Below are 144,179 nucleotides of genomic sequence, written 5' to 3'. Positions count from 1 at the left end.
AAGAAAAAACTTTAGAATTTAAACAAGCAAATCATTATGCAGATGAAAAATGATTGCTTTTATTCTTGTTTTTAGGGTTTTTTGTGATCACTTGATTTCATGCAAAAGCAAAAAGTGAAAACAAATGGAAAAACAAATGTTTAACAATGCATTAATTGAATGAAATATCATTGTATAAATGCTGCCAACAATGTCATCACTTCTCCTTTTGGCATGGGAGAAGGGTTTTGCACAAAGTGAACCATTACTCTGATCTATGAATGACTGTAGGAACATCTACAGCGACCCAATTATGGCAGACACCGCCAGGTATGATGAAGTTGCTCAAGTCCTCTGCATCCTCTTCCAAGATTGCAGCAGCTTCCTCAGTCTGATCAGCATGGATGAAACCTCCACTCTTGAACAAACCTTGCTCATTGAGTGCCCCAGAAGAATAGCCAATGCCAGCCCGATACTTATTGTCTTCAAGCTCAATCATCTTCCCTAAACCAGCAACTGCACCACATTCAATGGCCAGTTTCGCATCTCGATAGGAAGAAAATGAAGGAGACTTCCTCTCAATTGGCACAACAATAGATAAAGCTTGGAAAGGCGTTCCAACTTCATCCTCAGCATCAATATATGAGAAAGAAGACAAGTGGCTAACCAGGAGTAAATCCATCAAAAGCACTTAGTCTGGCAAATTCCGCTTCGAGTTCACAGTTTTCTTGCTCAACATGATCCATCAATCTTGCAGAGATAACCCAGTGTAGTACCGGCGAACCAGTGCATCTTCAAAATAAATGAAGAGCAGCAGGGATCAGACCACAGGACCAAAGGCTGAGAACAATGCCCGCTCATGCAAATGATGCATGTAATGCTTGTGCATATGCTTTGTTTTTATCTCAAAGGAACTCGAGGGTTTTGTTTGCAAACTTTGAAATATTAAGCATTTTATCGCATATGGAAATTATTTCATTGAATAATTCTTTGTCTTTCCATATCTGAAATTTTTTTTGCAAAGAAACCCCTTAAGTTCTTTGAATTTTTTTTCCCCATTTTTTGATGATATGGATGCGGATGAATGCATGAATGCATGAATGCAACAATCACACTCAAGGATCAAGCAAAACACACCAGACAAAGGTCATGGGAAAGCTCATAGCATCCTTAATATCAATCATCCATTTTGGTGGATTATGGTTTTCACCTTATCAACACCCAAGTTCCATTGATATTAACGATACATGAACCGGTTCAATCATCCTTAATATCAATCATCCATTTTGGTGGATTATGGTTTACACCTTATCGACACCCAAGTTCCATTGATATTAAGGATGTCTGAACGACTCAACCATGAATCACGGGTTTGCTGAGAGTCACGAGCATGGAGTCTCGGTTAAGAACCGCCCAAAGGGAGTGTACTATGGTTTATACCTGCCGAACATGTTCTACCAGAGGTTCCCATAGTCATCATCCCATTATTCGAATATTATCGGAGGAACGAATACTCGTATTCCAACAATATTCTCAAGAGAGACTCTTATGAGTGTAGTATCGCGTAACAATCGCATCAGATCTTACATCTGAACGACCTCCACACTACATCCTAAAAACAGGCCAAGATGGGCTTGGTAAACTAAGGTCCTTGGCTTCGACGGCACATGATTGAAAGAATAATGCCTAACCACAAATGACTTGTGTGACATTATTAATCCAACATGACCTCCACCAAGTGAATGGACTCGCAAGTCAACTGGCTAAGGAATACTCCACACCAGTCAACAAGACTATGCCATTCTCCTATCCTAAGGTGCACTCGAGTTCGGGTATAGAACTCATCTCACAGAGATCACCAAAGCAAACAGCAATTGTATATCAAGCAATTCAAACGTTACAATCAATACAGTCATCCCAAATTGTACAAAAATATGTCATATAACAAATAAACAATATCACACAACAAGGGTGAAAAGTAGGCAATACCACTGAGGACCTCCCTATCCCCAGCAGAGTCGCCACTTTTCTGTAGCGGTGTATTCGTCACTTTATGATTTATTGATTAAACCAAAAGCAAAGCATACAATGAATCGAGTCGCCACCGCACTTTTATTTATCCAAAGGAATGGCTAAAAAGCGAACAAAAGCCTAAGAAGTTTTACACATAGAAAACTAATGAAAAGATCAGAGAATCTGGGTAAGGGGTAAATTACGCAATGGGAAGGTGTTAGGCACCCAAAACGTCCTAGGTACTCCTAGGGAGCCCTTTTCACACTTGTTGTACGAAATGTTATTTGTTTATGAAATATTTATTGTGCAAACATGAATGGGAGGATGAGAAAAGAATATACAAGTTATTATTTTTGTGTTTGAACGGATGAACCCGTTGCCTACGTACCTTTCCATGGAAGGTAAGGATCAAAACGCCGTAGTTCGGCTAAAAAATTTCCAAAATAAGTGAATTGATTTTAAAACAAAAGCCCTAAGGTCTTTCGTTATCCACGGGAGAAAACTCAACCTTATACAAACAACAGGTCCACCATGTGAGAATAGCTTCGACGTACTAGAGGGGTTAACCCTGTTTTCAGTACGGAAGTCTTACGGTTCGATCACTAAGGACAAAAGGTGAGATTAACATCAACCAACTAGGATAAATCAAACCTATGGCTAATGTATGAAAACTTATCGAGGAAGTGGACTTGAGCCACAAAAACAATTGAATGAGTTGGGTTAACCAATTAGATTTATTCACAAAAGATGGTCAAAGTGTGATTAGAACTCAATTCGAAGGAAGTATTATGAAAAATGGAGTTTGAAAAGTCAAAGGCTTAAGGCCTAGGTTTCTAGTTTGGAAAGAAGTGAAAATGTTTGCACAATAGTCTTTCAGATTTTGGGTTAACATGCAAATGGAGGTTTAAGAAACAAAAAGGTGGGAGGGTGAGGGAGTGTAAAACTTCTTAGATGTTCACCTCTTGAAATCATATGGAAGATGATTCAAGTGATTCCTTTGGAATAGGCACCAATGCACAATAACAAATAAGCAAAACAAATGGATACCGGATGCCAATTACTGGACTTACACCAATCTCACTGAAGCACAAATAATGGATATCGGATGCCAATTACTAGACTTATACCAATCTCCTAAAACAAAACAATGATACCAGATGCCAATCACTGGACTTATACTAGTCTCACAAAGGAAGGAAAGAAAACAGGATACCGGATGCCAATCACTGGACTTATACCAATCTCCTACCATATCACAGGAAACAAATGCCAATAACTGGACTTATAATTGACTCCTCAATGGTCATAGGAAACAACTGCCAATAAATGGACTTATAGTTGACTCCTCCAAACAAGATGATCACACAGAGATGAACAATGATTATGCAATTATGTACAATTAATGATGATAAATGCACAAAGGCACACATAAACAGATATGCACAGATGAATCAAGCAATCAGACAAACAAGTCAATTAGCACACACTATACACAAGCAATTAGGCTCAAGCAAGGTTAGACTTTACAGTCAACTGGAATGGGGTAAGTTGTGCTCTTAACCTTAACATTGAGAGTTAACGTGAAGCAGATGAAATGGAGATGAGGGGTGTGCCTCATAGCTCTGATCCCTGGTCAAGGAGAGCTTTAAACAATAGAAAGTGTGGGAGTTCAGAAAGTAGGAACTCTTCTCCACAAGTGATGACTCTATAGATCTTGGGTTAATATTCACAATGCATCAACATGTAATGTGAGCAAAGGAATGACACACTGAATAGCAGGAGATGGATTACACATCTCTTTTATCTGCCAATTGCCTTATCAAAGGACTTTTCCTGCTTAGCACAAAAATAAACATACAAGAACACGGCCTCTTAAGGAGGGCTTCAGACAGGTGCCTGCCCAAGTAACAGGACAGGTCTTCCAGACTACATGAAGAAGAGAGGTTATACCTAAGTGGTTAAGCAACCAAGCAAAAGCAAGTTCAAAATGAACTTAAGCAACTAAGTACCTGTGGAAACATCAAACAAATCAGTATACAACTCAGACAATCAAACAACAGTCAATATCAACAGTCAAACCCAATAAGCAAAGGCATAAGCCACAAGTCAAACTCAAATGAGTTAACAACCCTACAAAACACACAATGTTAGTAGTCAAAGGTAAACATCAAATTCTCAAATGATGGGGCATCAACAACTATGGAACTTGGATGTGCAACCTGAAATCAAAGCTTCAAACATGAGAGGCAAACCACTAGGTCAAAGCCTAGGGTCAAAGATGGAGAAAAAATTAAAACAGAAGCTGAAAATTAACATGAATCAACTTCAATCAATTAAGAACACAATCCAAAAGGTCTCACATCATTAGCATTCACCAAATTCATTTCATGAACCAAAGAAGGCAAGGTATGCAAGTTGAAAGCACATTGTGACATCAGAATGAACAAATGCACATTAATTCAAAAATGATTCCAATAATCTCAAGAAAATTCATGAGTAAACAGAACATACAACATGATCAACACACAAAAAATTAGGGCAATTGGACCACAATAGGCATGGTAATCAAATTGTAGAAGGCAAGGCAAGCACAACAAGCTCAAATATGACACCAAATGACACATCAACTTAGCACAAGCCTAAAACAGAAATGAAACATGGTAAAAACCTCAAACCAAAGCCAAAACAATCTTTAACATGTCTAGAAACAATGTGCAAAATTTCACATCCATTGGATAAACCACAAGCATTTCATGATCAAATGAAAACCAAGACTATTCAAAAGCTCACACATGGCAATCCAGAAATAAAAATCTCAATCAAATCAGAAATCAATCAAAAAATTCCAAGAAAATTCATGCTCATTCACAACATCCATATCAAGCATCACACAAACAACCAGAGCATTTGGAATTCATTTAGCATGGCAAACAAATTAATCAAATTGAGCAAGCAAAGGTGTGACACACATTGTCACACCTACATTCACAAGATCATAAATCAGCAACCACAAATGGTAAAAATGCAAACTCAACACCAAAATGTCCATCCGAGAGTCTAGTTTCATCATGTCGAATTTCAAAAGCATTGGGTTAAAACTCAGCATTTCACAAATGGAGAAGCAAGGCAAGGTCAAGATAGCATATGTGTTAACAAACCCTAGGGCAAAATGAAAACCAGCCAAGCACAATTTATGGAAAAATAACCAAAAAAAAGTAGACACAAAATGCAACATCATGCAAAAAACCACATAATTTTTGGATCATTATTTAATTTGATATGAATTTTGGAAGTGAAAGAAAAAATAAAAAAAAGCATAAGAAGCAAGCATGGAACAAATGGAGGGAAAAGAAAAAATCAGCATGGCATTTGAATTATTCCCTTCGCTGGGAATCGAACCGAGATGCAATTCGAAAGATGAAACGCGCGCCAGGCCAGAACGACACCGTTTTGCCTGGAAATCCATTCTTTCGCTAAGCGAACAGAAACCTTCGCTAAGCGAGCAATCATCTCCTCCAGTCCTTCGCTAAGCGAACAGATCCTTCGCTAAGCGAGCATTCATCTTCTCCGCGAAAAAAGACGACGAACAGTAGCAACTCACGAGCATCAAGAACAAAATTCTCAGAAATGGAAATTAAGCATATCATCGTGTACATCCCTCAGCATACATCAAGAATCCATAACTAATTCATCAAGAAACACTCAAACATGCATGAATCGAAGCAAATAAGAATCATCATCCAAACTTTAAACAAGCATATCTCACTCAATTTTGCACGAAAATCAGTGGTTCAAAGCTCAGAATACTCAGCATCCTAAGATCTACAACAATGACATAACAAATTTGAGAAATAAGGAAATCGATTTTGTGACCTCTTGAAGACCAGATCTGGAATTATGCTGATTCAAGCCTTGCAGTGCTCCAAACCTCTTCTATGATGCTTGTATGAATGATTGGAAGTGAGATTGAAGTTCAATTGTGCACGAATCCTCCAGAATTTCAAATCACCATTGATGAGTTCAAGCTTCAAGATGCTCCAATCTTGCACGAATTGCTATGGATCTATGTTCAATCTTGCTCAATGATGCTTCAGAAAGATGAATTGATCAAGATAAATGCAATTTGTTTGAAGAAATTGAAAGAAAATTTTGAGAGAAAAGTGTGAAAAATTTGAGTGTTTTGATCTAGATCTGAAAATTGTGATTGTTGTTAGTGAAAAACAGTTAGGGTTTGGGTTATATACCTCCTACTAATCACTCTCCTAATCATGTTTAGGCAATGGTAATTGGAATTAGTAAAAATGGAGTGCAAATGCAAAATTGGGATTTCACCCTATGCATAAAATGCATGGTGAATAGTGCACGAAAATTCACTTAATTTCACTTAAAATTCTGTTTTGGAGCTATTGGCAATGATAGAATGTTCAAATAATTGACCAAATTTAAACTTTAATTTTTCCCTCCAAAAATCAAGTGAAATGGCAAATGATCATGTGATGATAATTGATGAAATGCAATGCAAGATTTGGAATCTAGAGGTCAAAATGAAAATTTAGCAAAAAGAACCACTTGAATTGGAGCTTTGGTTGAGAAGTTATGCACATTTGAATCTTCAAGTACACTTGGCCATGTTTTGACCATATCTCCTTAACCACACACGAGAAATGGATGATCTTGGACTTTTTGGAAATGGGAGAGAAAGATCTACAACTTTAATGTTCAACCAAATTTCATTTGAAGCGTTTTTGATGATGTAATTTGAAGTTGAAGTTAGGTTAAAACCTTTCCATTTTTGGCAAGTTCAAATTATAAGTCACTTTCTATTTTTGGAAAGTTTTGAACTGACTTTATTTTCTTCAATGTTGATGTTTGAAATGTCAAATGAGACTTGTTTGAACATGAATGAGGTATTTCTAATCACTTCCCACCTCCAAATCCAACAGTTGACTTGGCAGTTGACTTTCTAAGCCTTTAGATGACCTGGCAAAGTTCTGATGAAATTCAAGCCTCTACCACTTGGGACTTTGATTCAAAATGATATCATAGCTCATATGAACTCTTGATAATGATCATGGGGTCCAAATTCTCAAGAATGGCCACCATCTATTGCTCAATGAATGCCTTTGACTGCTTTGACTGTTGATTGCTTCATCTGCAAGGCAAAGGTTAGATGACATATTTTTGTACTTTTGGTTAGTGATAGAAAGAAAAGAAATGATATACAAATGTAAAACATGCTTGGTGATCAAAAATCACTCTCAAAAGATAACCCACCCCACAGGGAAAGAGAAAGGTGCACAATGATCCTTGAGGCCATGATATGATATGATATGATGCCATGAGGGATCTTAGGGACAAAATTGGGGTCTTACAACATAGATGCTAATCTCACTGTCAAAGGAGGTATCAGAGGGTTACCTTCTAAGTTTCTGATTGAGAAAGCTTTTTATTTTGCCAATGATGGTACCATGGTAGCCTTTGAAGTTATTCTTGCCTTACTCATATATGGTTTGGTCTTGTTTCCTAACATTGACAACTTTATTGATGTTATTGCTATTAGGATCTTTTTGGTTGGGAATCCCATTCCAACTTTGCTTGGTGACACCTATTTCTCCATTCATCATAAGACTTCTAAGGGGGTGGAACTCTTGTCTGTTGTGCACCTTTACTGTATACGTGGTTTATTTTGCACTTTCCACAGTCTCCTATCTTCAAAGAAAACAAGGGTTGTTTAAGATGGTCTCAAAGACTTATGTCTCTCACCAATGATGACATAACTTAGTATTCTTCTACTTAGGAGGACATCGAGATTATTGATAATTGTAGGGAGTTCTCTAATGTGCCTCTTCTTGGTACACAATGGGGAATCAACTACAATCCGACTTTGGCAAGACGTCAACTTGGGTTCTCTATGAAAGACAAACCTAATAACACCTTGTTGGAAGGTTTATTTTTCCAGGAAGAGAAAGACACTCAAGGGTTGAAAGCTAGGATGATGCACACTTGGCACAATATTTGTATGAAAGGAAAAAGTGAGCTTGGATTAAAGAATTGTGTAGCTTTGGAGCCTTATACTAGTTGGGTGAAGAAGAAAGCAAAAGAATTCAAGATGCCATACTCTTATGAAATACATATGTCTTTAGTAATGGTCAAATCAACCACTATTAAAGGCATAGAGGAGGTACAAGAGGCTTTGGATAAGATGAAGCAAGAGAGGGATGACTGGGAAGACAAATTTCACACCTCACACCTTTAGAAAGTAGAATTGCAGAAGTAGCTAAAAGAAAAGGACGACTTGATAGAATTGCTTGAGCAACATGTTGTGAAGAGATCAAGGAACCAAGAGGATTTATTTTCCTCTAGCATTTCATCTATTCACGTTCCTACTTCTGGTGGTTGGAAAGGTATTATAGACCATCTCGTGATGGAGATGGATGTTATGAAAAGCAACTATGAAAGAGAGATTAAAAGGCTTTGCAAGAATTATCGGCTCAGATTTGGGTTGTCATCGGACATGATTCCATAGATCTAGTTTCTTTCTGTTTATAATCATTGAAATTGTATTTCTGATTGTAATCCTTAACATTATTAATAAAATGAGATTTTTGGTACTTCCAAACGTATTATTCCCTTTATGATGTTTGAAATTTGTTTTATGTCTTAAAGTTCCTTGAAAATAATATTCACATTTACATTTGCATATCATGCATCAGTTTAGTCTTGCTTTGAGTAAGTTTGCCAGGGGTCTTATTTCTTCCTTTCTTGGTCTTTGTTCAGAAAAGTTGTCTCACCAGTACAATACTCGTGCTAATCTATTGAAGAAGATGGATCATCTAGAGCAAGAGAATCGTGAACTTCGTGAAAAGGTGACTCCTTTGAGGGACAGTTATGATAGGCTCACTGCTATGATGGAAACTCTGGTGGCTGCTCAAAATCAACCACCTTCTCCTCCTTAGACTCCTCTTCAGAGGACTTTGATTTCTGAAATTGTCTCTACGCCCATTTCCGTGGCTCCTGTCAATGCTCCACAACACCATATGCCTTCTAGTTTCCCTTGGGGTATGCCTCCTAACTTTGTGACTGAAGGGTATTAACATGTCGTTGAAGTTCCTATGACTCAACCGGTTATATCAGTACCACCTCCCGTGGTTCATGTTGTTCCTTATGTCGAAGAACCTGTTTTCCATGCTAACCAGAGCGAAATCGTTGGTGTCTACCAAAGGATGGATGAGTTTTAAAATCATTTTGAAGCTATGCAGAAAGAGATTCAGGCTTTGAGGGGGAAAGATCTGTTTTGGAAGAATGCTCATGATCCTTGCTTAGTCCTTAATATGAAGATTCCTCACAAGTCCAAGGTACCAGATTTCGAGAAGTATAAGAGAAACTCTTGTCTTTTGAGTCATTTGGTTATGTATGCTCGTAAGATGTCAACTCAAATTGATAACCATCAATTGTTATTTCACTACTTTCAAGACAGTCTGACTGGTGCTGCTTTGAAGTGGTACATGGGACTTGATAGCACCCAAATCCTAACTTTCAATGACCTAGGTGAGGCTTTTGTTCGTCAGTACAAGTATAATGTTGACATGACACCGGGCAGAGATTAACTTTGTGCTATGTCCCAAAAGGATAAAGAAACTTTCAAGGAGTGCGTGCAGAGATGGCACGGAATTACTGCGCAGGCCAGTCCACCGTTAGAAGATAAGGGAATGACAAAGCTTCTTTTGATGACTTTGAGTCCGTTATATTATGAAAGGATGGACGCAAGCACTCCTAGTGATTTTACCGAGATGGTAAACATGAGATTAAGATTAGAAGAAGGTGTTTGTGAAGGACAATTAAAAGAAGGTGGTTCATCTGGCAGTTCCAGAGGGTATGGGAATGGGTTTCCCAAGAAGAAGGAGCATGATACTAACGCTATCTCATAAGAGAAGCGTAGGAGATCTCCGGGAAACAGTAAGCGTCACCAGTATGTGGTGTTAGTTACTCTAGTTATTAATCATGCTCTAGTTATTCAAGTAGCACCAAGTTATCAATGACGTTTTCAATAACGTACCAATCTACAGAATCAACAACATCAACAGAATCGTGCCCAGAGGCCAGCAGAATTTGATCCAATTCCAATTTCCTATGCAGAATTATTTCCTGCTTTAATATTGAAGAACTTGGTACAGATGAGAACTCCACCAGCCATTCTGAAAGAGCTTCCATGGTGGTATAAATCAGATCATTATTGTGCTTTCTATCAAGGAGCACCCGATCATGATATTGAAAATTGTTTCTCTTTGAAAGCTGAGGTGAGAAGATTAATGCAAAGTGGTATTTTATCTTTTGAAGACTCTTGTCCCAATGTGCAAGCCAATTCTTTGCCTAAACATGGTGGTGCAACTATGAATATGGTCGAAGGATGTCCTAGAAAATACCGAGTTTTTGATGTCAATCTGATCAGAAGATCTTGGTCAAAATGCATGCAACTTTGTGCGAGTTGAGCTATTATGAGCATGACCATGCTTCTTGCAACATTTGTTCCAAAAACCCTCGAGGGTGTGTTGTAGTAAAAAGAGACCTACAAGAGATGCTAGATCAAAATCTTATTATGATTACAAGGGATAAGGATGAATATGAGCATGAGGTAAACATCATAGTTCCCCGTTTCAATATCCCATAACCAGTTGCGATTGCATATAATGGTCAGAACTCTGTTGTTTCTCCGTTAGTCATTTGTTTGGTGGGTCATATGCCCTATGAGTCTGATAAAGTTGTTCCTTACAAGTATAATTCTACCATGTTGGAAGATGGTAAAGAAGTCCATATTCCTTCCTTTTCGTCTGTTGTAAACATTGCCGATGTAAGTGATGTGACCCGAAGTGGTAGAGTATTTGATGTTGTAGCTCCTAAGAGAACTAAAGATGTTAAGTTAAAGAAATCAACTCAAGAGAAAACTCATGTTATGTAGTTTGACCAATCTAGCAGTGTGGATCAGAGTTCTGATCAAGATGAAGTGCTGAAATTGATTAAGAAGAGTGATTTCAATGTGGTGGATCAGTTATTGTACACCCCGTCCAAGATATTCGTGTTATCTTTACTGATGAGTACGGAGGCTCACAGGGAGGCATTGTAGAAGGTCCTGGAGCAAGCCTATATGGATCAAGAAGTAATGATTAATCAATTTGATGGAATTGTGGCTAATATTACCGCATGTAATAATCTGAGCTTCAGTGATGAAGAGTTGCCCGAGCAGTGGAGGAACCATAACTTGGCTTTGCACATTTCCATGAACTGTCAAGAAGATGCCATGTCCAATGTGCTGGTGGACATTGGCTCTTCTCTAAATTTTTTTCCCAAGTCCACTCTGTCCAGGCTTTCTTATCAAGGTGCTCCAATGAGATTTAGTGGGGCTGTTGTGAAAGCGTTCTAATCAGCTCATTTTGATGCACCTTCTTCTACTATTGTACTTAGGCAACTCTATAGTTTATTCTATTATTTTTACTCTTTTAGTGTGTTTTTATATTTAAGTTTATTTATGGATTTATTTTATTTTCGTACTCTATTTTCAACTTAAATAGTTATTTGATACCTTGTCACTATGAAGATCATAATTTGAGCTACGAGACTAGGATTGACACGTTCTAATATGCGTTGGAAATCTGAGAGATTAAGATAAAAGTTTCATGTTGAAGTGAGAAGCTGATTTGGAGTGAAGAAGGGTCAAATAATTCATTTTAGTTCCAAACTTAAGAAAATACTTAGTTTTTGGGTTGGTTTTGTATTGTTTCGGGTCGGTTGCTATTAGGCCTGAATTCGCTTGCTCTATTTAAACAACTTAGTAGTTTTAGGATTTATCATTCAACATTTATGAAATAGAGAATAGGGCATATGAATACCATGGAGATCTAATTCCCACAGAGTTGATCTGCTATATTCGAATTCCACTTTGAGGTTTTTATTAATTTCAGTTTAACTTCGATTTCTTTTCAATTATTCCTATATACTCATTTTCTTAATTCGATTACTTTAATTTGCTTAATTTGATTGTTTCTTATAGGATATAGTTGATTAAGTTTGATTGTTTGTATGATCCTTAACTATAATCACGTTAACGTAGTTTTTTTGTTATCGTGTTTGATTAAGTCACGTTTGCTTAATTCGCGTCTGCTTAGATCTATTTTCTTAATTCGGAAATTAGGAACATACATCATATAATACCAATTGCGCTTGTCAGTGGGTATTGTCATCAAATGGGATCAAATTCGCCAGGGAATTGAAATTATAAGAATCGATGATAAGTCGAATATCGATACAATAGATTATCTTATTTATCAATTTTGGTTTTACCCCCTTCTTTTCATTCGTTTGGTTACAACATTCAAGAGTCCTTGTGATACGACATTCGAGTCTCGCTTCTGTTTTACTACACTTTTAAACTCGTTTTTGTCTCGTGTACGACATCGGATCAAATTGGCGCCGTTACCGTGGACTCTTGTCGATTTAACCAATATTAGAGTCATAGGTCTTGCATTTCAGCATTCTTACCATAACTTTCTTGTGTTCTAGACTTTTCACATTTTAACATTAAAAAAATCTATTTTTAAGAAAATCGTCTAAGATTATTCTGATTCTTTGTCGATTTATTAGACAAAAATCAAGGATTGAAAGCCTCTATTTAGAGTCTAAATAATGGACACCCCCTAAAAATCCAAAATTCCTTATTTTTCTATTTTTTATGATTTATTTTCTGTTTTGATAGTTTCAGAAAATTCTGAAAAAATTCTCAAAATTATTATTTAACTTAATTAGATTAAATTTCATGTTTTTGTATTTTTCTAAATTTATTTTAATCATTTTTTCCGTATTTCAATTGTTTTTGCTTAAGAGGGACATTGTAGGTATTTTCCTATTTGTTGCTGCATTGCTGAATTAGTTATGTGTTTTCTCATTGTTTGTTGATACCCCCCCCCCCCCCCCCCCCCCCCCCCCCCCCCCCCTTATTGATTTTAACATGGGTGACCAAAGAACTCTGAGAGAACTTGTTGCCGCTGATGTTAATTATAATGCTTTGTGTATTGAATATCATGTTGTTGATGTACCTTTCAAATTGAAATCTGGTTTAATACACTTGTTGCCAAGGTTTAATGGTCTTGCAGGTGAGAATCCGCATAGGTATTTAAAGGAATTTCAGGTTGTGTGTTATACATCTTTGAGACCTGAAGGAATCATAGAGGATCACATCAAGTTGAGAGTATTCCCGTTCTCACTACAGGGTGCTGCAAAAGATGGGTTATACTCTCTTTAACCTAATTCTATTACAACATGGAATGATTTAAAGAAAGTCTTCCAAGAAAGATACTTTCTTGCCTCTAGAGGTGCATCAATCAGAAAGGATATATGTGGTATTAGACAGGGCAATGAATTATTGACAAAATATTGGGGAAGGTTCAAACAATTGATGTTACCCTTGCCACCACCACCATATAACCCTCCATAAGTAACCACATATTCACCTTCAGAACCTTCACTAGAGGAACTTGTCAGGCAAATGGCTGTAAATGGTCTCCAATTTCAGCAGTGAACAAATTCTAGTATTCAGACTTTGCAAACACAAATTGGACAACTTGTCAAGGATCGAAGCAACTACCTGCCCAAACAGTAGTTAATCCAAAAGTCTCTAATATGAGTTTAATTTCCTTGACGACCAAAAAAGTTGCAAAACCAGCCCCAGAAAAAAATAAAAAAATTGTTAGTGCAACACCTGAGAATAAACCTGAACCTTCTATTGTTGTTGATGAAGATGAGAAAAACACAAGAAATAGGGGGGGGGGGTGAATTGGGTTTTACAAGCAAAAGTTTTTTTCCAAAAAAAAACACCACTAACAAGTCTAATAATGAAGAGATAAAACACATAGATTTTTATCCTGGTTCGCTTGAAACTCAAAGTTAATCCAGTTCACCCGCCCGCCAAGGTGATTTGCCTTATACACAAGGAATTAATCCAATATAATCAACATATTACAATAAACACAAAAAGTAACCTTCTTTGTCTTCTCAAGGATCCTACTAAACCTTAATCTCCTCAAGGACTCACAAAGAACCACTTCTTTGTCTTCTCAAGGGTAACCTCTATGAGGAATCAAACATAAAGTTTGAATAATAGTTTGTGTGTTACAAGATGCTTCTACACAAGCATATTTTTACACAAATGAATAACAAACACTTAAAGAAAATTGTATACAAAGAATGATTGCTTTTCAAAATAAAAATAGCTTGTCAAAATACTTGTGCAGAATCAGCATTTTCTTCAAGTCTTCAATGCATGCTTATATAGAGAAGCATGTAACCGTTGGAGGGTAAAATGGGGAAATCTCCTTCAGCGGTTGTCCATTGATGGATGGGAAAGGAATGATACCACGTATTGTCCTTTCACCCACAAATTCAGTGACAAGTGTGATGTATAGTACTGTCCTTGCCCATGAAATCAGGTAGTGGAAAGGTTATTCGATTTGTACCATGTACTATTTGATCACGTTACCATTTGATCTTATATTTAGATTCATTGGCTTCTGATAAAAGATGATTGAATCATGAAGTGAAGAAGTAGAGAGCTAGATTCAGAAGCTTCAGAACCTTGGGTCAGAACCTTGACAACGTCAGTAGTCTGGCTTGAGTTCTTCAGTATCTTTAGAATCTTCATAGTCTTTAGAATCCTTAGTCAGAGCCTTGATAACTTCAATCGTCTGTCTTGATATCTTTTGAATCTTCAGCAACATAACACAACTTCAGAAGCTTGCCATTCTTCAGAAGTTTGGTTATCAGAGTCACGTCTAGAAGCAAGAACTGAGAGAACATTGCAGCAGGAATATATATTCTCCTCATGATTTTTTGATGGGTGAAATGATACATAAGCAGAAAGAACATTGCAACAGCAATATTGACGTCTTCAAGAACTTCTAATTGCAGCGCAAAAGCGGATTTGGAACGCAAAGTTCAGAAACTGGTGATGTTGGACATCATATGATCATAATCATTATTGGTTATTAAATCTACAAAATAACAAACCACTAGTTTACAAAAAATTTTCTCACACAAATACAACATTATTATCATCAAAACTCAAGGTATAGATGCAGAACCAAATCTTGTTCTAACAATCTCCCCCTTTTCGATGATGACAAAACATGTATTTTGATGAACAATTTTGTACACGGTAATCACAGAAGAATACATCTTACAGAAGTATAAAGCTCCCATTGAGATGTATAGTCCTATAAAGATAAACTCAAAATGAAAGAACACTTTCCTGATTTACCTATGGAAGTACTAGAATGAATATTTAGTCAAAATCTGGTTTCTCTTTAGAAGTTTGTTGACGTTGTCCAGAGCACTGGTTGATAACATCATCATTTTGATAGGCTTTACTTCATAATCTTTTATTTAGAAGACCTTTCTTCAGAAACTTCTTTTCCTTGAAGGATAACGTTTTCAGAGCCTTGATTTTTCAAAAGCATTATTTTCAGAAGTAGCACCTTCAGAACCATTCTGATCCTTGAGAGTTAACCCTACAAAAACACTTAACAAACGTTTCTTGAAGTATTTGTTAATAGAAACATTTAAGCAATGTTTGGGTCTTTTACTTAGGAAATTAGATATCAAAATGAACACTTAATTTTTCCACTTTAGAACGTTATGTTTTCTCCCCCTTTGTCATCAGTCAAAAAGATAAAATACAAAAATAAATAAATAGAAACAAAACATTTTTCATTAATTAAAAATGCCAACAGGAAGTGCAGAGTAAAACAAAAAAACAAAGGAAAAATTCCAAGAAAGTTAAAGTAAAATCTAGGGGTTCTGGGGAGGAGTAGGAGGAAGTCTTGACAGAATCAGGTGAAACATCAAATCTTGCTTATCCAGACTCTCGTTAACCTTTACATTATCAACCTGAATTTGCTCGATTGTTGTCACAAGAGAAACTAGAATAGGCTGAGAAGAAGAAGCTTATGAGATGACTATCTGGTTTGGAGCTTCTTCCATATCAGAGTCTTAAGGTTCGAGAGCAAAAGGTTCTGGAGAAGCAGATTCAATGTCTTGAACAATTTCTACTTCCAGAGCTTCTTCTTCTTCTTTCATAGATTTTGGAGAAGCTTCCTTGATTTCAGGTGCAGGAAGGCATGATTGGGAATTCCTCAGCTTCCACAATTCCATTAAGGGCACAAACCCAGAATTTTTTTTTTCCAGTAAGAGTGTACCCAAGATCCTTCATCCTGGAAATCTCGGAGTTCATCCAGCTTCTATAAGCTTCCTAAGATGAATCACTTGCAGTAGGATTTGCAGAAGAATGGCTGACACTCATTGCTTTCTCCAAACGTCTCTTAGATTCTGAGTCAAAATCTGTTAGAAACTTACCAAGGTCAGGAGAGGATTGTGTTGGTATTTTTGGATATTTAATGGTGAGGTTGATTCTGGACTCATCAAAGTCAGTACCAAAAACTGAGGGATGTGAGGGTTAAATGATGGGAGATGATTCTGGTGAGGTGATTTCTGGTATGAAGTCAAACATTCCTTCATGAGTGCCTTCAGAAACATGTCCGTCAGAAACACTTCTAGCAGGAGATGTTCTAGGTGTTGTAACGTTTGGATCATTTGGTTGGGGAGCAGAAACAGTTGGTGGTGGTGAGATAGGTGTAGTTTGTAACTGTGGAGGAGATAATGGTGGTGGTATCGATTGTTGTTACAAAACAGGAGCAGAAACTAGAGGAGTTTCGGTGACATGTGTTTCTATAATGGGAGTAGATATTGGTGGTGGAATTTCTATGATAGGTGATGATATTTGTGGACTTCTTTCTGGTTGTGGTATTGGAATTGGTTCATAAATGGTAGATTGAGATGGAGGAGTACTTGGTAAGATTCTAGAAGACATTGAGACAAAATCTAAAGAAGTGTCAGCAAAAGGAAACTTACCACAAACTCTTGAAGACTGGACGACCCTAGACGTATCCTTCATAATCATTGCCTTCTGACGCTCACTTAGAGGCACCTCATCTTCATCCTGAAACATAGCAATCTTCTTCTTCTTCTGAGCCCTAGAAGATCATTCTCCTCTGAACTCTTTCTTCCTTTTTCCATAGACATCTGTGTAAGTTTCTGGAAGGTTAGAAGGATCCACCAATGGGTCAATTCCATCCTTCAGACATCTTTCTAGATAAGCCATCAGAACCTGTGGAGGATCAACTTTGGTGAATATAGGGTAGTCATCAATTGGATTTCGTGTACTGCAGATATCATCCTTGGTCAGAATGATTTCTGGTCTTCAAAATTTGGAGATAAGACCCATACTCTTCATATTCTCCCCCCAGAAGAATTTCCCAGTGTCCTTTACCAATTCTTCTGTCAAGCCACTGACCAGTAGATTATCCACCACACCGCTTTCTCCCAGAATATCAAAAATCAATTTAACATTGGGAACAAACTTTCTTCTGGCCTTCTTGGATGATCCACCAGTTCTAGATTCTCTGATAGAATCTCTTATGGACTTGAATATAAGTGATGGCAGTCCCTAGTTAACACCTTTTTCCATAAGAAATAACATGATTTTCTTACGAGTGTTGATGTAGTTAGAACTGTTTGTACTTGGCACGTGATTGATGAACCCTAAAATGATCTTGAACCACAACCTTAAGTTACTTGTTAAGTCCTTGGCACTAGGACCCTTTTCATCATCGAAATTTGTCATTTCTTTGAATATGACAAGAGAGATACCAATATCTCTCTCTTAGTAGTGATGGTTGCACTGTGAACCCTTTCTTCTTTGGCATCATGACCAATAAGGTCCGCAATGGACTTCAAAGTGATAACAATCTTCCTATTCATGACATAGGAGGTTACGGTTTCCCTTTCAGCTATAGCATGAACCCAAAACTGTTTTACCAACACAGGGTAAACTGGTCATGTGAGTCTCTCGAAGAAAGTGTTCCAACCTTGAACGTTCAATGTCTTCGTGAAATAAAAATCGTTATCCTTTAGGTTTTTGAAATCTACTATAGTTTCAGACATAACAGTTAGCTCATTGATCGGAGTGTGGAGAGTTAACTCAAGAATTCCTTCCAACAAGTTGCTTTCAGTTGCCTTTGAAGTTTGTTCAGCCATTGATGAGAGGCGGATGAAGATGAAGATGAAGAGCTGTTGAAGAGAGAGAAGAAAGGTTGTTTGAGGTTTGAAAAATTTGAAAGTGTGGGAGAATTGTGTGCGTAGTGTTAAAATGTGAGTGAAGTGGGTTTAAATAGATTTTTTTTTCAATGATGACAAAACAGAGTGTACAGTCATGGGGGGAAGTGTAAAGGTTTAGACCTAATTCCAAGAATTGCTAAACCCAATATTTTAAAAACCAGACCAAACCGCCCGGTTCAACCGGTTTGACCAGGAACTAGAGATGAATCCGGTTGGGTAAACCTTTCAAAATCGCTAGTGGGTCAATACCGGAGTAAAACCGGAAAAACCGGGTTGAACCGTTCAAAACCATTCGAACCAACGAACCGAAGCCGGTTTTGTAAAACCGTCAGATTCAAAAAAATGCATCAAGTGGACCATTTCTTTTAATTTTTTAAAAATTTTAAGATGTCAATATCAAAACTTAACCTACATTCTCAATCAAAAAAAAAATCCGTATTTTTTTATAACCATACGAACTTCTAAGTTTTGTCATTCCATTATAGTTTTTCTTTCAAATATTGATTGACATTCAAGTCAATATTGTTTGTTGTTGTCAATTAAGATTTATTTATGGTAGTTCAACTCAAATTCTTTTTGTTTTGTTTAATGAAGTATATTATTTTATTTATTTTTGGTATTTTATCTTATTTAATTTAGGTATTATTTATTATTTTAACTTTATTTTAGTTATTATTTTAATTTTGGTTTAAATTAGTTTAACTTAGTTTATTGTAATTCTTTAATTTGGTCAAATTATTCTTAAATGAATGTTGAAATGAAGTGTAGAATTATGTTATGTTATTATATATATATTATCTATATTGTTGTATTAAATTTGTAATGAATTTTTGAAATAATTATTTTATTAAGTTGTGAACATATGATTATATGTGGAATATTTATGAAATTTAGTTTTATATTATTAGTTTATTTAATAAACGGTTCGACCGTAGGTTTAACCGATTGAACCAATAGAACCTTAAACTGCAACTTTCACGGATTCAATCTCCGGTCCGGTTTTTAAAACATTGGTTAAACCCAATGTGTCACGCTTTTATCACGCATGCTCAGAAAGCGGGACAACTGCCTCCACTAAGAACCATACAAAATCAAACAAGACAACCATTAAATACAACAATTATTCAGAATCAGGAAGACAAATTGATAAGATTGCTTCTGATCAGAACCTTTATGATTCATGAAAAATTCCTTACTTAAGAAAGCTTCATGTTTCAGAGTTAGAAAGAAAAACAATCTCAGAATCTAATATAGAGTTCTAAAGACTTAACATTCTGAATCACATCTTTTCATTCTGGACACGGTTTCATAAATATATTTTTCTGAATGAATATGAATCTATCTTCAGCAAGGGGTTTTGTAAAGATATCAGCTTATTGATGGTCTGTATCAACAAATTTTAAGTGAAAAATTCCCTTGTAGCGTTAAATTCATGACCATCAAACTATGGATAAGTTTAACGTCAATAAAACCAGAGTCGTCACCGCGCTTTTATTGTTTCCAAAGGAAAAGAGAAAAGTACGAACAAAACCCAAAGATAAGAAGTTTTCAAATCAAAACTATAAAAATGCCAGAGATTACATGTAAGGGGGTTGGTTACACAGAGGGAAGGTGTTAACACCCAAAGTGTCTTAGGTACTCCTAAGGAGCCCTTTTCTATGTGCATGTGTTTTGGTATAAAAATGATGTTTGAGGAAAAATAGAGTGTGGGGACGAGAAAATAATTCATTGATCATATTTTTGTGTTTGACAAGACCTTCGGACTTGTGCCTACGTACCAACATAAAAATGAGGGATCAAAACCTCGTAGTTCGTGGTATCAATTTCAAAGTGAGTGGGTTGCTTTTAATCAAAATTTAAGTTTAAAAGAGGCACAAAGGGCCCAAAAGTTTGAATGGGAGTTAGTTCTTTTTGTCTTTTGAAATTTTAAGTCAATATGGTTAAGTTCATTTGCAAGTCTGATTAAGAAAATAATTTAAAAATACAAATGTCATATGGCCAAAGTTTCTAATTTGCAATAAAGTCTAAGTTTTGAAATCACAAGCAAAGAAAGTTTTTGAAAAGGGGGAGAGATTTTGAAATTTAAGAATTAGGAGAAGATGAAGAGGCTATCTTAAGCATAAAATTAAAAGTTAAGAGTTGAAAAGATCTAACCAATGGGATACAATCCAACAGACATGAATGTCATATAGAAAACCCATTTTCCCTTTGGACTTTGAATCAAGAAAAACATCCACAAGCAATTAGCAATATGAATAGCAAGACATCAAATAAAGATGGCCACATCCAAGCAAGCAAATCCATAGCTAACAGTCTTCTTTGTCTTCACATGTATCAGATGAAACACTTCTTAATTTTTGCTCAGAATAAGGTGTAGCATGAGACCAAAATAACTGTTGTATCAAGACCATGTAGCAGATAAATTCAAGTGGATCCCAATACTTGCATCAGATGAAAGCTCAAATCACAATAACTTGGTCTCAAAATGTTGGCATTGGCCAAGTCCTTTTGCATATGAAATGCTGCCTAATTCTAAGTCCAAAAGCTCAGATCAAACCCAACAGTCCACACAAACATTTTTTAGAGTTTTTGTTGTTTATTAAGTATTTTAAGGTCCTAAGACCACAAACACAAACAAGATACACAAACAAATATATACAATCACAATATATGGCTCAAATGAGCAAAGTGAAAAATGACATAAACATAAACAAATTAAATGCTATGTAAATGGAAAATGAATGGTAAATGACTTGAAATTAAATTGCATAAGGTAAATGACTTGAAGATAAAAGCAATATTAACACAAGTTAGTCAAACGTTAGTTGATTAGATGTTAGTGATGTTTTGCTTTTCAATTGATTAAGTCATTCTTTGGAGAACACTCAACCCTTTATTCACAAGCATGGATCCTTGAACCAAGACATCTTCCATAGAAAGGAAAAAATGCAAAGTTTCCACATAATACCATGAAAGGGGGGAGATTTACAATCCCACTTACTAGAATGTTATTCCTTTAGGGTCAAAGTCTAGCTCTATGTTAAGCAATCGTAATTGGACTTAAGTAGAAGTCACAACTATCTGAGGTCGGGCAATAAAAATTTAGGTGCTAATGCATGTTAGAGATTTGGTATAAGGAACCAAACTCCTAAAACATACCACACACTAAAAGTAAAAGATCAAAGGGGTGGACTTATCTCATCCATACTTGTATTGGTTCATCTAACACAAAGTTATTGATGAACCAATTAGCCTTAGGATGTTGAGATTTCATTGGCCAATGAAATGGATGAGAAATAATGGGATTGAATATGAAGAGGGAGGGGAGATGAGAGAAACACAAATTGGTCATGGGAGAAATTTTATCAAATTAAAATCATCCATTCATTTTGGGAGATGAAATATACATTTCATCAATCCCCTAAATCCAATGATTTTAACTCAACAAAAGTCAAGTCAACCTTGACCAAGGCCCAAACACATAGTCAAACATCACAAGTCAATAAAAATGGCGCAACATAATTTCTATACAATTAATCAATTTAAAATCAAATTAAAAATGCATTTAAATTCAATTTAATTTGGCCAAAACCTAAAACCTCTTCAAAACACCAAATAAATGGCCAAGAGATTTATCCTAGGTCAATGAAGGTCAAAGGACCTTAGACAAATTTTTTCATGATTTTTGAAAAGTCAGAAGAATTTTTAAACAATTTAAAATATGCACAAAAATAATTAATTCATAAAAAATATCAAAATTAATTCAAAAAGTAATTTTAATTCAGAAAATGAAAGAGGAAAATATTTAAAGATTTTTGGTGAAAGTCCCATATTTTTTGGATTAAAAATAAAATTAATATGAATTAATCAAAGTAATACAATTAAATAAAAAATCAGAAAATATGGAAAATCAGGGGTCATCTAATCTCCCTTATTAATTGAGGTGGCAGATCTGATAGCCACATGCGCGCATTTCACCATACGCGTTGGTCAATGCGTTGTATGCGTGGTAATCACAATGAACGCTTGAGATTAAAACATTTGCATCAGATCAAATGGCTTGGACTTTGCCAACGCACCACCGGAGCCCTAGCTCCGGTCATCACCACCGTTCTGGTTCAAGCTCAACTTCATGAAAAAGGAAAAGTGAATACACTAATTTAAAAGAAAAATGCTCAGAAGCACGAATCCGGCCTCGATTTTCTCCAATTCCAAGTATATAAAAAGATACAGGGATTTGAATTTTGAGGACCATGAACTGAGTTGCTTCGATTTAACCTCAGAGTAACTCAACCTTGTTACCTACATTGGTAGGACTTCAGGCAACCAAAATTCTCAAAGAATGGTGAAGAATTGAGAGAGAATCGAAGAGATGAAATTTCTGAAAAATCACCTTCGAGTTTGTTCAAATTTAGTTGATCTTGACCTGGATTTGCTTTCTTTCTCTTCCTCTTGCTTGCAGAAACCAATTGAGATGAAAAGGGATGTGAATTTCTGGAGTTTGAACTTCCAAACAGAAGGTGAAGTTCAAGCTCGATTTCAAGAGAAATATTCAGAAATTCTATGAAAATGAGGGTTTGGATCAGTCTAGTAAAGCTTGGGCAAGGTGTTGATGAAGTTTCTGAAGCCCTGAGCTTGTTTAAATAGGCATTGAAATTGATTTTTGCACCACTTGAAATTTGCCAACTTTGGAAACCAACTTGCATGGATGCATGGGCAATGATTTGGGCCTGAGGAATGATGCAATCCATCTCCAATTCATGTGTAATTGATGCTGAAGTCATTACAATGAAGCATGCAAAGAAGAATGATCACTTGAATCCGAAACTTGCCAAAACAAATCCCACAATGGAGCCATGCGCAAGTCCCTCAATTTTGATCCAAATGAGATGATTTTGGACTTTTTAGAAAGTTAAAATCAAGGGGAACAACTTCCATGTTGAACACTTTTCCATTGGAAGCTTGGATCATGATGAATTTTGAGGTTGAAGTTCGGGAAATCAAACATATTTGAAAATTTTCTAAGTACCAAGCCATATGTTCACTTCTTCCACCTTGAATAACGTTTTCTATGGGCTTCAGATGAAAACACTTCCTTCATCAAAGTTGTAGATATTTCAAACCTATTAAATTTGGTCACCAATTTGACCCCATTTGGATTTTTCATGAAGGAGTTATGCATTTTAGAAGTTGAGGAAAATCACTTGTTCAATGGTATTGGTCCAAAATGACCTATAATGTTTCCTCACATCACATGCCTTTGCAAGTTGAATTTCAACTTCATCTAAACATAAAATTTGAATTATACATCTTTAATTTGATCATGAAATTTGAATGGATTTCATCTCATAAAAATGGAGCAAGTTATGGTCATGGGAAGTCGACCTCTAAACTAGGGTTAAGACAAAATGACCTATAATCTTTCATCATAAAAAATGACTTTCCATGCAAAACTAGCTCTTGACTGAAACATGAAAGTTGTTTATAATGCCAGTTTGAGTAACTTTGATCTTGGAATCATTTTCATATGACAAACAGTGTATGAGATAGGGTCTAGGGAACCCCAGTTTTGACTAGTTGACTTTCTCTGGTCAACCACCATGAACCATCTTGCTAGCTTGACATTCTCTTGACTTTTGGGACTCATGGAGGATAATATATGTGTAGGATGCATGTAGGATGCATTGGATGCATTGGAGTCTTTGCTAGATTACATATAGAAGAGAACCTATCATACCTTTGAAAAGCTTCTGATTCACCTTACTGCTTACCTCTTTTTTCTCTAGAATGCATGTAGGATGCATTGGAGTCTTTGCTAGATTACATCCTGATAAGTTTAATTTCTTCAAAAGTTCCTTTGTATATTTGCTTTGATGAATATGTGTTCCTTCTGGTCTTTGATCAAACTGGATTCCCAGAAAGAACTTTAGTTCTCCCATCAGACTCATTTCAAATTCTTACTGCATCGAATTAGCAAAATCCTTGCACAATGACGCATTAGGAGAACCAAAAATAATATCATCAACATATATCTCCACAACCAGAATTTCATTCTTGAAGTTTTTGCAAAAGAGAGTTGTGTCCACTTTCCCTATGGAAAAATCATTTTCCAACAGAAAGTTCCTTAGTCTATCATACCAAGCTCTTGGAGCTTGCTTTACACCATACAGAGACTTTTTCAGATTAAAAACAAAATCAGGATTTTGAGAGATTTCAAAACCAGGAGGTTGATGCACATAAACTTCTTCAAAAATATAACCATTTAGGAAGGCACTCTTAACATCCATCTGATAAAGTATAATGTTATGATTGACTACAAAAGAAATTAGAAGACGAATAGACTCTAACCTGGAAAGTGGAGCAAAGGTTTTTGTATAGTTTATACCGTCTTGCTGACTATAACCTTACGCTACCAGTCGAGCTTTGTTTCTGACAACTTTGCCTTTCTCATTCAGCTTATTTCTGAAAACCCATATGGTTCCAATGACATGGAAGCCTTTTGGTTTCTGAACAAGATCCCAAACATCGTTTCTGGTGAATTGATTCAGTTCATCTTGCATTATCAGAATCCATCCATTATCCAGAAGAGCTTCATCAATGGATGTGGGTTCTATCAGAGACACCAAACCTAGAATAGTATCTTCAGAAGGTCTGAATGAAGGTCTAGTTCCGACTTGAGCATTCTTGTCTCCTAGAATAAGTTCTTCGGAATGAGAAGTTCTTGATCTACTCTTCTTCTGATGAGTTAGATTAACGATTGCTTCTGGTTGTGTCGTTTCTTCAGATTCTTTGGCTTTTCCTTTTGAGTCTTTTTCTCCAAAGACAATATCTTTGGTTTCTGAAATGTTGATCTTCAGATCTGCAAATTTCTCAACTAGCTTTGTCTTTTCAGGGTCAAGCTTACCATTGAGTCTAACATGAATTGATTCCTCAACAATTTGTTTTTCTATATTAAATATTCTATAGCTTTTAGAGCGTTCAGAATATCCTAACAGTAAACACTTATGTTCCTTAGAGTCAAACTTGCCAAGATTCTCTTTAGTGTTTAACATAAAGCATTCATATCCAAAAGGATGAAAGTAAGAAATATTGGGCTTTCTGTTCTGAATATAACACTATGTGTTAACTACTTCTTCCTAGAAATGCTTAGCCATATTAGTTTCTTGCATCATGGTGCGTATAACATTATGTGTTAACTGCTTCTGCCCAGAAATGCTTAGCCATATTACTTTCTTGGATCATGGTGCGGGCCATTTCTTGCAACGTCCTATTCTTCCTTTCTACAACTCCATTTTGTTGTGGAGTTCTAGGACAGGAATAATCATGGGAAATACCATTTGAACCAAAAAGATTTTCAAAATGTTTATTTTCAAACTCGCAACCATTATCACTTCTGACTTTGACTATTTTGCAATTCATTTATATTTGCACTAGTGAGCAGAAGGTAGAAAATACAGAATGAGACTCATCCTTGTGTTTCAAGAACTTTACCCATTTCCATTTGTTGTAGTCATCAACTATGACTAACCCATATTTCTTTCCATTGATAGAAGTAGTTTTCACTGGTCCAAACAAATCAATATGCAGAAGTTCTAATAGTCTAGTGGTAGAAACAACAATTTTTTCTTTGAAAGAAGTTTTAGAAAACTTGCCTTTCTGATATGCTTCACAAAGACCACCTGAAGCGAACTTTAGTTTGGGTAGACCTCTGACTAATTCAAGCTTATTAGCTGAGAAATCCTTCTCATGCTAACATGACCCAAAAATCTATGCCAAACCCATTTCTTCTCATTAACAGACATTAGACATTTTACATTTTGATCTTCAAGATTAGAGAGTCTAATTTTATAAATGTTGTTTTTCCTCTTTCCGTTAAAAAGGATTGTGCCATCTTTCTGGCTAACATCCTTACAAGACTTTTGATTAAAGAGGATATCATAACCATTGTCACTAAGTTGGCTAATAGATAATAGATTGTGCATTAGACCATCAACTAAAAGAACATTAGTAATAGAAGAAAGTTTATCGTTACCAATAGTTCCAGAGCTAATGATCTTCCCTTTCTAGTTTCCTCCGAAACCAACGAGCATCCATTGTTTAGGTACCATGAATGGTCTCTCAACTGAGATGTTAAGGATGTCTGCAACATAAATGATTTTATCCTTAGGTACCCACTTTCTGGGTCCTCTTTTGTTAGTTTTCCCAGAGTTTCTTATAACTTTGGGTCTTTTAGAAGAAGGATAATCATGAGATATTTTTGCATGATACTTAGCTTTCAGAATAGAGTTTTATCGTTAATATGCTTCTGTGTCTATGCAGAAGTATCAGACACAGTGCCAGAATGCACAAAATGCACATAGAGAGGTTTTGGTTTGACCTTCTGACTTTCTTCAAGTTTTGTAGTTTCTGTACATCCCAAACATTTCCTTCCATTTCCGCTAACTCCATAGATCAAGGAAGCCATTTTGCTTATATCTATGCTTTTAGCCAGAAAGTACTGGAATGCCCTGTCATATCTGATGATGTAATTAGTACCAGAAGCTTTTGAAGTTATTTCCTCCTCTAGTTTTGAAATTTTTCTTTTCAAAGCAGAGTTATTGCTTTCTAAAGAAAATACTTTTTCGTTTAGAAAGGAAATATAATTCTCAAGATCTTTCCAAGTTTCAAAAGAAGTTACTTGGACTTGTTTAAGGTCATTGTATTTACTTTGAAGACTCTGGTACTTTTCCAACATTTCAGAAAGACAAATTTCAATATCAGAACGAGATAGATTAGAGAATACCTCTTCAAAATTGGAGTCGGATTCTGATTCTTATAAAACCATTTGTCTTCTGGTTCATCGAAGGTAGTGGGATCCTCAGTAGTTGCAATCAGTGCAACATTGGCTTTTTCTTCGTAAGAATCTTCTTCTTTAGATTCTGAGTCATCCCAGGTAGCCATCAACCCTTTCCTAACTTTGGAGAAGTTCTTCTTGGGCCTTCTGTCCTTCTTTAGTTTAGGACAATCATTCTTGTAGTGGCCTGGCTTCCTGCACTCGAAACATATAATTTCTTTTCTAGACGTTTGCTTCTTTTGACCAGATGAGGATTCGAAGCGACCAACAGTCCTTCTGACTCCTTTGAATTTCCCTTGGCCACTTTGCCTGTGTTTCCAGAGTCTGTTGACTATCTTTGAGATTAGAGATAACTCATCATCATCTTCTGATTCTTCCTCAGCTTGATATGCTCTAGTCTTCTCAGGCTTGGATTTTAGAGCTACAAATTTACCTCTCTTATGAGGTTCATCTTCTTCTAGCTCAATCTTATGACTTCTTAAAGAACTAATAAGTTCTTCAAGACTGATGTTGTTGAGATCCTTAGCCAGCTTCAATGCAGTTACCATATGTCTCCATTTTTTGGGAAGACTTCTGATAATTTTCTGGACATGATCAGCTGTAGAATACCCTTTGTCCAGAACCTTAATCCCTACAACAAGCATCTGAAACCTTGAGAACATGAGTCATTCTTAGAGAGTCAAAGATGGACTTGGAAGAATCTCTATTTGTTATCTTCTCATACTCCGTATAAGAGATAGCGTTAAGTAATATGGTTCTTGCCTTATGATAATTTGTGAAGTCTTTCTTCTGTTGACCAGACATAGAACTTCTTTCTAAAGTATTTCCTTCAGCATTTACTGGGTGAACATAGCCTTCGACTACAAGATCCCAGAGATCAACATCGTAACCAAGAAAGAAACTTTATATTCTATCTTCCCAGTACCCAAATTTTTCAGCATAAAAAATAGGTGGTTTAGCACTGTAATGATCTCTATCATTATTATTAACAACGTTAGCAGCAACCATTGTTTCTCACAAAATTGGATCGGTATTGAACACTGTAAGGTGTTGATAAAACTATTATCACAATTAGAACCATACACTGATACCAATTGAAGGTGTGAAAAACACAAGAAAGGGGGGGGGGTGAATTGGGTTTTACAAGCATAAGCTTTTTCCAAAATAAAAACACCACTAACAAGTCTAATAACAAAGAGATAAAAACACAAAGATTTTTATCCTGGTTCGCTTGAAACTCAAAGCTAACCCAGTCCATCCGCCAGGGTGATTTGTCTTATACACAAGAACTTAATCCATTATAATCAACAAATTACAATAAACACAAAGAATAACCTTATTTGTCTTCTCAAGGATCCAACTAAACCTTAGTATCCTCAAGGACTCACAAAGAACAACTTTCTTTGTATTCTCAAGGATAACCTCCTTAAGGAATCAAACAAATAGTTTAAATAATAGTTTGTGTGTTAGAAGATGCTTCTACGCAAGCATATTTTTACACAAATGAATAACAAACACTTAAAGAAAACTGTATACAAAGAATGATAGCTTTTCAAAAAGAAAAATAGCTTGTCAAAATACTTGTGCAAAATCAGCGTTTTCTTCAAGTCTCCAATGCATGCTTATATAGAGAAGCATGTGACCGTTGGAGGGAAAAATGGGGAAATCTCCTTGAGAGGTTGTCCACTGATGGATGGGAAAAGAATAAACCATGTATTTTCCTTTCGCCCACAAATTCCGTGACAAGTGTGATGTATAGTAGTGTCGTTGCCCATGAAATCAGGTAGTGGAAAAGTTGTTTGATTTGTAACATGTACTATTTGATCACGTTCCCATTTGATCTTATCTTCATATTCATTGGCTTTTGATAAAAGATGTTTGAAGCATGCAGTGAAGAAGTAGAAAGCTAGATTCAGAAACTTCAGAACCTTGAGTCAGAACCTTGATAGCGTCAGTAGTCTGGCTTGAGTTCTTCAGTATCTTCAGATTCTTTAGAGTCTTCAAAATCCTTCGCCATAACCTTGATAACTTCAATCGTTTGTCTTGAGATCTTCAGAATCTTCAGCTACATAATACAACTTCAAAAGCTTTTCATTCTTCAGAAGTTTGGTGATCAGAGTCACGTCCAAAAGCAAGAACTGAGAGAATATTGCAGCAGCAATATAGATTCTCCTCAGAAGCTTCTGATGGGTCAAATAACACAGAAGTAGAAAGAACATTGCAGCAACAATATTGACGTCTTTCAAAACTTCTAATAGCAGCGTAGAAGTGGATTTGGAACGCAAAGTTCAGAAACTGGTGATGTTGCACATCATATGATCAGAATCGAATCTGGTTGTTAAAGGTACACAATAACAAACCATTAGGGTACCAAAATTGTTCTCATACAAATACAACATTGTTATCAGCAAAACTCAAGGTATAAATACAGAACCAAATCTTGTTCTAACAGTTGAGGCTGAAAAATAGTATGTACCACCAATCCCTTTCCCACAAACAATACTGAAAAATAAGAAGATTGACGAGGAAGAGCATTTTGTTTTTCAAATAGAGTTGCTTTATGAAGTTGTTGATGAAGCTTATTCTGATTTGTTTTCAGCTGATTTTCTAACTTTTTCTGGTTTTGATGATATTTACTCATGTGATGATTGTACTAACACTAACCTCGGTGGTGTTTGTGCTGAGATTGATGTTACCTTGCAGGGTGATAGTGTAAATGAAGTTGTTTATGCAGCTGAAGCTCATGACATCCCGGATGCCCCAAACATACCGCCCATTGAACAACCGCCTTCTTTAGAGCCTAAACCACTTCCTGAGGATTTATATTATTCATCAAAGCTTGAACTTGAGAAGGAACATAAGAAGGGAATTGGATGGACCTTGGATGACACTCGTTACATTAGCCCATCCACATGTATGCATAAGATCTTACTTAAATATGGAACAAAAATAGTGAGGCAGCCCCGTAATCTTTTGATTCTTGATGTTGTGAAAAAGGAGACCACTTTCACATACACATTCAAAACTTTTACTTATCGAAGATCCTTCTTTGATCCTGGAATACAAGGTGAAGGTACTAATCAAAATGTTAAGGTTAATGGACACTACCCAAAGCTAATCCATGAGAGCCCGACTTTGGAAGAAGAGATTGTAGAAGAGTTCTCTTTGGGAAAGGCTGCTTATGCAATCATTTATTCACCTTGACTCCTCGGGGGTGCTCTTTCCTTTCTCTCACTCTTATTTTATATTTATGTTTTTTCATTGAGGATAATGTATGTTTTAAGTGTGGGGGAGGGAACCATATACTTTATTTTATTTCATCCAGTTTCTTTGTTTTTCTTTCTTATCTTACATGAAAAAATGCATGTTTTTTTCCCGGGGTTTTTGAGTTACAATTGTGAGTATTTTCTTTGTTCTCTTGATTAAAGAATTGTGGTGTGATGTAATTGTTTATTTTTGTACACTCTTAGTATGATATGTAGGACTAAACTCTAAATTGTATATCATTTGTGATAGATCAATTAACCTTGTGAGATTTTGAGCCTTTTAATGGGTAACATTCAAAAATCCATATCTTTCTTTCTTGTGTGATTTCACTCATGTCTATTAGTCTCTAGAACTTGAATTTACTCTTTTTGAAACTGTTGATTACTTGTGTGTACTGATATGATAAAGGCAACTTGTTTTAGTTTTATTTTTAGCCACTTAGCCAAAAAGTCAACCCTGAATAATTTCATCCCTTGTTTGAAAACCCCTTGAGCCTATTATCTCATTCTTTGTTTAAACTCATTTCAAGCCCGAATATGAAAAACAATATTATCACCCATTCACGGGGTTGAGGGAGTCTTATTTGGAGTTGTATGGGGTTGAACAATTATAGTTGTGATATTTCATTCAAAAGTTGGCAGAAAAAGAAAAAAATATATGTAGAAAAAGAAGAAAAAAAATATTTAAGAAGTGGAAAAAGTAAATAAGGATGTCATTATATATTCCTTTTGAAAAAGAAAAAAAAAGAGAATAAAAAGATAAAAGAGAAGAAAAATAGAAGAAAAGTTGTTGTTTGAAAATGGATGAATCTAGTTCAATTCCCGCAAATTCTTTCATGTCTCTTTTCTCCCTTTGAATCTTAGCCTATAGCCCCTTAGGATTTTTCTCACACATACCATGGCCAAGTTACAAACTAATAAAAGTCCTTTTGATCTTTGTGTGGATGTTAGAGTCTTTTCAAGCTTATGGTAGTACTAATTTTCATGTTGTGCTTTGAGCGTAAGCAATCAACCTAAACACTTGAGAGTTAAGTGAATTTTATCTTGTGAGGATCTTGCTGCTTTTGATGTACTCTTTGGTAATTAGTTTTTCGTATTTGCTTTGCATGTCACAAAAGAGTTACTTACTAATGTCATTTTCGTGAAACTTAGACTTAGAATTTTTCTTGCACTTTGTATCCTGAAAACCTTTGGAATTGCATGTTTTGTTTTACTCTTGTTTTTCTGTTTTAAATTTTGAATTTCTACCTTCGATTTCTCAAGGAAGACCATAATTGGAGAAGTTGATCTCCCATTGAAGGTAGGTCCGTGCTTATTTCAGATCACCTTTCAAGTGATGGATATTCATCCCGCCTACAATTGTCTCTTAGGACGTCCATGGATTCATGAGGCTAGGGAAGTGACATCAACTCTCCATCCGAAGTTGAAGTTTATGAAGAATGGAAAGTTAGTGATCATGGGTGGCAAACAGACCATGTTGGTGAGTCATCTCTCTTCATTTTCATACATTGATGCCGACGAAGCTGTGGGAACTCCGTTTCAAGCTCTTTTTGTTGATGATACTGTTGCTAGGAAGAACGGGGAATCCATGACATCTTTAAAAGATGCCTAACAAGTGGTGGAGAATGGTCAATCTGCTAGATGGGGACAAGTTGTTGAACTTACCGAGAACAAGAATAGAGTTATTTTGGTCTTTTCACCTAGTTCAACCCGAAGAGATTTAAAGCGAATTCAGGAAGTGTTTCACAATGCTGGCTTTATTCATTCCAAAGATCAGTCTGTTTCTATAATCCTAGAAGATGATGAAGAGCAAGAAGCATCAAACTTTGTGATGCATGGATCGATATGCCAGAATTGGACTGCTGTTGATGTTCCTTCGGTTGTTAACTTGTCAAAGTAATATATTTTTTGTTATTTTCGAAAATCCTTTCACTATGCCAAATGTGAAAGTGAATCTATGTGATCTTTGTTTCAGATTTTGTCATCATCAATAAAATCAAGCATAAAATCATTGTGCATATTGATCGTTCAACTCATTGAAAACAACAACCCTATGTCCTCTCCCAACTTTGAATTCCCTGTGTTTAAAATGGAAGAAGAGGATGTTAAAGATATTCCTGATGAGATTTCTTGTTTGCTTGAGGACGAGGCAAAGACCATTCAGCCTCATAAAGAGCCATTGGAAGTGATTAATCTGGGTTCTGAAGATAACAAGAAAGAAATCAAGATTGGGGCATTACTTTGTCCATATGTTAAGAAGATGATTGTAGAGCTTCTTAAATAATATGTGGATGTGTTTGCTTGGTCTTATCAAGATATGCCAGGTCTGGATACTGATATTGTGGAGCATAAATTGCCATTGAAGCCAAAATGTTCGTCGGTTAAATAGAAGTTGAGAAGAACTCATCCTGATATGACCGTTAAGAGCAAAAAAGACGTGCAAACGAAGATTGATGTTGGGTTCCTTGTTACTTATGAGTATCCTCAATGGGTGGCCAACATTGTGCCTGTTCCAAAGAAAGATGGAAAAGTTCGGATGTGTGTTGATTATAGAGATTTGAACAAAGCTAGTCTAAAAGATGATTTTCCTCTACCACACATTGACATGTTGGTAGATAATACAACTAAGTTCAATGTCTTCTCCTTTATGGATGGTTTCTCCGATTATAATCAAATTAAGATGGCACCTGAGGACATGGAAAAAACAACATTTATTACACCCTAGGGAACATTCTACTATAGAGTGATGCCTTTCGGTTTAAAGAATGTTGGTGCAACGTACCAAAGAGCCATGACTACCATTTTCCATGACATGATGCACTAAGAGATAGAAGTCTATGTTTATAATATGATTGCTAAGTCTAAGACTGAAGAAGATCATGTGAAGTATTTGTTGAAGCTGTTTCAGTGATTGAGAAAGTTTAAACTCCGTTTCAACCCTAATAAGTGTACTTTCTGTGTCCGTTCAGGAAAGCAGTTGGGTTTCATTGTCAGCCAGAAAGGTATTGAAGTAGATCCAAATAAAGTCAGAGTTATTCAAGAGATGTTTGCACCAAAGACAGAAAAGCAAGTCAGAGGGTTCCTCGGGCGTCTGAATTACATATCTAGATTTATATCTCACATGACTGCCACGTGTGGGCCAATTTTCAAGCTTCTCTGTAAAGATCAAGGATGTGTTTGGACAAAAGACTGCTAGAAATCTTTTGACAACATCAAGGAGTATCTGCTTGAACCTTCTATCTTGTCCCCTCTAGTGGAAGGAAGACCATTGATTATCTATTTAACTGTGTTAGAAGGGTCCATGGGTTATGTGCTTGGACAACAAGATGAAACTTGTAGAAAGGAGCATGCCATCTACTATCTGAGTAAGTAGTTTATAGATTGTGAGTCTCAATATTCCATGCTTGATAAGACTTGTTGTGTTTTATCCTGGGCTGCCAAATGTCTATGCCAGTATATGATTAATCATACCACCTGGTTGATATCCAAAATGGACCCGATCAAGTATATTTTTGAAAAGCCTACTTTGACTAAAAGGATAGCCGTTGGTAGATGCTATTGTATGAATATGATATTGAGTACCGTACTTAGAAGGCGGTTAAAGGAAGTATTCTCGCAGATCATTTTGCTCACCAGCCGATGGACGATTATCAATTCATCAAGTTTGACTTCCCTGATGAAGATGCCGTGTACTTAAAAGATAAAGATTATGATGAACTGCTGCCTGAAGAAGGACCTGAGCCTGGATCCCGATGGGGTTTAGTGTTTAATGGAGCTGTTAAAGCTTATGGTAGCAGAATTGGGGAAATCATCATTACTCCTCAGGGTTATCATATCCCTTTGACTGCAAGATTGATTTTTGAATGTATGAATAATATGGCAGAATATGAAGCTTGTATCATGGGTCTTGAAGAGGTCATTGATTTGAGAATTAAGATCATTGATGTATATGGAGATTCAGCCCTGGTGGTAAATCAGATTAAAGGAGAATGGGAGACTCGTCACCCTGGTTTGATTCCTTACAAAGATTATGCAAGGAGGTTGTAGACTTTCTTCAAAAAAGTTGAATTTCATCATATAACTTGGTAAGAGAATCAGATGGCGGGTGCTTTGGCTACCTTGTCTTCTATGTATAAGGTGAGTCATTGTAATGACGCGCCCAATATCAGAATTATGTGCCTCGACAGGCCTGCTCACGTGTTTGCAACAAAAGAAGTTACATATGAAAAGTCTTGGTATCATGATATTAAGTGTTTCCTTCAGAATCAGGAGTACCCGCTTGGGGCATCCAACAAAGATAAGAAGACTTTAAGAAGATTGGCTGGAAATTTCTTTCTGAATGAAGATGTGATGTACAAGAGAAACTTTGACACAATCTTGCTCAGATGTGTGGACAGACACGAAGCAAATATGTTAATGCAAGAAGTTCATGAAGGATCCTTTGGTGCTCATGCCAGTGGACATGCAATGGCTAAAAATATGTTAAGGGCAGGTTACTATTGGATTATAATGGAATCTGATTGTTATAAATATGTGAAAAATGTGACATAAATGTCAGATTTATGCTGATAAGATTCATGTGCCTCCGACACTTCTCAATGTTATTTCATCCCTATGGCCTTTCTCTATGTGGGAATCAACTTGATTGGTATGATTGAACCCTAAGCTTCAAAAGGACATCGTTTCATCCTGAAAGCCATTAATTACTTCACCAAATGGGTCAAAGCAACATCTTTTGCTAATGTGACCGAACATGTTGTGGTCTGATTTATCAAGAATCAAATTATTTACTGGTATGGTGTTCTAAGTAAGATCATTATCAATAATGGGTCGAACATGAATAATAAGATAATGAAAGAGATTTGTGATGACTTTAAGATTAAACATCATAACTCTTATCCTTACATACCTAAGATGAATGGGGTTGTTGAAGTCGCGAATAAGAACAATAAGAAGATTATCCAGAAGATGGTCGTGATATATAAGGATTGGCATGAGATGCTCCATTTTGCTTTGCATGGGTATCATACATCCGTTCACACTTCAACATGGGCACTTCTCTCTTATGTATGGCATGGAAGCGGTGCTCCCTGTAGAGGTTGAGATCCCATCAATGTGAGTATTGATGGAAGCCAATTTGTCTGAGGGTGAATAGTGTCAAAACAGATATGATCAGTTGATTTAATTAAAGAGAAAAGAATGGAGACTTTGTCTCATGGCCAATTATATCAAAAGATAATGAAGAAATTATTTGACAAGAAGGTTCGACCTCGTGTATTCAGAGAAGGTAACCTTGTGCTCAAGAAGATCTTGTCTTTCAACACTGACTCTAGGGGCAAGTGGACTCTTAATTACGAAGGCTCATATACTGTTAAGAGAGCTTTCTCTGGTGGTGCAATGATTCTCACAACTATGGATGGTGAGGAGCTCCCTTGTCCTGTGAGTGCTGATGCAGTCAAGAAATGCTTCGCCTCAAAAATAAAAGAACAGCTCGCTAAGTTGAAAACTCGAAAGGGCAGCTTGGGCAAAAATGAGCGTCTCGATGGATTGAAAACCTAAAAGGGCGGTCCAGGAAAAAATTAGAGACATAAACAGAAATTAATCATCCTAGTAGCTTGAACCTGAAAGGGAAATCTAGGAAAAAGTTATGGATTATGGAAAGTAACTACATCAGGCCGAACTCGATCGCTCGAAGCAACAATGCCTATCAAAGATTCTCATTCAGTCGTCCTCGACTGAAGTTCAAAGCATAGTGGAATTCAAAGTTGTTATGAAGAATAGTGGTAATTGTATTCCAATGTAGCCCTTTCCATGTATTTATCATTTTTCAACATTGTAATAATCCATGGAGTCATTCTATTTGCAGACTACCATTCTATCAATAAAATTTGAGCCTTTTGTCCATTTGTTTGATATTCTTATTTTGTTTAAGTTTACGGAATTTCATTTGTTTTTTATAATTTTTTTGAAATAAAAGATATCTAAACAATCATGTTTTTGAAATTTACAAAAAATATATTCTTCCTCGACTTGTAAATACGAAAGAGGAATGTTAATAGAAATCTCAAGGATGATAAGATCCTGAAGAATTGAATTCAGTGGCCTCCCTAGACAGGATTTCCTTTTGCTGCATGTATTCAAGAATAATAGTTTCCCCAACATAAGATTGTAGGAATGATAGAATGCCTAGGAAGATCTCCGCCAGCATCTCCGCCTTTTTGAGATTAGCCAAGTATCTGGTTATATTGTGTTATCACTCTAACCCCTTTTAGGCCTGTTTTATGAGCATATTCATACGCATATGCATAACATCATGATGTTTAATTGTGCATTTTGCATCTTCTTGGTGTTTCCTCGCTCTCAGGTGTTTTTACTCCCCTCAGAGTGTGTGCGTACTCTCTCTAGTAGAGTGTTGAGCTTAAGCAGAAAGCGCTTATACTTTCTAATTCCCCACCGAGTTTGATCCCGGTGGAAAATTTTGTTTCAATTTTCCTTTCCAGTTCATTATCTGGCTGAAATTAATCTCCAATTGAGTTCATTTCATCGTTGGATTGAGTCTTCTTTGACTGTTTCTCTCCAGTTCATTCTTGGGTTCAAATTTAGTCCCTTTTGAGCTTATTACCTTTTGTTAAGCTATCACTTGGCTGATATTAGGTAATATTCCTCTTGCATTTTGTTGGTTACCTTTGTTAAGCTATCACTCGAATGATAGTTGGTAATCATTCCTTTTGAGCTTATTACCTTTGTTAAGCTATCACTTGGCTGATAGTTAGGTAATATTCCTCTTACCTTTGGTTGGTTACCTTTGTTAAGCTATCACTCGGCTGGTAGTTGGTAATCATTCCTTTTAAGCTTATTACCTTCGTTAAGCTATCACTTGGCTGATAGTAGGTAATAGTTCCTCTTACCTGTGGTTGGTTACCTTTGTTTAGCTATCACTTAGCTTGTAGTTGGTAATCATTCCTTTTGAACTTATTACCTTTGGTAAGCTATCACTTGGCTGATAGTGTTTAATAGTTCCTCTTACCTGTGGTTGGTTACCTTTGTTAAGCTATCACTCGGCTAGTAGTTGGTAATCATTCCTTTTGAACTTACTACCTTTGTTAAGCTATCACTTGGCTTATAGTTAGGCAATATCTCCCTTTACCTTTGGTTGGTTACCTTTGTTAAGTTATCACTTGGTTGGTAGTTGGTAATCTTTCCTTTTGGTTTATTACCTTTATTAAGCTATCACTTGGATGATGGTTAGGTAATATTCCTCCCCTGATGTAGTTGGGTTTTCCCCTTTGATGATTTTATTTCCCCGGTGGAGTCTTGCCTTGTTAAGTCTTCCCTCGTTGGGTCTTTGTTTGTTCATTCTCCAACTATACATTGGTTTCTTTCCAAATAATAGTTATTCTCGAATCGAGTCGTTTCCCCTATGGAATTTTGGTTGTCCCTAGCTGGATATCCCTTTGGGATCTGTCATTCCCCGTGAAATTTTAGTCTTTTCCTTCCTCCAACATTTCTTTGTCTTTTGTGGTGTTATATTCCCTGCACAAAGATCCTTGTTTGCATTCATATCATATCATAAGCATTTTTGCAGTATCTTAGGGCCAAAAATTAGGTCTTTTGTATTTGAGTCTCTTCAACCTCGTCGAAACGAAGATCTCAATCTTCATATCTCCAAATTGCAGAAACTTAAATAGGGGCATCTGTCATACCCTAATTTTTAACCCTAAGATCCCACATATCATTGGCATCCTTGCACACAAACAAGGTCACCTCTTGGTCCCTCTCCCTTGCATATTTGGGTTTTGATTTTGCAAGGATCATCAAGCACCTATTTGTTGATGTTTTTACCTTTGTGTTTATATGTTCATTGATTATCTAACCACTAATCATATAACAAATATATGTTTTGTTATTATTGTGCAAGGTATGGCTTTTCACCAACAGTATCAAGCATGATTCCTCAGCTAGGTTTTCTTTGATTCCTCAGCAAAGTGTGGCCAACCATTGATTCTCAAGGGGGGTTATTGATTGGTCACCATTTTCACTATGTTTTCGTTGCTTATCCGACAAGAAACCAAGGATTTTGAGATACTATGGACGCATTATAATACCTTTAAAGTCAATTTTCATTTACGTAAGTTATTTGAGCATTTTTATTAATTCCCTATTTTATTTTATGTTTTCGTGATTTTATGCGTTGGTTGTATGTGTTTATGTCCTCCTGGTTTAGGTAGAAGATCCAAGGGATCGATGCGAGACAATAAGAAGTTCCGACAATCGAGGAAAGAAAAATACTCAGCACAAGAGGCCTGACACGGCCACCCGTGTCACTTGACACGGGCCGTGTTAGGCGGAAGGAAAATCAACCCAGGAAGGACCAAGACAGAGGCCTGACACGGCCACCCGTGTCAGATCATCTGGGGGGCATGGAAGAGTGCCTTGGGCATGTCATGCAAAGCAGAGAGCTGACATAGCCACCTGTGTCAGCTGACGTGGGCCGTGTTAGCCCAGGCGCATATTTTTCCCATTTTTGGGCTTTTCATCGAGCTTGAGCTGCATGCACGTTTTGAAGATTTTGACCTTTTGCTTGGGGATTTTTGACTATATTAGGAGAGTTTCTACAAGAGAAAAAATCATCTTCGAACGAGGCGAACACAGAATTGTCAGACGATCAAGGATTACAGAGATCAAGGAATTCAGAGAGCAGAAGGTTTTCATGAGCGAAAGCGATTGAAGATCCAAGTCATTGAATACTTGTAATGTGTATTTTTTTATCTTGAATTTGTTTTGAACAATATGAGTAGCTAAACCCCCCAATGCTAGGGGGTGTCCCTGATTTAGAATTGTAATGACTATGAGTTTACAATTGCATTTATAATATTATTTTTACGGTAATCTGTTGATGTGTTTAATGTTTTCTCTTTCGGACCAATCGAGATTTTTGTATGGTTATCAATTAGACTGGACCGCTATTGGTATGGTTTTTATAAGATTACTCTACAATAGGTATCACCTAGGACTAGGGATACCCTGTATGAATCAGATCATTCTTGATATAATAAAGCTTAACCTCACCCTAATTGCATATGGATATGGAAATTATGGTAGAATGATTAAAGGTTTTCTCACCAAGGACTTGGGAGAAAATAACCTTTAGAACTGGTAGTAATTGATATTTGTTGATGCAATAGTGACAGAGAGTTGTTACAGACACAAATCATACACCTTCCCTGGCATTGTTCCTCTTACCTTGCAAACCCTTATTTTCATAGTATTATTTTCTTTTGTCTTTATTTTTATATCTGAATCTAAAAAACCCCAACAATAGTTTTTGTTTAATTGAACGATAACTTGAACTCAATATTGACTTGCAGTCATTGAGATCGACATTCGGGGAATTTTCCCTTTATTACTATAATAGGAAAAATAGTACACTTGCTACTTTTCCGATCAAGTTTTTGGCTCCGTTGTCGAGGACTGCCAAAATATAGAGTTTAATTTAAAGTTCAATTAAAATTTTATTGCTCTGCAATAAAATTATTTTTCTGTCATTTATATAATTTAATTTACTAATTTGTGTATGCGAGGAGAGCCCTCAACTGAATTTCTTTTTGATGCACAAATCGAGAGAATCCTTCACCGGAGACGCAGAAATGCAAGTGTGGATTCCAAAGAAGAAGTTTCCTCTGATCACTCAGATTCCGAAGAAGAAGCTATGGCTGAAAATCCTCCGATTCCACCCCCCTCCACCTCCAGAAAGACTCCTAGGTGACTATAGAGGTGCAACCGCGTCGGGTGATAGACTGACCATTGTCAACCAACCGGTAAATGTGACAAATTTTCAAATGCATCCTAGAAAAATCAATCAACTTGAGAGAAAACCTTTCACCTGAAAGGTTAATGAAGATGCCAACAAGCACCTACAAAGATTTATGACCATGAGTACTACTTTGAAAATTGATGGTCATACTGATGAAGCAAAACAATTGAGAATGTTCCCGTTCACTTTAGCTGAAGATGCGGAAGAATGGTTCTACTCTCTCCCATCCGGCAGTATCACATCATGGGAAGAGATGGAAACTATGTTCTTAAATGTATCAGCATCAATATTCCTGATAAAAAGGTATGAAATCCTGAACTTCAAACAAAAGGATAATGAGTCTTTGGGAGATGCCTACCAAAGATTCAAAAGGGTCTTAGTAGCTTGTCCAACTCATAATATGGACAGACTAAACATATGCAAATGTTTGTTAACGGGCTGAAAATAAAGAGAAAACAGTTTATTGATACAGCAGTCAGTGGCTCAACAAATTTTCAACAGCCACCGGTATTAAAAGGATTATTGAAGCGATAGCTGCCAATGAGCATATGGAATTATATGACAGGTGTACAAGCAAGCCTGAAGGGGTCATTGATATGAAATTGGAAGCTAATAAAATTCGTCTTGAAGACACAGTCGCTACCGAAGTGGAAAAGAAATTAAAGGCTATGAATATAGGTACTCAACAGATAGCTCAACTTCAACCAGCTCAAGCCATCACTTGTGAAATCTGTAATGGACCTCACCACACGGTTTATTGCGTTGTGACTCCTCAACAAATTGAAGAGATAAAGTTCTTAAAGTAGAATAATCCTTACTCCAATACTTACAACCCAGGTTGGAAGAATCATCTTAACTTCTCCTAGAAAGATCAAAGAGGGAATGCTTTGCAACAGGGTCAAGGACAATATCAGACTCAGTATCAACAACAACAGCAACAACAAGCACCTAAAAAGGTAGACTGGAGATTGCCATTGAAAAATTAGCCGCTCACAATATTCAGTTCCAAGAGGAGACTAGAAACAATCAAAAGAACACCACTACCTCAATAAAAAATCTCAAAGTCCAGATTGGTCAGATAGCACAACAGTTGGTTTCAAATTCTCAAGCTCCAGGTACCTTGCCAAGTGGTACAGTGACAAATTCGCGTGAGCATAACAATGTTAACACTATAGTAACCAGAAGTGGTAAGTCAATTGAAGAACCAGAAGAAAACAGTATGGAGAAAGATGGATTGTTAGAGGTTGATTTAGAAATCAAAGAAACCAAGAACCAAGATGAAGAAGTAGTGATAATACATGTCAAGCAGAAAGAAAAAGTTCCTAAACCAATCATCAAACTCCCTTACCCTCCGAGACAAAAGAAGAAAGATCAACATGAAAATAAATTTGAGAAGTTTTTGGAAATGTTTAAGAAAATTGAAATAAACATTCCATTTTTTGAAGCTCTAGAAAAAATGGGTAGAGAGTAAATCCATACCTCCAACGGCAGGAGAGTGGTATGATAGAGAAGGTTCGTCATGCCGGAGAAGAGGGACGACCGTCGAGCCATGCGACGTCAAACGAAGCGCTTCGTGGGAGGAAACCCATACATTTTTAATTCTAATCAGTATGCGTGTTTTATTTATTTATTATAGGTTTACACAGTGCTCTACACAAGATGGGTAAAGCACTCAAATACATATAGAAGTCATAGTGGATAGAAAAACCATATTTGAGGAAAAGGTAATGAAAAGTCTGAAAATCAAGTGTAATAGCAGCCTGACACGACCGCTCGTGTCATCTGACACGGCCCATGTCAGGGCTATGAAAAAGAGCTGAAACAGTAGCCTAACACGGTCGCCCGTGTAGCTAACACGACCCTTTTGTCAGGAGCACTGAAGGAAGAAGAAAAATTGCCTCTTGGCAGTGGCCTGACACGGCCGCCCATGTAAGATGACACGGTCTATGTTAGGAAGCTTGGAACCCACGCCCTTGGACAGTGGCCTGACACGGCCGTCCGTGTCAGGTGACACAGGCCGTGTCACGCATGCGGGTTTGAAAATTTTTGAATTTTTTTTAACTTTTTGTGGGCCCAACCATCTTTACTACCCACTAACCACTCATTGACCAACCATATCCCTTCCCAAAAATCAGATTTTCACACTTAACCACTCATTCTCTCTCATATTTTCATCTTCTCCACCTTCTTTCTCTCAAACTTCTTCATCCTCTATTAACAACCTCACTCTAAAGCTTCCATATTTACCACCTCCACAACCCCAAATTACAAACGCCTTTCACGAATCATTCTCCATTTTCCGCCCTCATCCTAACCACGATTTTAGTTTTCTATAATTCCTATTTCGAATTTTTCGAATTTTTTTGTAGGTTTAAAATGGCCCCAAGGAGGATTTTGACAGGAAAACAATAGCTAGCCGAGACATCGAGGTCATGAAAAATAACTAGCTGGAACCCGAATCCGCATAACATTGTCTTCGACAATCCGGAGTAGGAGAAACAGTATCAAGTTCATAGGAAGCGGAAGCTCACACTGTCGCAACCTGAAAAATACAGTGCGAAAAAACAACCGGCGAAAGAAAATGACAAAAGAGTCGCCACCGTGCGTTATTCATCCCAAAGGAGGGAAAGGAAACGCTCGAAGTAAACCTGAAAAAGGAAAGGACAAGACGGGGTCTCGCAACCAAATCTTGGGTTCGGGAGTCGGTTATGCGAAGGGAAGGTATTAGCACCCCTACGCATCCGTAGTACTCTACGGGATCCGCTTTTGTAGTTCTTGTCTAAAGGGTGGGGGTTTATCTAATGCTGTTTACCAAAAAAAAAGGGTTAAATGAAAATGACTCACGCGGATGTCGCATCCACTGCATACGTATCTCATCTGAATATGAGAATCAGAGTCTTCGTAGCTCGGCTGACTTATGGGTTGGGGGATGTGTGCTCGCTAAGACATCGCGTCTTATGCCTACGTATCTCATATGGAATGAGAATCAGAGCAAGCCGTAGTTTGGTTAACTACGGGATTATGGATTGGGTTTTGGACGAACGACGTTACTACGCAATCTACCGGATGCTCGACCTTTGGAGACTTACTCGCCTGTAGTAGAAGGAGTAAACGTGCGTTGAGGTGTTTGCGTTTTAGGAACGCTCATGCAAAAAGGAAGTCCTAGGCGAAGGAACAGTGCTACCTTAATTGGCATGCAAACGGGAGACTATACGAAGCCTCGCATCCTATGGGGAAACGATCACATCACACAAAACATGTATCTTATAGTAAAATGCCACCAAGGGGCTCAAACATTGCCTCTTATCGAGGTCTTCCAGCTAAGAAAGCGATAAAGTACGAGAAAGGGAAAAAATTACCACACGGATAAAGATCCGAAGTTACAGCAATTAAAGGGATAAGCAACCCTGAAATCTCTCCAGCTAGACCATTCAAAGAAAATCAGTCAATACGAGTAATCAGAATAAACCTCCAGATGGTATCCCTGCAAGAGTACGTGAGCCCTCACAAAAACTCAACAAACAGGTTAGGCCAACAGGATGAAATCAAGAGAAAACAGTGCCATGGCAACACAAGACAGATGATAACAAAACAGAACAAAAAAATGAATACTGTCGCATTCGCGACTGCATCGCCCAGCGAAATCTTAGCGAAGCTTCGCTGCGTGCTCGCCTAGCGAAGCGGCTAGCGAGCGCCTGCGGGTTTTGGATTTTTCAATGATAACAGTACGATTTTAAGGACTCCAAACCCTATGGCATTCATCTCAGAAACGAAATTATTAAACATTCAAGTCATTATTCACATATTCATACACAAATATAAACCCGTGTGCAAAACCTGATGTTACCTCATGCATTCATAGTATTCAAATTCAAGGCATAGAGTAGTAGGAATAAAGGCATACCTGATGAGAGAGACCGATCGAACGGCGCGGCTGGATCTGCAAAGCAATGTGAGGTTTGCGTGAAGCGGAGGCAAAAGAGCGTGTGAGTCGGAGCGAACTTCTCAGAGCCGCCTGAAGGTTGCTGCAGGGTAATTCCTAGGACTCCTTCTCCAGTGAAACTCTAGTGAAAACCCCAGTGAAACTCCAAGTGTCTTGTCCTCTACTGAAACTCTTATATTTATAGCTGATTTTCGTGGACTTGTGGGCTTAGAATGAGGTCAGCTGAGGCCCAAAGCTCTTCTGTTATTTTCTGAAATGCGCGCCCTTCGCCTAGCGAAGGATCTGCTCGCCTAGCGAGCATGACAGTGCTCTTCGCTGGGCGAAGCACCTGCTCGCCTAGCGAGCATGACAGCTCAGCAGCAGATTCTTGCTTCTTCAAGCTTGGCAATTTGCATGGTGAATAGGTCCCATTTGGACCTGTTGGCAGTACCTCAAGTCTTTTCCTTGCGTTGATTGATCATCTAAATAGAACCCACAAAGTGCCGTGGATGATGTCCGAGCTTCTTGGAGCTAATTCTGGTTGACATGATGCAATGTAATATGAAATGCTAAATGAACTAAAAAATGAATGCATGAATGAGGAGGGCAAATTTTGGGGTGTTACAGTTGCCCCTATTCAATCAACTGGAGACCCGAAAAGAAGATAGCAGCGGCTTTTCGCACTTTCGAGGTATTAAGGGATTGAATACAATAAAAACCCGAAAATTTGCACTGAAGTGAAATGAAGTAATAATGCCCATCAGGATCGGCAAAGAAGTGGTCCCGAAAGAAGAGCCCGTCTGGTACGGTGGTAGTCCGTCTGAATACCGAAAAAAGAATGTTAACCTGGATACCAAAATAAATGGTAACACAAAAATAACCATGGCCTGAATGCCGCTCATCGGTCTGAATGCTGGAAAGGACTTCGGTCTGGACATCGGAAAACTGGCCTGAATGCCACTTCGGTCTGGATCCGGAAAACTGGCCTGCATGCCACTTCGGTCTGGATACCGGAAAACTGGCCTGCATGCCACTTCGGTCTGGATACCGGAAAACTGGCCTGAACGCCACTTCGGTCTGGATACCGGAAAACTGGCCTGCATGCCACTTTGGTCTGGATACCGGAAAACTGGCCTGCATGCCACTTCGGTCTGGATACCGGAAAACTGGCCTGCATGCCACTTCGGTCTGGATACCGGAAAACTGGCCTGAATGCCACTTCGGTCTGGATACCGGAAAACTGGCCTGAACGCCACTTCGGTCTGGATACCGGAAAACTGGCCTGCATGCCACTTCGGTCTGGATACCGGGAAATTGGCCTGAATGCCACAAGTTGCGTCGACCTGATCGTCGGAAACTTCTTCGATCTGAACATCGGAAAACTGGCCTGAACGCCACTTCGGTCTGGATACCGGGAAACTTCATGCCTGTCGGCATCGACAGAAATAGGGAATGATAATAGAGGCGGCGCATGGGGCAATGACACTTGCTGGGGATAACAAAGGTAAGTCATGAACAAACTTCAGTCTGAGTACTGGAAACAACTTCTGGCTTATCACTTGGGATACCGAGAATGTTTTATGCTTACATGCGTATGTTTGAATTTTTCAATGGCGTAATGCTCCATGAAAATGGAAATGCTACGCGATTTGGAAGGATGCAATGCAATATGATTCTACATGCAGGGATGTGAAATGCTGGGTAGAATGCCAAGCTGAGGCAAGGGGATCTGCTGGGGAAATGATCACCATCCTCTGGGCTCTGGCAAGGCTGCTGGAGATACACACCGCAATGAACTCTGTGAGGAGATGACTAGCCATGCGGTGTTCTGGCCATACCGAGACTCTGATCGGGGAGAGAATGGCATTGGAAGCCTGCTGCTGAGGAAAGCTACAATGGTTCTGGCAACCACGATCTGCGAGAGATGACTCAGCAGGGGAAGCAAACACTGATACGGTACCGAGGTTCTGTTTCAAGGAAAGAAACCATGGATCTGGCATTGGGATTATCGATCTGGCACCGAACTCTGAGGAGCAACTGCTTCTGCTGGGAAGATACAGTCTGGCACTGTCAACTCCGCTGGGGATATACAGTCTGGCACTGTCAACTCTACTAGGGAGTGTATGTCCTGAAACAAACGCTTGGGGAAGTACAGTGGTGAGAACCTGCTGGGGATTGAAGAATCCAACACTCTGATCAGCTCTGCAGGGATAAGACACCAGATTCGTCTGTTGGCGACTTCACTGGGGAAGATATTCACGATCATCTGCAGGGGATTTTAAGGAAATTCCCCGAGGGTATCTGTTCTGAATAGACGATCCAAAGCACTTAAAATTTACAGCAATTTTAAATGTTTATTAAGCATGTACCTGTAAAGCCCTTATGTGTCATGATGCAATGTTTATCAAAAATTCGGACGTCATTTTTGCAAACAAAACAGTAAAATGAAAATGAAAACAGAGATATACTGAATAACATGATTTTATTGATTGAATGGCCTCTGAATAGGCATTTACATCAGGAAGCAATCCCTGGAAAGAGGCAATCGCACAAAAGATAAAAACAGAAATTAATCTAATGGCAATGTGAAATGGATTTCTATTGGGTTCCAATTCTGCTATGACTTGCCCGTCTTCAAGATCCTCCAGATGATCAGCCTTCTGAAAAGGTGATTGGACTGTTTCCTACCTTTCGAAAATTTCCAGTCATCGACATGAGATGGGATTCAGAACTAACTCAGAACGCAGTCATTCGCTTAATCCCTAACTTTTGCCTGGATCGCCCTTTTCGGGTTTTCAATCCACCGGGATACCCATTTTTGCCTAAGTTGCCCTTTCCGGTTTTCAACTTACCGGGTGTACAATCTTTTCATTTTTAATCCCTAATTTTTGCCCGAACCTTTTCATTTTCTTGGTTCGTCGGGATGCCCATTTTTGCCTGGACTATTCTTTTTACTGTCCAGCGGGTCTATTTTATGCGAAGTATTTTTTAACTGCGTCCGAGTTCACAGGGGAAGTGAAGTTTTCACCATCCATAGTTGCAAGCATTAAGGCCCCACCATCAAAAACCTTGGTGACAATATACGGTCCATCATAGTTAGGAGTCCACTTGCCCCTGTGATTTGTCTGAGGAGGAAGGATCCTTTTCAACACTAAATCTCCGACTTGGAAACAACGAGGACGCACTTTCTGATCAAAGGCTCTCTTCATCCGACTCTGATACAACTGCCCATGACAAATGGCTGCCATTCGCTTCTCTTCGATAAGACTTAACTCATTGAACCTTGTCCGAATCCATTCGGCTTCGTCTAACTTGACATCCAACAGGACTCTTAGAGAAGGAATCTCCACTTCGACAGGTAGGACTGCTTCCATACCATACACAAGGGAGTAAGGGGTTGCCCCAATCGACGTACGTACTGAAGTACGGTACCCATGCAAGGCGAAGGGTAGCATCTCATGCCAATCTCTGTACGTGACGACCATCTTCTGCACAATCTTCTTTATGTTCTTATTTGCCGCCTCAACAGCGCCGTTCATCTTAGGGCGATAAGGGGAAGAATTGTGATGCTGAATGTTGAAGTTCTGACACAACTCCTTCATCATTTTGTGGTTGAGATTAGAACCATTATCAGTAATGATTCTTTCGGGAATCCCATAGCGACAAATGATTTCTTTCTTGATGAAACGGGCAACCACATGTCTGGTGACATTTGCGAACGATGCTGCTTCGACCCACTTGGTGAAATAGTCGATGGCAACAAGGATGAAGCGATGCCCATTGGAAGCAGTCGGCTCAATCTTTCCAATCATGTCAATGCCCCACATAGCAAACGGCCACGACGAAGACATCACATTCAGAGGATTCGGCGGCACATGCACCTTATCAGCATAAATCTGGCATTTATGACACTTCCGAGCATATTTGAAGCAATCTGAATCCATGGTCATCCAATAATAACCCGCTCTCAACAATTTCTTAGCCATTGCATGTCCGCCGGCATGAGTACCGAAGGAACCTTCATGAACTTCCTGCATTAACATGTCCGCCTCGTGTCTGTCCACGCATCTGAGCAAAACCATGTCGAAGTTCCTCTTATACAGCACATCGTCTTTGTTCAAGAAGAAACTGCCTGCCAATCTTCTCAAAGTCTTTCTGTCATTGTTGGATGCCCCTGCAGGGTACTCTTGATTCTTCAGAAAGCACTTGATGTCGTGATACCAGGGCTTGTCATCGACTATCAGTTCAGCAGCAAACACATACGCGGCTCTGTCAAGGCGCATCACATCGATCCTGGGAGCATGGTTCCAACGAATTACCTTGATCATGGAGGATAGAGTAGCAAGTGCGTCTGCCATCTGGTTCTCATCACGAGGTATATGATACAATTTTACTGTTGTGAAGAAAGTCAACAGTCTTCTCGTGTAATCTCTGTAGGGGACCAGAGTGGGCTGGAGAGTTTTCCAATCACCATTCACTTGATTGATCACCAGAGCTGAATCTCCGAAGATGTCTAGAGTCTTGATTCTCAGATCAATGGCTTGCTCAATACCCAAGATACAGGCCTCGTACTCAGCTTCATTATTTGTGCACTCAAAAGTCAAACGAGCGGTGAAAGGCATGTGGGCATCTTTCGGAGTAGTAATGACAACGCCAATTCCACTTCCTCTAGCATTGACAGCCCCATCAAACAACAAAGTCCACTTTTCGTTTGGATCAGGTCCCTCCTCAACAACTGGCTCTTCACAGTCTTTCATCTTGAGGAACATGATGTCTTCATCTGGAAAATCAAACTTCATCGGCTCATAATCATCAATCGGCTGCTGAGCAAGATAGTCTGACAAAATACTCCCTTTGATGGCTTTCTGGGATGTATATTGGATATCGTACTCTGTCAGTACCATTTGCCAACGAGCAACCCTTCCGGTGAGAGCTGGCTTCTCGAATATGTATTTCACTGGATCCATCTTAGAAATCAACAAGATAGTATTGTTCAACATATACTGCCTCAGTCGGCGAGCAGCCCAGGCCAAAGCACAGCAAGTTTTCTCAAGCTGCGAATATTTGATTTCACAGTCGGTAAACTTTTTGCTAAGGTAGTATATGGCATGCTCTTTTCGACCAGACTCGTCATGCTGTCCCAATACACACCCCATCGAGTTCTCAGTCACTGACAGGTACATTATCAGAGGTCTCCCAGGAACTGGAAGTATAAGGATTGGAGGTTTCTGTAGATACTCTTTTATCTTCTCGAAAGCCCTTTGACAATCTTCATTCCACCTGATAGCCTGATCTTTCCTCAGCAATTTGAAAATTGGCTCACACGTGGTTGTTAGGTGAGAGATCAACCTTGCAATGTAGTTCAACCTCCCTAAGAAACTACGGACTTGCTTCTCTGTTCTTGGCTCAGGCATTTCCTGTATTGCTTTCACTTTGTCAGGATCCACCTCAATCCCTTTTCCGCTAACAATAAAACCCAGTAATTTTCCCGATCTCACCCCGAAAGTGCACTTGTTCGGATTAAGTCTCAGTTTGAATTTCCTCAAACGCTCAAACAGTTTCTGCAAATTCACCAAATGTTCTTCTTCTGTCTGAGATTTGGCAATCATATCGTCCACATAAACCTCGATTTCATGATGAATCATATCATGGAACAGAGTCACCATAGCTCGTTGATATGTTGCTCCGGCATTTTTCAGACCAAACGGCATCACCTTGTAGCAGAAGGTGCCCCATGGGGTTATGAAAGTTGTCTTCTCCATGTCCTCTGTGTAAGACCCCAATTTTGGCCCTAAGATCCCTCATGGCCCATATCATATCATATCATGGCCTCAAGGATCATTGCATGCCCTAGCTTCCCTCCTAGTGGGTAGGTTGCCTTGAGAGTTGGTTCTTGATCACCAAGCATGCCTTGCATTTGTATATCTTTGCCTTTCATATGTTTATTAACCAAAAAGTACAAAAATATTGTCATCTAACCTTGTTGCTTGCAGTTGAAGCAATCATCAGCAATTAGGTCAAAGACAGTCAACAGTCAGTCAAAGCAATGGATGGTGGCCATTCTTGCAGAATTTGGGCACCATGATCAATAATCAAGAATTCACATGACTTGAGACATCATTTGGAATCAAGTTCTCAAAGATCTAGGGTTTGGAATTCATCAGAAGTGGTTCAATCATGCAAAACCCTAGAAAAGTCAACTGAAAGTCAAACTTGGTCAACTGTGGATTTAATCAGTGATTGGATGGATGGAATTGATTTGGAGGAGCTCATTCATGTCTATATAAGCCTCATCTATCATGCCAAACCTCATCATGGAAGAATTTGGAGCAAAAACAGAAAATTTCCAAAAATAGAAAGTGGACCTGTAATTTCAACTGCCAAAAATGGAAACTTCTTGATCCTCAACTTACATCATGATACAAGCTCCAAATGAATTTTTGCCCAACATGAAAGTTGAAGATCTTGTTCTCCCATTTTCAAAAAGTCCAAGAACTCTCAAATCCCATGTGTGGTTGTCAAGATATGATCAAATCATTTTCACAAATTTGTGAACTTCAGAAGGCCATATCTCTCAAACCATAAGGCCAAATTTGGTGGGGTTTTTTCCTACAAACCACATTTTTCATCCTCTTTCCAAAAATATAAACTTCATTCATCAAAACCTTGCCATTCAAAATGGCATTTTTGGACCTATTTCACTTAAAAATCAAGTTTGACTCATAGTTGACTTTTTGATTCTTTGACTTTTCTCACTTTGGCCAATTGGGAAATGTTTTAAATCATATTTGAAACTTGCTCCAAGTCCTAAATCATGTTCATAACACCATTGCACCATCATTTTGTGCAAAGATGCAAAGTTGGTATTTTTTGCAAATGGTTTGAAAAGAGTAAAACAAGGACAGCTTTTTGTGTGCAGAGTTCAAACAGCAAAAACATGGTCTATCTGCAGCCTGTTTGTAGGCCCAAAATCGTGCCAAATTCACACCTCCACTTCCACACTTTCCAAATTAGCAAATATGCATAATGGTTCATTTAAGTTAATGTGGTTTAGCATTTGATTAACTAAGTTTAAACAGGGATATTTAAACTCATTTTCTGTCACATTCCAACCCTAGACACTGCAGCCACACGACAGAAACTGACATTCTCTCATTCTTGCATTTTGGGATTTTGAGATTTTTCTGCCAAACCCTTCAAAGAACCCGAGCATTCCCCCATTATTTCTTCATCCAACCAACATTTAGCAGCTTTTTGCAACATCATTTACCAGCTGGAACTGCATCTTCCTACTCTGTTTTCTTCAAGCCACAACAATGGTGAAATGAGATTTGAAGACTTCCAAGCATTGCTGAGCCAAACAACTTCAAGATTCCATCATTCCACAGCATGAAGGCCATCTGTTTCGAGCTGTAACCACCAAAACAACACTGCACATCAGTTTTCTTCAAAAATAAGTAAGTGATCGACCTCCATCATTTGCCATGCCATGATATGTTTATGAAAGATTTTCTTGAGCTGATTCTAATGAACTAAAGCATGCTTAAAATGGTTGTGTCATGGCCAAGAAATCTGGATTTCATTTTGTGTGTCCAAACCTATTTCTGCTCGATTTACCTTGCTAGCATCGAGTTAGTGAAAATGGCTACCATATTTGTATTGCTTGATGTTTGCTGAAGCTAATGACATGCTTGTTTAAACTTTCTGGGTTTGTTGAAATTTCATGATGAATGTGTGCTGCTGCTGTTAAACCTAAACCGGCCCAGATTTCCCATGTTTGTGTTCGATTGGTTGTTAGCTGATGTTGTTTAATGATGATGTTACATTGCTTTGTTTTGATTGTTGATGTTGGTTGCGGTTGATGCTTTGATGATGAACATTGAATGATGATGTGCTGTTCATGTTAAATCTTGTCCTGCCCAGAAATTTGCAGGAACTTATGCTTGTCTTGTTTGTCATTTGATGTTGCATGATGACAGTGCTTCCTTGCCATGATTGATTTTTGATGCTGTTTGTTGATTGTTGTTCATGATGATGAAGTTGAATGATGAAGCATGCTGCTGAGCTGAACCCTAAAATATTTGCCAGAAATTCGCATGATTATGTTTGTGTGTTGCTGAATGATTTTGCCTGTACCAATACCATGTTGTTTGTGTGCTATGATTTGAATTTTGTTTGATGACTTTGAACATGATGAAGCTTGCCCTGCTGTATGTAAACCCTAGGGTTTCTAAAACAGAAAATATGAAGCTCATTGGCCAAGTTACTGTTCTATTGGCTGAGAGCCAATCAAAACATTTCATTTCGCATGACCAAAACGCAGCACTTCGATAAGTGGCTCGCATATTACAAAAATGCCATCGTTGACCCCTATGTTGACCATTATGCCATGCCTTTTGTTCATATTGCATCCAAATATCACTCAACTTCACAAATTCATTTCTCTTTCACATTTCATCCAAAAATTATGAAATTTTCTCACCATGTTCATGAATGTGTCTAGTATTTGATTATGATTTTTAATTAATTTTCCATTGGTTGGATTTTAATTGATAATTATTTTCTTGACATGTATGCATAATTGATACATTGTGCCATTCCTTTTGTGAAATACTCATGATGTATCCAATGAGCTTGAAATTTTTTGTGGTGAAACTAGACACATTGACCTTTGTTTCCATATAAAGTTTATGCATTTCCCATTTGTGGTTTGTGAGTTACAAATTTTAGAAGTTATGTGTTGCATTTGGTGCTACATGAATGATATGCATTTTCCCAATTTTTGTTCACATGCTTCCCTACATCCAATTGACCCCAAATTTTGCATGAATCACCTATCACATGTCTAGTTTGTGTATGAATTTTATTGGAATTAATCTTGCTGTTTTCCATTTGATTGTGAATTTTCTTCCCTGACTAGTCAATTGTTGACTTTTTGTGCTACATGTTTCCAAATCTTTTGTGAAATCCTCATACCATATTGTATGACCATGAAATTTCATATGTGATAACTAGACTCCTTGAGCTTTGCATTGGTGTTAATCTCATTCATTTATCTTCTGTTTTCAAATTGATATGATTTTTTGAAGTTGACCCATGTTTGTTGACTTTCATTATGCTTACTTGAATTTGGTTTGACTTCATGATTTTAATTGATTGCCTTCCTCTCATCCAAATGCCATGAAATTTGACATGCTTGCCATGCTAGATGTTAGGATTGAGTGTGATTTATTTGATAATTTTTGAGAATGTTTGGGCTGACTTTTGAATGAGGTCTTGCTGTTGACCTTGGGTATGCTTCTCTTGCCATGCTTTGCATTCTTTTGTGTATAAAATGACAATGATGCATGATTTGACTATGAATCCAATTGAGATTACTTCTTACATGTTTGAACATGAATTGGGTTGACTTTACTTTGCTGTTTTGACCTTTTCTTTCATCTTTGACCCTAGGCTAGTCCTAGTGGTCTTTTGAGCTTACAATTGAGTTAATGTTTCAGGTTAAGCACCAATGCCTCAAAGATCATTCAAATTAAATTGAGTTGGATTATATATTATGTGCTAACCCTTGTTTTGTAGGTGTGACTCATATAGTTAAGTCTTGTGCTTTGCACATTGGTCCCTCTGTGGTTGACTTTTGTTTATCCATGCCTTTTGTTTTGAACTGTTGACTTGTTTACTAATAAGTTTGACTTTTTCAGGTACACTTTAGTTGCTTTAGTTGCTTGCTTTGCTATTTAGCAATTGCTTTTGAGGTATAATTACTTCTTCTTCATGTAGTCTGGAGACCCGGTCTGTTATTTGACCGGGCAAATTGTCTGAAGTCCTCCTTAAGAGGCAATGCCTGTGTTTGTTTAAAATTGTCCCAAGCAGGAAAAGTCCTTCAAGTAAGGCAATTGGTGGAAGGTAGGGATAAGCAATCTATCCCCCACTATTCAGTGTGTCCTCTCTTTGCTCCCATTACATGGTTGAAGCATTGAGATAAAAACCCAAGATCTAATCGAGTCATACTTGGGGAAAGAGTTCCATCTTTCTGAACTCCCCCACTTTCTATTATTTGATGCTCTCTCAGACCTGAGATAGAAGCAATGAGGCACACCCCTCATCTCCTCTTCATCTGCTTCACCTTAGCCTCTCAATGGCAAGGTTAAGAGCGACTCTTACCCATTACAGTGGACTTTCATAGTCAAACCCTCTTGTGTGAGCCCCCTTGTTTGGCTATAGAGTGTGCTGTTTGATATTCATTGATTGATTGATTGCTTCATATGCACATGTTTGCATGCTTGCTTCATGCTCTATGCACTCATCATCATTTATTGCTCATTAATGCATAATCATCTCATTTGTCTTTGTGATGCTATCATTTGTTGTTTGCCCATTGAGGACAATTGTAAGTCCATTGCTTTGGCATTTGCTCCTATGATATGGAAGGATAGAGTGTAAGACCTCATTGGTCACTCATATCTTCTGTTTTATCTGTTTGTATGTGAGGATACAGTTATAAGTCCCTGTAAGTTGGCATCTGTTATCCTGTGATCATAATTTGATCTGTTTGATTTGTATGTGAGGTTGCAGTTATAAGTCCCTGTAAGTTGGCATCTGCTTTCCTGTGATCATATCTTCTGTTTTATCTGTTTGTATGTGAGGATACAGTTATAAGTCCCTGTAAGTTGGCATCTGCTTTCCTGTGATCATAATTTGATCTGTTTGATGTTGTATGTGAGGTTGCAGTTATAAGTCCCTGTAAGTTGGCATCTGCTTTCCTGTGATCATAGTTTGTTTCATCTGTTTGTATGTGAGGATCCATTGTAAGTCCCTGTAATGTGGCATTGGTATTCCTATGAGCATATTTGTGTAAGTTGACCTAAGTCCATATGAATTGGCAGTTGACTTCCATATTTCCTTTCTTGTTTTCTTCTGAGGAGATTAGTGTAAGACCATTGAGTGGCTTCTGATATCCTGTTCTGTTTTAGGAGACTGGTGTAAATCCATATATTGGTATCCGGTATCCGCCTTTTATTTCTTTGTTAGGAGATTAGTGTAAGACCATTGAGTGGCTTCTGATATCCCGCTTTGTTTTAGGAGATTGGTATAAGACCAATGATTGGCATCCGGTATCCGCCTTTCTTTTGCTTTGTTTGTTTGTTATTATCCATTGCTATTCCAAAGGACACACTTGAATCATCTGCTATATGATTTCAAGAAGTGAACCTTCTAAGAAGTTTTACTTCCCATCTTCATCCATTCATCATTCATTATGTCCTAAACCTTTTCACACTTTGATTTCAAACTTGACATAAGTGTTGTGCAAACATTCTCATGTTTTCAAATTAAAAACCTGGACTCAAGTCCTTGACTTTTTTTCAAACTCCATTTCATAATACTTCTTTGAATTAACCTTAATCATACTTTGACTCCATTTTCATAATCATAATCAGTAATTTCACTCATTCACTTGTTTTGGCTTTGTCCATTAATCTTTTCATACACGAGCTATAGGTTTGATTTATCTTAGTGGTTGATGTTAATCTCACCTTCTGTCTTTAGTGATTGAATTGTAAGCCTTCCTTGCCTATTATAGGGTTAACCCCTCCCTGGCAAGTTGAAGCTGTTCTCACATGGTGGACGTTGTTGTTTGTATAAGGTTGAGTTTTCTCCCGTGGATAACGTAAGACCTAGGGTTTGTGTTTAAAATTGAACCTAACCCACTTTTGGAAATCTTTTAGCCGAACTACGGCGTTTTGATCCTTACCTTTGATGGAAGGTACGTAGGCAGCGGGTTCATCCGTTCAAACCCAATAAAAATTGTATATTCTTTTCTCATCATCCCAATCATGTTTGCACAATACTTATGTCATAACAAATAACTTTTATACAACAAGTGTGAAAAGGGCTCCCTAGGAGTACCTAGGACGTAGTGGGTGCCTAACACCTTCCCATTGCGTAATTTACCCCTTACCCAGACTCTCTGATCTTTTTATTAGTTTTCTACGTGTAAAACTTCTTAGGCTTTTGTTCGCTTTTTAGCCAGTCCTTTGGATAAATAAAAGTGCGGTGGCGACTCGAAATTTCAATGTATCTCTTAGCTCATGGTTTAATCGATAGATCATATAGCGACGAATACACCGCTACAGGAAAAGTGGCGACTCTGCTGGGGAGTATATGGTTCCTTGGTGGTATTGCCTACTTTTCACCCTTGTTGTGCTATATTGTTATCTATTATTTGACATATTTTTGTACAATTTGGGATAACTGTATTGATTGTAATGTTTGAATTGCTTGATATACAATTGCTGTTTGCTTTGGTGATCTGTGAGATGAGTTCTATACCCGAACTCGAGTGCACTCTAGGATAGGAGAATGGCATAGTCTTGTTGACTGGTGTGGAGTATTCCTTAGCCAGTTGACTTGCGAGTCCATTCACTTGGTGGAGGTCATGTTGGATTAATAATGTCACACAAGTTATTTGTGGTTAGGCATTATTCTTTCAATCATGTGCCGCAGAAGCCAAGGACCTTAGTTTACCAAACCCATCTTGGCCTATTTTTAGGACCGTAGTGCGGAGGTCGTTCAGATGTCAGTTCTGATACGATTGTTACGCGATACTACACTCATGAGAGTTTCTCTTGAGAATATTCTTGGAATACGAGTATTCGTTCCTCCGATAATATTCGAAAGATGGAACGATGATTATGGGAACCTCTGATAGAACATGTCTGGCAGGTTTAAACCCTAGTACACTCCCTTTGGGTGGTTCTTAACCGAGACTCCATGCTCGTGACTCTCAACAAACCCGTGATTCGTGGTTGAGTCGTTCAAACATTGTTAATATCAATGGATCCCGGATCAGGTGTAAAACCTAAAATCCACCAAAGCGGCTGGTTGATATTAAGCATGTTAGAGCCGGTTCATGTACTGTTAATATCAATGGAACTTGGGTGTCGATAAGGTGAAAACCTAAATCCACCAAAATGGATGATTGATATTAGGGATACATAGAGCTTTCCCACGACCTTTGTTTGGTGTGCCTTGCTTGATCCTTGAGTGTGATTGTTGCATTCATACATTCACGCATTCATCCGCATTCATGTCATCAGAAAAAAGAAAATTTTCAAGGAACTCAAAGGAGTTTATTTGCAAAAATTCTCAAACATGAAAAAACCGGGAAATTTTTTTCACCTGATATATCTGATGAGATATTCTCATATGTGATCAAAATGCGTAAATATTTCAAAGTTTGCAAATAAAACCCTCGGGTTCCTCTGAAATAAAAACAAGCATATGCATAAACACTTCATGCATCATTTGCATAAGCAAGTGTTTTGTTCCGGTCTCCCGTCCTGTGGTCTGACCCTGCGATCTTCATTTATTTTGAAGACGCACTTTGCCGGTACTATACCAGAGCCAACTCTGCCAGATTGATGGATCATCCTGAGCAAGAGAATTGTGAACTCGAGGAGGATTTTGCCAGACTTAGTGCTGTTGATGGATTTATTCCTGATTAACCGATCCCGGGCTGGCATTGGCTACTGTTCTGGGGCATGCAATGAGCACGGTCTGTTCACGAGTGGAGGTTTCATCCATGCTGATCAACCTGAAGAGACTGCTGCCATCATTGAAGAGGAAGCAGAGGACGTGAACAATTTCATCATTCCTGGTGGTGTCTGCCACAATTGGGTCGCTGTGGATGTTCCTACGGTCATTCATAGATCAGAGTAATTGTTCATTTTGTTTAAAACCCTTCTCCCATGCCAAAGGGAGAAGTGATGACATTGTTGGCAGCATTTAATACAATGATGTTTTCATTCAATTAATGCATTGTCAAACATTTGTTTTTCCATTTGTTTTCACTTTTTGCTTTTGCATGAAATCAGTGATCACAAAAAACCATGAAAAACAAAAACAGCTTTTTCATCTGCATAAATGATTTGCTTGTTTAAAATTCAAAAGCTTTTCATTATCCAGAATCATTATGCAGGGATTTCTAAACCCATTGAACATAATGATCCAACGCCATCTCCCAATCTTGAAGTCCTTGTATCTGAGGCAGAGGAAGATGATGTTGAAGGGGATTCCTGATGAGATTACCCGCCTTCTTGAGCACAAAAGGAGCTCATTCAGCTGTATCATGAGAATCAGCAAAACAGTCAAATTGGGGCATTGCAAATGCAATCAATCAAAAAAAATTAAAAAAAAAAAAAAGAAAAAAAAAAAAGAAAGAGGGTGAAAAATAAGAAAAATCAAAAATCAGCAAAAATTTTTCAAGATTTCTTCAAAAGAAAAAAAAGAAAAATTACACCCTCAAGTCCCTAGTTGACTGATGCTGAATGGATTCAGAGTCGTTACGACCAGTTGAATTTGATTGAAGAGAAGCGATTAACTGCCATGTGCCATGGTCAGCTATATCAACAGAGAATGAAGAAAGCATTCGACAAGAAGGTCAAGCCTCGCGTGTTCCGAGAAGGTGACCTCGTGCTCAAGAAAGTTTTGTCTTTCGCGCCCGATTCCAGGGGCAAGTGGACTCCAAACTACGAGGGTCCATATGTTGTTAAGAGAGCCTTTTCAGGCGGAGCTTTAATGCTTACAACAATGGATGGGGAGGATTTCACTCGTCCTGTGAATTCAGATGCAGTCAAGAGATACTTTGCCTAGAAAAAAAAGTATATGCAAATGAAAAAACAAATGAAAAAAAAACAGAATAGCTCGCTAAGTTGAAAACCCGAAAGGGCGGCTTAGGCAAAAATGAGCGTCTCGGTGGAGAACCCGCAAGGGTAATCCAGGCAAAAATTAGAGACTTGAAAAAAAGAGAAATATTTGCATCCCGCTAGATTGAGTACCTCACCCTGGGGCAATCTAGGCAAAAATTAGGGATTTTGGCAAGTAACTGCATCCTGACAAGACTTTCTGTTCACCAGTCGTCATTTCGTCAGAAGATTCTCGATTCGTCGTCAACCGAAGCTTCGGATACATCGAGATTCAAATTGGTAGAGAAAGGATCATTATGTTCAATGTAGCCCTCTTCCAATATATATCACTGATTTCAAATTTGTACAGATCTATGGAGTCTTGCCATTTGCAGACTACCATTCCATCAAATCAATTTGAGCTTTTATCCAATTATTTGCACTCTTATTTGTTTCAATTCAACAAATGTTTTGCATGTTTTAAATTGATAAAATGTCATTGTTTTAAACAAATCAAATTTTTCAAAAACATTGTTTTAAACGAAGTGAACATTCACAAGATTGAAAGGATACTCAAGAATATCTCAGTGCTCTCCCGAGGGTGGCATGATTTCCAACAGGTAAGACATTGGTTCATATTCCTGGTTTGGTGGTATCTTCTTTCTTCAGATATTTGTTGGGGTTGTTCCTCGAACAGAATTGTTGTTGGGGTTGTTCCCCAGTATAGCCGCAAGCAGAGTGTTGTTGAAGGCTTCGTGTTTCTTCAACAGCAGTTTTTCCCAGCATGGGTGTTTCCTTGTGAGTTTCGGCGATTGATGGTTTGTCATCTTGGTGCCCCGTCACTTCCTCCAGTGGGTCGTCTGCCCCAGACTTTATTTGTCTCCTCAGCAGTCATGAGTATAGCTGTTGATTGATATCCCCATCGGATTTGCGAGCAGAGTTGTTATCACTCTTCCCAGTGCAGTTGCCAGCGGAGTTGTCTGTTTCCTCAGCGCGATTGCTCTCTTTTTGAAGACTTGGTAAGTCAGTGGTTCGATACCCTGTACTTTACCTTTTCCCCGGCGAAGTCGTCTGTGGAATTGTTGCTATCTCTCCATCAGAGTTTTTCTCTTCGGCAGAACAGGATTTATTTTCCTATCCAGTGGTTGATTTGGGTTGACGTCCCAGTATTACATCCATCTTTTCCTCAGCATAGTCTGCAGAATGTTTGTTGTGGCAGTTTTTGCCTGTTGAATACTCCTTCAATCCCCAGTATGGTCAGATGATGGCTCTAGCATCCCGTGAACGGATTGATTCCCTGACTGTTTGTGATCCTCAGTAGAGTGGCTTATATTGCAGAATCTACCTGTTGTGATCAGTTTGCTATGTATTTTCTCCCCAAGTAGGGTGGTTCGTCGCAGAATCTACTTGATTGATCTGTCCTCCCTCAGTGGGTTGTTCCCCAAGAGAGTAGCCGACAGTTTTTCCCATTAGAGTTGCTTATGCAGTCAGATTCTACTTGGATGATATCATTCTCCCACAGTGGGTTGTTCCCCAGCGGAGTTATGTGGAGTTGCTTCTACAGCTGTTCGTGCTTGCGCACTTCTTGTTTCTCAGTTGACACTGGGATCCCCTACAGATACTTTGGGACTTCTCTTGTTCCCCTACAGATTCGTCTTGGTGGCTGTATTGCCCGTTGTGACTTTCTGTACCCTGATTGGGTTGTTCCCTGATATCTTTGATCCGCTGCTTCTTCAGCAGTACCTGCAGATCTTTGCTTTTCAGCGTATAGATCTCCGCAGATTGGCTCTCCAGCTGTTTTTTCCCCTGGAAGTATAATACCGGACGTTTGTTCCTGAACCTGTTGTGTTAGAATTGTCTGTTTTGTCAGCATTCATCAAACATAAATCACGCATATTCATGCATATTCATAAACACTCAGATATTCATGTTGCATTTCTTGTCCCATATCTTTTGTTTGTTGTCTCCTGCTATGGTGATATAGATCTCTTTACAGATCTCCCCAAGCAGATGTCGGGTGTTATAAATCTCTCCATATAGAGTCAGCCCCATAAGCAGAAAATGTTTGTCTTTCCTTCTGCAGTTCCCCACCGAGATATATCCTCGTGGATGACGGTTTCTTCCGTTTCCTCCCAACACATATATTGGGATGGATGTTCCTATTTGAGTTATATCCTCATTAGGACGTGTCTTTATTCAGTCTGTCTTTTCGGATCATTCCCGAATCGGCTATTTGTCAATGTCTTGTGCTTCCCAGTGGGTTGTTCCCCAGCGGTAGTTTTTGGGCCTCTACCCTCATAACCGGTAGTTGTAAGTCCTATCTTTCCTGGCTTTCTTAACAGAATTTGTGGTTATACACCTTTTATTCTCCAGCCAGAGTTTTTGGTTTTCTACCTACTACCCGGTAGTTGTAAATCCTATTTTCCTGCTCATCAGCAGTTTGTGGTTTGTTATAACCCTATTTTGGTTTCCCGTGCGGATTTGTGATTTGTTCTATCCCCACGCGGAGTTTTTGGTCTTCTACCTCGTATTCGGTAGATGTAAACCCTAATTTTGTGGTCACCTCCACTCTTTTGGCCCTCTGCCTACCAACCAGCAGTCGTAAGTCCTATCTTTGCGGTTTTTCTACTTACAAACCGGTAGTCATAAACCCTGTTTTCTCCACTTGCAGAGTTAACTTTGTTGTTCATCCTAACCGATGACAATTTTTCCCTTGTGGTTATCTTCATCTAGTTCTCGATGTTGATTTTCCCTTTGCTTGGATAAGTTGCTCAGATCAGCACTTATATCCCCAACAAGTCTTTTGTGGATAATTGCCGTATGCTAGCAATTTTATCCCCAGCGGGTCCTTTCACCGTTTGCTAGTGATTGTGTTCCCCGGATCTTTGATTTTCATCAATGAATCCTCAGCAGATTGTCTTTCATTTACCCTTTTGTCGGTAATGTCTGTTGCTCCTTTTGATTGGTCATCATTATATACCTATTCTGGTATCCCGATGCCTCTCTTTTCGGATCTTATCCTATAAACAACCTACAACCCGGTTCAGGATAATTTTCCATTCGAGTATATTATTCACGGTTTGCCGGTAATGAATGATATGTCTCATGCGCTCTTTAGTTGGAATCCTTTGTTGATTTTCCCCAGCTGAGCAAGATTCGTATTCCTTGTGGAATCGAATATCCATCCTATAAACAAGTCTGCTGTTCTAGCTTTCTTCAGGATGATGAGTGTCTTGGAACACAAACCAATTCACGTCTTCGGATTTTTATCCTATAAACAACCTACAACCCGGTTCAGGATAATCTTCCTTTTGTAAGATTCGTATCCCGTTGTGGATTCGAATGTCCATCCTATAAACAAGTCTGCTGTTCTAGCTTTCTTCAGGGTGATGAGTGTTTTGGAACACACACCAATTCACGCTTTTTTGTCCATCCTTTAACCAGTTTGCGTTTTGGATGATGAGTGTTTTGGAACACACACCAATTCACGTTTTTTTGTCCATCCTTTAAACAAGTCTGCTGTTCTAGCTTTCTTCAGGGTGATGAGTGTTTTGGAACACACACCAATTCACGTTTTTTGTCCATCCTTAAACAAGTTTGCTGTTCTAGCTTTCTTCAGGGTGATGAGTGTTTTGGAACACACACCAATTCACGTTTTTTTGTCCATCCTTTAAACAAGTCTGCTGTTCTAGCTTTCTTCAGGGTGATGAGTGTTTTGGAACACACACCAATTCACGATTTCGGATCTTATCCTACAAACAACCTACAACCCGGTTCAGGATAATCTTCCTTTTGAGTATACTATCCACGGTATGTCGGTAATGGATATTATATCTCGTTCACTCTTGGGTCAATCTTCTGATTGTTTTCTCCACAGAGTCAGATTCGTATTCCTTTTGGAATCGAATGTCCATCCTATAAACAAGTCTGCTGTTCTAGCTTTCTTCAGGGTGATGAGTGTCTTGGAACACAAACCAATTCACGATTTCGGATCTTATCCTATAAACAACCTACAACCCGGTTCAGGATAACTTTCCATGCGAGTATATTATCTACGTTTTGACGGCTATAGATAATGTATCTCATGCACTCTCTTGTCGAACACTTTGTTTGTTTCCCCAACTGAGTAAGATTTGCATTCTTTACGGAATCAAATATCCATCCTATAAACAAGTTTGCTTTCGCTCTCTTCAGGATGATGAGTGTTTTGGAACACACACCAATTCACGTCTTTGGTCGGTCACCTGTTACATACCTACAAACCGGTATCCTTGGTGTTCCTTCCTGTTTTTGTTACCCTTATGCTGGTAACATCTCATTTCTTTGGTGCTTCCTCAGTGAAGTTTTTCTTTTGCTTCTCCTCAGGAGTCAGCTTGTGTCTTTCCAATGGATTTATTTTCCTTCGGAATAATCTTTTCCCCAGTGTGAGTCCTTCACTCCTCAGTGAGTTCTCCAGTCTGTTTTTCTGTTTTTTCCCTAATCAGAGTTGTGTTTTGATCACATTATGTCAGTTTTGTCTTCCCCAGTTTGGAGTCGTGTCTTGTTCACACATTTCTTTTTCTTTTATTATCCCCAATTAGAGTCTTGTCAGAGTCTCTGTTCCTGGTGAGTGTATTACTCCGATGGATCGTCTTTTCTTCTGTGTGAATCATATTCCCCACAGAATTTATGTCTTTTGCACGCATACATTTGCATCATGAGGTCTCTTAGGGACCAAAATTTGTCTCATTACTGTATTTAAGTCCATTCTACCACGTCGAGATGAAGATTTCTAAACTTCACTTCTCCGGCTAGAATGACCTTAAATAGGGGCATCTGTAAGACCCCAATTTTGGCCCTAAGATCCCTCATGGCCCATATCATATCATATCATGGCCTCAAGGATCATTGCATGCCCTAGCTTCCCTCCTAGTGGGTAGGTTGCCTTGAGAGTTGGTTCTTGATCACCAAGCATGCCTTGCATTTGTATATCTTTGCCTTTCATATGTTTATTAACCAAAAAGTACAAAAATATTGTCATCTAACCTTGTTGCTTGCAGTTGAAGCAATCATCAGCAATTAGGTCAAAGACAGTCAACAGTCAGTCAAAGCAATGGATGGTGGCCATTCTTGCAGAATTTGGGCACCATGATCAATAATCAAGAATTCACATGACTTGAGACATCATTTGGAATCAAGTTCTCAAAGATCTAGGGTTTGGAATTCATCAGAAGTGGTTCAATCATGCAAAACCCTAGAAAAGTCAACTGAAAGTCAAACTTGGTCAACTGTGGATTTAATCAGTGATTGGATGGATGGAATTGATTTGGAGGAGCTCATTCATGTCTATATAAGCCTCATCTATCATGCCAAACCTCATCATGGAAGAATTTGGAGCAAAAACAGAAAATTTCCAAAAATAGAAAGTGGACCTGTAATTTCAACTGCCAAAAATGGAAACTTCTTGATCCTCAACTTACATCATGATACAAGCTCCAAATGAATTTTTGCCCAACATGAAAGTTGAAGATCTTGTTCTCCCATTTTCAAAAAGTCCAAGAACTCTCAAATCCCATGTGTGGTTGTCAAGATATGATCAAATCATTTTCACAAATTTGTGAACTTCAGAAGGCCATATCTCTCAAACCATAAGGCCAAATTTGGTGGGGTTTTTTCCTACAAACCACATTTTTCATCCTCTTTCCAAAAATATAAACTTCATTCATCAAAACCTTGCCATTCAAAATGGCATTTTTGGACCTATTTCACTTAAAAATCAAGTTTGACTCATAGTTGACTTTTTGATTCTTTGACTTTTTCTCACTTTGGCCAATTGGGAAATGTTTTAAATCATATTTGAAACTTGCTCCAAGTCCTAAATCATGTTCATAACACCATTGCACCATCATTTTGTGCAAAGATGCAAAGTTGGTATTTTTTGCAAATGGTTTGAAAAGAGTAAAACAAGGACAGCTTTTTGTGTGCAGAGTTCAAACAGCAAAAACATGGTCTATCTGCAGCCTGTTTGTAGGCCCAAAATCGTGCCAAATTCACACCTCCACTTCCACACTTTCCAAATTAGCAAATATGCATAATGGTTCATTTAAGTTAATGTGGTTTAGCATTTGATTAACTAAGTTTAAACAGGGATATTTAAACTCATTTTCTGTCACATTCCAACCCTAGACACTGCAGCCACACGACAGAAACTGACATTCTCTCATTCTTGCATTTTGGGATTTTGAGATTTTTCTGCCAAACCCTTCAAAGAACCCGAGCATTCCCCCATTATTTCTTCATCCAACCAACATTTAGCAGCTTTTTGCAACATCATTTACCAGCTGGAACTGCATCTTCCTACTCTGTTTTCTTCAAGCCACAACAATGGTGAAATGAGATTTGAAGACTTCCAAGCATTGCTGAGCCAAACAACTTCAAGATTCCATCATTCCACAGCATGAAGGCCATCTGTTTCGAGCTGTAACCACCAAAACAACACTGCACATCAGTTTTCTTCAAAAATAAGTAAGTGATCGACCTCCATCATTTGCCATGCCATGATATGTTTATGAAAGATTTTCTTGAGCTGATTCTAATGAACTAAAGCATGCTTAAAATGGTTGTGTCATGGCCAAGAAATCTGGATTTCATTTTGTGTGTCCAAACCTATTTCTGCTCGATTTACCTTGCTAGCATCGAGTTAGTGAAAATGGCTACCATATTTGTATTGCTTGATGTTTGCTGAAGCTAATGACATGCTTGTTTAAACTTTCTGGGTTTGTTGAAATTTCATGATGAATGTGTGCTGCTGCTGTTAAACCTAAACCGGCCCAGATTTCCCATGTTTGTGTTCGATTGGTTGTTAGCTGATGTTGTTTAATGATGATGTTACATTGCTTTGTTTTGATTGTTGATGTTGGTTGCGGTTGATGCTTTGATGATGAACATTGAATGATGATGTGCTGTTCATGTTAAATCTTGTCCTGCCCAGAAATTTGCAGGAACTTATGCTTGTCTTGTTTGTCATTTGATGTTGCATGATGACAGTGCTTCCTTGCCATGATTGATTTTTGATGCTGTTTGTTGATTGTTGTTCATGATGATGAAGTTGAATGATGAAGCATGCTGCTGAGCTGAACCCTAAAATATTTGCCAGAAATTCGCATGATTATGTTTGTGTGTTGCTGAATGATTTTGCCTGTACCAATACCATGTTGTTTGTGTGCTATGATTTGAATTTTGTTTGATGACTTTGAACATGATGAAGCTTGCCCTGCTGTATGTAAACCCTAGGGTTTCTAAAACAGAAAATATGAAGCTCATTGGCCAAGTTACTGTTCTATTGGCTGAGAGCCAATCAAAACATTTCATTTCGCATGACCAAAACGCAGCACTTCGATAAGTGGCTCGCATATTACAAAAATGCCATCGTTGACCCCTATGTTGACCATTATGCCATGCCTTTTGTTCATATTGCATCCAAATATCACTCAACTTCACAAATTCATTTCTCTTTCACATTTCATCCAAAAATTATGAAATTTTCTCACCATGTTCATGAATGTGTCTAGTATTTGATTATGATTTTTAATTAATTTTCCATTGGTTGGATTTTAATTGATAATTATTTTCTTGACATGTATGCATAATTGATACATTGTGCCATTCCTTTTGTGAAATACTCATGATGTATCCAATGAGCTTGAAATTTTTTGTGGTGAAACTAGACACATTGACCTTTGTTTCCATATAAAGTTTATGCATTTCCCATTTGTGGTTTGTGAGTTACAAATTTTAGAAGTTATGTGTTGCATTTGGTGCTACATGAATGATATGCATTTTCCCAATTTTTGTTCACATGCTTCCCTACATCCAATTGACCCCAAATTTTGCATGAATCACCTATCACATGTCTAGTTTGTGTATGAATTTTATTGGAATTAATCTTGCTGTTTTCCATTTGATTGTGAATTTTCTTCCCTGACTAGTCAATTGTTGACTTTTTGTGCTACATGTTTCCAAATCTTTTGTGAAATCCTCATACCATATTGTATGACCATGAAATTTCATATGTGATAACTAGACTCCTTGAGCTTTGCATTGGTGTTAATCTCATTCATTTATCTTCTGTTTTCAAATTGATATGATTTTTTGAAGTTGACCCATGTTTGTTGACTTTCATTATGCTTACTTGAATTTGGTTTGACTTCATGATTTTAATTGATTGCCTTCCTCTCATCCAAATGCCATGAAATTTGACATGCTTGCCATGCTAGATGTTAGGATTGAGTGTGATTTATTTGATAATTTTTGAGAATGTTTGGGCTGACTTTTGAATGAGGTCTTGCTGTTGACCTTGGGTATGCTTCTCTTGCCATGCTTTGCATTCTTTTGTGTATAAAATGACAATGATGCATGATTTGACTATGAATCCAATTGAGATTACTTCTTACATGTTTGAACATGAATTGGGTTGACTTTACTTTGCTGTTTTGACCTTTTCTTTCATCTTTGACCCTAGGCTAGTCCTAGTGGTCTTTTGAGCTTACAATTGAGTTAATGTTTCAGGTTAAGCACCAATGCCTCAAAGATCATTCAAATTTGATTGAGTTGGATTATATATTATGTGCTAACCCTTGTTTTGTAGGTGTGACTCATATAGTTAAGTCTTGTGCTTTGCACATTGGTCCCTCTGTGGTTGACTTTTGTTTATCCATGCCTTTTGTTTTGAACTGTTGACTTGTTTACTAATAAGTTTGACTTTTTCAGGTACACTTTAGTTGCTTTAGTTGCTTGCTTTGCTATTTAGCAATTGCTTTTGAGGTATAATTACTTCTTCTTCATGTAGTCTGGAGACCCGGTCTGTTATTTGACCGGGCAAATTGTCTGAAGTCCTCCTTAAGAGGCAATGCCTGTGTTTGTTTAAAATTGTCCCAAGCAGGAAAAGTCCTTCAAGTAAGGCAATTGGTGGAAGGTAGGGATAAGCAATCTATCCCCCACTATTCAGTGTGTCCTCTCTTTGCTCCCATTACATGGTTGAAGCATTGAGATAAAAACCCAAGATCTAATCGAGTCATACTTGGGGAAAGAGTTCCATCTTTCTGAACTCCCCCACTTTCTATTATTTGATGCTCTCTCAGACCTGAGATAGAAGCAATGAGGCACACCCCTCATCTCCTCTTCATCTGCTTCACCTTAGCCTCTCAATGGCAAGGTTAAGAGCGACTCTTACCCATTACAGTGGACTTTCATAGTCAAACCCTCTTGTGTGAGCCCCCTTGTTTGGCTATAGAGTGTGCTGTTTGATATTCATTGATTGATTGATTGCTTCATATGCACATGTTTGCATGCTTGCTTCATGCTCTATGCACTCATCATCATTTATTGCTCATTAATGCATAATCATCTCATTTGTCTTTGTGATGCTATCATTTGTTGTTTGCCCATTGAGGACAATTGTAAGTCCATTGCTTTGGCATTTGCTCCTATGATATGGAAGGATAGAGTGTAAGACCTCATTGGTCACTCATATCTTCTGTTTTATCTGTTTGTATGTGAGGATACAGTTATAAGTCCCTGTAAGTTGGCATCTGTTATCCTGTGATCATAATTTGATCTGTTTGATTTGTATGTGAGGTTGCAGTTATAAGTCCCTGTAAGTTGGCATCTGCTTTCCTGTGATCATATCTTCTGTTTTATCTGTTTGTATGTGAGGATACAGTTATAAGTCCCTGTAAGTTGGCATCTGCTTTCCTGTGATCATAATTTGATCTGTTTGATGTTGTATGTGAGGTTGCAGTTATAAGTCCCTGTAAGTTGGCATCTGCTTTCCTGTGATCATAGTTTGTTTCATCTGTTTGTATGTGAGGATCCATTGTAAGTCCCTGTAATGTGGCATTGGTATTCCTATGAGCATATTTGTGTAAGTTGACCTAAGTCCATATGAATTGGCAGTTGACTTCCATATTTCCTTTCTTGTTTTCTTCTGAGGAGATTAGTGTAAGACCATTGAGTGGCTTCTGATATCCTGTTCTGTTTTAGGAGACTGGTGTAAATCCATATATTGGTATCCGGTATCCGCCTTTTATTTCTTTGTTAGGAGATTAGTGTAAGACCATTGAGTGGCTTCTGATATCCCGCTTTGTTTTAGGAGATTGGTATAAGACCAATGATTGGCATCCGGTATCCGCCTTTCTTTTGCTTTGTTTGTTTGTTATTATCCATTGCTATTCCAAAGGACACACTTGAATCATCTGCTATATGATTTCAAGAAGTGAACCTTCTAAGAAGTTTTACTTCCCATCTTCATCCATTCATCATTCATTATGTCCTAAACCTTTTCACACTTTGATTTCAAACTTGACATAAGTGTTGTGCAAACATTCTCATGTTTTCAAATTAAAAACCTGGACTCAAGTCCTTGACTTTTTTTCAAACTCCATTTCATAATACTTCTTTGAATTAACCTTAATCATACTTTGACTCCATTTTCATAATCATAATCAGTAATTTCACTCATTCACTTGTTTTGGCTTTGTCCATTAATCTTTTCATACACGAGCTATAGGTTTGATTTATCTTAGTGGTTGATGTTAATCTCACCTTCTGTCTTTAGTGATTGAATTGTAAGCCTTCCTTGCCTATTATAGGGTTAACCCCTCCCTGGCAAGTTGAAGCTGTTCTCACATGGTGGACGTTGTTGTTTGTATAAGGTTGAGTTTTCTCCCGTGGATAACGTAAGACCTAGGGTTTGTGTTTAAAATTGAACCTAACCCACTTTTGGAAATCTTTTAGCCGAACTACGGCGTTTTGATCCTTACCTTTGATGGAAGGTACGTAGGCAGCGGGTTCATCCGTTCAAACCCAATAAAAATTGTATATTCTTTTCTCATCATCCCAATCATGTTTGCACAATACTTATGTCATAACAAATAACTTTTATACAACAAGTGTGAAAAGGGCTCCCTAGGAGTACCTAGGACGTAGTGGGTGCCTAACACCTTCCCATTGCGTAATTTACCCCTTACCCAGACTCTCTGATCTTTTTATTAGTTTTCTACGTGTAAAACTTCTTAGGCTTTTGTTCGCTTTTTAGCCAGTCCTTTGGATAAATAAAAGTGCGGTGGCGACTCGAAATTTCATTGTATGCTTTGCTTATGATTTAACCAATAGATCATATAGCGACGAATACACCGCTACACTCTGGTGCCATCTTGATTTGGTTATAGCCCGAAAAGCCATCCATGAAGTGGAATACCGAGAACTGAGCCGTATTATCCACCAAAACGTCAATGTGAGGTAATGGAAAATCATCTTTAGGGCTAGCTCTGTTCAGATCCCGGTAGTCGACACACATCCGTACTTTTCCATCCTTCTTAGGTACTGGGACGATGTTTGCAACCCATGGCGGATAATTGGTGACTGCTAGAAACCCTGCATCCAACTGCTTTTGCACTTCTTCCTTTATCTTGACAGCCATCTCTGGTCTTGTTCTTCTGAGCTTCTGCTTGACCGGAGGACAACCTTCTTTGAGAGGCAAGCGGTGTACCACGATGTCTGTGTCAAGCCCTGGCATGTCCTGATAAGACCAAGCGAAGATGTCAACATACTCTTGCAGCAATTCGATCAACCCCTTCTTCACATCATCTCCCAAAGCAGCCCCTATCTTGATTTCTCTCTTGGCGTCCTCGGTGCCGAGATTAATCACTTCAGTAGGCTCTTGATACGGTTGAATGACCCTTCCCTCCTGTTTTAAGAACCTGGCAAGTTCTTTGGGGAGTTCACAGTCTTCATCACCCTCTTTTTCAGCTTGAAAGATTGGATTTTAAAAGTTGAAGCGAGCCATAGCAGAACCGTTATCAATAGGATCCGGTGATGTGCATCTGCATGAGTGATGGTATGTGCTTATGAGTGTGAAAAAAGTGGAAACTAAACAAAACATTGCCATTTTTTTTTTATTTTGAAAAACTGCAAAAATAAAAAGACAGGGAACGAAATATTTGCATGCAAAAAGACGTCCTTTATTTATGATAAAAAATGCAAGTGTCACATAGATGAGCCCTACAATGAGTCATTACGCCCTGGGCGGAACGTAAGACTTGGACATGCATGAATAAACAAAGAAAATTACTCTTCAAGAAGAGTGACTTGGATAATCTCTTCAGAAAACCAATTGTTGATGACTTCACCCGGGATCCTCGGACGCACCCAGTTGTTAATGTCACAATCACTATCCCCATCCTCTTCATTGATTGCTGATATCTGGCCATACTGAACGATGCCAGCACTGGAGAAAGGACTCGGCCCCTGAAGTGTTGAAGTTGTAGAAGTCAGAGCTGGCTGATATCCAATCCCGAACTTATCTTCTTTCATTGGTAACTCCAACAGACGCCCCCAACCGGGAGCAACACCTGAATCCACCACGGCCCGTGCCTGCTTAAAGGATGAGATAGAGGCACCCGCTTTAACCTCTTCCACCGGAGCTGCATCCTTGATTTGAACTGACTCAAAAGCCTGACACAGGGTCTCATGAATTTCCCCCTCTACTTCTACATACTTGAATGTAGACAGGTTACTGACCAGGATGTCCTCCTCACCACAGACGGTGATAATTCGTCCGTTGACCGGAAACTTAATCTTCTGATGTAGAGTTGAAGAGACTGCCCCAGCGTTATGGATCCAAGGACGACCCAGCAAGCAACTGTAGGAAGGACTGATATCCATCACATAGAAGACAGTGTTGAAGGTTTGTGATCCAATCAGAATTGGCAATTCTACCTCTCCAAACACCGATCTCTTAGAACCATCGAAGGCTCTCACAATAAGATCTGAAGGTTTCAAGACCAAATCTTCCACTTCTAACCTTGACAGGGCTCTCTTGGGCAGCACATTGAGAGAAGAGCATGTATCCACCAGAACATGCGATAACACGGTGTCTCTGCATTCCATTGAGATGTGTAGAGCCTTGTTATGATTGCGTCCGACTGGTGTCAAGTCAGAATCGGTAAAACCCAACCCGTTGCTTGTATGCACACTGGCAACGATCCCTTCTAGTTGGTTTACCGAGATCTCTTGAGGTACATAAGCAGCATTAAGAACCTTCAGAAGTGCCTCCCTGTGTGCCTCCGAACACAACAGGAGTGAGAGAATGGATATCTTGGACGGAGTCTGAATCAACCGATCGACTACCTTGTAATCGCTTTTCTTTATGATTCTCAGAAGCTCGTCCACATCCTTTGCAAAAGTGGGCTCAGAACCATCCTGGGGTGCAGAGGTATCCTCATTCACGACTTGCTTGCCTTTGGCTTTCGCCACAGCATCAGCATTATCAGCTTGGGTAACCGGTGGTGAGAACAATCTACCACTCCTAGTGAATCGCCCGATTCCACCAACATTATCCACTGCGGGACCGTCGAGTTCAAGCTTCTGACCCTCTTCTACTTTCAGTGGTCGTTCCACCCTATGATCGTGCGCGTACACGCTCCCCCCATAATGCCACGGAATGGCCCTTTCACTGGTGAAAGGTAAAGGACCAGGGGTTGTGATGGTCATAGTAGATCGTCGCACTGGTGGCGCGGGTTGCGCTTCTGGCACACTGATCTGATTAGTTGGGTAGAAAATAGTGATAGTAGCAATATCACAGTCGTACTCAGAAATCTCATTCATCGAAATGCAAGCATCCGAAACATCGGAATCATCATGGATTACAGAATCAGTAGGAACAACATCTGCGAATTCATTAGTAGCATCTTCAAACCCTTCTTCCTCAACCCCTTCCACAGACTCTTGGACAGACAAATCCTCAACCTGGAGGATACCTTTGTCGAGCAAGGCCTGGATACCCTGCTGTAGCTTCAAACAACCTCCACTCTGAGTGGCACAATCCAAACAATCCTTCCCACAACCGGGGAAAACATCGGCCTTCAGCAAGCATCCTTTGATATCCAACAATGGAGTCTTCAGCTTCAACACGTCCTTAATGGACTTGGCTTCTCCTTCTACCAAGTTAACGTTCGCACCACCATGCTGGGGCATGGGATTGTTAACGACATTCGGAGCCGGTGCAAGGTCGATGGCCTTTGAATCTATGAGGTCTTGAACTACGTGCTTAAAAGCTTTGCAGTTCTCAATATTGTGGCCAGGTGCCCCAGAGTGGAAGTTACACCTAGCGTTGGCGTCGTAACCCACCGGAAGCCTACCAACCGGAGGAGCCAGAGTGCGCAATTGCACAAGTTGTAGTTGTTGAAGACTAGAAAGCAACTGAGCGTACGACATTGGAAGGGTGTCGAAACGCCGGTCCATCATCCTTTGCCTCTGTTGATAGGCAGGTCTGTTACCCGGTTGTTGTTGTTGGTACTGAGTTTGCTGATGTTGTGGTTGTTGTTGTTGTTGTAGTGGTGCTGCAGCTGGAATGGTCACAGCCGCAACATACGGTTGCTGATGATAATTCTGAAAGTTATTCCTTCGGTTATCTCTGTTCTGATAAGAAGATACGGCATTTGCATCCCCTTCTCTCCTCTTCTGTCCCTGAATGAACGGCTTCTTCACCCCTGATGAGGATCCAACTCCATTTTGGATCTTGCAGGTCTTCAGGTAATTCTCCACCCTCTCTCCAGTAGAGACCACATCAGCAAAGTTGGAGGCATTGCACCCCACCAGACGCTCCAGATAAGGTCCAGGCAGCGTATTCATGAACATGTTGGCCATTTCCTTTTCCAACATAGGAGGCTGAACACGGGAAGCTATCTCCCTCCAGCGTTGAGCGTATTCCCTGAAGCACTCATTGCTTTTAAGAGACAGATTTTGAAGTTGAGTTCTGTCCGGAGCCATGTCTGCATTATACTGATACTGTTTTACGAAAGCCTCCGCCAAATCCCTCCAGCAACGGATGTGGGCTCTGTCCAACCTCATATACCATTCCAGGGATGCCCCAGGCTGTCCTGGAAAAAGTACATAAGCAACTTTTCTGTCCTTCCACTGCCTTCAACCTGTCTTCCAATCTTCTAAACATGGGGTCCATGCCATGGCCTGTGCCAAAGTCTTCCTGAAGTAGGGGGAACTGATCATCCTGACCATCCTGAATGGGTTGTTGATCTAGGTTGACATGTGGGATTGGGATAGGCCCCGGTCCATTGGGATCATTGGCCTCTCCAGCTGGGGGATCGGTCAACGTCTCTGGTTGAGTAGTGGCGGGATTCCTCTGCACCAACAATCTAAGGTCCTGCTGTTCTTGAGCCACCCCTTGAACCAAATCCATGAATTGATTCATACGAATCTTCATCTCGGCGAGCTCTGCTTGTAGGCTTTCCATCGCTCTCTGTTGATTCCTCCGGGTACCGTATCGGTGAATGCCTGAGTCAGCTATCCTGCTAGTGGGACACCAAACAATATGAGAACATCGCAACGGTACCTGTTATGCAAGATATGACAATGAATATGTAAATGCAATGACATGTTTATCAAATCCAAAAGGCGTTCTACCCCCTTGATTCCAGTCTCACATCAGGAGAATAGTGCAAGAAGACTGAGTCATGGATAAACTTCTGAGATCAAGATGCAACAAAGGGAAACCAACATACAAATGAGTTCCAGGAAAGGGGCCTTAGCCAAAAGTACATCAAAAGAGGATCCCCACAACAAGCTTGTGGATTATCACTACATAGCAACAAAGCGATAAGTAAAGGGAGGAACAGAAATCGGGAATCAGCCTCCTGTATACAACCCATAAGGACTGCTCCTCACTTCATCCAGTAATGCCACCGTGTCGGGATGATCTAGAGATTCTGTCAAACGCCGGATAAGCAGATTCCTCTTGTGAATGATCCCATCCAATTCGTTGATGTGCTCTCTGTAGTAATTCCCATCATCTTCTCCGAATACCTCTTCAAGTCTAGATTTCTTCAAACCTGCCAACACCTTGAGTTCTTCAATCTGTCCTCGAGCCTCATTGAGTTGATCTGTGATGTAGCCATTAGTAGAACGGGCGCACAGAAGCTCATTGTTCTTCCCTTTCAGCAAAGTCTTCAATTTCTCCATCTGACCAGTCAGTTCGGCTACCGTCTCCTCCTCCTTTGCCTTCCGAGAAGTTGAAAATGCATCCCATTGCTCTTGCCACCCAGCTAATTTACCATGAGCATCCACTAACTGCTGCTTGACTCGCCTCAACTCACAACTGGATGATCTCAAGGCTTCGTCTGTCTTCCTGAAGAAGTCCACCTCCACAGCAAATTTCCTTTCTGCTTCCTTTTGCACTCTGACGGCTTCCCCCTTCTGATATTCTGCCTCATGGAATTGATGCATACAGTCTTGCAATTTCCCACTTAACTCTAAGTTCTCGGTTTGAAGTCCCTCCATGGCATTCTTCAACCTGTCGTACTCCTCTCGGCTCACCAGTGTTGACTGCTCAGGAGTAGGTGGATACAAAGGTTCTTCCATAGGGAACGGCAGACCAAACTCTTCGACTCTTCCTTGAAGCCACTCTCCATACTGAGGGTAAGTTCTACAATCTCCTTTTCCAAGAACAGTTCTTCCTCTCTTGATCACCTTGAGCCAGGCCTCCGCTGCCTTACGGGATACAGTCAGATCAGGCGAAGAATGGAAAAACAGAGATTCTTCCACATCCTTTTCCAAAGGCGGAGTTCTTAAAGCATATCCAAACTGTCTAACTGCTAGAGAAGGATTATAGTTGATTCCTCCTCTTCTTCCTACCAACGGAACATTTGGGAAGTTCCCACAACTGTGAATAATATCCGCCCGAAGCAAGCTCCGGTCGGACCACCAAGAAATATCTTCCGCTCTCAACCCCATCAATCTTTTCGACCAACTCAACGAGTCCCCTACATCAACGAACGCTCCTGATTTGGGTAGGTGAGAACTGAACCACTTATAAAACAAAGGCACACAACAATTCAACAATCCTCCTTTTCTATTCTCATTTTTGTGGTGCACTGAATGAAAGAAATTTCCTAGCAAGGTCGGCACTGGATTTCTCAACATGAAGAGGCGTATTGCGTCCATGTCTACAAATTTGGCAACATTAGGGAACAAGACAATCCCATACACACAAAGAGCCAACACAGCATTGAAACCCCTATGGTCACCATCTTCAAGTTTCTTCTTTGCTTCTCCCAGTAAGAAACTCAGATGAAACCCATTAACTTCTCCCTTCTGACACATATTAGCCTTCCAAACTGATTCCCCCAAATATGTGGTTGAAGCAACCATGCTGAGATCGGGCAGAAACTCAGAACTGTAGAACAATAACTGTGACCTGATAGGAACTCTGAGAAAACTGGCAATCTCCTCCAAAGTAGGGACCAAAATATAATCCGGGAAAGTGAAACATCTCAGTGGAGGGTCATAGAACTGTAGCAGTGTGAATAGAGCATCATGTTGATCCTTGGAAAGAACCGTGACGAAACTTAGAATCAAACCGTAATCCTCTCGGAATCCTTCCAGAGAACCAGGATCCATTAACTTCATCAACTGTTGGATGGGCTCCAGACAGACCACCGGAAACTTGTAGGCGACGAGTCTCTTTCTGCCAATATCCATCTTAAGAGAACCAGAAAAACCCCGACCGGATTCAAGAAGAAGATGTAAACCCCCTTGAAATGGATAAACATGTGTTAAATGATATGAATGCAAATGATGTGATGATGTGAATGCAATGCAGTGGCATGTCAATCAGGATTGCTGTATCTGCTTGAACATCTGTCTGGTTGCACTGTCTGAAGAGAAAACCATTGAGGAATATAATATAAGATCAAAACTCTGCTCCAGAAAACCGGGTTGGTTGGAGGTTAAGGTTTCCTGAGTTTAGCCCGCCCCTCACTGGTAGGTTCTAAGAACAGAAGTTTGTCAACTTCGGCCTTTCAGTCGCGAATAATACCTTTACCACTGGAGGTTTGGCATTATTACGGGATAAAAGACCTCCACTGACTCCCCTCAACAGGACATCCTAAAATCAAGTTCCCAGTCTCGGGGTCCTCGGATTGATCAGCGAGAATGCGCCCACCAGAGCTAACATAATCACGTCTCGGAAGAGAGGCCTCGACTGAGTTCTCGGGAAATGGTCACCAGAGTCGACGATTTCTAAAGGAACATCATGTCGTTACGGAACATCTGTAGGACATAATATATCCAAAAGAAACCTCGTCTGGGTGTGGTTCTTCACGAACGACTTAACGTAGCAACATGCCACGCAAGCCTCATGATTATCCACTCTAAAACCTGTGTGTACACTCAAGCCTGGGTAATGGGCTTATCTCTCATAGAACACCCCATCCCAACAAACAAACAAACAGATCCAATAGATACAACAGATGCATGCAAGCAGGTAAGTAAATAAATGTACAAAAGCATGAACACCCAATAAACAAGAAATCGCAAAAGCTAGGAGGGACTCGCTTAGGGAAGATGGACCAGCAAGAGGTCAACTTCTTTGTCCCCAACAGAGTCGCCAGCTGTCGCAACCTGAAAAATACAGTGCGAAAAAACAACCGGCGAAAGAAAATGACAGAAGAGTCGCCACCGTGCGTTATTCATCCCAAAGGAGGGAAAGGAAACGCTCGAAGTAAACCTGAAAAAGGAAAGGACAAGACGGGGTCTCGCCACCAAATCTTGGGTTCGGGAGTCGGTTATGCGAAGGGAAGGTATTAGCACCCCTACGCATCCGTAGTACTCTACGGGATCCGCTTTTGTAGTTCTTGTCTAAAGGGTGGGGGTTTATCTAATGCTGTTTACCAAAAAAAAAGGGTTAAATGAAAATGACTCGCGCGGATGTCGCATCCACTGCATACGTATCTCATCTGAATATGAGAATCAGAGTCTTCGTAGCTCGGCTGACTTATGGGTTGGGGGATGTGTGCTCGCTAAGACATCGCGTCTTATGCCTACGTATCTCATCTGGAATGAGAATCAGAGCAAGCCGTAGTTCGGTTAACTACGGGATTATGGATTGGGTTTTGGACGAACGACGTTACTACGCAATCTACCGGATGCTCGACCTTTGGAGACTTACTCGCCTGTAGTAGAAGGAGTAAACGTGTGTTGAGGTGTTTGCATTTTAGGAACGCTCATGCAAAAAGGAAGTCCTAGGCGAAGGAACAATGCTACCTTAATTGGCATGCAAACGGGAGACTATACGAAGCCTCGCATCCTATGGGGAAACGATCACATCACACAAAACATGTATCTTATAGTAAAATGCCACCAAGGGGCTCAAACATTGCCTCCTATCGAGGTCTTCCAGCTAAGAAAGCGATAAAGTATGAGAAAGGGAAAAAATTACCACACGGATAAAGATCCGAAGTTACAGCAATTAAAGGGATAAGCAACCCTGAAATCTCTCCAGCTAGACCATTCAAAGAAAATCAGTCAATACGAGTAATCAGAATAAACCTCCAGATGGTATCCCTGCAAGAGTACGTGAGCCCTCACAAAAACTCAACAAACAGGTTAGGCCAACAGGATGAAATCAAGAGAAAACAGTGCCATGGCAACACAAGACAGATGAGAACAAAACAGAACAAAAAAATGAATACTGTCGCATTCGCGACTGCATCGCCCAGCGAAATCTTAGCGAAGCTTCGCTGCGTGCTCGCCTAGCGAAGCGGCTAGCGAGCGCCTGCGGGTTTTGGATTTTTCAATGATAACAATACGATTTTGAGGACTCCAAACCCTATGGCATTCATCTCAGAAACGAAATTATTAAACATTCAAGTCATTATTCACATATTCATACACAAATATAAACCCGTGTGCAAAACCTGATGTTACCTCATGCATTCATAGTATTCAAATTCAAGGCATAGAGTAGTAGGAACAAAGGCATACCTGATGAGAGAGACCGATCGAACGGCGCGGCTGGATCTGCAAAGCAATGTGAGGTTTGCGTGAAGCGGAGGCAAAAGAGCGTGTGAGTCGGAGCGAATTTCTCAGAGCCGCCTGAAGGTTGCTGCAGGGTAATTCCTAGAACTCCTACTCCAGTGAAACTCCAGTGAAAACCCCAGTGAAACTCCAAGTGTCTTGTCCTCTACTGAAACTCTTATATTTATAGCTGATTTTCGTGGACTTGTGGGCTTAGAATGAGGTCAGCTGAGGCCCAAAGCTCTTCTGTTATTTTCTGAAATGCGCGCCCTTCGCCTAGCGAAGGATCTGCTCGCCTAGCGAGCATGACAGTGCTCTTCGCTGGGCGAAGCACCTGCTCGCATAGCGAGCATGACAGCTCAGCAGCAGATTCTTGCTTCTTCAAGCTTGGCAATTTGCATGGTGAATAGGTCCCATTTGGACCTGTTGGCAGTACCTCAAGTCTTTTCCTTGCGTTGATTGATCATCTAAATAGAACCCACAAAGTGTCCTGGATGATGTCCGAGCTTCTTGGAGCTAATTCTGGTTGACATGATGCAATGTAATATGAAATGCTAAATGAACTAAAAAATGAATGCATGAATGAGGAGGGCAAATTTTGGGGTGTTACACACACCACCAGGTATATGTGCAAGCAAACCCTTAATGCTTTAGGTCTGAAAATTGAAGTGGACATGACGTTCCATGTACTGGGCATGCTGGAATTCATGAGCCTCGAAGCGCCGACTTATGAGCGCATAACACTCAAATTCTTGAGCACGCTCAAATTCCAACTAGAAAAGAGGTGGATTAACATTAAAACGTATTATTTTGGTACTTTACGTTTCCGTCTTTTCAATAATTATCATTAACTTTCTGTTGAGGAGTTGGCCGGTATTCTTCGACTCCCACTGTACGGACCGAGGGCGGTCCCGGATGGGTTTTCTCCAAAAGATTTATGGATTGCCATTAAAAGGAGGATGGATTACACCACAAAAGGTGCAAAGACCTCCGGAATCCAAAACCCGTGTTTTTGCTATGCCCAGAAAGGTTTGGCATACACGTTGTTCGGTCAGGGTGATAGCACGGGTGTGGCAACTCAGCGGGAGTTGTTTTTCATGTACTCGACGACGCAAACCAGGCCATCAATGTTGCTGTCTTTGCAGCTGATTACTTGGGTAGAGTTGGACGGGTGGACTCCGGGGGTATATCCGTTGGAAGCATGATTACCCAAATTGTAGAGCATTTCGGGTATCATGCAATTTTGCTTGAAGACACCCCCGGTGGCAGGTAAGACCAAAATAGATACGACAACTCTTATCCAGCAAGGTATGATTTCTGTTGCACTTAATTACTACTCTGTTCTGATTTATAAGAGATTTATTATTGCACTTCTTGATCCGGAGAGAGTAAGTACTACTGACTGTGCAAATTGATTATATACGAGTGTTGACCCTGATACGGAGGAAGAGAGAATTTTGCTGCAGGTGAACAGTTTGCAGGTGAACATGTTACAGATGAAGCGGTAAACAAAGAGGAGGATCCTAAAGAGAAGTTTGTACCCCCGCCTCAGGAGCTTTTCCATCAGGGCGCCGGGTCATCATCCATGAATCATGACCAATGGGCATGGGTACAAACCGAGCTTGGCAACCTGAGAACCAAGAAAACAAGACAAGGCATCAAGCAGGCTCGGCAAGGGGATATGATGGATGAAATGAACCTCATGATGCAACCGTTGATGTTTCATTTTCCTCCCCTGCAGCCTCAGTAGTGCACTGTGAGTTTACTTCCTTCTACCTTGTTCAAAAACATTAGGGCCAATGTTTAGTTCAAGATTGGGGGGATTTTATTTTGCTATTTGTTTTGTTTATTTTTAATTTTTATTATTTCCCCATTGTTACTATTTTTCATTTGGTTTGTTTTTGTTTTTGGGGTACTATGTGCTGCATGTATTTCTGGTTCTTAGTATTATTGTTGGATTAGGCGATGACCACTAGCGGTAGTGGATGAAATGATCACCCCACTTACCATTGCTTGTTGTGAAGGATCTTACCAGGAAGTCGATACTACTGAAAAAAAGATCGGATGCAACTTCTAAAGCTCAACTAACGTAAGTTCCCTATGCATTCTAAATTAAGTAAGAATTCATACCATGCTCGAAATACTATGGATGCTGTCGAGCTTTACCTAACAAGGTGAGTGCATAAAAACCCAAACACATTGATCATCATGAGCGATATTCAGGTATGTCTTTATCACTCTGAGTTTGCCTAGGTTCTCTGGGAATTTCACTACATATATACACACACCGAGGCACGTTGTTTGAATATAGCCCTTGAGCCTTTCTAGCCATCCTGTTAATTCTATCCTTTGTTAACCCCATTTGAGCATGTACTTGTTGTTTGTTTAACCAAGTAAATGTAACTCACGGCCCAAACACCTTCTTACCCTGTTCGGAGTCATTGTGATATCATTAAGCTGTGTTAAAATTCTAACTTTGGGGTAAACCCGATAAGTATCGAAAACCAAGGTGAGTGCAAGAGAAAAATATTATAAGAAAAAAAATGATCATCGAGAAAAAAAGAGGAAACTAAATGTAGTTGATGTTTCGAAAGAAGCACTCACCAAAGGAAGAGCACTCAGTTGAACAAAAAGAGAGAATATCAAAGAAAAAAATCGAGCGTTTGAAAAAGAAAAGAAGCAAAATGAACAAACACAATGAAAAGAATATTGACATTGGCTCTGAATCCAAAACCACTTGATTTCCCTTTTGTTTGTATTTACCACATGATAACCCAAGCCCCGTTACAACCCGAAAGACCTCAAGAAGTGTGTGTTGTGTGTAGTTGATACGAAAGGAGAAACTATTCAAACTTATGAGTTGATATTGCATATTCTAAATTGTGATTGGAAACACTTTAACCTCGAGAGACTTGGTGAGAGTGTGATATAACATGACAGGTGAAGCGGTACCTTAATGTGGAAGTGCGGCAAAAAACTCATTAGGAAAAGCAGGAACTATAAAAGGGAGAGTGAAGGCGTTGGCGAAAGATCTCAGCAATATCATGGTAAGAATGCAAATTTTGGGAAATGACACACTGTGTCGTATATGACATTACTTGAGGACAAGTAATGATTTAAGTTTAGGGTTATAATTGGTCACCATTTTCACTATGTTTTCGTTGCTTATCCGACAATAAGCCAAGGATTTTGAGACACTGTGCATGCATTATGGTACCTCTAAAGTCAATTTTCATTTTCATAAGTTATTTGAGCATTTTTATTAATTGTCAATTTTATTTTATGTTTTCGCGATTTTATGTGTTGGTTGGCTGTGTTTATGTCCTCCAGGTTCAGGTAGAAGATTCGATGGATTCGATGCGAGACACTGAAAAGTTCCGGCAATCGAGGAAAGAAAAATACTCATCATAGGAGGCCTGACATGGCCACCCGTGTCAGGCAGAAGGAAAATCAACCCAGGAAGGACCAAGACAGAGGTCTGACACGGCCTCCTGTGTCAGGTCACCTAGGGGGCGCGTCCGAGCGCCTTGGGTGTGTCAGGCAAAGCAGAGAGCTGACACGGCCACCCGTGTCAGCTAACACGGGCCGTGTCAGCGCAGGCGCATATTTTTCCCGTTTTTGGGCTTTTCATTGGGCTTGAGCTGCAAGGACGTTTTGGAGATTTCCATCTTTTGCCTGGGGATTTTTAACTATATTAGGAGAGTTTCTATAAGAGAAAAGATTATCTTGGAACGAGGCGAACACAGAATTGTCAGACGATCAAGGACTACAGAGATCAAGGAATTCAGAGAGCGGAAGGTTTTCATGAGTGGAAGCAATTGAAAATCCAAGTCATCCAATTACTTGTAATGTGTATTTTTTTATCTTGAAATTGTTTTGAACAATATGAGTAGATAAACCCCCCAATGCTAGGGGGTGTCCCTGATTTAGAATTGTAATTATTATGAGTTTACGATTACATTTATAATATTATTTTTACGGTACTCTTTTGATGTGTTTAATGCTTTCTCTTTCGGACCAATCGAGATTGTTGTATGGTTATCAATTAGGCTGGACCACTATTGGTAAGGTTTTCATAAGATTACTCTGTAGTAGATATCACCTAGGACTAGGGATACCCTGTATGAATCAGAGTATTCTTGATACAATAAAGCTTAACCTCACTCTAATTGCCTATGGACATAGAAATTAGGGTACAATAATTAAAGGTTTTCTCACCAAGGACTTGGGAAAAAATACCCTTGAGAACTGGTAGTAATTGATATTTGTTGATGTAGTAGTGACTCAGAGTTGTTACATGCACAAATCATACACCTTCCATGGCATTGCTCTTCTTACCTTGCAAACCCTTATTTTCACAGTATTATTTTCTTTTGCCTTCATTTTTATATCTGAATCTAAAAACCCCCACCAATAGTTTTTGTTTAATTGAATGATAATTTGAACTCAATATTGACTTGCAGTCATTGAGATCGACATTCGGGGAATTTCCCCTTTATAACTATAACAGGAAAAATAGTACACTTTCTATTTTTCCAATCAGTTATCTTCCAATGCATTATCTCAAAGGCTATAAAGCACCTTTAAATCTCATTTTGATCAAGAGTATCTCAAAGTCTTATGGCTTATTTCGCAAGAAAAGTCAAAGGTTCATGTGTTTATTTCCATACCTTTTTCAACATGTAACTTCAAACTTTGAGAAAATTAATCAAGAGATATTCAAGGACACCTTATTTTGAGTTTATATGATCACCCATGTGCTTTGAAATGCAATAAAAGTCCAAGTACATAAGTTTGTTCCAAGTGGTTTGACTAAAAAGTTAACATTTTAAGTCAAGGTTCCAAGGATCACAACTCCTTCAATTCTCAACATATTTAATGCTTCTTTTTTAATATGACTCTTCTTAACATCCTATACAACTTGTCTTTGCATGACAAGAGCCAATTATTCCTGGAGAATCATCAAAAGTTTTGAGACATTATAGATCATTTATGGACTTAGTGAAATTTGACCTATTTTCAAGTGACTTTTTCTCTACTTTAAAGATTCATAAATTCTTCAACAATCAACATTTGAGGCTGATTCTTTTTGCACAATGTCATTTGTGATGCCCTCTACAATTTTTCTTCAAGGTATAAAGTCAAAATATGCTTGGAAGGCCATGGAATTTATTTAGACCTTATAGGTCATTTTCAGCCATTGGACACTTAAATTTTTCTAAGTTACATAACCGGTTTTTCATGCAAACTTCAACATGCCAAAACTTTACGCTCATGAATAAAAATTAAACCTTTCTTGGCACATTGTAATATTTTTTATGATGTTAACACATTGCAAAAAGAATGGGATTAAAAAGCCTCGTGAGTAGGATGCCCCAATGAGTTGAATATGGTGACTTAGAACTGACGAAATCACCATTGCCCGAAATTTGAACTTCACTAATCACAATTACAAGCCAAATTAGCATGTGTTTTGGACATAAACATGTTTGACCAAGTCTCCAAAAGTTTATTGACCTTTGAAACACATCATTTGGATGAGTTTTAATGAGTTGCAAGTCAAAGTTTTCCCACATTCGGATCAAATTCGTTTTGCACGAATTCAGTATCATTCCACACATATTTGGACCCAAACACATTCCTTATAAATAGAAGAAGCTTCTGCATCATTTCGAAGCTTTTGAGAGCCAATAAATCCCTACGGCAACTTGAAATTTTCCAGAAAAACTCAACTATCGTATTTTGGATTCTAGCTCATTTCAATCCAATTTCTTGATTCCATTAGCATATTTGGTATCCTCTAAAGCTTTTGCAACAATTCCCAAGCTCCGAGACCTTCTGAAGTGCTTTAACGAGATCGAGTTTCATTAACTTCTGGTCACCATTTGGACAAGGTAGTTCTGAGCACCATTTGGACTCCAACAAGTTACCACAATGTAGTCTTTCACTCTCTGATGCTTCCCCCTAACTTATCTGGTGTTGATTGATCATGTTCATCATTTAATTTTACTTTTCGTGGCTTGCTTGCTTCTGAGCTTCTCTGGAATTCTTTGTGCTTGATTTAGATAAATGAATTTGGAGCATAAGGTTGAATTCAGGATGAGAAGAGGATCACAATGGTGTTGGTCTTGTGTTCTGAATTTATCAAACGATGAAACTCCGGTGAGAGACCACCAGAGAAGATGATCGGAGTGTTCTAGGTCATATGATTTTGGCCATACACGTTGGACAAACGAAATGTTTTGATTGGTTCGTTTTGAATTGGATAATGTGTGTTGTTTGTATTGCATTCCATCGTGCACCCTAATTTGAGGAGTGTTGGATCTGCCACGTCAATTAATGAGGCGTGATCCAACGCTCCGTGTTTTTCTAATTTTTAATTATTATTTTTTATTATTTTTAATTGTTTTTTCTTTTAAAATTCATAGTAATTTCATTTTTCATCCAAAAAATCCCAAAATAATTTCTAAAATTCGCTTTTATTTTTCTACGTCTGATTTTTATTTTTTCACACTTTATTTCACTGATTTTCTATTTTTCATTATTTTTATCTTTTCTCCTTTGTTTTAATTGGTTTAAAAATACTTTTCTGCATTTTTAAATTCTGAAAAGTTTATCACATGCTTCTTATTTTATTTCCAGCATTCCATAAACTTTTTGGCCATTTATTTGGTGTTTTTAAGGAATTTATGGATTTTTTTATTTCTATTTTTAAATTCATTTAAAAAATACTTTTGGTGCATTTTTATTTCATTTAATTGAAAAATATATTTGTGTGACCTTTGTGAACTTCTGCTGGCCATGGATCATGATGGTTTGGATCATGAGTCTCATCAAACTCAATGGATCTAAGATGTTGATGGGGTGGAAACCCTAATCCACCAAAATGGATGATTGATTTTGATGATGAATTGATCAAACCTTCGGTCCAATTTAGGTGTAACTTCTCTTGTCCCCTTCTTCTTCATCTCTTTCTTTCTCCCTTTGATCAATTGGATAAGCTTCTATCAATCTTGTTCATGATGCATGGATTGATGCTTGATGAACTTTCATCATTTCACATCTACCTCCTAATTAATCATGGATCATTTAAGGTACTTTGGATTTATGCATAAGTTTGTCCTAAGTGTCACGAAGTATGGATTGAAGTAAGGAACCACCCTCCTAGCCTTTATGCTTGATCATTTCTTTTTTTCTTTTTGTTTGGCATGACTTTAGGAGAATGACTTACATATCATTTCTCTAGCATGTGTTAACACTAACATTATTATTGACCGGCCTTAGATAGTTGTAACTTCTACATAAGTCCAATTACGATTGCTTAACATAACGCTAAATTTATCCCGAAAGTAAAGGCATTTTAATAAGTGAGATTATAAGTCTCATACTCCTCATGATATTGTGTGAAAATATTTCTCCCTTTTCATTAATTAGAGCTAGTGGCATACTTGCTGATTTTATCCAAGTTGAAGCCCTTCTCATATATTGATGTATGGGTTCATGTTTTCATGCTTGTGGGTGAATAGTTGAGTGTTCTCCAAAGAATGACCAAGCCATCTTTCATTTTTGATTACTAACATCATTTACTAACATTTTATTGCATTAACTTTTACTTCAATGTCATTTACTTTATGCTCTTTATTTTATGCCATTTACTTTATACTTTATGTTTAGCATCCCATATAACATTATTTGTAATTATGTTACTTGTTCTTTGTCCATTTGGAATTTCTTCCATTCCTTGTAAAAACATTAATAAAGAAAACCCCCCAAAAATGTGTTTCTCTTGGTTTATGGACTTGAGGTTATTATCCTTAGCATTGTTATGGAGTTATGAACTTAGAGCTAGGACTTAGACCTTGGCTTTGGGCGGTTGTGATTTGAGATCTTGGGATTCATCTGATGTCTTTGACTTTGGACTTCTCTATGAAGACTTGGTTTCGTTTTTTGGTTTCATCTGATATATGGATTATTCTTCGCTTATTTGTTTTGCTTGAGGTTTAATCCAAATGAGAGAGTTCTTGCTTGACTTATGTCATAAAGCTTGATATCTCTTGGTCAGATCTTTCCTCCCTAGCTTTTACTTTATACTCTAGGATAGTGTCATGCCATAATTTTTAACCCTAATATCCCATATCTCACTTGCATTTTGGCATACAATCTTGGTCCTTCCCCTTATCCATCTTTGGGTTAGCTTCTTCCAAGGATCACCAATGATCTTGTTGTGTGTTTGTTTTAGCTTTTTGTTTATTTGATTCATTTCTTATCCAACCACTAATCAAAATACCAAAATATGCATTGTTTCCTTTGAGTTTATTGTGCAAGGTAGGGATCTTCAAATTAAAAGCATCTCAAAGTATGGTGGCTTACTTCTCAAAGAAAGTCAAAGGTTCATGTGTTTATTTCCATGCCTTCTTCAACAAGTGATCGCGACTTTATGAGTCTATTGGGGTACTAACTGCAAGTGCACAGTCTTATCGCGTAGTTTTAAAAGATATCGATCCCACAGGGACTTATGAATCGATATACCGTTTTTCTAAGGTTACTTCGTAAAGCTAAGGCGGATGATACTTTGATGATTCGGGGGAAAAGTAAAACTAAAATATGATCTAAGTTAAATATCAAATAAGCGGATATCGGTATGTAGTTCGTCGTAATTAGGGAATCAAATCTTCGTTGGTTTCGTAGTTTTAAAATAAATCTTTTCAGTAGAGACTATTGATTTAAAAGCCTTTTCTCAAACTCTCGCTCTGTTGAATAGACTATGACTTTATATTAACGTGCGCTGTCACTAATTAGTTAAGTCCAAAATCACTTTTTGAAAACAATAGAATCTATAGAAACTCTTTTTAAGAAAATACTAACCATTTAAACACCCTTGTCTCAAACTCTCGCTCTGTTGACTTAGATTATATAATTAAACTTAAATGCTTAACTCTCGTCCTCACATTTAACCTTTAAAAATACTTTTTGAAAAGGATTAGAATTTAATTAACTCTAAAAATTGCTTTCGCCCTGATTTAAAATTAATGTCCAATTTACACTGTCCAGTTAAAAGCTCAAACTGTCGTTCTATTGATTTTAACTTCTTTATGTCTTTTACTCTCGTACAAAAACTTTGGTGTTAATTCTGTAAATTGAGACCATAAAAAGAGTGATTGTATTTTTAAATAAATTTAAACCAACTTAGTTTTGATTCCTTCATTCCGCTTACTTTACATACCGATATCTAAGTTTATTTAGCCAGACATGCTAAACAAGCCTAAACAATAATTATGCTTACATACAGCCATATCAGACAGACAGTATAAATAAATAGTAGTGCAGAGCATATATAAATTAAAACAATAAATTAAAGAACCTGTAAAATTAATAGAAATCTTGATTGTTCTCTAACTTCGATGTTTGAACACTCCACCACAAGCCGGTTGGATTTGTTCTTCACAATCTTCGATCAGACAGTAAAATAAAGGCGAAGGAATAAAATACTATGATCTAACATAAGGTTAGACCCAGTAAAAATTACACAATAGTTTCCGGTGTAGAAACTATTGTGAGAAAATTAATTGAATGCTTGAAAGATTGACTGGAAAAGAAAAGGAAATAAAAATTGCTAGGAAAGTAGAGTGCTAATAGAATTAAAAAGGCAGTAAAATAAATGCAGTGCCGAAAACTGGAAAATTGAGAGATCTTCAGGGTTGGATTTTTTGGTTATATTTATATTAGTCCATTTTGTAACCGTTTTCAAAAATTCCTTCAGTAAGTAACCTTCACGTTTCAACGAGTCAAGCGGAAGAATAGCTTCAACGTGCCTCTGTTACGCGTCAAAAGCCAAAAATATAGGAGTGGGGTGTGACATTCATCACACCATGTGTTACGCTCGTAACACAAGGTAGCAGGGCGTGACGCTCGTCACACCATGCGTGGCGCTCGTCACAGCTTCAGCGCTTAGGCAATTTTGGGCTGGGCTTTAGTGGAGTGCTTCTCATCATCTTTTTGCACCTCCTTTTCTTTCTTTTTCACGTATGCTTCAAATAATGTTGCCTGAAATAAATAGAAGGAAAATACCAAGTAATATCGAATAAAATGAAATAAATCGAATCAAATAATAATATAATTTAATTAAATCGAGTCCAAAAATGTGATATTATTTCATGTTATCAACAATTAACTTCAAGATTAGAAATTTAATCAAGAGGCAATCAAGGACACCTTATCTTGAGTTCATATGATCACTCATGTGCTTTGAAAGGCAAGGAAAGTCCAAATACACAAGCTTGTTCAAAGAAGTTTGACCTAAAAGTCAACATTTTGAAGGTAAGGTTCCAAGGATCACAACTCCTTCAATTCTCAACATTTTTGAAAGCCCCATTTTGCATATGACTCTTGTCAACATCCTCTACAACGTCTCTTCACATGACAAGAGCCAATTATGCTTGAAGGATCATCAAAAGTTTGGAGACATTATAGATCATTTGTGGACTTAGTGAAATTTGACCTATTTTCAAGTGACATTTTCTCAAATTTCAAGATTCATAACTTCTTCAATTTTTAACATATGAAGCTGATTCATTTTGCACAATGTCATTTATGATACCCTCTACAAGTTTTCTTCAAGGACCAAGGTCAGAATCTGCTTGGAATGCCATGGAATTTATTGGGACATTTTAGGTCATTTTCATCCATGAAGCACTCACATTTTTCTAAGTTACATAACCAGTTTTTCATGCCAATTTCAACATGCCATAACTTTTTTACTCAAACATCCAAATGTGACCTTTCTTGACACATTGTAATCTTGGCCATGATGTTAACACATTGCAAAAAGAATGAGATAAAAAAGCCTCTTGAGTAGGATTCCCCATTGAGTTGAACATGGTGACTTGGAATTGAAGAAATCACCATTGCTCAAAATTTGATCATGACTAATCTCAATTCCAAGCCAAATTATCAAGTGTTTTGGCCCTAAACATGTTTTAACAAGCCTCAAGAAGTTAATTAACACTTAAAATGCATCATTTGGCTGAGTTTTGATGAGTTTCAAGTCACACTTTTCATACAATTGGATCAAATTCGTTTTGCACAAATTATGCATCATTCCACATGTATTTGGATCCAAACACTTTCCCTATAAATATAGGAATCTATTTCCTTCATTTGCAAGCTTTGGAGAGCGAAGAAACCCCTGCTGCAACTTAATTTTTTTTAAGAAAATTCAACTATCATGTTTTGAGTTTTAGCTTGTTTCAATCCAATTTCTTGGTTCCAATTGCTCTATCGGCATCCTCTGAAACTTTTACAACAATTCCCAAGCTCTAAGACCTGCCGAAGTGCTCTAACTAGATCGAGTTTCATCAACTTCTGATCACCATTTAGACAAGGTAGTTCTTAGCAAATTTCAACTCAAACAAGTTACCACAATGTAGTCCTTCACTCTCTGATGCTTTCTCCTAACCTATCTGGTATTGATTGATCGTGTTCATCATTTTATTTTATTTTTTGTGGCTTGCATGTTTTTGAAACTTCTTTGAAATTCCCTTTGCTCAGTTCACATAAATAAAGTTGGAGTATAAAGTTGAATTCAGGATGAGAAGAGGATCACAATGGTGGTGGTCTCGTGTCTTGAATTTACCAAATGAAATGTTTTGATTGGTTGAATTTAAACTGGATCATGTGTTTGGCTTGCAGCATGTTCCATCCACCATGCATCCCAACCTTTGGAGTGTTAGATCTTCTACGTCAATTAATGAGGCGTGATCCAACAGTCTGTGTTTTTTCTGATTTTAATTCGTTTTCTTTTATTATTTTTAATTGCTTTTTCTTTAAAAAAATCATAGTAATTTCATTTTTTATCCAAAAAATCCCAAAATAATTTCTAAAATTTTCTTTTATTTTTCTTCATCTGATTTTTATTTTTCCACATTTTATTTCACTAATTTTCTATTTTTCATAAATTTTCTATTTTATCCTTTATTTTAATTGGTTTAAAAATACTTTTCTGCATTTTAAAATTCTGAAAATTTTATTATAGGTTTCTTATTTTATATCCATCCTTCCATAATATTTTTGGCCATTTATTTGGTGTTTCAGAGGACTTTATGGATTTTCCAACTTATTTCTATTTTAAAAATCATTTAAAAATACCTTTGATGCATTTTATTTCATTTTAACTGCATTTTATATTTGTTTGACTTTGTGGACTTCTGTTGGCCTTGGATCATGATGGTTTATACTTCAAGTCTCATCAAACTCAATGGATCTTGGGTTTTGATGGGGTGAAAACCTAAATCCCCCAAAATGGATGATTGATTTTGATGATGACTTGATCAAACTTTTGATCCAATTTGGGTGTGACATCTCTTGTTTCTTTCTTCTTCTTCTCCTTCTTTTCCATTTGATCAATTGGATGACTTGTGTCCATCTTATTCATGATGTATGGATTGGTACTTGATGAACTTTCATCATTTTAAATATACCTTCTAAGTGATCATGAATCATTTAAGGTACTTTGGATTGATGTAAAAGTTTGTCCTAAGTGTCATGAAGTGTGGATTGAAGTAAGGGACAATCCTCCCAGCCTTTGTGCTTGATCATCCCCTTCCTTTCTTTTCTTGTGTGGCATAACTTTAGGAGAATGATTTACGTATCATTTCTCTAGCATGTATTAACACAAACATTATTATTGACCAACCTCAGATAGTTGTGACTTCTACTTAAGTCCAATTACGATTTCTTAACATAGCGCTAAATTTGTCCCAAAAGCAAACGCATTTTTATAAGTGAGATTGTAAGTATCCTATTCCTCATGGTATTGTGTGAATATGTTGCTCCTTTTCCATTTGTGAGAGCTAGTGGCATATTTGTTGATTTTATCCAAGTTGGAGCCCTTCTCATAAATGATGTATAGGTTCATATTTTAATGCTTGTGAGTGGATAGTTGAGTGTTCTCCAAAAAATGATCAAAAAATCTTTTCATATTCGCTAACATCTTTTACTAACTCTTTTATTGCATTAACTTCTATGTTAATGACATTTACTTTATGCATTTATTTTATGGCATTTACTTTATACTTTATGTTTAGCATTTCATAGCATATTGTTTGTGATTATGTTATTTTGTTCTTTATCCATTTGGACCTTTCTTTTGATATCATAGTAAAGAAGATACTAATAAGAAAAAACTAAAAAGAAACTTGTTCCACCTAACTCATGGACTTGTGGTTACTATCCTTGGCATCTTTGTGGAGTTATGGACTTAGAATTAGGATCTTGACCTTTGCTTTGGGACTTGTGACTTGAGACCTTGGAATTCATCTGATACCTTTGACTTTGGACTTCTTTATTAAAACTTGACTTGGTTACTTTGGTTTCATATGATACATGTATTATTATTTGCTTATTATTCTTGTTTGAGGCTTAATCCAAAGGAGGGAATTCTTGCTTGACTCATGTCATAAAGCTTGCTATTTTCTTGGTTAGATATTTCCTCCCTAGCTCTTAATTTATGCTTTAGGATAGTTTATTCTCCCCCCTTCTTTAATTTTCAAAATCTTCTCTCTTTTTCAAAACCTTCATGTTTTCAAACTTGAACCATTTTCTTAATAAACCATGACTTTTGTCAAGTGATTTTCAAAACCTTTTTCACAATAAATTCTAATTCATCTTAAGAATATTTAGAACAATTTCAAAAGACTTAAAAAATGTCTAACTCATTCAAACCATTTTGTGCCCTTGTGCATTTTTTTTCCTTTTAAAACTTTTCTCAAGGTATTAGACATGAGTCATTTCCATAGTTGAGTTATAATTCTCATATTTCCATAGTATTGATGATAATTCTTTTCCATTTGTGAGAAATAGTGGCATACTTGGTGATCCTTATCCAAGTTAGAGCCATTCTCATGATGATGCAAAGTTCTCATACTTGTGGGTGACTAGTTGAGTATTCTCCTTAACAAAATACCCTTCCCTAAAAAATGAATCAAAACAAACACTCTTTGTAATTTTTACCACGAATTACGAGGTTTTGATCCTCCATTGCACTTTGTTGGTACGTAGGCATGAGACTTCGAAAGTCTTGGCAAACATAAAAAAATAGAAAATGTACTTCTTTTCCCATCTCTCCAATCTTTTAACAAGCAACACCTTTTTCAAATCAAATGTACATATTTTTCAAAGAGGTCCCCATGGAGTACAATGGATTTTTAGGGTGCTAATATATTCCCTTTGCATAACTAACCCCCGGGCCCTTGTTCACTTTTATTAGTTTTATTTTAAAACTTCTTTGGATTTTGTTCGTACTTTTACCCTTTTCCTTTGGAAACAATAAAAGTGTGGTGGCGACTCTTGCTTTGGAAATTAAGTTAATCAATAGCTTAATCTCAACATTTTTACCGCTACAGAAAAGTGGCGACTCTGCTGGGGAGTAGTCCCTAGTAGGTTAAGCCCATCTTTGTTTTCTTTGTATATATTATGTTTGTTGTTGTTTTTTATTGCTTGTTCTATCTGGTGCTTGGTGATCTCTGTTTGGTGAGATAAGTCTTATACCCGGACTTGAGAGCTCTTATGATAGGAGGGTGGTATGGTCATGTTTGGCTTACGTAGAGTTAATCCTTAATAAGCTGACTTGAGATCCCCCTCTCAATGGAAGCCCCGTTGGGACTACTAATGTCACACGAGTAGTCGTAGTTGACATTACTTTTTCTGACTTAGAAGCCTGAGAAGCTGAGGACCTTAGAACCCTTAACCTATCTTGGCCTTTTAGGACGTAGTGTAGTGGCTATTCAAGTGTAGACTTGAATTAGTTGTTACGCGATGCTACACTCTGACGAGTTTCTCTTGAGAATATTATTGGTTGACGAGTAGTCGTATAAACCGATAATATCCAAAAGATGGAATTACGACTCTGTGAACTTTTTAGAACCTTGTGCTACATGAGATTATACCCTTAGTACATATATTATGGGTTGGTTCTCACCATTGGCTCCATGCTCGTGACTCCGAACCTTTGGACCTTGTTTGTGATTGTTGTATCATGCATCCATGGCATTCATAAAAAGTTTACTTAATTTTCAAGGAACTTAGAGACTGTTGTTGCAAACATCGCAGATATTTTTATCATGGATATTGGAAGGAGGAATACTCAGAAATACAGTTTCATATGTCCCGATCTCATGGAATTATGGAAGCTAGCATCTTTTGTGGATGATCCTAAGGGTTTCAGAGACAATTTTAGAAGACTTATATATGTTATATCTACTGATGTTGAGGATGGTCTTCTTTGTACTTTGGTTCTGTTCTATGATCCTGCCTAGCAGTGTTTCACTTTCCCTGATTATCAGTTGTTGCCTACCATGAAGGAGTATGCTTATCTTTTGGGTATACCGGTTTCTGATAGAGTTCCTTTTAGTGGGGTGGAAGGAATTCTTGAATCCCGGGATATTGTCAATCTCACTTTCAAAGGAGGTATCATAGGGTTGACTTCGAAATTTCTATTGCAAAAAGCCTTTTCTTTTTCTAATGCTAATAGTATGGTGGCATTCGAGACTTTTCTTGCCTTATTCATCTATGGTTTGGTCTTGTGTCCTAACATTAACAATTTCGTTGATGTTAATGTTATGCGGATCTTCGTGATTAGGAATCCAGTTCCAACTCTACTCGGAGATATTTATTTCTACATTCATCATAGGATTTCTAAAGGAGGTGGGACTATTGTCTGTTGTGTACTTTTACTGTACAAGTGGTTTATTTCGCACTTGTTGCAGTCTCCTATCTTCAAAGAAAATAAGGGTTGTCTAAGGTGGTCTCAAAGATTTATGTCTCTCACCAATGATGCCATAACTTGGTATTATTCCACTTACGATGACATTGAGATTATTGATAGTTATAGGGAGTTCTCTAATGTGCCTCTCCTTGGTACACAAGGGGGAATCAACTAGAATCCGGCCTTGGCAAGACGTCAACTTGGGTTCGCTATGAAGGACAAACCTTATAACACTTTCTTATAAGGTTTATTTTTCCAAGAAGGGAAGGACACTCAAGGGTTGAAAGCTAGGATAGCTCATGCTTGGTGTAACACCCCGATTAAAATAAGATAATTATTTAATTTAAGTTAATATTATATTTATTAATTTAATTAAATAATTGGAATTATTGGATTATTATTATTATTATTGGAAAATATATATAAGTTGGAAATAAGAAAAAGAGTTCCATTTGGTAAAGAAAGGGTTTTTACGTGAAAAGCAGAGAAGCGGCTGAAAAGAGAAAAAGGGCAAAGAGACAGAGCAAGAGGAAGAAGGTTGGAGAAGAGAAGAGCTTGAGGCTTAAAGATTGTCGGATTAACTCAGGTAAGGGGGGTTTATCGTCGTTTAATGGGTATTATGGGTTAACATGTAATGGGTAGTGATAAGCCATTGATTTGACCCTAATTGGGATGATGAGTGCTGAAAAATTATGATGAATAAACTGTGTTAAAGCTGTAATTGAATCTGTAATTGGATGGGTAGTGATTTTCCGAAAGTGTAGCTTTTTACGGAATTGGAATCGGAGGTCCGGAAGTCCTCCAACGGCGGAAAATGCGGAGAATTCTGCATTCTGCTTCGTGTTAGCGTAGGAACAGCTTTCTGTTTTGCGTTAACCGGTTAACCCAGGGTGTTAACCGGTTAACACTGTTAGGAATTGTGAAGTATTGCTGTTTTGCTTGCGTTAACCGGTTAACCCAGGGTGTTAACCGGTTAACACTGTGGTGAATTATGAAAATTGTTGTTCTGTCTGCGTTAACCGGTTAACCCAGGGCGTTAACCGGTTAACACTGTTGAGTTTTGCCAGAAAGCGTGTTCTGTGTTGCGTTAACCGGTTAACCCAGGGCGTTAACCGGTTAACACTGTTGGAAAAGTGAAAAATTAATATTTGAATAATGTGTGTATAATTGGTGTTTGGCCTATATTGGCGTATGATGTAATAGGGATTAATTCCCGCTGTTTTGAGCAGTATAGGTATTAGTGGAGTGTGCTAATACTGTGATTAATTATTTGACATGATATGATGTTTTGATACATGTGGTGATGAATGTATGATGGTATGCATAATGCTGTGAATGTATATGTTATGTATGCAATTGGGAATGGACTGCTTATGGCTTAGAGTGTGAGCATATGTCCATTGTGGATTATTGTTGATGATTTTGCATTGCTAGGTGATTTAGCATGCATATTGTAGCCTTTATGGTGGTAGCTAATTCCCATGGTGAGGAAGTAGTGAGTTAGTCATTATGGACTGTTGTTGATGTTGCATGCTAGGTGAATTAGCGTGCATAGCATGGCCCTTGGGGTGGTAGCTAATTCCCATGGTGAGGAATTAGTGAGTGAGTCACTAGGTCTCAAATGAGTGGGACTAGTGGGCTTGGTAGCCGTATCTGGATTTAATCGGTGAGGTTGAACTGTATGTTCACGAATAGTCGGTACCGCATGCATGGAGTCTCATTGCATAATGTATGTATGGCGTATGATATGAATGGATGTATTCTAGTATTATACGTGTGTTGTGTGTTGTGTGTTGTGTTGATGCTGAGTATTATTGAGTTGATATTGTCGTTGCTGAATGTGTAATCTGATTTGGGTGATGAAATGTGTTAAATTACTTAGCATTACATGATATTTTATAATGCTTATTATATCGATTGAGGAACTCACCCTTACGACTATTTTTCAGGTAACGAGCAGTGATTGAGTAGAAGCTAGTGCTTGGAGTCTAGTGTAGTCTCCTTAGTGGGTCATGCTCTGATAGATGTAACATCGGGACGGGATGTTTTACCTTGTTGAATAATTTACATGTAATGTGTTACATGTTTTGCATGATTGAATTGGTCTCTATCCGCTGCGTATTATGCAAGTGTTTACTCTGTTTTAATAAAAGAGCATGACAGTTATTATGGTGAATGGTGTGTAATGATTGTGTGACACCCTTAATTGCATATTTACTCTGATCGATATATTGTTATTTTAATTAAATATTTGGGGTATTTTAGAAGGGTGTTACATTAGTGGTATCAGAGCATAGTCGGTCGAGTCGAGTCGTAATTATTCTGTTTCCCCTGTACGGGATAGGTGTTGTGTAACCCTATCAGTACTTATTGTTTTAGCTTGTTTAGGCTTTCAGAATAGAGATGGTTGGAAGAGGTAGAGATGATGCTGCGATTGCTGAGGCTCTGGGTATGCTAGCTGGAGTACTTGGAGGGAATCCGAATGTTGTGGGAATGGGAGCTGCTCGTCAATTGAGTGAGTTCCAGAAGAACAATCCTCCGATGTTCAAGGGAGCATACAATCCAGATGGTGCTCAGAAGTGGTTGAAGGAGATCGAGAGAATCTTCCGAGTGACTGAGTGTGCCGATAACCAGAAGGTCAGGTTCGGTACGCATATGCTGTCAGAGGAAGCAGATGATTGGTGGGTTGCTACCCGCACTGAGTTGGAAGCTGCTGGAAGTACTGAGATCACTTGGGCAGTGTTCAGGGATAGATTCCTGAGGAAGTACTTTCCAGAGGATGTCAGAGGAAAGAAAGAGATAGAGTTCTTAGAATTGAAGCAGGGCAATCGGTCTGTTACTGAGTATGCTGCTAAGTTCACAGAGCTGTCGAAGTATTACACTCCCTATGATGAGGCTACTGGGGAATTTTCAAAATGTGTGAAGTTTGAGAACGGGTTACGTCCCGAGATCAAGCAGGCTATTGGGTATCAGCGGATTAGAGTGTTTTCTGATTTGGTTGACTGTTGCAGAATTTTTGAACAGGATACCAAGGCCAGAGCGGAAAGCTATCAGCAGAGGGTTGATAGGAAAGGCAAGAATCAGAATGATCGTGGGAAGCCGTATGCAGTTGGCAAAGGTTTCCAGAGACAGAGTGGGATGAAGAGGCCTAGTGGGGGAGACTCCAATGCCCCTGCTAAGTGTTACAGATGTGGTCAGGCTGGACATCGTGTCCATGAGTGTACCAGTGCTGAGAGGAAGTGTTTCAAGTGTGGAAAAGGTGGTCATTTGGCTGCAGAGTGCCGGTCGAAGACTGTGACTTGTTTCAACTGTGGAGAGGTGGGTCATATCAGTCCACAGTGTCCTAAGCCGAAGAGAGAGAACCAGTCGGGAGGCAAGGTCTTTGCTTTATCGGGTTCTGAGACTTCTGTAGAGGATCGTTTGATCCGAGGTACGTGTTATATTAATGGCTTTCCTCTTGTAGCTATTATTGACACAGGTGCGACTCATTCCTTTATATCTTTGGATTGTGCTGTGAAACTTAAATTAGAGATATCTGAGATGCATGGTAGTATGGTGATTGATACTCCTGCGAAGGGTTCAGTGACTACTACTTCAGTTTGTTTAAATTGTCCTTTGAGTATTTTTGGTAGAGACTTTGGGATAGACCTCGTGTGTCTTCCACTAGTGCAGATTGATGTTATCTTGGGTATGAACTGGTTGGTGTTTAACCGAGTTTATATCAACTGTTTTGATAAGACTGTGATCTTTCCTGAGATTGAGGAAGGAAAGAGTTTGTTTCTATCAGCAAGGCAGGTGAATGAGGCAGTAGCAGATGGGGCAGAGTTGTTTATGCTGTTAGCGACTTTGGAGGCTAAAGATAAACTGGTGATTTGCGATCTAGCCGTGGTGTGTGATTTTCCTGATGTGTTTCCTGAAGAAGCGAATGAGTTACCGCCAGAGCGTGAAGTTGAGTTCTCGATTGATTTGGTACCTGGTACTAGGCCGATATCGATGGCTCCGTACCGTATGTCTGCTGTTGAGCTAACTGAATTGAAGAGTCAGTTGGAAGATCTGTTGGATAAGAAATTTATTCGTTCGAGTGTGTCACCGTGGGGTGCACCAGTGTTGTTGGTTAAGAAGAAAGAAGGTACTATGAGGTTGTGTGTGGACTACAGGCAACTGAATAAAGTGACGATCAAGAATCGGTATCCTTTGCCGAGGATTGATGATTTGATGGATCGGTTGGTTGGTGCGAGTGTGTTCAGCAAAATAGATTTGAGATCTGGGTATCATCAGATACGTGTGAAAACTGAGGATATTCAGAAGACTGCTTTCAGAACAAGGTATGGACATTATGAGTATTCTGTAATGCCTTTTGGTGTGACTAATGCACCTGGAGTATTTATGGAGTATATGAATAGGATTTTCCATCCGTACCTAGACAAGTTTGTTGTGGTGTTTATTGACGATATTTTGGTGTATTCGAAATCTGAAGAAGAGCATGCTAAGCATTTGAGAGTGGTTTTAGAAGTTCTACGAGAAAAGAAGTTATTTGCTAAACTGTCTAAGTGTGAATTTTGGTTAGAAGAGGTTAGTTTTCTTGGTCATGTGATTTCAAGAGGTGGTGTTGCTGTTGATCCTTCTAAGATAGAAGCGGTATCTAAGTGGGAAGCTCCGAAGTCAGTTTCTGAGATAAGGAGTTTTCTTGGACTTGCAGGTTATTATAGGAAGTTCATTGAGGGATTTTCTAAGTTGGCGTTACCGTTGACGATGTTGACTAGAAAGGGGCAAGCGTTTGTTTGGGACTCAAAATGTGAAGAAGGTTTCCAAGAGTTAAAGAGAAGGTTAACTACTGCTCCTATTCTGATATTACCGAGTTCGTCGGAACCATTTGAGGTTTACTGTGATGCTTCACTGTTGGGTTTGGGTGGTGTTTTGATGCAGAATAAGCAGGTTATAGCCTATGCTTCGAGACAGCTGAGGGTTCATGAGAGGAACTATCCGACGCACGATTTAGAGTTGGCAGCTGTGGTATTTGTTCTGAAGTTATGGAGGCATTACTTGTACGGGTCAAGATTTGAGGTTTTCAGTGACCATAAAAGTTTAAAGTATTTGTTTGATCAGAAAGAGCTGAATATGAGACAGAGGAGATGGTTAGAGTTTCTGAAGGATTATGACTTTGGTTTGAATTACCATCCGGGTAAAGCAAACGTAGTGGCTGATGCATTGAGTCGGAAATCATTGCATATGTCTATGCTGATGGTTAAGGAATTGGATTTAATTGAGCAGTTTAGAGACTTGAATTTGGTGTGTGAGAGTACTCACAATAGTGTTAAATTGGGAATGTTGAAGTTAACGAGTAGTATTCTGGATGAGATTAGAGAGGGTCAGAGATCCGATGTGCTTTTGGTTGATAAGTTGACTCTAGTGAATCAAGGTCAAGGTGGTGAATTCAGAGTTGATGAGAATGGTGTTTTGAAATTTGGTAATCGGGTGTGTATTCCGGATGTTACCGAACTTAAGAAGAGTATTCTTGAGGAAGGACATCGTAGTGGCCTGAGTATTCATCCTGGAGCTACGAAGATGTATCATGATTTGAAAAAGTTATTTTGGTGGCCGGGAATGAAAAGAGAAATTGCGAGTTTTGTTTATTCTTGTTTGACTTGTCAGAAGTCAAAGATTGAGCATCAGAAGCCGTCTGGGCTAATGCAACCGTTGGCTATTCCAGAGTGGAAGTGGGATAGTATCAGTATGGATTTTGTTTCGGGTTTACCGAGGACGATTAAGAATTTTGAAGCTATTTGGGTGATTGTTGACAGATTGACGAAATCGGCTCATTTCATTCCGATCAGAATGGATTATCCGTTAGAGAGATTTGCTGAATTGTATATTGAGAAAATTGTAAGTTTGCATGGTATTCCGTCGAGTATTGTTTCGGACAGAGATCCTAGATTTACATCGAAGTTCTGGGAAGGTTTGCAGAGGGCTTTGGGAACTAAGCTGAGATTGAGTTCTGCATATCATCCGCAGACTGATGGTCAGACTGAGAGGACGATTCAGTCATTGGAGGATCTTTTGAGGGCTTGTGTTTTGGAAAAGGGAGGTGCTTGGGATTGTTATTTACCTTTGATTGAATTTACCTACAACAATAGTTTTCAATCGAGCATTGGTATGGCACCGTTTGAAGCTTTGTATGGTAGGAGATGTCGGACGCCTTTATGTTGGTATGAGTCCGGTGAGAGTGCTGTGGTTGGACCGGAGATTGTTCAACAAACTACGGAAAAGATTAAGATGATTCAGGAGAAGATGAGGATTGCTCAGAGTCGTCAGAAGAGTTATCACGACAAGAGAAGGAAGTCACTTGAGTTTCAAGAGGGGGATCATGTGTTTCTCCGTGTTACTCCGATAACTGGGGTTGGTCGAGCTTTGAAGTCGAAGAAGTTGACACCTCGATTTATTGGTCCTTATCAGATTTTGGAGAGGATAGGGGAGGTAGCCTATCGTATCGCTTTACCGCCGTCACTTGCGAATTTGCATGAGGTTTTTCATGTGTCTCAGTTGAGGAGGTACATTCCTGATCCGTCGCATGTAGTCCAAATAGATGATGTACAGGTGAGAGATAACCTGACTGTTGAAACATCACCTATGAGGATCGAGGATCGAGAGTTGAAGCAGTTGCGGGGTAAAGAGATTGCTTTGGTAAAGGTAGCTTGGGGAGGACCAGCAGGTGGCAATGTGACTTGGGAACTTGAGAGTCAGATGAAGGAGTCTTATCCAGAGTTATTCGCTTGAGGTATGTTTTCGAGGACGAAAACTCTTTTAGTGGGGAGAGTTGTAACACCCCGATTAAAATAAGATAATTATTTAATTTAAGTTAATATTATATTTATTAATTTAATTAAATAATTGGAATTATTGGATTATTATTATTATTATTGGAAAATATATATAAGTTGGAAATAAGAAAAAGAGTTCCATTTGGTAAAGAAAGGGTTTTTACGTGAAAAGCAGAGAAGCGGCTGAAAAGAGAAAAAGGGCAAAGAGACAGAGCAAGAGGAAGAAGGTTGGAGAAGAGAAGAGCTTGAGGCTTAAAGATTGTCGGATTAACTCAGGTAAGGGGGGTTTATCGTCGTTTAATGGGTATTATGGGTTAACATGTAATGGGTAGTGATAAGCCATTGATTTGACCCTAATTGGGATGATGAGTGCTGAAAAATTATGATGAATAAACTGTGTTAAAGCTGTAATTGAATCTGTAATTGGATGGGTAGTGATTTTCCGAAAGTGTAGCTTTTTACGGAATTGGAATCGGAGGTCCGGAAGTCCTCCAACGGCGGAAAATGCGGAGAATTCTGCATTCTGCTTCGTGTTAGCGCAGGAACAGCTTTCTGTTTTGCGTTAACCGGTTAACCCAGGGTGTTAACCGGTTAACACTGTTAGGAATTGTGAAGTATTGCTGTTTTGCTTGCGTTAACCGGTTAACCCAGGGTGTTAACCGGTTAACACTGTGGTGAATTATGAAAATTGCTGTTCTGTCTGCGTTAACCGGTTAACCCAAGGCGTTAACCGGTTAACACTGTTGAGTTTTGCCAGAAAGCGTGTTCTGTGTTGCGTTAACCGGTTAACCCAGGGCGTTAACCGGTTAACACTGTTGGAAAAGTGAAAAATTAATATTTGAATAATGTGTGTATAATTGGTGTTTGGCCTATATTGGCGTATGATGTAATAGGGATTAATTCCCGCTGTTTTGAGCAGTATAGGTATTAGTGGAGTGTGCTAATACTGTGATTAATTATTTGACATGATATGATGTTTTGATACATGTGGTGATGAATGTATGATGGTATGCATAATGCTGTGAATGTATATGTTATGTATGCAATTGGGAATGGACTGCTTATGGCTTAGAGTGTGAGCATATGTCCATTGTGGATTATTGTTGATGATTTTGCATTGCTAGGTGATTTAGCATGCATATTGTGGCCTTTATGGTGGTAGCTAATTCCCATGGTGAGGAATTAGTGAGTTAGTCATTATGGACTGTTGTTGATGTTGCATGCTAGGTGAATTAGCGTGCATAGCATGGCCCTTGGGGTGGTAGCTAATTCCCATGGTGAGGAATTAGTGAGTGAGTCACTAGGTCTCAAATGAGTGGGACTAGTGGGCTTGGTAGCCGTATCTGGATTTGATCGGTGAGGTTGAACTGTATGTTCACGAATAGTCGGTACCGCATGCATGGAGTCTCATTGCATAATGTATGTATGGCGTATGATATGAATGGATGTATTCCAGTATTATACGTGTGTTGTGTGTTGTGTGTTGTGTTGATGCTGAGTATTATTGAGTTGATATTGTCGTTGCTGAATGTGTAATCTGATTTGGGTGATGAAATGTGTTAAATTACTTAGCATTACATGATATTTTATAATGCTTATTATATCGATTGAGGAACTCACCCTTACAACTATTTTTCAGGTAACGAGCAGTGATTGAGTAGAAGCTAGTGCTTGGAGTCTAGTGTAGTCTCCTTAGTGGGTCATGCTCTGATAGATGTAACATCGGGACGGGATGTTTTACCTTGTTGAATAATTTACATGTAATGTGTTACATGTTTTGCATGATTGAATTGGTCTCTATCCGCTGCGTATTATGCAAGTGTTTTCTCTGTTTTAATAAAAGAGCATGACAATTATTATGGTGAATGGTGTGTAATGATTGTGTGACACCCTTAATTGCATATTTACTCTGATCGATATATTGTTATTTTAATTAAATATTTGGGGTATTTTAGAAGGGTGTTACACTTGGCACAAAATTCATAGAAAAAGAAAAAGTGAGCCCGACTTGACGAATTTTGCAGCTTTGGAGACTCACACTAGTTGGGTGAAGAAGAGAGCAAAAGGAATTCAAGATGCCATACGCTTATGAAAGACATATGTCCTTAGTAATGGTCCAATCTCCCATTATTAAAGGCATAGATAAGTTGCAAGAGGATTTGGACAGGATGAAGCCAGAGAGGGATGATTGGGAAGAAAAATTCCACGCCTCACACCTTGAGAAAGTAGAATTGTAGAAGAAGGTAAAGGAAAAGGACGACTTGATAGAATTGCTCGAGCACCATGCTGTGAAGAGATCTAGAGGTCAAAAGGATTTATTTTCCTCTAACAGTTCATCATCTACTCATCTTCCTAATTCTGGCGTTTGGAAAGGCATTGTAGAGCAACTCGTGATAGAGAAAGGTTCTATGAAAAACAGCTACGGAGGAGACATCAAAAGGATTCGCAAGAAAAGTCAGCTTGGAGTTGGGTCGTCATCGGACATGATTCCATAGATATAGATTCTCTCTATTTATGATCATTTGCAATTGTATTTCTGATTGTAATCCTTTATATTATTAATAACATGAAATTTTCAGTACATAAAAATGCGTTATTCCCATTACGATATTTGCAACTTATGCCTTAAAATTTCCTTGAAAATCAAATAAACAATAATATTTAAGTCTCTCCAATCTTGTCGAAACGAAGATTTCAACCTTCATATCTCCAAATTGAAGAAACTTAAATAGGGACATCTGTCATATCCTAATTTTTAACCCTAAGAACCCACATCTCATGTGCATTTTTGCATACAAGCAAGGTCACATCTTGGTCTTTCCCTTTATCCATCTTTGGGTTTTCTTCTTGCAGGGATCACCTAGCACCTATTTGTTTTACCTTTGTGTTTATTGATTCATTGTTTATCTAACAACTAATCAAAATTACCAAAAATATGCCTTGATTCCCTTGAGTTTATTATGCAAGGTAGGTATCCTCAAATCAAAAGCATCTCCAAGTTTTTTGGCTTACTTCTCAAGGAAAGTCAAAGGTTCATGTGTTTATTTCCATGCCTTCTTCAACAAGTAACTTCAAGCTTTGAGCAATTTAGTCAAGAGGAAATAAATCAGACCTTATCTTGAGTTCATATTATCACCCATGTGATTTTAAATGCAAGGAAAGTCCAAATACACAAGCTTGTTCAGAGAATTTTGATCTAAAAGTCAACATTTTGAAGTCAAGGTTCCAAGGATCACAACTCCTTCAATTCTCAACAATTTTGAATGCCCCTTTTTGCATATGATTCTTATATACATTATATATAACTTCTCTTTACAAGACAAGAGCCAATTGTTCTTGGAGGATCATCAAAAGTTTGGAGACATTATAGGTCATTTGTGAACTTCGTGAAATTTCACCTATTTTCAAGTGACTTTTTCTCAACTTTCAAGATTCGTAACTTCTTCAATTTTCAACATATGAAGCTAATTCTTTTCCCAAAATGTCATTTATGATTCCCTCTACAAGTTTTATTCAAAGAAAAAAGGTCAGGATATGCTTGGAAGCCCATGGAATTCATTGGGACATTATAGGTCATTTTCAGCCATAAAACACTCAAATTTTTCTATGTTACATAACCAGTTTTTCATGCCAACTTCAACATGACATAACTTTGTGCTCAAACATCCAAATGCAACCTTTCTTGGCACATTGTAATCTTTGCTATGATTTTAACACATTGCAAAAAGAATGGGATCAAAAAGCCTCTTAAGTAGGATGCCTCATTGAGTTGAACATGGTGACTTGAAATTGAAGAAATCACCATTGCCCAAAATTTGATCATGACTAATCTCAATTCCAAGCCAAATTATCAAGTTTTTTCGTCCTAAACGTGTTTTAACAAGTCTCCATAAGTTAATTGACACTTAAAACGCATCATTTAGCTGAATTTTGATGAGTTTCAAGTCACACTTTTCACATATTCGGATCAAATTCATTTTGCACGAATTCAACATTATTCCACATGTATTTGGGTCCAAACACATTCCCTATAAATAGAGGAACCTATTGCCTTCATTATCAAGCTTTGGAGAGCCAAGTTGAGATATAATTCTCCTATCCCCATATTATTGATGACAATTCTTTTCCATTTGTGAGAGCTAGTGGCATACTTGTTGATCCTTATCCAAGTTGGAGTCGTTCTCATGACAATGCAAAGTAGTCATACTTGTGGGTGACTAGTTGATTATTTTCCTTAAAATGACTAAATATCTTTTACTATAAAAATGAATCAAAACAAACTCCTTTTCTTATTTTTACCACAAACTACGAGGTTTTGATCCTCCACTGCACCTTGTTGGTACGTAGGCATGAGACTTCAAAAGTCTTGGCAAACATAAAAATAAGGAAAATATACTTCATTTCCCGTCTCTCCAATCTTTTTACAAACAAAACTTTTTTCAAACCAAAATGTACATATTTTCAAAGAGGTTCCCATGGATGTTTAGGATGATAATACCTTCCCTTTGCATAACTGACCCCCTAACCTTTGATCTCTTTTTATTAGTTTTATTTTAAAACTTATTTGGGTTTTGTTTGTACTTTTTCCCTTTTCCTCTGGAAATAATAAAAGCGCGGTGGTGACTATTGCTTTGCGAGTTAAGTTAATCAATAGCTTAATCTCAAAACATTTACCGCTATAGGTACCCTTTTGGAATCTGCCATTCCCCCGTGGAATTTCAGTCTCCTCCTTTCTCTAGCAGTTCTTTGTGTCTAGTGGTGCTATATTCCCCACAAAAGATCCTTGTTTGCATTCATATCATATCATAAGCATTTCGCGGTATCTTAGGGCCAAAAATTGGGTCTTTGATATTTAAGCCTCTTCAATCTTGTCGAGACAAAGATTTTAACCTTCATATCTCCAAATTGAAAAAACTTAAATAGGGGCATATGTCATACCCTAATTTTTAACCCTAATATCCCACTTCTCATTTTCCTTTTTACATACAAGCAAGGTCACATCTTGGTCCTTCCCTTTATCCATCTTTGGGTTTATTTCTTGCAGGGATCAACAAACACCTCTTTGTTTTACCTTTGTATTTATTTGGCTCATTTTTTATCTAGCCACAAATCAAAAATACCAAAAAAATGCCTTGTTTCCCTTGAGTTTATTGTGCAAGGTAGGGCTCCTCAAATCAAAAGCATCTCAAAGTTTAGTTGCTTACTTCTCAAGGAAAGTCAAAGGTTCATGTGTTTATTTCCATGCCTTCTTCAACAAGTAACTTCATGATTTGATCAATTTAATCAAGAGGCAATCAAGTACACCTTATCTTGAGTTCATATGATCACTGATGTGATTTTAAATGCAAGGAAAGTCCAAATACACAAGCTTGTTCAAAGAAGTTTAACCTTAAATCAATATTTTGAAGTCATGGTTCCAAGGATCACAACTCCTTCAATTCTTAACATTTTTGAATTCCCGTTTTTGCATATGACTCTTATCAACATCCTCTACAACTTATATTTACATGACAAGAGCCAATTATGCTTGTAGGATCATCAAACTTTTGGAGACATTATAGGTCATTTGTGGACTTAGTGAAATTTGACCAATTTTCAAGTGACTTTTTCTCAACTTTCAAGATTCATAACTGTAAGTTGTAAATTAGCCTAAGAGGGGTGGGGGGTGAATTAAGTGGTAAAAAATTCTTCTATCTTGTTTCCGGTTCTTGGTTATTTTTCGTTTAAGTGCGGAAAAATAAATTGCGGAAAGTAAAAAGACATCGGAATTTATAGTGGTTCCCTTCACACTCCGAAGGTACTCCACTCCCCTTTCGACTCGAAAGAGATTTCACTATAGTTAGAATTATTGTACAACCTACTCACACCAATGGTGATGCTTACTATCTAACCTATAGGTAATCAAGTGTATGAAGAACAATCCTCTTCAACACTTCACTTGTTTCCAACAATCCTGGACAACAAGGTATTTACAAAAACACACAATCTTATTTTTCAACAAAAATAAGATATGGATTACAACAATGGATTGAATATAAAGTTTGTAGTAAAATGATCACACAATGTGAAATATCAATTTGCTTGATCTTCTCTTCCAATGAAAATAATTCACCACACAAAAATATTAGATTGCTCAAGAATTTTTCTGTTTTGAATGATATGAAAATATGCAGAAAAATCTTGAATGAAGATTTAAAACAATAAGTGTGAATTCTGAAAATTTTAAGAGATTGATTGGAAGAGGTGAATTTTGAATTTGAAAGATCATGTATTTATATGCACATAACACCTCAAATGAAACATGGTAATGTTCTGAAAAAATCATGAACAATTGTCAAAGATGAAATGAAAAGGTTCCATGAAGTGGTGTATGAAGAGGTGTATGAACAACCAATGATTTTTCAAAAACGCACAGTGGTAAATCGATTTACATAATGGGTAAATCGATTACCCTGTTGCAACGTTTAAAAAATTTCAAAATCTTTCAATGGTAAATCGATTTCCCTAAGAGGTAAATCGATTTACCTAGTTAAGAAACTTGAAATTTCGCTTCTGGAAAATGTAATGCTCCAGTGGTAAATCGATTTCCCTTATAGGTAAATCGATTTACCCAGTTTGAAAATGCAAAAAATTATTCTAAGTTATTTTCCATGCACAATGAAAAGTTATGTAATAGCCATATGAAAACTTGAGCATCTAAGACTTTAGTGAAGGTAAGTATTCTCATTATACCTTCTTGAAGTGAAAAGCTTAACTTCTTGAACCAAGATGCTTTATCATAGAATATCATCTCTGCCTTCTTGTTGCTAGGAGTTTTGTCTTCATCAAAAACATTCATCATAGAGAAGCTTGACTTCACATTCTCCCCCTTTTTGATGATGACAAATAATCCTCTTTGATGCGTGCAATTTCCGGAAACAAAACTTTCTCCCCCTGAGATGTATAACTCCCCCTGAATTTGAGAAGCTTATGATCATGTTGACTTGATCATCTTGAAGGAGATTTGTATCAATTGTACCTTAGGAAATTCACAAGCATACAAGCATATACACCTTTCTCCCCCTTTGACATTATCAAAAAGAAGGGAAAGATGGGTGAAAGATAACCACATGACAAATATAGACTAAAATTTACAGCATAACTAGTAAAAGAAAAACAACCTTATGCATTCAAAAATAAACAATGCAAACAAACAAGGTTGAGAAACCAAGTACCTTACACCAAAATAATTCAAACATTAGACATAATTAAGAGCATAATGAAACCACATATGCAATTAGCAACCTATAACAAGAATAGTACAAATAAACAGAAAATGACTAAGGTTGGTTCATGTGATTGTCGGTGTTGTTGTAGTTGTTTCCTTGGTAAGGAAATTGTTGTTGAATGGGCGTAAAAATAGGAGCGGGAGCAGCCGGGTTATTTGGATCATATGGAGGGATATTGAGATGCGAGTAGAGGTAAGAGAAATGTTGATTCATGTCGGTTTGAAGAAGGTTTATGCGGTTGGTGGTGGCTTCATGATTTAGTGCAATTTGATGATTTGCCGAATTCCATTGATCATTGATGGATGTGTTAAGGTTGGCAAATTGAGATGTCATGAAGTTAAAGAGGTCTTGATTACTTAAACCACTTGGAGGAGGAGCATTTGGAGGAGGTACATCTTCACCACCATTTCCTTCTTGAGGTATCACTTCATTTTCTTCATTATTCCCACCAATAAACATAACCGACTTCGTTTCCGGATTATACCGATAGCCCATCCGCTTGTCCACATTCTTGATAGAGATTTTGTGACTTCTTGTATCCATAAGACAAAACTCAACATCACTAAAGTCAACATTAAAATATTCCATAATACGAGTGATGAACCAAGCATAAGGAACAAACTTAAACTTGTTGTTGTGAGTCATCAAATGGTGAAGAATGAGACGTGACCAATTAAGCGAAATGTCATTCTTAATGGCATACAATGCTTGCATCTCCATATCGGTAACAGTACAATGATTTGAATTTCTAGGAAATATAACATAAGCCAAGAAATAATGAAGCAACCTATCATTGATGAAAAAAATTCCAGCACTCCAAAAATCTTTTGGTGGTTCTTCCCCACCATGAGATTCAACCCTTTTCACATGATATTCGCCTTCCGATTTCCTACTTGATCCTCCGGATCATATAACATGTGACCACCCGAGGGAATGTCCAAAATTTGACCTAGTCTCTTAGGGGTTAAGGTAATCTTTTTCCCTCTAACATGTGAAACAAATTTTCCATTCTCAATGCACATGTTACAATAAAACATTCTCACTAAATCTGGATAATAGGGTCCAGAAGAAGTTATGAGAGCCCCTAAACCTATAGAGATTAATTTATCTTGAAAATTAAAGCATTCTACAGGAAAGGAAGAGAGATCACCGAATTTTGGAGTTTGAACAATCTTCTTTTGATAAAACTTTTGGTACCTCTCCAATTCTTCAGGGGTGTGATCTTTGAAGAAATGTTGAACATCCATGGATGATGACGAAGCTTTTTCTTTCCCTTTTCCAGCAGTTCCAGCTTTTCTCTTAAGTTTGGATGCCATGGGTAAAGTTTAGGAAATGATGGAGATAAGCTTTAATGAAGGTTTTGGGTGATTTGGAGAAGATGAATTTTTAGAGGTGAGAGCACCAAGAGGGCAGATTCTGGCTGCTAGGTTAAAGTGAGGTTTTGAGAGAAAGATTTTCTTTTAAATGGAAGAGAGAAGGGATGTGATTGGACCAACCAAAGTAGATGAAAAGACAAAAAAAATCTGAACACACAGGGGTAAATCGATTTACCCCATAGGTAAATCGATTGCCATATGGCCAGAGAGCAAAAAACATGAAAAGTTTCAGGGGTAAATCGATTTACATCATGGGTAAATCGATTTACCTAGTTCAAAAATGCCAAACACGAAAAAACAATGTTACTGTTTTGTGGGTAAATCGATTTACAACATGGGTAAATCGATTTACTCAGTGCCAAATATGCCAAATACAAAAACCAGTGCTACTGTTTAATGTGTAAATCGATTTACTTCATGAGTAAACCGATTTACTCAGTGAAAAGGCTAAAAAACATATTTTTCACAAAGATTCATGCAAGAGACACCCAATGAATAATGTAAAAGAAAGGAGTAGAAGTAGAGAGTCATGAAATAAATTTCACAAGTAAATAGATTGTTGGAAGCGTATGTGCACCTTTGATGAATTATATGTCACGCTCATCTAGAATCCCAAGTTCTCTTCGAATCTTGAAAAATTTCTCTTTGTTCTTGATGGACCGAATAAGTCCATGTGCAGCAGTTGTAGTGGCCTAGAAGTTGACACCATATTTTTGGATTTGAAAGTTGATTTAGGTTTGCTTTCCCTTTTGACATGGGCCACACAACCCATCTTTGATGAATTTGATCTTCGGCAATCCAATGACTAAGTCATGCTTGATCAATTTATTCAAGTGCTCCATATGAATATGAGAAAACCTCTTGTGCCATAACCAAGATTCATTGTTGTTTGCCAAGAGACACCTAACATTCAAAGACAAGTTACCTAAATAGATTTGAAATATATTATTAACTCTTTTACCTTTTAGCATAACTTCATGAGTAACTTCATTTTCAATCAAACATTCATCTTTAGTGAAGTTGACTTTGAAACCTCGGTCACACAATTGGCTAATGCTAAGGAGACTATGCTTTAGACCTTCTACAAATAGGACATCTTCTATAGTTGTTGAAGGCGGTGAACCAATGATGCCTACATCAAGGATTCTTCCTTTGTTGTTGTCACCATAAGTAACCTATCCTTTGGCCTTAAGCGTTAGATGTGAAAATTTGTTTAAGTCACCCGTCATGCGCCTTGAACACCCACTATCAAGATACCATTGATTTGAGGAGGTCTTCAAGCATACCTACAAAACAGAGTTAAGTTTTATTAGGTACCCAAATTGCTTTGGGTCCTTGATAGTTAGTTCCTTTCTTAACCCATACATAATGGCCTTGAGCAACACTAAAGTTTCTAACATAACATGCATTAGGAGTATGACCTTTAACACCATAATAGAAACATGTAGGCTCAAAGTTGCTTTTATATCTAGGAGGATAAGATTTCTTTTTATAATAAGATTTGTTCCTTTTCCTATTATTATATTGATGAACCACTTTAGGCTTGTTACTTTTATCTAGAGGAATTTGTTCTTTAGCTTTTACAAAAATGGTCTTGTTAGAAGTTTGTTTAGCAAAATTTGAATAACCTAAACCACTTTTATCATTTGAGTATCTTTGACTACTAAGAACATGTTCCAATCCGATTTGACCTTTTTCATATCTTTCAATAACTCTCTTCAATTGAACTATTTGAAAAGCAAGTGACTCACATTTAGTGCATGCAAAATTCTTGATTAATTCTTCCTTTTCATCTTTGAGATTATTTTTCATTTTCTCAATATTTTCTTCCAAAGTTGATATTTGATTTTTTTGAGATGAAATGGTTTTGTATAGAATTTTGCATTCACTTAAAAGTTCATCAATTGCTCCTTGAGCATCATTATCAAAAATTGAAAAGTTACTACTAACCTCATTGCTTTCATCGTCGGAATGATGTGATGTCATCAATGCTAGATTTGCGCTTTGATCACTATCGGAATCCGATGAAGAACTTATTTCATTGTCATCCCTGTAACACCCCAAAATTTGCCCTCCTCATTCATGCATTCATTTAGCATTTCATATTGCATTTCATCATGTCAATCAGAATTAGATCCGAAAAATAATAATAATAATAATAATAATAATTATTTACAAAATAAATAAATAAATAAATAAATAAATAAAAATAATAATAAAAAATAAATAGAATATAATAAAAAAAATTGGACTTGGGTCTCTCTCATTTGAGCCCACAAAACCATGAAATTCAGTCTATAAATACCAAGGCTTCACTTCAGAAAAAGGGAGAGAAGCAAAATACTCTGAGGTTTCCTTGGAACAAAACCCTGGACAAAACCTGAAGAGAAACCTGACAGAGAACTCAGAGCAGCCTCCAAACCCTGAAGGGCCTCACGGGTGCAACTCAATTTCAATCAAGCTCTCCAATCAGGTTTGCCCTATTCCCATTATTTTATGCCTTCAATTTAAATGTTCTAAATGTGTGATGTATTATGAATGGGTGAAACCTATGCCTTGAATGTTTAATCACATGATTTCTGAAGTGTATGCCACAGGGTTTGAGGTTTCTGAAACCATACTGTTATCCATGAAAAAAATGCTTATGGTGTTTCACTAACCCTTTTGTTGAGTTTTTGTGAGGGCTCACATGACTTTTGCAGGGATAACTTGCGTGGTTTCCCACTTTATTTGTGGGATAACCCCTGGAGGTTCATTCCGATTACCTGTACTGACCCACTTTCTTTGATGGTGTTTAGCTTGGAAGGATCCCTGGGTTTCCCATTCCTCTAATTGCTGTTACTTCGGATCTTTATCCGCGTGGTACTTTTACATTTTTCCCGCATTTTACTGCTTTCCTAGCTGGAAGACCTCGATAGGAGGCAATGTTTTTTGTGTTTACTTTATGCAGGTTCCTTTGTCCAGGGTTAAGAGCTATGAGGTCTTATCCTCACTACCCCTTTTGCATGAGCATCTCAAACCCTAACCCTTTATTGATTTTTCTTCTCCTAAACACACGTTTACTCCTTCTACTACAGGTGAGTAAGTCTCCAAAGGTCGAGCATCAGGTAGATTGCGTAGTGACATCGTTCGTCCAAAACCCAATCCACAACCCCGTAGTTAGCCGAACTACGTTTTGCTCTGATTCTCAGGCCAGATGAGATACGTAGGCATAAGACGCGATGTCTTAGCAAGCACACATCCCCCCAACCCATAGGTCAGCCGAGCTACGAAGACTCTGATTCTCATATTCAGATGAGATACGTATGCAGTGGATGCGACATCCGCGCGAGTCATTTCTCTTAACCTTTTTAGTAAATAAACACATTAGGTAAACCCACACCCTTTAGACGAAAACCACAAAAGTGGATCCCGTAGAGTACTATGGATGCGTAGGGGTGCTAATACCTTCCCTTCGCATAACCAACTCCCGAACCCAAGATTTGGTTGCGAGACCCCGTCTTGTCCTTTCCTTTTTCAGGTTTACTTCGAGCGTTTCCTTTCCCTCCTTTGGGATGAATAACGCACGGTGGCGACTCTTCTGTCATTTTCTTTCGCCGATTGTTTTTTCGCGCACTGTATTTTTCAGGTTGCGACAGCTGGCGACTCTGCTGGGGACACTAAGAAGTTGACCTCTTGCTGGTCCATCTTCCCTAAGCGAGTCCCTCCTAGCTTTTGCGATTTCTTGTTTATTGGGTGTTCATGCTTTTGTACATTTATTTACTTACCTGCTTGCATGCATCTGTTGTATCTATTGGATCTGTTTGTTTGTTTGTTGGGATGGGATGTTCTATGAGAGATAAGCCCATTACCCAGGCTTGAGTGTACACACAGGTTTTAGAGTGGATGATCATGAGGCTTGCGTGGCATGTTGCTACGTTAAGTCGTTCGTGAAGAACCACACCCAGACGAGGTTTCTTTTGGATATATTATGTCCTACGGATGTTCCGTAACGACATGATGTTCCTCTAGAAATTGTCGACTCTGGTGACCATTTCCCGAGAACTCAGTCGAGGCCTCTCCTCCGAGACGTGATTATGTTAGCTCTGGTGGGCGCATTCTCGCTGCTCAATCCGAGGACCCCGAGACTGGGAACTTGCTTTAGGATGTCCTGTTGAGGGGAGTCAGTGGAGGTCTTTTATCCCGTAATAATGCCAAACCTTCAGTGGTAAACGTATTATTCGCGACTGAAGGGCTGAAGCTGACAAACTTCTGTTCTTAGAACCTACCAGTGAGGGGCGGGCTAAATTCAGGAAACCTTAACCTCCAACCAACCCGGTTTTCTGGAGCAAAGCCTTGATCTTGTATTATATTCCTCAGTGAATTTCTCTCCAGGCAGTGCAACCTGACAGATGTTCAAGCGGATCCATCAATTCTGATTGACATGCCTTTGCATTGCATAACATCATCTGCATATTTGCATCCAACATCTCATGCTTATTCATTTGCAGGGTATTCCCTTTCAAAATGGGGGTGCCTTAAAACTGAACAAGCAGTGCATCGCATACCATGCATATTAACCCTTGTCTGTTTTGCAGGTGTCACCGCAGTGTCTAATGTTTGTTCCCTGTATCAGGCAGTTATTGGTCCCAAGCGAGTTCACAGATACCCGACAAAGGAAAACCGTCCACGACTAGCGATGGACCAAGTACAGAAAGAGCTGGCTGATATGCGTGAAAGGATGGATCAGTTCATGACATTGATGACTGGAATGGCAGTAGGTCAAGAAAAGCTGAGGGAATTGGTTGAGCAACCGAGACCCGATCCTGAGGTGGAGATACTAAATGCTGAGGGAAACCCTGGTAACCCTGGGAACGCTGATAACCCTGTGAACACTGGTAACGCGGGTAACGCAAATGCTGATGGAAACCCGGGTAATGTTGGCAACACAGGGAATGTTGGAAATGGTATTGGCGGAAGGTACGATGTGAATCAAGGAATTCGGATTAACGGGCGCCCCGTTACTGAAGATTATCAGTATGATCAATTTTCTTTGCACGACGAGGCCCTCGAGACCACTCGCCGTATGGATGAGCTTGCTGAGAAACTCAAATCTTTGGAGTCTCAAAATTCCTTAGGCTTTGATGTCACAAATCTTGGTCTGGTTCAGGGAGTAAAGATTCCTCACAAGTTCAAACCCCCTACTTTTGAGAAATACAACGGGGCTTCTTGCCCACGCACTCATCTCCAATCTTATCTGGGAAGGTTGGGAGCTCACACGGAAGATGAAAAGCTGTGGATGTACTATTTTGAAGACAGTCTAACTGGAGCTTCTCGTGAATGGTATTCTCATTTGTCTCGTACTACCATCAAGAGCTGGAAAGACTTGGCAAAGGCTTTTATCAAGCAATATCAATATAACTTGGACATGGCTCCAAATCGGACCTTGTTGCAAGGTATGTCTCAGACTGCCAAGGAAACCTTTAGAGAGTATGCTCAGCGTTGGAGACAGATTGCTGCGTCCGTCCAACCCCCTATGTCTGAAAGGGAGATGGCGGACATGTTCATGAACACTCTTCAAGGCAATTATATTGAGAGATTGGCTGCTTGCCCGTCAATCAGCTTTGCAGAGATAGTAATTGCTGGAGAAAGAATCGAGAGTCTGTTGAAGATGGGCCGAATTCAAGACAATAGTGCTTCCAACTCATCAGGTCCCAAGAGACCGTTTGCTGGTAACGGTCAGCAAAGAAAAGAAGGTGAGGCAAGCGTTGTGTATGCCGGCAGAGGCAGGAGTAAAGGACGCCCTAATTATTATCAAGATCAAGTGGCCGCAGTCACTATTCCAACACCTGTTCCTCAACCGCAATATCATCCGCAACAACAACCCATGTACAACAATCAACAACAAGGAGGTAATCCGGGTCAGCAGCGACACTATCAACAACGTCCAAGGCAGACGGACCGGGTCATCGAGCCAATCCCAATGCCTTATTCAGTATTACTTCCCAAGCTGATTGACATGAATCTGGTTACATTGAGAACTCTGGCTCCACCAACCGATCCCAATAATTTGCCTAGAGGTTATGATGTCAACGCCAGATGTGCTTTTCACTCCAACGCACCTGGCCATACTACAGATAATTGCAAGGCTCTCCAGTTAAAGGTACAAGATTTGAGAGATGCCCAGGCTATCAATTTTGCTCCGGTGCCTAATGTTATCCAGAACCCGATGCCGGCTCACGGCGGGCAGAGGATTAATGCTGTTGATATTGGGGAAACTTTGAATTTGGTTTCTGATGTGACTAAGGTGAAGACTTCGCTATCAGTGGTTAAAGACCGACTTCTGAAAGGACAGATTTTCCCGGGCTGTGGGGAAGAATGCAGAAATTGTCAAGCTGCCGAAAATGGATGTGACAGTTTGAGAAGGGGTATTCAGCAACTGATAGATGAAGGTTGTCTTCAGTTCGATCAGGCCCGTCCAGTGAAGAATGATGTATCGACGGTGACGTTTTATTTCACTCCTGAAGAAATATATGTTCCCGAGAGACTCGCTCCGACAACAATATATTTCCCAGAAAATACAGAACCAGCAGCGGTGAACATCGAAAGTTCAGCACCAGTTGCAATTTACTCTGACAGCCCTCAACCGACTTTGGTTGGTCCAATCACCATCACGGTACTAGGACCTGTTCCGTATGAGAAAGACAGTGCTATCCCGTGGCACTATGGGGCTGATATCTACTGCCAGGGGCAGAAAGTTAACGAAGAAGACATTGACATTGGTAGCTCCACTGTAGACAATGTTGGAGGGGTTGGTGGCTTCACTCGCAGTGGACGCCTATTTGCACCATCAACATTACGCGCGAATACTGAAGCCGAGGCAGCTGCCAAGGCTAAAGGGAAACAGGTATCCACCGAAGAGGTTACTACTGAGGAAGATCCTCCTAAGACCGCATTCGAGAAGGAAGTGGATGAGTTTATGAGGATTGTCAAGAAAAGTGACTACAAGGTAGTCGACCAGCTAAATCAGACACCCTCAAAGATCTCCATTCTCTCACTATTGATGTGCTCTGAGGCGCACAGAGCAGCCTTGTTGAAAGTACTGAATATGGCCTATGTTCCACCGGAGATAACTGTTAACCAGCTAGAGTCGGTAGTTTCCAATGTAAACGCTAGCCGGGGGCTAGGTTTCACCGATAATGACCTGACACCTGAGGGCAGGAATCACAACAAAGCCTTGCATATCACAATGGAGTGCAAAGAGGTGGTGCTTTCCCATGTTTTGGTTGATATAAGCTCTTCTCTGAATGTTCTTCCAAAGAAAGCCTTAATGAAGTTGGATTGCGATGGCATCATCCTGAGGCCAAGTAACTTAGTTGTGAGGGCTTTTGATGGCTCTAAGAGAGCTCTTTTTGGTGAAGTTGAGTTGCCAGTTAAGATTGGACCGCAGGTGTTCAAGAGCACCTTTTATGTGATGGATATCCAGCCTGCCTACAACTGTCTGCTAGGTCGGCCTTGGATTCATGCTGCCGGTGCTGTTACTTCTACCCTCCACCAGAAGCTCAAATATGAACTAGAAGGTCAGATCGTCACTGTATGTGGTGAAGAGGATATTTTTGTTAGCCACCTGTCTACATTTAAGTATGTAGAGATGGATGGCGAGATGCATGAGATGCTGTGTCAGGGCTTCGAAACTACAAACATCAATGAGGTCGCGCCCGAAGCTGTCTTTTCACCTGAGTTTGAGAAGGTCGAGACTTCTATCTCTTCATACAAGCAAGCTGTCGAAGTGGTTAAAGCTGGTAATGCCCAAGGCTGGGGCAAATTTGTGGAGCCAGTCATCAAAGAAGACAAGTTTGGATTGGGGTATGCTCCGGGATCTCAGAAGAATGAAGCCGGTACTTTCTCCAGCGGGGGTTTGGTTTCTCCCCACGTCGTCAATGCTGCAAATGAAGACAAGGCTGACAGCGACTGTGACTTAGATAGCTGGATTCGCCCGTGTGTCCCGGGAGAAAAGCTCAACAATTGGTCGTCTGAAGAAACCGTCCGGGTTACTCTATTGAAAGAGTGATTTTTATTGTTTTCCTTTATTACATGCATAATAAAGTCTTACACTTTGACCAAGGTGTAACGGCTCATTTGCAGGGCCATCCATTTAGTTACATTTCGCAATTATTTTTATCATCAATAAAAGACGGCTTTTGCAAACAATTTTGTGTTCTCTTTCTTTCAGTTTTTTTTACTTTTACAAAAAAAAAATGGCAATACTTCTTTTTTTTCGTTTTTTCTTTCTTTCCAAAAAAAAAATCTCTCATTCTAAGGTAAAGCATGATCCTCCATCATGCTGAGCTGATCACCCGGACCTCACTGCTAACGACACTGCTATGGCCAAGTATGACTTCGACAATCCTATCTATCAAGCCGAAGAAGGGGCTGAGGAAGATTGTGAATTGCCTGAGGAGTTAGGCAGATTGTTGAAACAGGAGGACCAAGCTATCACACCTTATCAGGAGGTGGTTGAGACCATCAACATTGGTACCGAGGACGACAAGAAAAAGATCAAGATCGGGGCAAGTCTACAGGCCGAGAGGAAAGACCGTTGATCATGTACTTAATTGTGTTAGAAAAGTCAATGGGTTGTGTGCTCGGTCAACATGACGAGTCAGGTCGAAAAGAGCATGCAATATACTACCTTAGCAAAAGTTTACCGACTGTGAACAAAGATACTCATTGCTCGAGAAAACTTGCCGCGCTTTGGCATGGGCTGCTCGCCGACTAAGACAGTATATGTTGACTCACACGACTCTATTGATATCAAAAATGGATCCAGTCAAGTATATTTTTGAAAAGCCAGCACTTACCGGAAAGGTTACTAGGCGACAAATGATACCGACAGAGTACGACGTCCAATACACTTCACAAAAAGCCATCAAGGGAAGTGTCTTGTCAGACTCTCTTGCAGAGCAACCGATTGATGATTACCAACCTATGGGGTTTGACTTTCCTGATGAGGACATCATGTTTCTCAAATCGAAAGATTGAGGGGAACCACTCCCGGAGGAGGGGCCTGACCCTGAATCCAAATGGGTTATGATGTTTGATGGGGCGGTCCACGTCAATGGTCGCGGAGTTGGTATAGTGTTGATCACACCGGAAGGGGGTTCATATGCCATTTGGTGCCAGAATAACTTTTCCCTGCACCAACAATGAAGCCGAATACGAAGCTTGTATCCTAAGACTTGAGGAAGCCGTCAATATACAGATTAAAACCCTGGATGTATACGAGGATTCAGCTTGGGTTATCAATCAAACCAATGGGAAATGGTTCTATGCTGGAACTACATACCCAGAACTGACGTATCTCGGTCAAAGACGAATGAAGAAAGCATTTGGTTAGAAAGTGCGCCCTCGGGGGTATCAAGTCGGTGAATTGATACTCAAAAGATTTCTTCCTCCCAACACAGATCACAGGGGCAAATGGACACCGAACTAGGAGGGTCCGCACGTGGTTAAAAGGATTTTCTATGGCGGAGCTTTGACGCTAACAACCATGGAGGGCGAAGGATTCCCGTCCCCTATTAACTCAGACGCAGTTAAAAAATACTTCGCATAAAATAGACCCGCTGGACAGTAAAAAGAATAGTCCAGGCAAAAAAGGGGCATCCCGACGAACCAAAAAAAAAGAATAAAGAGGTTCGGGCAAAAATTAGGGATATATATATAAAAAAGAATACACCCGGTGAGTCGAAAACCCAAAAGGGCGGCTCAGGCAAAAATGGGTATCCCGGTGGATTGAAAACCCGAAAAGGGGGCGATCCAGGCAAAAGTTAGGGAATAAGCGAATGACTGTGATCTGAGTTCATCAGTGTTATATCACCGTTTCATTCAATCCGGCAATCTTCGAAGGTTAAAGATCGACTAATCATCCACTTCAGAAAGCAAGATGAGAAGAGCGTCTTGAGGACATACGAGTCATAGCAGAGTCGAAACTCAGTGGGACCCCGTATCCACATTGCCATTAGGATAGTTCTCTTTTTATAGCGATCACCTCTTTTCAGGGATCAGCTTCCTGATACCCTCGCCTATTCCTGGCACAAATTTCCTCCCCATTAAGAGTCGAATAATTCAATTAAAGAGCCTCTTTATTTTTCATTTATCAGTTTGTTTGCAAAAATGTCCGAATTTTTGATAAAACATATTGCATATGAACATAATGGTGGCTTTTGCAGATGATTTGCATAGGAAAACATTTAAAATTGCTTTGAATGTGCTTAATCCCGGACGGTGAATTCAAACCGAGTAATTCCCCCGAGGCATACGTGTATTTTTGGTTGCAGGTCACAGGAACCGGATGCCAAGTCATGAATCCTCATCCCCAAGCGGTTGACAAAGTCTCTCCTCAGCAGAGCATGCTCCCCAACAGAGTTGACAGTATCCAGACTGTCTATCCCCAGTAGAGTTGACAGTATCCAGACTGTCTATCCCCAACAGAGTTGACAGTATCCAGACTGTCTATCCCCAGTAGAGTTGACAGTATCCAGACTATATATCCCCAGCGGAGTTGACGGTGTCAGACTGTATCTTCCTAGCAACAGCGGAGTGGTTGCATACCCAACGGACAAGAGGGTGGTGTTCCCAGTGTTCATCTCATCCCCAGCAGATTATTTCTAACAGATTTGTTCTAATCCCCAGCTTGAGGACGATTAGCAAGTTCATATCCCCAGCAAAGGTCGTTTCCTACGACATTTCCCCAGGAAGTGTTTTCCCCACAGACTCTCCTCACAGAGCCTTGCCGAACCAAGTTTCCATAGTTGATACTCCCCCCGCAAGGTCGACTTTTCAAGCAGCCAATTTATTTTTGGTGGCTCATTGGTCCCGGCAGACGGATCATTCCCCACAGAGAATTCAAGGATTGATACAGCGATCTGTTCCCTACCGGAGTTTGCTTCCCCAAGCAGATTTCTTTTTTACACCATGCATAACATTTGCATTTGCATGCATATCATATCAAGCATACACATAAGCTGATAAACAGGTTCTTCCAAGCAGACTGAAGAATTACTTTACAACCAAGGTCATGAGATCCAGCCAGAGGATCAAGCGTGAGTGATCCAGCCTAAGGGTCGTTTTGAAAATTCAGCCTGAGAATCGTTTTCCAGTGATCCAGCCTAAGGGTCGTTTTGAAGATTCATCCTGAGAATCGTTTTCCAGTAATCCAGCCTGAGGGTCATTTCGAAGATTCAGCCTGAGAATCGTGTTCCAGTGATCCAGCCTAAGGGTCATTTCGAAGATTCAGCCTGAGAATCGTGTTCCAGTGATCCAGCCTGAGGATCATTTCGAAGATTCAGCCTGAGAATCGTGTTCCAGTGATCCAGCCTGAGGGTCATTTCGAAGATTCCCCAGTGAAGTCGCCTACAAGCTTTATTTCCCCAGCAAGCCCAAGTCTAATTGAGGAGTCGTTACAACATGTTCTAGCCCGAAGAATATGTACGAAGCCCGAAAGTGGAATATGCTCGAAGCTGCATATCTAATATGAAGGTTGGGTGTAGATTTCAAAAGAGGGTCAACCAGCGCATGCCTCAGATGCGGGATCCTAATGATGGGAATTTATCATCAAAACAATCCAGATCTAGCCAGAAGATCGAAATAGATTCAGCTAGAGAATCGAAACAATTCAGATCTAGCCAGAAGATCGAAGTAGATTCAGCCAGAGAATCAAAGGAAATAGATTCAGCCAGAGAATCGAAACAAAGGAGATCTAGCCAGAAGATCGAAGAAGATCTAGCCAGAAGATCGAAGTCAGGTCTAGCCCAAAGACCGGAAATAGATTCAGCCAGAGAATCGAAACAATTCAGATCTAGCCAGAAGATCGAAGTAGATTCAGCCAGAGAATCAAAGAAAATAGATTCAGCCAGAGAATCGAAACGAAGGAGATCTAGCCAGAAGATCGAAGAAGATCTAGCCAGAAGATCAAAATCGTATCCAGCCCGAGGATCAAAATTAATATCCAGCCAGAGGATCGAAACTCCAGATTAAGCCAGAGGATCGGAAGAAAAATAAACAGCACGGTGTATTTCCGCGTTTTTGTGGTGTTCTCTGAGCGCAAATTTTCGATCTATCTTTGGTATTCAATCACAGCTCACCTCGTTTGTCTGATAAGCTGTTCGCTTTCATCCTACTCGGTTTAGCTGATGATTGAATAGGGGCAGCTGTAACACCCCAAAATTTGCCCTCCTCATTCATGCATTCATTTAGCATTTCATATTGCATTTCATCATGTCAATCAGAATTAGATCCGAAAAAAAAATAATAAAAAAAAACGAAAAAAAAAAAAAACGTAAAAAAAAAATAAAATAATTTTTTACAAAAAAAATAAATAAATAAATAAATAAATAAAAATAATAATAAAAAATAAATAGAATATAATAAAAAAAATTTGGACTTGGGTCTCTCTCATTTGAGCCCACAAAACCATGAAATTCAGTCTATAAATACCAAGGCTTCACTTGAGAAAAAGGGAGAGAAGCAAAATACTCTGAGGTTTCCTTGGAACAAAACCTGAAGAGAAACCTGACAGAGAACTCAGAGCAGCCTCCAAACCCTAAAGGGCCTCACGGGTGCAACTCAATTTCAATCAAGCTCTCTAATCAGGTTTGCCCTATTCCCATTATTTTACGCCTTCAATTTAAATGTTCTAAATGTGTGATGTATTATGAATGGGTGAAACCTATGCCTTGAATGTTTAATCACATGATTTCTGAAGTGTATGCCACAGGGTTTGAGGTTTCTGAAACCATACTGTTATCCATGAAAAAAATGCTTATGGTGTTTCACTAACCCTTTTGTTGAGTTTTTGTGAGGGCTCACATGACTTTTGCAGGGATAACTTGCGTGGTTTCCCACTTTATTTGTGGGATAACCCCTGGAGGTTCATTCCGATTACCTGTACTGACCCACTTTCTTTGATGGTGTTTAGCTTGGAAGGATCCTTGGGTTTCCCATTCCTCTAATTGCTGTTACTTCGGATCTTTATCCGCGTGGTACTTTTACATTTTTCCCGTATTTTACTGCTTTCCTAGCTGGAAGACCTCGATAGGAGGCAATGTTTTTTGTGTTTACTTTATGCAGGTTCCTTTGTCCAGGGTTAAGAGCTATGAGGTCTTATCCTCACTACCCCTTTTGCATGAGCATCTCAAACCCTAACCCTTTATTGATTTTTCTTCTCCTAAACACACGTTTACTCCTTCTACTACAGGTGAGTAAGTCTCCAAAGGTCGAGCATCCGGTAGATTGCGTAGTGACGTCGTTCGTCCAAAACCCAATCCACAACCCCGTAGTTAGCCGAACTACGTTTTGCTCTGATTCTCAGGCCAGATGAGATACGTAGGTATAAGACGCGATGTCTTAGCGAGCACACATCCCCCCAACCCATAGGTCAGCCGAGCTACGAAGACTCTGATTCTCATATTCAGATGAGATACGTATGCAGTGGATGCGACATCCGCGCGAGTCATTTCTCTTAACCTTTTTAGTAAATAAACACATTAGGTAAACCCACACCCTTTAGACGAAAACCACAAAAGTGGATCCCGTAGAGTACTATGGATTCGTAGGGGTGCTAATACCTTCCCTTCGCATAACCGACTCCCGAACCCAAGATTTGGTTGCGAGACCCCGTCTTGTCCTTTCCTTTTTCAGGTTTACTTCGAGCGTTTCCTTTCCTTCCTTTGGGATGAATAACGCACGGTGGCGACTCTTCTGTCATTTTCTTTCGCCGGTTGTTTTTTCTCGCACTGTATTTTTCAAGTTGCGACAGTCCCAAGCAATGTAGGCCTTCTTATTGTAATCCTTCTTTCCTTTGTTGTCACTATTCTTTGCGAGTTTGGGACATTCCGGTTTGATGTGGCCTTGTTTTCCACATTCATAGCATATAATGTCTTCATTGGATGTTGATGCTTCTCTTTCTTTGTTCTTTGAGAACTTCTTTCTTCTTGTGTAACTAGAGTTTCCAATATTATTTTCTGCACCAAAATATTTTCCTAGTCTTTTTACAAGAAGCATAGAGTTTTCGTCCTCTTCGGGATTGTCTTCTTTCTTCACAACTTTGGAATCAACTTTTAAGGCAATGCTCTTGGATTTCTTCTCTTGGACCTCATGTTTCTCCAATAGTCCAAGTTCCGTCTCATATTCTTGAAGCTTTCCGAATAAAGTAGCGGATGCCATTGTTGATAAACTTTTCTTTTCGGAAATCGCCGTCACTTTGGGTTGCCATTCTATTGTTAAAGGCCTAAGCACTTTAAGATTAAGTTCATCATTAGTTAGTGTCTTACCAAGTGCTTTCAAGTAATTTGTCAGATGCACGAATCTTTTTTGCAAGTCGAGGATTGATTCTCCCGGTTGCATTCAGAATAACTCGTACTCTTGACTTAACGTGTTCAATCTAGATCTCTTGACTTCGGCCGTTCCTTCGTGAGTTTCTACAAGAGTATCCCATATTTCCTTTGCCGTTGTACATGTTGAGACGCGGAAGAATTCATCCATTCCAAGTGCACTTTGTAAAATATTAATCGCATTTTTATCATAAAGAACCCTTTTCTTATCATCATCATCCCATGATCCTTGTGGCTTTGTTGAACTAGCACCGTTGACAACCGTTGTAGGAACAAAAGGACCATTTTGAACCGCCTCCCATATGTCACTTCCTTGTGCTTCTAAATGTGCCTTCATACGGATTTTCCAAAAGTCGAAATATTGAATGGAAAACAAAGGAGGCTTGTTACTACTACCACCATCTTTAAATACACGATCATTGTTTGCGGAAGCCATCTGAATCTTTAGGAACAAGTTACCTATAACTTGATCTGATACCAATTGTAAGTTGTAAATGCGCCTAAGAGGGGGGGGGGGTGAATTAAGTGGTAAAAAATTCTTCGATCTTGTTTCCGGTTCTTGGTTATTTTTTGTTTAAGTGCGGAAAAATAAATTGCGGAAAGTAAAAAGACACCGGAATTTATAGTGGTTCCCTTCACACTCCGAAGGTACTCCACTCCCCTTTCGACTCGAAAGAGATTTCACTATAGTTAGAATTATTGTATAGCCTACTCACACCAATGGTGATGCTTACTATCTAACCTATAGGTAATCAAGTGTATGAAGAACAATCCTCTTCAACACTTCAGTTGTTTCCAACAATCCTGGACAACAAGGTATTTACAAAAACACACAATCTTAGTTTTCAACAAAAATAAGATATGGATTACAACAATGGATTGAATATAAAGTTTATAGTAAAATGATCACACAATGTGAAATATCAATTTGCTTGATCTTCTCTTCCAATGAAAATAATTCACCACACAAAAATATTAGATTGCTCAAGAATTTTTCTGTTTTGAATGATATGAAAATATGCAGAAAAATCTTGAATGAAGATTTAAAACGATAAGTGTGAATTCTGAAAATTTTAAGAGATTGATTGGAAGGGGTGAAATTTGAATTTGAAAGATCATGTATTTATATGCACATAACACCTCAAATGAAACATGGTAATGTTCTAAAAAAATCATGAACAATTGTCAAAGATGAAATGAAAAGGTTCCATGAAGTGGTGTATGAACAACCAATGATTTTTCAAAAACGCACAGTGGTAAATCGATTTACATAATGGGTAAATCGATTACCCTGTTGCAACGTTTAAAATTTTTCAAAATCTTTCAGTGGTAAATCGATTTCCCTAAGAGGTAAATCGATTTACCTAGTTAAAAAACTTGAAATTTCGCTACTGGAAAATGTAATGCTCCAGTGGTAAATCGATTTCCCTTATAGGTAAATCGATTTACCCAGTTTGAAAATGCAAAAAATTATTCTAAGTTATTTTCCATGCACAATGAAAAGTTATGTAATAGCCATATGAAAACTTGAGCATCTAAGACTTTAGTGAAGGTAAGTATTCTCATTATACCTTCTTGAAGTGAAAAGCTTAACTTCTTGAACCAAGATGCTTTATCATAGAATATCATCTTTGCCTTCTTGTTGCTAGGAGTTTTGTCTTCATCAAAAACATTCATCATAGAGAAGCTTGACTTCACAATAACTTGTTAAATTTTCAACATATGAAGCTGATTCTTTTTGCACAATGTCATTTGTAATGACCTCTACAAGTTTTCATCAAGGACTAAGGTCATAATATGCTTGGAAGGCCATGGAATTCATTAGGACATTATAGGTTATTTTCAGCCATGAAACACTCAAATTTTTCTAAGTTACAGAACCAATTTTTCATGCCAACTTCAACATGCCATAACTTTGTGCTCAAGCATCCAAATCCAACCTTTCTTGGCACATGTAATCTCTACTATGATGTCAACATATTGCAAAAATAATGGGATCCAAAATACTCTTGAGTAGGATGCCCCATTTAGTTGAACATTGTGACTTGAAACTGAAGAAATCACGATTGCTCGAAATTTGATCATGACTAATCTCAACTCTAGGCAAAATTAGCAAGTGTTTTGGCCCTAAACATGTTTTAAAAAGTCTCCAGAGGTTATTTGACACTTAAAACGCATCATCTGGATGGGTTTTGATTAGTCTCAAGTCACACTTTTTACACACTTGGATCAAATTCGTTTTGCACGAATTCAACATCATTCCACACGTATTTAGATCCAAACACATTCCCAATAAATAGAGGAAGGTATTTCCTTCACTTTCATTCTTTGGAGAGCCAAGAAACCCCTACTGTAACTTGAAATTTTTCCATAAAACTCAATTATCGTGTTTTAAGTTTCATCTTGTTTCAATCTAGTTTCTTGATTCCATTAGCTCCATCGCCATCCTCTGAAACTTTTGCAACAATTCCCAAGCTCTAAGACCTCCTGAAGTGCTCTAACTAAATCGAGCTTCATCAACTTCTGATCACCATCTGGACAAGGTAGTTCTGAGCATCATTTGAACTTAAACAAGTTACCACAATGTACTCCTTCACTCTCTGATACTTTCCCTTAACTTATCTGGTGTTGATTGATCATGTTCATCATTTAATTTTATTTTTCGTGGATTGCTTGTTTCTGAAACTTCTTTGAAATTCCCTTTGCTAAGTTCACATAAATGAATTTGGAGTATGAGGTTAAATTCGGGATGAGAAGAGGATCACAATGGTGCTGGTCTGGTGTCTTGAATTTACTAAACAATGAAACTCCGGTGAGAGCTCACCAGAGAAGACGACCGAAGTTTTCTCAGGTTTTCTGAGTTTGAACCAGAAATGTTGGCAATTTGAAATGTTTTGATTGGTTGAATTTAAACTGGATCCTGTGTTTGGCTTGCAGCGTGTTCCATCATGCATCCCAACCTTTGGAGTGTTAGATCAACCACGTGAATTAATGAGGCGTGATCCAACACTCAGTGTTTTTTATAATTTTAATTATTTTCTTTTATTATTTTTAATTGCTTTTTCGTTAAAAACTCATAGTAATTTCATTTTTTATCCAAAAAATCCTAAAATAATTTCTAAAATTCTCTTTTATTTTTCTTCTTCTGATTTTTATTTTTCCACATTTTATTTCACTGATTTTCTCTTTTTCTTGATTTTTCTCTTTTGTACTTTGTTTTAATTGGTTTTAAAATACTTTGCTGCATTCTAAATTTCTGAAAAATTTATTGTATGTTTCTTATTTTATTTCCGATCTTCCATAATTTTCTTGGCCATTTATTTGGTGTTTTGAAGGACTTTGTGGATTTTTCATTTTATTTCTATTTTAAAAATCATTTAAAAATACCTTTGATGCATTTTTATTTCATTTAATTGCATTTTATATTTGTGTGACCTTGTGGACTTCTGTTAGCCTTGGAACATGATGGTTTAGACTTCAAGTCTCATCAAACTCAATGGATCTTGGGTGTTGATGGGGTGAAAACCCTAATCCACAAAAATGGATGATTGATTTTGATGATGACTTGATCAAACTTTTGATCCAATTTGGGTGTGACTTCTCATGTGTCTCTCTTTTTCATCCCTTTATTTTCCTTTTGATCAATTGGATGGCTTGTGTCCATCTTGCTCATGATGTGTGGATTGGTACTTGATGAACTTTCATCATTTCAAATCTACCTTCTAAGTGATAATGAATAATTTAAGGTACTTTGGATTGATGCTTAAGTTTTTCCTAAGTGTCAGGAAATGTGGATTGAATTAATGGTCCATCCTTCTAGCCTTTGTAATTGATCATCTCTTTTCTTTCTTTTTTGTGTAGCATAACTTTAGGAGAATGATTTACATATCATTTCTCTAGCATGTATTAACACAAACGTTATTATTGATCGGCATCCCAAAGGCAATGACATTTTTATAAATGAGATTGTAGATAGTTGTGACTTCTACATAAGTCCAATTACAATTGCCTAACATATCGCTAAATTTATCCCAAAGGAACCGACATTTTTATAAGTGAGATTGTAAGTCTTCTATTCCCCAAGGGCAAGTTAGAGCCCTTCTCATAAATGATGTATAGGTTCATATTTTCATACTTATGAGTGGATAGTTGAGTGTTCTCCAAAAAATGACCAAAACATATTTTCATCTCTACTAACATCTTTACTAACTCTTCACTTGTATTAACTTCTATTTAAGAATCATTTACTTTATGATCCTTTATTTTATGTCATTTACTTTATATTTTATGGTTAGCTTTCCGTATCATATTGTTTGTGATTATGCCTTTTTGTTATTTGTGCCCTTGTCAAGTGATTTTCAAAACCTTTTTCTTAATAAATGCCAATCCATCTTAAGCATGTTTAGACCAATTTCGAAATACTAAAAAATGCATAACTCATTCAAATCATTTTTTGCCCTTGTGCACTTTTCTTTTTAAAACTTTTCTCAAGGTATTAGACATGAGTCATTTCCATAGTTGAGATATAATTCTCCTATCTCTGTAGTATTGATGACAAATCTTTTCTATTTGTGAGAGCTAGTGGCATACTTGTTGATACTTATCCAAGTCGGAGCCCTTCTCATGATGATGCAAAGTACTCATACTTGTGGATGACTAGTTGAGCATTCTCCTTAAAATGACAAAATCTCTTTTCCCATAAAAATGAATCAAAACAAACTCCTTTTGTTTTTTTACCATGAACTACGAGGTTTTGATCCTCCGTTGCACTTTGTTGGTAGGTAGGCATGAGACTTCAAGAGTCTTGGCAAACATAAAAATAAGGAAAATAAACTTCATTTCCAATCTCTCCAGTCTTTTAACAAAAAACACCTTTTTCAAACCAAAATGTACATATTTTCATAGAGGTTCCCATGGAGTACCATGGATGTTTATGATGTTAATACCTTCCCTTTGCATAACTGACCCCCGAACCCTTGTTCACTTTTTATTACTTTTATTTTAAAACTTCTTTGGGTTTTGTTCATACTTTTTCCCTTTTCCTTTGGAAATAATAAAAGAGCGGTGGCAGCTCTTGCTTTGTGAGTTAAGTTAATCAATATCTTAATCTCAAAATTTTTACTGCTACACCTTAGTCAATGCAATGGAAAAGATTAACTTGGAGGGTCATGATTAAAGTGATGATATGGCATACAAAAATGAAAATTAACCATAATTAACATGGGACATGAAATTCTATGAAATACAGTTATGCTTATGAGTCAAAGCTTAGTTAGATCAACTGGTTAACCAAAAAGTCAATAATTGACCAAAATTCAACTTAGGAAAAAAATGCAATTCTACTATATAATGTAATGCTTTGAAATGGAGTGCAATAGATGAATGAATCAAAATAGTGAAAAAAGACTTGTAGTCTAAGCTTCCCTCCAAAACAATGACTTGGAAATTTGAATGATGACTTTGCAAAAGTAACACTTTCCATGCCATTTAAATGAGTGGAATCAATGACAATGCAATGCCCTGGGGAAACTTGTGAATGGAACAATACTGATGAATTGAACTATGATGATATGAATGACCCCACGACCAATCAAACAAAGAAATAGTTTAGACAAGCCTTAATCACACAACCATGTAATGAACCACATGATCTCTAGATGAATGGATAATGAGCCCCACTTTGACCAAATCATCTTGATGGATCCAAAACCAAATATGCAAGATAGCCAAGACCTACAATGCAAAAAAAACACATGGGATTAGGGGTTTTTGCTTGGTTGAGCACACTTCAAAATAATGTCAAGAAACCCTAGTTTTCCCCAAGGACAACCATCACACCTTGAGCTCATGAAGCATGCCTTTTTGTTTTAAACCAAGCTAGTGCAAATGTTGATGATGAAATGGTGAATGTATGCACATGAATTAGGGTCATGGACCAGATGAAAGTTGTATGGAAGGTAAGATAAATTTTGGGGTATGACAGATGCCCCTATTTAATCTTCTCGGACCTGAAAGTATGAATAGCAATGGTTTTCAATCATTCGAGGTAGGAGAGGATTAAGTACTAGAATATCCACAAATTTGCCCACTGGAGATGAATGTATGTAATGTGAGGTAAGGGTATTAAGGAATTTGTTTATTAGATGGATATGGAATGACGGTTAGGCTTTTGTATAAGGTCATCTGTTAAGGATCAACTGAAATGTCTGTGGGGAGAATGGGCTATTTGTAAAGACATGCATGAGGTATGCAATATGTAGTGTATGATGGATCTTTATTTATGTCTTTCTCTTTTTCTATTTTTATTTCTCGTCTTTTTTCTTCCTCCACTAACAAGTTTTGGCATGTACCAGTGATTGAAATATTCTCGTAGGATTCCACGAAGTTAAAACAATCATGTATTTGGAAAAGGCAAGTAACCAATGATATAGAAATAAAATTGAAATCTTCTACAAAAGATAGAGAAACATCTTGCAAAAGGAAAGCAACTTGACTGGGAAATGGTTAAACTTCCTCCTATAAAAGATAGAGGAGATTTGCAAAAGGTAAGGAAAGGGTATAATATTTTCTCATGCACGAGGCATATGAGAAAACCTCAGCAAAAATCCAAGAAAGCCCATGAAGGTAAATGTGACTCCTCATGCGAAAGGCAGTGAGAACTCCTCAACGAAAGGTCAAAAAGAAATACGAGGGTGAAGGCCAACTTCACTGGGGATATGGTTTTTCTCATACAAAAGGTAGAAATGACTCCTTTACTAGAGAAAATAGGGACTTCCTAACGAAAGGTTAAGACGAAAGATTAGGACAAGTTTCTCACACAAAAGGTGATGAGAAGCTCCTTAATAAAAGGTTAAAGCGTAAGGTTAGAAATGAACTTGTCATATAAAAGGTAATGAGAACTCCTTAACAAAAGGTCAAGAAGAAAGACGGGTATGATATTCTCATACAAAAGGTAACGAGAACTTTCGACACAAGGTCTACTGGGGATTATCATACAAAAGGTAGTGAAAACTTCTAAACAAAAGCTTAAGAAGAAAGCTAGAATGGATTTCTCATATGAAGGGTAATGAGAAACTTCTTAACAAAAGGTTAAGAAGGCGCATGAGGATGGATATGATTTCTCATGAAAAAGGTAAATGAGAAACACTTAACGAAAGGTTAAGAAGAAAGCTGGGAGGGATTTCTCATACAAAAGGTAATGAGAGACTCCTTAGTGAAAGGCTAAGAAGACGCGTGAAGGTGGAAATGATTTCTCATGCAAAAGGCAAATGAGAAACTCCTTAATAAAAGGTTAAGAAGAAAGTTGGAAAGGATGGTTATATCATACAAAAGGTAGCAACGACTTCTTAGCAAGAGAAGATTTTCCATGCAAAAGGCAGGGGGTACTTACAAAAGGTAAGTAATAAATGAGATACTACCCTTGCAAAAGGAATGGGGTATTTACAAAAGGTAAGTAAGAAATGAGATGATACCCATGCAAAAGGCAAGGGAATACTTACGAAAGGTAAGCAACTGACAAAAGGTCACAAACATTTGCAAAAGGAAAAAAAGGATTTGAACATGATTTTCTAGGTGAAACCTAGACTTTAAAAGGATTTTCCATTAAAATTTGGGCTTTGGCACACCCTAACAGAGGGGACTTTGCAATAGGCACAAAATTCTCATTATGTGCCACATGCACAATGACAGGGATGAAGTTCTCAAACAATGGTTACCCAAACCCTGGGACTCACCTAACCTACATCAAGTGTTTCAAAATAAAACATGATGCAAATATCTGACAGGGGTACCCTTCTCGTGCAAAGGCAATGAGGGGACTTACAAAAGGTAAACATCGACATGTGATTTCGTGCATAAGGTAATGAAATAAACTCATAAGAGGTAAGTTGTCTCAATAAAATCTTCTCCATGCAAAAGGTAGGGAGAGCTTGCGAACAACAAAAACGAGGGAGACTCACAAAAGGTAAACACTTGACGGAAGGTCACAAATACTCGTAAAAGTTCTGAAGATACTTCTCTAGTTGAAACCTAGGCTTTGAGAGAATTTTCCAGTTAGGATCTGGGCTTTGATACGCTCTGTCAGATGGGGACCTTGCAATAGGTACGACAACCTCACTATGTCCCATAGGCACAATGGCAGGGACGAAGTTCTTGAACAATGGCTACCCAAACTCCGGGACTCACCAAACCTACATCAGGTGTTTCAAAAAAAATGTGATGCAAAGATATGACAGGGGTACCCTTCTCATGCAAAAGGCAACGAGGGGTCTTAATAAAGATAAGCACCGAGACGTGATTTCCTATACAAGGAAACAAAATAAACTCATAAAAGGTAAGTTATATTCATGAAATTTTGTCCATGCAAAAGGCAGGGAGAGTCGGCACAAAGCCGAAAGAGAATTACAAAAGGTAAGCGACTAAGAAAAGGTCAAAAGGTACTTGCAAAAGGCAACACGAAGAAGAGATATTTCGAGAAAACCTGCCAGGAACACCACTCAAGAGTTTCATGATAATGCTCTTAGTTGGGGAGGAAGAATGTCTCAACAGAGAATTCTTTTATGCTTTCGAGAAAGACTTTCATGCAGTTATGCATGTTTATTTTGCATGGCGTAATGTTCCATCTCGATGGAATATGGTACGCGTTTCATGATACAATGATGATTGCTTATTTAAGATGCTGATGCAGTTTATGCAATGGTCTGAATTTGGTTATGTACAGCTATGCACAGCTAGATGTATTCTGAAGATTTAGAACTTAGGGTACCAAAAACCATTGGGTTTATCAATCAAGATGAGGGTTCTTTGTTGAAAAGTTAGGGGATGTGTTTAGCATGACACCCCAACATTCATCTTGAACTTAAATGTTTCTTATGCACAGTGGATCCTGCTCCGAACAACCTCAAAAGTATAGAAAGGATCTTCCTTCCCTAGTCAGTCATGCCTCGGTCTACTGGGAATCTGCATGGATTTCCCAAGCAATAGTTCTGAAGCAACTCCGTCATAGAACGATATCGATCTGACATGCCCCAATGTCTTATAACTGTATACCTCTGATTAACCATCTTGGAGAGATTGACTTCTCGTGCTATTGGGGTGCCCTTCCCCAGTATGAGCCTTGAAGTAACTTTGCTTCTGGCTAGTTGATCTTAAACGGAATACCTCTGACTACTTAATCTTTTGGGAGATTCACTGAATCTCGATGCAACTACCCCATATCAACTGATTCTTGTAGAGATTTCTCGATGTAATTGCCTTAGATTGACTGAATTTTAAATCGACTTGTCCTTCTTCTCAATAGAGTTCTCAGACATTCTGCTCTTTGATGTGATCAAATGAAGTGGTTTTCTCCTACTCAACAGAGTTCTCATGCATTTTGCACTTTTGGTATGGTCGACTAAGATGATTTTCCCCTTCTCAATGGAGTTCTCTGACCTTTTATCCTTTGATGCAGTCAGTTGAAGTGGTTTTCCCCTGCTCAATAGACGTAATCAATCTCTCCAATTCACGTTCATTATGGAAACCTTCTTGATGTCAAATGCTTACTCACGAGTTAAACATGTTCATTTTAGAAATGATAATTGCAATGTCATGTTTATGCAAGTTTTGAAATCCAAGCAAATCACTAAGGAGTCAGTTTTATCATGATCTTACTGACTATATGCTTTCGAAAAAAACCATGCTTCAATTAGGTCTTTTGAGGGTTGTAACTTGGTTTGATTCATGGTTTCAGAAAGAAAGGATTTATGGCTCAAAACTTAATCTAACCCACCCATTATCCTTCATGTTTTCCAGTCCTACGTTTAGCTAGTTTGATACGAGCACTTATCTTCTAAAAGGGATTCGGGATAGTGGTAATTAATGAACCAATGAGGTATTTGAAGTGGCAGTCACCCTTCTCTTGTTTGGATTGTAGCCACACAAATTTGTTCTTGCAGAGGATTTTCTTTTGATTCCTTTTTTACTTCTCTGTGTTGTTGGATTGATTCAAATTTGCAATCCACATGGATTCCCTAATCTTTTCCTAAGACACTCGTTTTCGAGCTATCGACTTAGCGGGATTTCTTTCTTTTTGGTTCCTTGCTTTTTTCTTTTGTTGAAACAAATCATGCGACATACGTTCGTTTGATTTAAAGGGGTTGTGACTGCCTTGTTCCTCTGTTGGAGAGGGACACCCATTAGGGATTTGTGGTTTTAGACCTTCGTGAGGGATAATATTTGGTTGATCCTCATATAAGACACTCCTTTTTATCTTCGGGATTTGAACGCATGGTCAAATTAGCTGAAGACTACCTTGCCTAGGGTTAAGATTGAGGGTTTTTATGTACACAAATAAACTCTTATTCCTTTGCTCAAAGGGGTTGATTAGCGATTATCTTCCTTATACCTCTGGTGTTTAGGATTTGAAGCAATGCCTTACATCATCAGCAAGGTTTTATTCAAAAGCATATGTGCAATGATTTCGTGTTTTTTGAATTAGTCATTCTCCTTTTGATTTTGCTCAAACAAAAGTTAGATACTGAAAAAATAAAGTACGGCTGCACACGAATGGATTTATTCAAAACCATGCATATTTATTTTATTATCATTATCAATTGAAAACAAACGACATGAACATCACAAATGACAAACAAGAAAATTACACATGAACATGATTGAACAAACTAATGATGGTTGGCGTAATCAGCCTCCCTTCCCATCTACAGATTGGAATTATTTTGCTTTCAAAAAATGACATGACAATATTCAAGGAGATCCTTCTCAAACACCTCCCATAGATGTAGATTCCTCAAATCAACCCTAGCTTTCACTTGCACTAGTCATGGAATTGCAGATGTTCCCTCATGTGGAGGCATGGGAATGTACACTATGTTCAGGCCTTGCGGTGTGAACACAATAACCCTTGAACCGATCAGGTCATGTACTTTGTACATAAAGCTCTTATAGTTCTCAATTGAGTGTCCAGGTGTTCCGGAATGGAATACACATTTGGCATTCACATCATAGTTTGGAGGAAGAGGTGTTGAATAAGCTTTAGCTTCCCTTAGATGAACCAACGAGACATTGAGCAACAGAGGGAGAAGTCGACCGTATGACATAGGAACTATATCAAACTGCTTTTGAGGCCTTCTTGGTCCCTATCTACCTTTCTGAGAAAAGTTTCGCTACTGAATTAGTTACAGGTTTTACACTGGCTTCCTCTGCCTTGGTCGGGGAAAAGGAAATGGCTGCTGATAGGGGGCTTAAAGGTCCAGGTTTAGGATGATATCCCCGAGGCAGCTCTTGATGTGGGGTGGAGTCAGGCATGTTCATAGGAATGACTACTTCCGGTATAACAGCTGGCATGGGAGTGCCTTCCTTCCTCATCATTGCCTGTAGGATTTACATGAGCAGGCTCACCTGAGTCTTCAGCTAGTTGACTTCCACCCTCAATGCTTTCTGACCTCTCTGAAGTTCTTCCATGGTGATCTGAGACATACTTCCAAATCAAAATGGATGTCGGGTAACTAGCTTGACAACCGTAGTTCGTCTGACAGAAGGCCAAATAATAGTGAGTTCATTGGTCTTGTCTTCATGAAATGCAATATGATGTGTGAATAATGCATGGGAGTGTTTATATATATATATATATATATATATATATTATTCTACAAAGCTCTTTAGTAATCTTATTATTTATTACTAAGATTGTTGAACATTCGGCATTGTAATCATAAAAATGAAAAGCACACAAACATAAGCATGAAACTCATTTTATTGATCATTTCTTTGAATCAAGTACAAGTACAGGAAAGCTAAAGAGACAATTCTCTTTGAATTAGAAACAACTTTAAATTACAAGGTAGCTTTAAAAGTGACTCCTTGAGTCTTACAAAGAGCTTCAACATTGATAATAAGTTCGACCAAAGTCTTCTCGAAAAACTTTACAAAATTATAGACTTGATGAGGAGTGTTCTTTGGAGACATGATTAGATCTTCCTCTTTCACCTTGTCGTGGAGATCTTGAAGAGCGTAGTTGGTCAAGACTTCCATGTTCACATACTTGGTCTTCCATTCTACAGAGAGACCTTACAGGTTCCTAATAATGGCATCCCTTTCGACCATGGCACCTTTTATTCTTCGATAAGCATCTTCCCAGCATTTGCAATTGTTTCTCGGCTCTTGGTAAGCTTCATCAAAAATCTCAGCCTTCATGTTTTTTGTTTGCACAGAAGCTCTTCTTAACTGAAAATTATCAAGAAGGTACGCTCAATGTATCTTGTCTTTTTCCAATTGCTCATGGGATGTGTAATCCTAATACTCCATGATGGTCTTCCTCAACTCAAGGATTTAAACCTCGTAGTCACTATGTGCATCCTTCTTGGCTAAGTTGGATAACTCTAAAGTCTTCTCCAAATCTCGAATGACACGCTAGGCTGGATCCAACTCATCATTGCGACCCTTAAGCTCGGAATTAGGTCCTAAGAGAGCACCATAAACCCATTCTCTCTTACCCTTTTCACCCCTTAGCCTCTTCCTGCTATTCTCAAAATTCTCTTTGATCAGCTTACTCTCATCTTCCAAGTCTTCGTTTTTTGCCTGGCTTGGTTGAGATGGACTCACAACAGAGTGTTATCTAATTCAAGCTCTTTGATCTTATCAGTAAGCTTCTTAACATCTTCTCATAAGATTGGCTCAGTCTTTGGTAATGGAGTGAAGGACGAGGACTCAAGGAAGAAAGGGATCTTGACTATTTGAGATCTTTCCCTTACCTACTAGACATATGGCTCTTTGGCGATGGTAATCTTTTTTCCTAGCTCTAGAACACTTTTGACGATCTTTGTCCAATATTTTCTTACTTTCCTTACACCAAGGTTGATTCGATCAATATCATTAATGACAAACGGCACAAGGTCCTTATCCTCGGGAAGGTTATTCATTGAATGCCCAAACTGTCTCATGTATAACATAGGGTTATAATATGTGTCCCTATCAAAGGTACATTAGGGAATCCTCCACACTTGAGTATGAAGTTTTTGGTTTCCAATTCTCTTTTGTACCATTGGACATAACCGACAGAGAGTGAAGCAAACCTCTGAGGCCATGAGAGACCTTTAGAGAAAAAATAACCCTTTTGAGGCATATGGTTTTTCATCCATATGTGCCAGAGTAGAGCGCAACAAAGGAAAGTCTCATTCTTCTTCTCATGATGAGTGTGAGAAGTGTGGTAGAAGTCTGCCAAAAGGAAAGCCACTAGATTTCCAGACAAGAAAATATGTACTGTCAAGCGATCTATGAAATTATCAATGTTTGGAAATAAAATAATTCCATAAATCAGAAGTGCCAAGACTGCACCACAGGGTTCCCACTTCTATTCTTTATCAAACTTCCAAGCATGGATTTCCAAATACTTCCTTGTGAACCCTTTGATAACCCCCTTAGATGCCAATTGGCCACCACTTCATTCATATCAAGACCCAACACTAAGGCTAATTTAGGCATAGTAATGTCTTCTTCTAACTTTGGGAAAGGATTATAATCTCTAATAGGTCGATCCAAAATCCTCTCAAACTCTTCCAAGGTAGGAGCTATCTGGAAGTCGAGGAAAGTGAAACATCGCAGAGGGATATTATAATACTGAGCCAAGGTGGTGAGAGCTCTAAATTCCACTTTTTCATTCAATAGGTCCAAAAAAACCCTATATGTTGCATGGGATTTGTTGTTCTTGATAGGTTTCACCCTAGAACTCAAGGCCTTCAAGTTGTCAATCTGAGGTTCCTTGTATCGGAAGGAGAATTTGCTTTTCTTGGGAGGTGGATTCACGATTACTTTGTGTAGCGATAACGATTTTGAGATTAAGTTATTGACTAACTTATCATGAGATTGGAGGTCAACCAGCAGATTTTTGCTTCCAGTCATGTGTCTGGATCATCCACTGTCAAAGTACTAATCTTCTTTGGATGAGACTCTGAAGGAAGTGTGAGCTATCAAGTTAGTAGCACCAACCCTAGGAACCCACTGTTTTCTGTTAGAAGAGATGTGATGTTTGGGTCTAGGTTGATGAGTAGGACTGGGATAACCATACAACCTAAAGCATAATGGTTTTATGTGACCAAATTTCCCACAGTAATGACATCTCCATCTTTGGTATTTTCCTTTTGAGTGCTTATGTTATCTTCCCTTGTGATGTTGAGACACCTGATGTGACATCTTTGGTTTGCTATCAAAGGGACTACAATCAGGAGAAGATTCATTGAACCCAAGGCCGGTCATGTCTCTTGCCATCTTTCCAGCCTGGAGGATTTTGTCTAAGGTGTCAGATCCACTGTTTAGCATTCTGACAGACTTAGTCATCTCATCCAGTTTGGAACTCAGGAACAAGGCTTCAATCTTAAAATTAGAAATGGTTTCTAAGTGTTCTGTCTTCTCAGCCTCTAGTTGGGTTATTGGTTTCTTCTGATTCTCCACTTGTTGACACACTTCTTCACTTCTAAGACACAACTTCCTGTAAGAAGTAGCTAATTCATCAAAGGTTAATTCATCATCACTGGAATCTTCATCAGGATCACATCTCCCAGTCAAGGCAATCATAAGATTGGAAGATTCTCCTTCTATTTCACTTTCAGAGTCATCATCAGACTAAGTAGTAGCAAGACTCTTCTTCTGTTTCTTGAGATAGGTCCCACATTCAGCTCTAATGTGACCATACCCTTCACATTCATGGCATTGAATTCCTTTGCCCTGTTTGGATTTTTCTTCAGATCTTGTTCTTCTTCCAGCATCATTGGACCTACTGATGTCAAATGAGTTTTTCTTGACTTTAGACTTTGACCTCACATCCATCCTCTTCAGGATTTTGTTGAATTGTCTTCCAAGTAACACTAAGTCATTTGACATACCTTCATCAGTATCCTGACTACTTTCTTCCATTTTATCTTCAGTGTTGGATACATAGGCTATGCTTTTGACTTTCTTTTTAGATCCATCAGTCATTCTCCACTCGAATGTTTGGAGGGATCCAATTAGCTCATCCACTCTAATCTTGCAAATATCTTGAGATTCTTCTATGGCTGTCACTTTCATGGCAAATCTTTTGGGAAGTGACCTGAGAATTTTCCTCATAAGATTTTCATCTGACATCTTCTTACCCAGGGCACCTGAGGAATTAGCAATCTCAAGAATATTCATATGGAAATCATGAATACTCTCATCTTCTTTCATCCTCAAATTTTCAAACATGGTAGTAAGCAACTGCAATCTAGACATCTTCACTCTAGAGGTACCTTCATGAGTGGTTTTGAGAATATCCCAAGCATCTTTAGCCACCTCACAATTGTTCACCAGTCTGAAGATGTTCTTATCAATCCCATTGAATATAGCATTCAATGCTTTAGAGTTTCCAAGAGCTAGTTCATCCTCCTCCTTGGTCTATTCTTCGTCAAGCTTCTTATCAGTTGTAACTTTTCCATCCTTAGTAATGAAAGGATGTTCCTAGCCTATTAGAACAGCTTTCCAAGTCTTATTGTCCAAATATTTCAAGAAGGCTACCATCCGAGGTTTCTAGTAATCATAGTTAGATCCATCCAGAATTGGTGGTCTGTTTACAGATCCCTCGTCTCTGTCCATAGTACCAGAAAGTAACGTCCCAAGCTCTCACCCAGAATCAGAGCAGGATGCCTACTCTGATATCGATTAAAATTCTGGTATCAAATATGAGATGTCAAAGGTAATGTCACGACACTAATATTTGAACAACAAGTGAAATATGAACAGAATAAAAACCAGGAAACAATTGAAAAACGACACAAGCAATTGTTAACCCAGTTCGGTGCAAACACACCTACGTATGGGGGCTACCAAGCCAGGAAGGAAATCCACTGAACATAATTAGTTCAAATACTCACAGCAAACAACTTCAAGTTACAGTCTTTTCACCTAATCTCTACCCGTGTGATTTCTATCTAAGAACTCTTAGACATGAGACCCTACTCACTCCCCCTCAATCACAGCATTGATACTAGAACAAATACCAAAAAGAAAGATGACACACTTCAAGGACACACACTTGATCTTTCTTAAAAGCTTCAATCAAGTAAACAAATACACTCGTACTTCAAAGCTTAGAGTGGACAAATTACAACTCAAAAACTCATTCCAATTCACACATCAACAAGATGGATGAATGGCTCACAATTTACAAACGCACACAAGACTAAAACCTTAATACTCACTCACTTCACTGTTCGTGTTTTCTATATTTAAAATAGGGTTTACATAGTCTTTAAATATAAGCTTTCTAAATGGTCCTGGGTAGCATGAAACCCTAATTCTATTTATTGTGTATTCCCTAATAAATAGCAGTGAATCGTTCCTTTTCGGGAAACAAAATATTCTGGCTTTAAATAGAATTACTCTTTGAATAATGCATGCAATCTCCACATAAGCACACAAAGACTTGCATGAAAAGCGCAACAACAAAATACATAACATTCAGACTGAATGTTCTGTATGCACATGTCGTAACATCGGGTCTGACATCTTGAATAAATCCTGCACAACCATATAAAACAACCTGCAAAAAGCTGATATCACATGTCATGACTACAAGCGTGACATCTTGTGATAACACTAAGTTTTACCAAAATTGATGCCAATTTATAGAACCAACATTAAGAGAGCCTTTTCAGGAGGTGTTTTGATTCTTACAACTATGGATGGTGAAGAATTCACTCGTCCTGTGAATGCTGATACAATCAAGAAATACTTCGCCTAAAAAGAAAAGAACATCTCGCTAAGTTGAAAACCTGAAAGGGCGGCTTAGGCAAAAATGAGCGTCTCGGTGGATTAAAATCTGAAAGGGAGATCCAGATAAAAATTAGAGACATAAAACAGAAAAAATCATCCCTATAAATTGAGTACCCCTCCTTGGGGAAATTTATGAAAAAAATAGGGATCATGGCAAGTAACTGCAAGCTGGTTGATCTTCAGTTTTAAAGACTTTCTTGAGCACAATGTTTGGTTCTGATGCATCTTCAACCAAAGCCAAGAGCACAGTGAATATCAAAGGCGGTAAAAGTATGAGTGATCTTTGTATTTAATGTAGCCCTTTTCCATGTAAAATACCATTTTCCAAATTTTGTAAAGATCTATGGAGTCTTGTCATTTACAAACTACCATTCTATTAAATAAAGTTGAGCTTTTTATCCAATTGTTTCCACTCTTATTTATTCAGCTAAATAGAATGAAATTTTATTGTGATTATTTTGAAATTAATGTTTTAAAATTAAAATCATGTTTTCTTAAATAGTAAATGCAAATACTTTTAAAAGAGCAATCAATTTCGTTAAGGAATATCAACAGCGGTTTGAAAAGCGGTAAGCCCTAAATGCGAAGCATTGTTGGTTTCCCCAACTAAGTTTGTATTCCCTCTTGTGAGTTATAGGCGCGTTCTAGCAGCAGTTCGCACAGTTCAGTAGGATTTTGATTCCACGCAAGTCGCCATCAGAGTTGCCCCTAATCTCTGTTAGCCCTGATTCTTAGCAGTGTTGTGGTTGTCCCCTGCAGAGTTGTCTCCCATTTGATATCGTGTTGACCTAAAATTCCCCGCAGATTTGATATTGCATTTTCCTCAGCAGATCCCCTCCTCTTTTCCCCAGCCTGGGTTGAGCCTTTGAGGTAGATGATTCTTGTGCATTCCCTTTTGCACCTTGTTCTCTCCAGCAGTTGTTTCCCTCCTTTGTAGATTGGCGGAGAATTGTATCGATGATTCAAACCAGTGACATTCGTATCCTTTGTGATTGTTTTGTCAGGATAATCATCATATATACATATACATATACATTCTTAAATTTCATTATTGAATTATTACACTTTTTGATTCATTTGTTCATCTGATCCTCTGCTATGACGATATATCTTCCCCCCATGCAGATTTAGTTTGTCTGTCCTCTTTCAATCATAGAGTGTCGGCCCATTAAGTAGAAAGAATTTAACCTTTCTCATTCCCCATTGAGTTATTTCCTCGTGGATGATTATTATTTCAGTTTCCTCCCCAGTTGATAATCTGGATGGAATCACTCCCCTTAAGTTATATCCTCATTGGGTTGAGTCTTTGATTGATCTGTTTCTTTCTAGATCCTACCGAGATAGATGCTTTGGTCCCCTGATATTCTATTACCCAGTAACTGGTAATATTCTTCTCATGTTGCAGTGTTTCACTTTTGTCCAATACTCGGCAAAAGTAACCTTTTTCTCCCTTGCGGATTCATTTTCGCGTCTCCCAGGAAGATTATCCTTGACATGTTCATCCTAACCGATGACTGATATTTCTTCCCTTCCTTTGAGTCTATCCTTGATATGTTCACTTTAATCAGTGACATATATTTGCTTTCTTTGTGGTCTTGTTCTCAGTAACCGGTAGTTTTAAATCCTATTTGGCTTTTCCCAGCAGGTTATTCTTACCCAGTAGCTGGTAACGAATGCATCCCCTGGTTGTGTTCAGTGAGTCATCCTTGATATGTTTACCCTAACTGGTAACAGATGTTCTCCCTGTCAGATTTTTGTTATCCCTTTACCCAGTAGCCGGTAATGGATAATATCCTTCTGTTCCTCCTGTGTCGAAGATCATTTCTTCCCCAGTTGAGTTTGAGTGCGTATTTCCTCAGGAAATCGCCTTTTCTGCTTAGGTCGAGTATTTCAACTTTGTTCTAATCCACCCTTTTCCCCGGCAGATGTTTTTTTTTCTTTCCCCGGCTGAGTGCTTCCATTAATTTATTTTCATGGAATCCCTCGAGTCCCCCAGCAATTTTAAGTCGTAGCCTGGCCTACGCATAACTTTTTATCCCCCAGAGTCTCTGTCTCCCCAGTGAGTTTTCCTTATGGAATGCATTACACTCCTGCGGACTTTCAGTCTCTTCCGATTCTTTTCCTTTGTGGTATCATTTTCCCCACAAAGGTTATTTTAACATTTATATCATATGCATCATGAGGTCTCTTAGGGATCAAAATTTGTTTCTATATGTTGTTATTTAAGTCCATTCTACTGAGTCGATACGAAGATTTTAACCTTCATCTCCTCAGCTAGAACATTTTTAAATAGGGGCAGCTGTAAGACCCCAACTTTGACCCTAAGATTCCTCATGCTATTCTCATCATATGAATTAGCATTGGGATCACACCTTGACATCCTCCTTACCCCTCATTTATTGGGTTTACATTGGGAGAGATCACCAAGCACATTTGACTGTATCATACTTCATTTTTCTTTGTTTACTAACCAAAATACTGATGCGTATGTTTTTCGCAAGTATACGAACGCGTCAGAGTAATATAAAAGATTGTCGAATCCACAGAGACCAAGTGTCAAGCTATCGTTATCTATTGTTATGGTGTTTATCAAAGGCAATCAAAATAGGTGTTTTTGTAGTGTGCAATGAAAAGTAAAGTATTAAAATAGAATAAAATTAATAAAGACAGGGTCGAATGTAATTCACGTAATCAATTAATAATCCAAGTACTTGCTAACAGAACTACTTATGGGCAATGTTTCCTACTTTGAAAAGAACTAATTTAACAGGAACTGTCGCTTTTGCGTATTCAGAACCGAGTTGTACTCCCTAATCAAACCCTCTTATTGTCACTTATAAAAAGGCGCGCATTGTGTTAGAGTAGTAAACCTATTTTTAAGAAATATAGTATCTTGACTAAGTTGAAAAGTATTATAACCTGGATTTCTTAACCAAAAGAGGTTCTCACGAACCAGACTCTAAACTTATAAACGCGTCCGAAAATAGTTTTAAAATCTCTTTTCTTCTTAATGTTAAAAACTCCTAATGAACTAGACAAAGCGTTTTCGCTGTTTTTGAAATAGTTAAAAACAATTAAGTTTAAAAAGACGTTGGACGGCTTTCGATCTTACCCAACGGAATTGAAGTGCGAGAAAACTTAAGTCGAAAGTTAAAATAGCCCTTAAGTGTTTCTACGAACAGTTGTACGGATTACTGTTTTAATTACGATCCTTACATTCTAACCTTAT

Source organism: Lathyrus oleraceus, chromosome 6 (assembly GCF_024323335.1).
Source record: "Lathyrus oleraceus cultivar Zhongwan6 chromosome 6, CAAS_Psat_ZW6_1.0, whole genome shotgun sequence".
NCBI lineage: Eukaryota > Viridiplantae > Streptophyta > Magnoliopsida > Fabales > Fabaceae > Lathyrus > Lathyrus oleraceus.
This window is presented reverse-complemented; position numbering follows the sequence as displayed.